Below are 139,356 nucleotides of genomic sequence, written 5' to 3'. Positions count from 1 at the left end.
TAGAATTATGTCATCTGCAAACAGGGATAGTTTGACTTCCTCTCTTCCTATTTGAATGCCCTTTGTTTCTTTCTCTTGCCTGATTGCTCTGTCTAGGACTTTCAATACTATGTTGAATAGGAGTGGTGAAAGTGGGCATCCTTGTTTCGTGCTTGTTTTCCAGGGGAATGCTTTCAGCATTTGCCCATTGACTATGATGTTGGCTGTGGGTTTTTCATGGATGGCTCTTATTGTTTTGAGGCATGTTCCTTTGATACCTAGTTTATGAAGAGTTTTTAACATGAAGCAGTGTTGAATTTTATCAAAAGCCTTTTCTGCATCTATTGAGATAATAATGTGGTTTTTGTCTTTAGTTATGTTTATTTGATGAATCACATTTATTAATTTATGTATGTATGTTGAATCAACCTTGCATTCCAGAGATGGTGCCTACTTCATCCTGGTGGATTAGCTGTTTGATGTGTTGCTGGATTGGGTTTGCAAGTATTTGTGGAGGATTTTTGCATTGATATTTATCAAAGATATTGGTCCTAAAGTTTTCTTTTTTGCTGTGTCTCTGCCAGATTTTGGTATGAGGATAATGATGGCCTCATAGAGTGAGTTGGGGAGGCCTCCCTCCTCAATTTTTTGGAATGGTTTTAGTAGGAATAGTACCAGCTCTCCTTTGTACATCTGGTAGAATTTGGCTGTGAATTCATCTGGTCCTGGGCTTTTTTTGGTTGGTAGGCTATTTATTACTGACTCAATTTTGGAGCTCATTATTGGTCTGTTCAGGGAATCCATTTATTCCTGGTTCTGTCTTGGGAGGGTGTATATGTCCAGGAACTGATCCTTCTTTTTTAGGTTTTCTAGTTGGTGTGCATAGAGGTATTCATAGTCATTTCTGATGTTTATTTTTATTTCTGTAGGGTCAGTGGTAACATCTCTTTCATTATTTCTAACGTATGTTTATTTGGATCTTCTCTCTTTTCTTCTTCATTAATCTAGCTAGTGACCTATCTATCATCAAATTTATTAACAAAGCAACTCCTAGATTTGTTGATCTTCTGAATGGTTTTTATGTCTTGATTTCCTTCAGTTCAGCTCTGATTTTGGTTATTTCTTGTCTTCGACTAGCTTTAGGGCTGATTTGTTCTTGCTCCTCTAATTCTTTCAGTTGTGATGTTAGGTTGTTAACTTGAGATCTAACTTTTTGATGTGGCCATTTAGTGCTGTGAATTTCCTTCTCAACACTGCCTTAACAGTAATGTCCCAGAGATTCTGGTAGGTTGCATCTTTGTTCTTATTAGCTTCAAAGAACTTCTTGATTTCTGCTTTAATTTCATGAGTCACCCAAAAGTCATTCAGTAGCATATAAGAAAAACCAAAGAAAGCACCTAAAATATATAAATACAGACATAAGCAAATAGAAACTTGCATCACATTTTAGGTAGAAAAAATATTATCAACATCAGTTGTGCTTAAGGTAACTTATTCATTTAATTTTGCTTCAATACAGATACAATTAGGTATTAGAGGTAGGCATGTTATTGGGGAAAAAAACTCTTATAGATACAAACACAAATAAGCCAAGAAATTTCTGAGAAAAAAAATAATATGGGCCATCCCTGTGAGACATCTTGATTGATGAAAACACTGATAGAACATTGGAGCTAAAAATTCAGACAGAGACCAACGTTAAATGACAGAAATTTATTGCTCACAGTTGTTGAGGCTGGAAAGTTCAAGATCAATGCATCAGCGAATTTGGTGTGTGACGACAGCCCTGTTTCTTATAGATGGTAGCTTCTAGATGTGTCCTCACATGGCAGAAGGGGCAAAGGCACTCCCTTCAACCTCCTTCACAAGGGCACTAATTCCATTCATGAAGATGGTGCCCTCCTGGCTTATTCTCTTCCCCAAAGAATATAGCCAAAAAAAAAAAAAAAAGTCAGTTTTGATAAGGTTAACACTAACGGGTTCTACCAGGAATTTTGAGGTTTCTGACAATAGGCAGGGCCCCAGAGTTCCCTCCTATGACATTTTTCCTGAAGTTTCTCACACTCTTTCTCAAACTGAAAGTGAATAAAAATATTTTGTTTTATTATTTAAGCAATTAAACATGAAGAAGGCCAGTTAGGCATGATCCTCAAACAATTATTCAGTCAGTAGCGCTCTGTTGAGGAAGGGCACAGACCCTCACACCCACAGACGCATGATGTTTTATGAGACAGGAGACGTCTCCCTGAGCCACAGCCCCACCTTTTATGGCTGACCAGAGGCTTTCACAAGCATGCACTGCTCTGCAGCCCTGCCACAGAGGCTTAACCCTGAGAATCTGACCTCAGAAGGTAACTGGTTACCACGTGCCACAACACTGTGCTCTACAGGAATGCTGCCCTCTCTTTATGTTTTTATTTTTAGTTTTTGTGGGTACACAGTAGGTGTATATATTTATGGGTTACATGAGAGATTTCAATGCATGCAGTGTGTAATAATCACATCAGGGTAAATGAGTTATCCATCTCCTCAAGCGTTTATCCTTCCTGTTACTAGCAATCCAAGTGTACTCTTTTAGTTGTTTTTAAATGTACAATTAAACCTCTTTTTACTAAAATCACCCTGTGGTGCTAGCAAATAAGACTAAGTCTTACTCATTCTATGTTTTGCAAACACATTTACTATCCCCACTTCCACCCCCATCCCTCCACTACTCTCCCCAGCTTCCGGTAACCATCATTCTACTCTCTGTCTCCATGAGTTCAATTGTTTTAATTTTTAGCTGCCACAAATAAGTGAGAAAATGTGGTTTGTCTTTCTGTGCCTGGCTTATTTCACTTAACATAATGACCTCCAGTTCCATCCATTTTGTTGCAAATGACAGGATCTCACATTTCATGGGTGAATAGTATTCCAATGTGTATATGTACCACATTTTCTTTATCCATTTATCTGTTGATGTTAGGTTGTTTCCAAATCTTGACTATTGTGAATAGTGTTGCAATAAACGTGGCAGTACAAATATCTCTTCAATATACTGATTTACTTTCTTTGGGGTATATTCCTAGGAGTAGGGTTGCTGGATCATAAAGTAGCTCGATTTTTAGTTTTTTCAGGGTCCTCCAAACTGTTCTCCATAGTGGCTATACTAATTTACATTTCCACCAACAGTATACAAGGATTCCCTTTTCTCCACATCCTCAACAGCATTTGGATTCTTTTTTTTTTTTTTTTCTGAGAGGCAGTCTTGCTCTGGAGTCACCCAGGCTGGAGTGCAGTGGCCGGATCTCAGCTCACTGCAAGCTCTGCCTCCCGGGTTTACGCCATTCTCCTGCCTCAGCCTCCCAAGTAGCTGGGACTACAGGCGCCCGGCTAGTTTTTTTTTTATATTTTTTAGTAGAGACGGGGTTTCACCGTGTTAGCCAGGGTGGTCTCGATCTCCTGACCTCGTGATCTACCCGTCTCGGCCTCCCAAAGTGCTGGGATTATAGGCTTGAGCCACCGCGCCCGGCCTTTTTTTTTTTTTTTAATGAGATGGAGTCTCGCTCTGTCGCCCAGGCTGGAGTGTAATGGCACAATCTCTCCTCACTGCAACTGCTGCCTCCTGAATTCAAGTGATTGTTTTCAGTTTGCAGCCCCAAAGATGATGTTCTCATTCAAATAGTCTATAGTTTTCAATATGGAAGACTAAACAGCTAGAAAGTAGTCAATGACACAAAACTCTTGAGTTCTGACCACTGAGTGGAGTGACCATTCCTGTTTCCGGTTTTGCATGGCTGGCACTGAGGTTAAACACCTACAGCAGCCCAATGGAACCATGAAGTGTCATTTTTTTCCCCACCCATTAGAAAACTAGGACTAGACATTTAGTAAATACTCAGTAAATTGTGTGTTGGGGAGGAGGGTCCCATAGAGCCAGCAACATTGCTTTGGAAAATGGAGTGGGGGCAAAAAATTCCCACCAAAGGTGAATCCTAATTTTTCCTTTAGAGCTGAGATATTTCTGCTCCAGTCCAATTTCCTTCTAGATTATATTATTTCTATTTACCAAGTGGCATTCTGAGATCATTTATAGAGTCCAAATTGACCCATCTCAAAATTGAAATATAAACCTATATTTCAGGAAATATAGTACCTTTCAGGAAAGGTCCCAGCCCTAAGTTTGGCAGGAGCCCCTGACTTTAAGCAAGCTCAAAGTTGACGTACAAACCAGTGTAACTAGTAGTGTTATGGTTGCTATGAGTTCAAAATCCCAAAGAATAAAAATAGAAAAATTAGTTGGACATGGTGGTGCGTGCCTGTAATCCCAACTACTCGGGAGGCTGAGACAGAAGAATCGCTTGAACCCAGGAGGCGGAGGTTGCAGTGAGCCAAGATCGCGCCATTGCACTCCAGCCTGGGTGACAGAGTGAGACTCTCTCTCACAAAAAAAAAGAAAAGAGCAGAAGAAGGGGAAGGGAGGGGAAGAAGGCAAGGGAAGGGAGGGGAAGGAGGGAGAGGAAGAAGGGAGGGGAAGGAGGGAGGGGAAGGAGGGAGGGGAAGGAGGGAGGGGAAGGGAGGGGAAGAAGGGCAGGGCGGGGAAGGGCGTGGCAGGGCAGGGAAAGGAAGGGAAGGAAAAGAAAAGAAAAGAAAAGAAAAACATCTCTGCCCAGGAAGGGAGGGGCAGCTCAGGCTCCTAACCCAAGCAAGAGGGTGCACCAAATGCCTGGAAGTATGCCTGGGCAAGGAGCAGAAACCAACACTGCAACAAGGCCTTTGCACAGGGAGAGGTGGCTCAGCCTCCTAATCTGGGAGTGTGAGTATGCTGAAAGCCAAGAGACGAATCCGTGTATGAGCAGAGAGTGCCACTGCACCATGTTCTCTGCATGGGAACAGACAGGCAGCCCGGAACTCACAATCCAGGTGAGAGGGTGCACCATATGCCTGCAGACATGCCTCGGCCAAGAGCAGAGAAGATGCCTCTGCCCCAAACTCTTGGCACAGGAAGGGAGTGGTGGCCCATGCTCCCGATCCAGGTGAGCAGGAGTGGGATCTGTCTCCCTCCCACTCCTCAGAACCAGGTGGGCTCACTCCCCTGACTGATCAAGCTAGCAGGCTAGGGCGCCCAGAAATACCATACATAGACTGGTCCCAGGTTGCAAAGCCACCTCTGGCCACAAATATCACCACCTGAGAGCAACTATGGCTTCCGCAAATCTCCTCCCATTCCAGTCCTGTAATGAAAGAAAGCCCGATTCCGGTGCCTATAGCGGAAGTAGACGCCACACTTGCTGCTCAATTCTGCTTATTCTGTCCAATCCAGGTCCTTCTCCTGCTCCAGAACAAGTGCTTTAATCTTTCTCACCAGAGACCTAAATACTTGTGGCAGCTGCTGCTGCCCAGCCACCAATGATTGCCTTGACACCAGCCAGAATTGAAAATGGCATCCTCCTCTTGGTCCTGTGGTCCTGGGTCTGGGAAAATGCCTGCAGCTTTTCCCAGTGCCTTTCCCTCTCAGAGTCTCCCAGCCTCTCCCCAAGTTTGCCCCAGGGCTTCGGAGAAACAAGATGCTCTTCCATGGCCTGAGTTCCACATATCCCTGGTGAAAACGTGAATTACTGAGAGAGACTCTCTGTCCCTTTCACATACTAGGGATTCACTCACTTTTCTCAGATGAATGCCACCACCCAAGCTGCTTGCCCACCTTCCCTTCCCCAGGATCTGAAGTTATCTATGCTTCTCTGGTGAACTCTCATGTTCCTGCTTGAATAAAAGCTCGGTGTTCATCTCTGTGGTCTATTTTGCTATTTCCGACATGGAAGACAAAAAAACAACCAGTGTTGCTAATAGCCCTATCATGACTACTACTCATGTGCATTTACAGTGGCATGATTAAATTCATTGCTTGATGTTCAGATGATGCCATTACTTTAGAGGGCAAAAACCTCAACCAACCTAGTAATTCTATCACCTACCTAATAAATGAACCACAATAACATACAGATAAGTTTCCAAATGTGGAATTCAAAATCTACAGACAAAAATAAGTTATACTACATGATTTCATATATATAAGCTACAAAACAGGTGAAAGTACAGATGAGCTATACTGTTAGGAGTCAGAGTCATGGTTACTCCCAGAGGTAGTGACTGGGAAGGGCACAAGGAGGTGGCTGGGGTCTGATAATGTTCTGTTTTGCAACCTAAGACATGCATAATAAATAAACGAAACATGGGTTCAGTTTGTTAAAATTTCATTTAGTTGTGCACTTATGGCCTGTAGAAGTATTACAACTTTTTTAAAAAAATACATATCAATTAAAACACAAAGAGAGAACATAAATGGATTAGTGAATTTTTTGTTGTTTTTTGAAACAGGGTTTCACTCTGTCATGTAGGCTGGAGTCAAGTGGTGTGACTTGACTCCAGCCTAGGCGACAGAGTGAAACACACAGAGTGAACACACAGCCTTGGCCTCCTGGGTTCAAGTGATCCTCCTACCTCAGCCTCCTGAGTAGCTGGGACTTCAGGCATGTGGCACCATGCCTGGCTAAGTTTTTAATTTGTTGTAGATACTAGGTCTCGCTGTGTTGCTCATACTGGTCTCAAACTCCCGAGCTCAAGCAATCCTCCTGCCTCAGCCTCCCAAAGTGCTGGGATTACAAGCGTGAGCCAGCTCACCTGGCTTGATTAGTAATTTAATGCCTTAATGTTGTCAAAGTGGAGGTTGAAAGTATTAAATAACTTTATACCATGATTAATATTTTAACGCCTGCTGTAACCTCTGTGTTAAAAACTAAGATATACTTGTATATAACTCCCAAATAACAGAGGTTAACTGTGAATTTTTAAAATCTATATATAAAGCATATAAGACGTTAAAATAGGAAGAATCAGAAAAGATGATGGGTATTCTGAGGAATACAGAAAGTTGATATATCCAATGTCAAATATACCCTTTATAATATTAAACATAAATAGCTAAATTATTCCTGCCAAAGTCAAATATTATTTGACTATATTCAATCAGATTTTCCTTCAAGAGATACAACTAAAACATAAACATAATCTTTATATATATTTATGTTTTAGTTATATCTCTTGAAGGAGTAGAAAAATTAGAAGATAAATTATATGTAATTTTAACCAATTAAAATTAAAGTGGAAAAAGTAAAGATACATTATATGTGATTTTAACCAATTAATCAGTGAAGATGGTGATAGATTAAAAAAGACAATACAGTTAAAATAGTTTAACATTGTTATAGTATTATTTTTACATATCTTAAAGTATAATTTTCCAGTATTATTGCTTGATGAATAACAAACATATTCTGATTATCCCCACATATGTTAGTGAGACATATGTAGGTGTTTTTCTGTATGTATCGCCAATCCCTTGTAATGTCATTTTCACAACTGTGCTTACAATTCTGTGGGGGATGAGTAAACAACTGGACATTGTGCAAAAATAGACAACAAACATATATAGGATAAAATAAGTAGATTTTATATTCTGTGTCAGGCAAAGCAGAGCCTGGAGACACCAGAGTCACAGCTGATGGAAACAAAAAGGCTGAGAGTTGGGGAACACACAGCACTCAGGGCAGAAATGTTCACCAGCCACTGCCCAAGAGGATTAAAAAGAGCCAAAAATTGACAAAAGGAAAAGAGGATGTAAAAGCATACATAGATGTGCCCCAGGGCCAGGATGGCTTAGGTGACTCTGGACTCAGGGGAGGACCTGGACAGCCACTGGGTCCCATGAATGTGTTGGACCTGCAGCTTGTGCCGGTGCGGGATGAAAACCATGGAGCCTCTGGCCCAAGCCGTGATTCCCAAATCCAAAACATCGGGGTATAAGAACAGCACAGCACACAGTGAGTGTGAGATTTTGACATGAATCACAGCATAACAGTATCCATTATCTATTTTCCTTGTGATGGCTGCATTGAGTTATAGCCAGACACATAAAGAGGAAAATTATTTACTAGTGTGTTTAGGATCCAGCACGAGAGAATCAAGTGTCCAGTGAACTTAGGAAATATTACTGTAAGCTCTGCCCTACTGGAGTCCCTGGGGGAACAGGGATGGCCTGGAAGACACTCAGAAGGCAAGTGCTGCCAGGAGGCACAGCCCTGCCCAGTCTCTGAAGGCAGAGTAGAAGTCCACATGAAAAGTCATTGAAGTTGTTCGAACCAAAGATGTCATTGTCTGCCAGATTTCTTTAGAGAGAATGACCGAGAAGTTGGCTATAATCAGATGCATGAGAATCAAATCTGTGCACCTTAACCTGCACCCAGTGAGGAAAAGGGAGGCATAATGATAAAGAAGAGAGTTTCCCAGAATTTACAGAGTCAAATGTGTCAGTCTGTCTTCTGCTAAACAATCCGTCATGGTTGAGTATCATTGATCAAAGTGATTCCTGCACCTGCAGACGATTCAGGTGATTATGACATGACTTCTTGGACAGGGCGTTCCAGAGAAACAAAACCAATTTAAATTGCTTAAATTTGAATAACTCAAATCATTGAATTAATAAATTATTTTAACTTAAATGCATACATGCAATTTATTTAAGTATAGATATTAATATTTAATAAATGTGTATTCATTTTAAGCAATTGGCTCGTGTCACTATGGAGGCTGAGAATTCCCATTGTCTGCTGCCTTCAAGTCAGAAATGTGGGACACCCAGCAGTGTCACTTGAAGGTTTGAGAACTAGGAGTGCTGAGGGCAACAGAAGATCCCTTCAGGAGTAGCCCCAGGTAAGGGACCCCAAAGAGTGACCTCACTTCCTTGACAATAGACCCCAACAGAACTTGCAACACTGGAAACCAGGCACCCACATTCTACAAACAGTCTCTCCCCAGCTCACTTGGCTGAAGACACTAAAGAGAATTAGATGTTATCCTGCTGATCCCAATTTCCTATAGTTCTGGCACCAGAAAACCCTGAATGATAGGTTTTTCTGAAGCTGCTGACGTTGGGTCAGTCCTCAACACCATCACCTCTGGCCATGTTCAGGAGGTACTCGAAGGTAACACTGGCAGCTGAGGGCAGGCCAATCAATGTCTGGCCACCACCCTAATCCCACCTGGATAGTCACACCCCACCTCCCTATGTGTGTTTGTGCAGTGGGGGTGATGTCATGTGGGTCTGGCCTGTCCTGAGCAGAACCAGGTGTTCGGTTGTCAGAAACCCAGTGACCCATCACGTTCACTCCTCAGATCATGGCTCAAAAGTCTGCAGAGCAGAGACAAGAGATTGGCAAAGAGGTGTTGATGAGGTAATGTGTTCCATTTCCCTAGGTGAAAGGCAGGCGCACCACACTGTGAACAAGGACCAGTGCTGGACTGGAGTGAGTGCAGGAGCAAAACGTTCTCTAAGCTGGGCACGGTGGCTCACACCTATAATCCCAGCACTTTGGGAGGTCAAGGCAGGCAGGTCACCTGAGGTCAGGAGTTTAAGATCAGCCTGGCTAATGTGGTGAAACCCCGTCTCTACTAAAAATACAAAAAAAGTTAGCCGGGCATAGTGGTGGGTGCCTGTAATCCCAGCTACTTGGGAGGCTGAAGCAGGAGAATTGCTTGAACCCGGGAGGCGGAAGTTGCAGTGAGCCAAGACCACGCCATTTCACTCCAGCCTGGGCAACAAGAAAGAAAATTCATCTCAAAAGAAAAAAAAAAAAAAAGAACAAGATTCTCTAATCCAGAGCCTGGAGGGGGCAGGGAAGGCCTTCTGCTGAGACACTACTGTAAATAGCTTTATTCAATAAACACACACACACACACACACATATGGGTGAAAAAATATGTAAACCTTGATATATAGATGTAGATATTCATTCTATTAGTTCTGTTTCTCTGTCTTCTTGAGTATGGCCATCCTAGTGGGTGTCAACTAACACTTCATTGCGGTTTTGATTTGAATTTCCCTAATGAATAAGAATTCTGAGTGTCTTTTCACGTGCTCATTGGTCATTTATGTTTTATTCCTATATCCTCATGTGTTGTTATCACCAATAATTAAAACATTCTCTGGTAAAATATTTTTCTAAGTTAATTTACTTATAAAATTACAAAGGCAAGAAGTGATTTACTCAGTGAATGCTGTTATCTCATTTAATTTTTCATCTCATATGATATAATATGAGCTGATTCTCTCATTGGCGTGTCCTGTATTTCTGAAATGAACCATTCTCAATCATTTTGTGTACCTGTATATTAATTATACATGCAAATTCATGACTTACGCTTGCTTAGTTTTAAGTTTTGACATAATGTATGTACTAATACATCTTATTTGATGTATTAGTATATCTTATTTGACAGAAATCACTTTTTCCTCTAAGTTTTCTAATTAGTGTAAAGTTGTTTGTCTTAGAATGTAGACTTTTTAAAAATCTCCATGAAGTTTTAAATACTGTTTATTTTTTAATATTAAGTGTATATTTTCACATTTTTAACACTGCAGTAAGCTCTATTTTATCATTAATTTTATTTGATTATATTCCATGTAATACTTATTCAAAATTTTTCACTTACATTATATTTTATAAAATAAAAATTTAGGCTAAGCTTCTTTTATCTTTTTGAGACAGTGTCTTGTTCTGTCAGCCAGGCTGGAGAGCAGTGGTACAATCTGCCATCAGCTTGGCATGCATGCCTTTGGACTCTACAGGGTTCTTTGGATTGTAGCTGAATTTTCAATGTTTAGTCAGTATGGATCTGATCTCCGCATGATCTTTTTTGTGAATGCTAACATGATTTTGTAATTTTTTTCCATTCTAAACATTTTTCTTTTCACTGCCAACCCTTTGCCTTATTATTTTATTGGAAATCAAGGACCTGCTTTTATTTGTTAATTTGCCATCATTTATGTATATATTGAAAGGTACAAGACCCACAAGCACAATGATCATTTTTATTTGTTTGAAACTTCAGAAGAATATATATCTTCATGCTTTATGAAGTTGCTTCAATAGGAGCCCATGGGATGCCAGAAATTAGCATTTCTTTGCTGCCACCGGCTGATGATACGGCTGCTATTAGAGAAAGTTTCGCTGTGGCACCAGGTCACATTTTCATAGAAAAAGATGACTTGTAGCTTATTTTAGAAGTAGGAACATTTGGTCTATTTGACTAGACTTGCAATTTAAAAAAAAAAAAAAAAAAAAAAAAAGCTTGCATTCATTAAAGAAACAATGAATTTAAGGTAAAATGACAAAACCTGGTCTTTAACATCCTGAAGGATCTGATACATTATTTTCCCTCCAACTCCATCCCAGGCCCGGTGGTAGAACGGCTGCTTTTCCTTCTTACCTTTTAGAAAAGTCTGCGTCTAGATTTTATTCAAAAATAGAAGAAACAACAGTAGAATGATATAAGTAGCAAAAATTTTAAACTCAAAATATTAGGTATAAATTACAAAAACATACAAACAACAGAATATGTGGGATAAATACCAAATTTTATACAATTACTCTGGATTAAAAGGCTGAACGTTCAGGTGAAGGAGCAGAGAATGCTCCTTCAAAACCAAAAGAGAGAAAATCTTCATAAAAATATAAGAAGCATGAACATAGGGTCTACACATCAGAAAAATTATAGGACAGAATTCTTTTTAAATAATCAAAAACTAGTCTCATTAAAATAAAGTATAATCATCAAGGACAAAAATAAAATTCTACAACTTGAAAATGGGAAAAAAATGAAGATTAATTCAAAACAGAAAAGGGTGTGAACTATGACTTTCTTCTCACTTTCTTCATTGATCATCACTTAAAGCTTTATTTCATTACTTTTCTTACACTGCTGTGCCCAGTTAATTTCATAACATGTTTTATTAATTGGTTTAAAGTTGCATTATTCCAAATTATTAGAGGCCCACATTTAATGAATAATTTGCCTCTAAACTTCTCCATTGCAACATTAACAAAATGAAAATTATGAAAGCACTTTGCAAAACATTTCATCTGTAACTATCGTTTATGATACATGAAAAATCCTTGAAGGGCAAAGACGGATTCTGAGTCTCACACACACTTTGCAATTGTCTGCCAATTGTGGTGCTTAACCTTCTGCAGGAAGAAATCAACAAATGGCCATTCATTGTATAGAAAGAAGACAATCCACATAAATCGAAGAACTATCTGACCAGCTTAGGAAACTGTGTATTCTCTCCACAGCAGGCAGAGCCCAGCCTGGGTATCCTGGGATGGCGGTTCATGAGCACAAACGGGCTGACCGTGGGAAAGCAGGCAGTCATCAGTGCAGAGGTGTTCACTGTTTGGGTGAGGGAGAAAGGACAAGATGGAGGAAGGTGAACAAGAAGGCACAATCCATGTTGCTTCCGGGTTCTTCCTCACCAACTTTCCGGCCGGGGAAAATGCAGCCCGGGCCTGGGAAGATGCAGATCAACGGGAGCATGCGCCAGGTGACGTCAATCCTAAGAGATTGAAACTTACCTGGCCATGCCTATGGAGACGCCCCTATCACGCCCTTATCCCACCCACTGCCCTCTCCCTTCCAGTACCAATGCATAAAAGTCCGCTGCCGAGCAGGAGCCCGCGTGACTTATTCGGCCTCTCCTGCTTGTGGACCGGAGAACCTCAGCGAAACCTGGGATGCAATCCAGGGGGATAGATGAGGAGTTGTCCTTCCGGTCTACTGTACATGTATGGCTGGGGAAGTACATGAACTAACACGCACAAGAGAGGTCCTGCTTCAGTCCCATCGATACAGTGAGTGAGACCGGAGGTGCGGGCTAACCAGGTATTGTTAGGTGCCTGGTAACAGACTGAAGTGCTTAAGGAAGTAAGCAGGGACTGATTACAAGTAACCCGAAATGGAGAAGCAGGAAAGTTATATCCGGTGCTAATTAGACAAGAAGCATTCCCAGACACGTCTCCTAGTGTGAGGGCACGGGGTCATGCACGACAAAATAGAGGGCCACTTCTAAGCATGGCTTCTACTCCTAATCCCACATAGTAAGGGGGTTTGGCTTTTAGACATAGCCAACAATCTTGAGCTAGTTTAGGCTGGGTGAGATTAATGAGGTGATGTAGCCCACCTAGTATGAACATCAGGCTGGGTTGGAGATGTTGTCATTGCAGTTGGGGTTTAGGAACTAGGAATGGCAGCGGAACAGTTAAATTGACCTTATCTGGGTGTTCTTGGAACATAGGGTCGCCTAGATCAGTTAAAGGCCCAATTGGCTTAGGAGGGCTCCATGAGACCAGGATTTTTTTCTGGATGGTGAACATAGTTCCAACATCAAATCCCAGGATATAAAGCCTTAATTCCCATGACATACTGTAGTACCATTGAGCTGAATTAGGGTTATGAACGGTTATAGTAAGAGGATTGCAATTTTTGTACTACACAGTCTAGGATGGGAAGCACGAGCAATGGAAAGAGTTGAAGATGGGGTTAATCCCCCAGAATAAGTGGCTAAAGTTACACATGTCCAGTCAAGGCAGAAAAACTGGTAAGTATCTCGACAACTAGAGTCAGGGTGATTTCCAGGACAGAGGTAAAAGTCAACATTTTGGAGTCCTTTTTCTGCACCTTTGGAGCTCCCACATCCAGTCTGGTTGACAGAGTATCTAAATCCTGCAGCAAGGTCAACGTTTCCTGCTCCTATGACTGGCAGCTTACGTTGTTCTTCGTGGGTATGGGCAGGTTCTGAGAACAAAGCACATAAATCGACTGCAAAAGAGACTTTCTTGGAGGTTCCTGTCTTCCAAGTAGTGTTTGCAAATACATGTCCTGTTGCGAAAGAAGTGAGGAGAAAGGAATAGGAAGGGGCGCGGAGGGCATATCAGGTGGAAACAGACAGGAGAGGTAAATAAAAGGAATTAATCTAATGGCATTACTTGACTTAAACCCAGTTTTAAGGGGCCTGGCCCAGGCTTGGGAACCCATGTTTCTTGCTGGGCTTTGTTTGTCTTTTTGATGCGGGAGTGATGAATCGAAGCAGGAATGCCATCCACCTTCAGAGCCGTCAGCGTGGTGAGGATGACAGTATGAGGTCCTTTCCAAGGAGGAGTGAGTCCTTCTTTCTGGAACTTTTTAACAAACACCAGGTCACCCGTCTGGAATGAGTGGCAAGGCCCCATCTGGTCAGGAACTGGATTGGGATGAGTTCGCCGGACGAGTGGCTGGATGATATCTCGCACCTGTTGGAGAGACTGTAGGTACTGTAATAAATTAGCTTGTGATATTTCTTCTAAATGAGTATTCCTTAGCTTAGGCAAGATAGGTGGTGCCCTCCCATACATGATTTCAAAAGGTGAAAAACCCTTCCGGTAAGGAGTGTATCTCACTCTAAGGAGGCTAAAGGAAAGAGTCTTACCCAATTCTCACCAGTTTCTAAGATTAATTTTGTAAGAGTACTTTTTAGGGTGTGGTTCATGCATTCTACCTGCCCAGAACTCTGGAGTCGATAAGCACAATGGAACTTCCATTGAATGTTTAATGCTTTACTGACCGACTGAGCTATGGTCGAGGTGAAGACTGGACCATTATCAGACCCTATGGCAGCAGGCAGCCCATGTCGAGGGATGATTTCATTGAGTAAAAACCTAACTACCATGGTGGCAGTCTTGTTTTTGGTTGCAAATGCCTCAGTCCATCCGGAGAAAGTGTCTACTAGTACCAGAAGGTATTTGTACCCAGCCCAGTGTGGTTTTATTTGTGTAAAGTCAATTTCCCACCTTTCTCCTGGTGAGTTTCCTCAGAGGCGGTGGCCTGAGCTGGGTTTAGGACGTTGCTTGGCGTTTACCTGAGTGCAAGCCGTACACCAGAGGGCTGCTTGATCGCTAAGTTCTGAAGGTGGGTGATCTTAAAACGGTTCCTGAGGAGCTGGGCCAGTTTTGCTCCTCCCAAATGGGTGGTAGAATGCAGTAGACTGATTAAAGTTTCCCCGAGAGCTTGAGTATGAAGATTCTGGAGTAAGGAAGAATCCACCAACCTTTTTGATTTTTATTGGCCTGAGATCTGAAGCCAGTTTCTCCTACTCTGCCGAGTATACGGGACGATTGAGTAAATCATGTTGTGGAAAGGAGACTGCTGGCAGTAAGTTTACAGGCAATGGCCATGTCTTCTCTTTGATGTCCTTTGCAGTGGATTACAGCCACCTGTTGAGGGAGCCAGGGCTAGAATTTCTTCTTTGTTTTTGATAGTCTTTCCTGCTGAGATGAGTAGCCCGCGTGCTTGATAGGTGGCTCCATGCATATACACAGTAGCAAATGCATATCTACTGTCAGTGTAAATGATTGTCTTTGTTTTTTGTTTGTTTGTTTGTTTGTTTGAGATGGAGTCTCGCTCTGTCGCCTAGGCTGGAGTGCAGTGATGCGATCTCAGCTCACTGCAAGCTCTGCCTCCCGGGTTCATGCCATTCTCCTGCCTCAGCCTCCTGAGTAGCTGGGCCTACAGGCACCTGCCACCAGGCCTGGCTAATTTTTTGTATTTTTAGTAGAGACGGGGTTTCACCGTGTCGGCCAGGATGGTCTCTGATCCGCCTGCCTCAGCCTCCTCAATTGCTGGGATTACAGGCATGAGCCACTGCGCCCAGCTGTCAGTGTAGATGTTAATACATTCATACTTACCCCATCAGAGAGCCTGTGTGAGGGCAACCAACTCAGCTCTCTGTGGTGAGGTGCCAGCTGGCAGAGCTTGGGCCTAAAGAATATCTGTCTCCATAGTAACGGCTGTACCAGCCTTTGGTACTCCCTGTTCGAGGAAGCTGCTACCATCTGTAAACACGGTGGCATCTGCCTTTTTAGGGGCACATCTTGGAGATCGGGTCAGCCAGTTTCCATAGTTTCTAACAATTCCTGGCAGTCATGGATGGGTGTAGGGAAGTCTGGATCAGGCAGTAAAGTAGCTGGATTTAAACACCTTGTGGGAGAGAAAGTCAAACGAGGCTAATCTAACAGTAAACTCTGATACTCTAGGATGTGAGCATTCAACATCCATTTGCCAGAAGCACTTCGTAGCAGAGTCTTTATGGCAAGAGGAGCCGTAGGGTTAAATTCTGGCCTAAGGTCAACTTATCAGCCTCCTGGACTAGGCTTGCTGTTGCTGCTACAGCTCACAGACAACTTGGCCATCCAGAGGCCACAGGGTCCAGTCTCTTAGACAAATAGGCTACTGGGCGTCCCCAGGGTCCTAAAGTCTGAGTGAGCACCCGTTAGCAACTCCCTGGCTTTCACGACAAAATGGTGAAATGGTTTTGAATATTAGGGAGGGCTAGAGTGGGGGCCTCGGTTAATGCCTTTTTCAGGTTTTGAAAAGCCTGTTCTTCTGTGTCAGTCTGAATTAGTGGGCCATTCCCTCCTGTAGCGGTGTCCAGGGGCTTGGCAATCTCCACGAACCGTGATGTCCATAGACAACAGTATCCCACAGGCCCCAGGAATTCACGTACCTGTCTCTTGGTGGTGGGAGTGGGGATTTGTAAGATGGCTTCTTTCCAGGCACTGGTGAGTGCCCTTTTTCTTTGGTTTATCTCATATTCCAGGTAGAACACTCTGGGAAGATAAAGCTGGGCCTTCTTGGCCGAGACTAGATACCTGAGCTGCTGAAGATGGTAAAGCAGGTCCCTAGTATGTTGCAGGCAGCTGTCAGTAGTTTCAGTAGCTAATAAAAGATCATCAACGTACTGAAGAAGAGGACAGTTAGGGTGACTGCCTCGGAATGGCACGAGATCCTGCTGGAGGGCTTCCCCAAAAAGAGTGGGGGAATTTTTAAAACCTTGAGGCAACTGAGTCCAGGTTAACTGGGTGGTGTCTCCTGAGCCAGGATCTGTCTATTTAAAAGCAAAGATTGGTTGGCTTTTCAGGATGAGAGGAATAGCAAAAAAGGCATCCTTTAGGTCAAGGACAGTGTATACTGTATGTTCTGGTGGGAGCAGGCTGAGTAGATAGAGTATAAGGATTAGGGACAGTCAGATGGAGGGTAACGGTCCATTTGTTAACTACCCTTAAGTCCTGTACCAGCGGGCAATCATTTGTTTTGGGTTTCTGTACCAGCAAAAATGGTGTATTCCAAGCAGACTGACATGGTGTGAGTATGCCAGCTTGTAACAGTCGCTGAATATGGGGATGGATCCCCCATCTAGCCCGCTGACTCATAGGATATTGCTTTATCTGGACTGGCAAGGTGGTGGCCAGGAGTTCTACAACCACTGGTGGATGGTGCTTAGCCAGTCCTGGGGGGTTTGACTAAGCCCAGACTCAGGGAAAGAGTGTCTATAAGTCCAATAGGAGAGGATTAGTGTTATTCCCCAGTGGTTGTGATGGTGAAACTAAAAGACATTCCTCTGACAGAGGGGTAGTTAGCAGGAGTTGGGCAGTGGGGGACGTGGTGTCTCCCAGTTTGAGGTGAGCCTGCTGGGCTGAGAAGGAAATAGAGGCCTGTAACTTATGGAGTAGGTCTCATCAGAGGAGGGGAAAAGGGCACTCTGGGACCACAAGAAATCAGTGAGTTACTCTTTTCTGTCCCAAACTCACTTCTCGTGAGTGTGTGACGGGATATTCTTGAATAGCTCCAGTAGCCCCTTGTACGGCCATTGTTTTATTAGAGATACTGCCCAAGGGTGTCTGCAGTATGGAGTGCTCTGCCCCCGTATCTATTAGGAAGTATACAGGCTGGCCCCCCACTGTAGCGGTCACCATGGGCTCCCGGGAGCCAAGAAAGAGGGAGCCCTGGTCCCGTCACTCATCTGACTCTTCCGTTGTGGGGAGGGTGAGGACTTTTTTCTTTTCTGGTTTTTCTTCTAGTAGTAATGGGCATTCTTTTTTCCAGTGTCCAGTCTGCTTACAATAAGCGCATTGGTTTTCTCCAGGGGAGCCCATTCACCTGTCTTGCCTTTCTGGCAGGGACCCGGGGTTCCCTGGCCATTTTTCTGTGATAGGGGCCTTCCCTTCTTGGCTTCCTGGATGACCGCCACCAAGATTTTTGCTTGTCTTTTGGGTGCTTTATCAGCGGCCTTTTTAGTTGCCTGAGCTGCCTGTTTTTGTTGTTCAAACTCTCGATTGTCAAAAACTTTTTGAGCTATCTCTAAAAGCTGACTGATATTCATCCCAGCAAATCTGTCCAGTTTTTGGAGCTTTCTTTTAATATCCGGGGCTGCCTGAACCACAAATGCCAAATTAAGAGCATGGCTATTTTCAGGAGCTGCCAGGTCAAAAGGGGTGTAAGTCCGATAGGTCTCCTGGAGGTGTTCTAAAAACACTCCCAGTGACTCATCAGGCCCCTGAACAACTTCAGTCATCTTAGACAAGTTTATGGGTTTCCAAGCGGCTCCCTTGATAACCGCCAGGAGATACCAGTGAAAATCGTCTAAAGCTCTCTTCCCACCTGAGGAGTTCAGGTCCCAGTTGGCTGGGTAGAGGGAAAGACCTCCTCAAGAAGGTCTCTAGCTTCTTCTTCCGGCCTATTGTCTGATGTGAGGAAATGCTGTCCGGCCTCTCTTTGGATATGTTCCCTCTCTTCAGAGGTGAAAAGGGTCAAAGGAAGCTGTTGACAGTCATCCCAGGTGGGCTGATGAGTCCAGAGCACAGACTGCACCAGTGAGGTCAACACCTGGGGCTTTTCAGAAAAGGGGGGATTATGAACTTTCCAGTTATACAGGTCAGAAGTAGAGAAATGGATGTAAACCAAGAATGGAGCTGAGCGCTCATCACCCAGAGGGACTTGTACCTCTCTCAGTGGCAGAAGAGGGGCTACCTTCTCCTGCCATGGCCACAATTGAGAGGCAATAGGTGGAGAGCCCACAGGGGACATAGTTGAGGAGATAAGGGAAGATTCTAAGGGAACAGGAGGGTTACAAGGCTGCAGCACTGGGTGAGGAAGACTCTCCTCTTCTTCACAAGGAGGCAATACAGGAGGAGCTGAGGGTCGAGGTGAAAGTGTGGTCTGGCTCGAAAGGACCTTGGAGGTTGAAATATGAATGGCGCATGAGTGGAGCCATGGAGGAGGGCTCCTGACCAAACTCAGCCACTTATCAATGTATGGAAACTGATCAGGGCGACCGGGAGTTCCAGGAATGACCCGCCACACAGCCTGAACAGTTGTGGGATTAAGTGACCCTTCTGGGGGCCATCCGTTTCCAAACTGTGGCCTTTCTACTTCACAGAGTGTCCAGAGTTTTCCTTTCTTAAGGCGGACTCCATAATCCTCTGAGAAGCCTAGAGAGAAATTCTGCAACATACATTGGAGAGGGTTCCAATCCCTACAGGGCCGGGAAGAGGAGTTTCCTATCTTGGAGGCAATTTAACCAGGTTTTGAGCAGATATTAAACCCAGCACAGACAGAGAAATTCACTACCCGGAGGGCTGCAGTATCGGAAGAACAGAAAGAACATAACCAGAAGGAGCAGGAAAACAACTATAGCCGGCACTTCCTGCCACATGTGGGTTGTTTTCTGTAGCTTTGAGGTTTAGGGAGGGGGACTAGGGGCTGGCCTGAGGGCTCCTTGGCCAGACGGACCTAGACGACCTCCCTCTTTCCCTTGACCTGTAGCCTAAATACTTTTGGTGTCTCCACGATGCAAAGGCAAAGAGTTCAAACTCAGCCTTTTCTTTTAAGGGTTTGAGGTGGGAGAGTAGAGCCAAGTCTTGGAGATGCTGGACTTGCCGTGACACAGTAAAACGAGATGTATGGGGTAAAGGGTGAGGATGAGGAGGAAAGGGGCCACTTGGATCTTCCTTAAGGGTAGGAGAGTAGCCACAGGGAAATACAGTAAGAGTCCAGATGGAGTAAAGCAGTTCAGGCATAGGCTTCTTTGCACAGTGCCCTATTTAAGGGCACGGGAAAAGTTACAGGATGACAGAAGAGATGAGCAAGGAGGTCAGCAGGATGGCTATTTTGAATCCACCACTGGTCTAATCTGGAGGTAGTGCAGTCACTCAGACGTGGGGTGTGACAATCTAAACTCCAGCAACCTTTATGGTACCAGAAATCCCAAATGGGCGAATGTTCCCCACACTCATTCCCGTAACAATACCTGATTTGTTTCTGATAGAAAAGGCAGGACTGGGATGGCCAAACGACTGATGAGAACTTTTACCTCTTGTGATAAAAAAAAAATCAGCATTAAGGACCCTGAAGAAGTCCTTGCCCAGAGGTCTTGGGCAGTATCGACAACCTGACATATGAAACTTTGACAAACACTAAACAGGACAATAGACACCAAACAGGACGATAAACATAAAACAAGCAATAGACAGAAATCAGGCAATGGACCCTAGGGTATATAAACAATTATGGCAGTTTTTATAGACAAGGGGAGGGGGTCCCGTGATGGGATCAGTCAGATGCCCGCCTGGCCACTCCCTCTGGGGGGACTTAGGCTCCTCTTAGCATAGGCAGGCCGGTATAAACCCTGGCTTGGATCGAGCTATGTCTGATGCTGCCTTTAAGCCTTATGAGGTCGTCAGGGAACCGCAGGTGAGGGCCCACTCAAACTCCGTAGCTTTCGCCATGGAGCTACAAAATGGAGATTCAAGGGCATGCCCTTGAATGCCTCATTCATATGCACTTTCACACAGAGTTTATCACAATTTTTTTATTCCCGTTCTGAACAGAAGTCTCTGGGGGACCTGAACAAGAGAAGCAGAGATAGAGAAAGGGGGAGGAGGGGAAAGAGAGAGAAAGAAAGAAAGAGAGGGAGGGAGTGAGAGACTAGTCTTAATGGAGAGGCTGGTCTGCCAGAAACCAAGCCTCTGTCCCCCAGCGTCCTGGCCTATGGACAGAGTCAGAGAGAGACGTCCTCATCAGGAACAGTTCCCTCTCACCAAACCAGAACCAAAGTCGCCTAACAGAAAACTAAGGCTCTGTCCTCCAGCGTCCTGGACTGCGGGCAGAGTCAAAGAAAGAGGCACCCTCATCAGGGCCGCTTCTCTCTCATCAAACCAAAGCCAGATCTGACTTACCTCCTCAGGGCCAGAAGCTGAGGACTCCAAGGTTGAATTTTGTGGGCACACACCAGTAGTCGATCCGCGCTCCTCCAGAAGACTGTCGCCTTTTGGGGACCTGGAACTTTTTCAGGTGTTGCCTCCCCTGTAAGCTGGCTGTCTATCCGGGGGAGCCCGGAGCAAGCCCGGCCCTCACCCAGTGGCAAGTTATCTCGCTGGGGCCTCCAAATGTTGTACCCAAGTGAGTTAGGGCAAAACGCCACACTTTAAGGCAAATTCAGGAGTCCTTCATTAGCCTGCGAGCGAGAGATGGCTAGCGCTCGAAGTTCTTTCGACCCCGAAGAAGGGGCTAGATTTTCTTTTATACTTTGGTTTAAAGTGGGGAGGGGGATTCTAGCTGCAGCAACTTTAAAGAAGAGAAACAGACAAATAAGAAAAAAAAAGTTAAAAAGACAAATGGTTACAGGAAAACAAACAGTTCCAGGTGCAGGGGCTTTAAATTCATCATAAGGTGATAGGTGAGGGGGCTCTGAGCATTATCTACCAGACAAATGCGGGGGCTTCATGGTACCATCTCTGAGTACATTGCTGGGAACTGTGGACACCAGTTTGCCTCAGCACCTTATCAGTTAATTGGACTCTTTGATAGGCTGAGACTCAGCTTACACAAGTTAGCTCCTTGAGGAAGGGGGTGGGTAAGGAGTCCTTGATGTCTTGCAAATGAAGGAGCCAAATGGAGTCCATCCATTTTTCTCATCTAGGGGAGAGTCTGTTCATATTAAAACAAGGTTAGGTAGCTAAGGGAGAGTCTATCCATGTTCAAACAAAGTTAGGTATTACAGTAGGTTAAAGCCCTCTGTTTAATACTTTTGAGAAGAATAAGATAATTTAGTCAGCTACATCTTATACATTATCACAGGCATGAAGGAACTGTAGAAATGCTTCCACTTATCCTGGAAATCTCTGACTCTTGTGGAAATGATAGAACAACTAGGAGATGAATTTCCAAATTATTCTAGTAAACTTTTAAAAAATGCATTATTCCCATTTAACAGGTAAGGAGATCTTAGACAAGAAAGATCAACATAAACAGATTTTTGGGGCCAGACACTGGCTCAGGCCTGTAATCCCAAACTTTGGGAGGCTGAGGCTGGTGGATCACCTGAGATCAGGACTTTGAGACAATCTTGGCCAACATGGCGAAACCCCATCTCTACTAAAAACAAAAAACAAAAAATTAGCCAGGCATGGTGGCGTGCACCTGTAATCCCAGCTATTCAGGAGGCTGAGGCAGAAGAATCGCTCGAACTCGGGAGGCAGAGGTTGCAGTAAGCTGAGATTGCCATTTGACTCCAGCCTGGGTAACAGTGCAAAACTCCATCTCAAACTAAAAAAGAAAAATAAAATGAAAAACATTTAAAAACAGATTTGCATCAAAAACCAACAATGACAAGCACGAGGATTTTGTTAAGTTAAATGAGCCGCACATGGTTGGGGACTGGCTCATGTTCTTAGAACTTTGCTCCCTCTTCACAATTTAGCTCATGACCCGGCAATTATTCCCTTCCCCACACGGCCTTGGCACTGGTCAGTTTCTGGCCCAGTGGAGTCCCCTTTCCACACTAGAGCATTTCCCCCACTTCCTGATACACTTCCTCCCCTGGCAGGCACTCTCTCATAGATCAACATGTAACACACCCACCAGGCGCCTCCCTGCTGCAGGGCTGTGGAACTCAGTGACTGTCAGGATGGCCAGTGAGGGTGTGGAGGGAGGCGGCCGGGTCAGAGATATGGTCTCGGGATCCTGTGACCTCACCTCCCCACAGAACTGCAATTGTACGTTACCTGTGGCAATAATGACAGTATACACTTGGGGAACTGAAAATATTTCTGAAAAACTTTGTCCCAGTTACAATTACCTGTTTTTGGTAATTGACAACTTCCCTGCAGCACCTCCAGAGAGATGACAGTGCCTGGAGAGGCTCTGCTTTTCCATGATCCTTTGAGGCAGACAGGGGCTGTCCTGGAGGGAGCAGAAAATGCGGAGTCTGAGACAGAAGGGGATGACAATGAAGCACGGTGGGTGCTGGATTCTGTGCCTCCTGGGATGTGTTTTTGCTGAAACTCTAATTTTCTGTTACTCCCCAAATTCTTTAAATGAGCAATCATTGAATTATAAACAGAGAAATGGGATCACACAAGTAACCTAAGAAGGATTTGTCAACAGATTACAGTGCCAGGAAGAATGTGAGGTTCAACATTGACAAAATAGAGACATCTGTGTAATTCAACACAAGTTGATACGCACATGTAGATTGCATATATACGTAAGTGTGTTTGTGTGTGTGTGTGTGTTTGGAATATATGTTTTATCAAAATGTAACTCAATAGAGATAGACTCTAAACTGAACAATATTCATAGAAGAAACAAATACATTCAATAAGGAATTTCCTCTCGCACAAGCACCAAGTTTATGTAGTTGAGAGGGAAATTCTACTGATAAAGTAATCAATAAACCAATGCTACTTAAACTACTTGAGAGTTATAGAGAGGGCAGTCTTTCCTGAAATCGTTTTTAGGAAGGGTATATAAAGGTGATACCAGAACCTTGCCTAGATTTAGCCATATAGAATACTATAGACAAGGCCCGGCGCGCAGTGGCTCACACTTGTAATCTCAGCACTTTAGGAGGCCGAGGCGGGCGGATCACGAGGTCAGGAAATAGAGACCATCCTGGCTAACACGGTGAAACCCCTTATCTACTAAAAATATAAAAAATTATCCAGTTGTGGTGGTTGGTGCCTGTAGTCCCAGCTATTCAGGAGGCTGAGGCAGGAGAATGGCTTGAACCCAGGAGGCAGAACTTGCAGTGAGCTGAGATTGCACCACTGCATGCCAGCCTGGGTGACAGAGTGAGACACCGTCTCAAAGAAAAAAAAAAAAGGAATACTCTAGACAAACAGAACATATACATTTAAGAGTAAAAATATTAAATATTAGAAACCATTGCATCAGTATATTAATGCATATTCAATCTCTGTTTATGTTTTAAAGGGAAGTATGACTCAATATTAAGAAATTCATTGATGAAATTAATTGCATTAATAGAATGAATGAGAATGTCATGTGACTATGTTCATCAATGCAAAAAAATTGGCAGAAAATTATGTTTAATAAATTTGTAAGAAATTGGTGTAAAATATTTCTGAAAAACATGAAAATAGATACATACAAATGAAAAATAATGACACCAAATGTTTGGGTAAGAAAATTCAATAACATTGAGAAGTCAATAATCTTTGAAAAAATGTGTATGTTGAGTTTGACCCAAATACAATACCATGGGCTTGTGTTCTGAAGATCTTAAAAATGTATTGCTATGAAAAATAAACAAAAAACTCCAGGGACAATTTGAAATTTAAAAAAAAAAAAAAAAAAAAAAAAAAAAAAAGGCCAGGCATGATGGCTCACGCCTGTAATCCCAACCCTTTGGGAGGCTGAGGTGGGCAGATCACCCGAGGTCAGGAGTTCAAGACCAGCCTGTCCAACATGGTGAAACCTCATCTCTACTAAAAATAAAAAATTAGCCAGGTATGGTGGCACATGCCTGTAGTCCCAGCTACTTGGGAGGCTGAGGCAGCAGAATCGCCTCAGCGATTCTGGAGGCGGAGGTTGCAGTGAGCCACGATCATACTACTGCACTCCAGCCTGGGCGACAGAGAGAAACTCTGTCTCAAAAAAAAGAAAAAAAGGAAAAAAAAGAGTGAATTCACTCTGTTATAAATTATTAAAATAGTGTACTGTCGATTCATGAATAGAAATAGAAGTGAGTGGAATAGAAAATTAAAGACAGAATGAAATATATGAAAATGTCACTGATAATAAGACAGCAGTGACAAAAGTAGAAATGTGGACTTGGGGCGTTTGAGCCTTTGTCTCCTCATGTGTTTTGTTGCACAAACAGAGATGGTGTTTCCACAAGTGGAGGGAGGATATTCAACCTTTGAATAGAGTAGCTTTGGCTATTGTCTGATGAATAACATTTTTACTGGCTCACTACACATTGTAACCTGTCCTAAGAGCCCACAGTATGTTTGCTGGTGAGCTGAGATGTGGCCGCCTTCAGTAACACTTTATCGCCTACATCTGACCCACTTTCTCTGGGTCCCTTAAAAACAGTCACATACTGTGTTAGTAATTCCTTCAGCTGGTGATGTGTATGGCCTGAGACTATCTGAGGACCCTTCCTATCCAGGCCCACAGGGGATAACAGTCTGTGAACAGTCCAGGGAAAGACCCAATGCTTGGAGATGCTGGAACAGGCTACCCCAACGTGTGTTACTCTTCACCTATACTCCAAATTGGCACAAGCAGAAGGTGCCACAGTCCATTAGAAGGGGGAAAAAAACAGATTTGGAAAGAATAAACATCCTTGGTTATGAGACACAAAGATCATCTTCAGAAAATATGCTAAAATGAAATGAATAGATGTTCTATGCCTTGAGTGAAACTTTATTTGTGAGAAATTTTCTCCAAATAATGAAGACATTTATGGTACACAGCAAAAGGCAGAACCAGAAGAAAGGCTGAGGATGATCAGAAGTACCAGCATCCTTGGAATGTGCTGCCAGTTGTCAGCTAGGTAGCTAATATATGTAATTAAAACTGCTAGATATAAGAAAAACAATTCTGTATATAGAGTGTGTAAAAAGCAATGTTTTGGGTGAATATAGTTGTAAAGGCATGAAATGTGTGTTTTTAGAGAAAAAGCAATTTTGTCTAGTTTAAATGTTACTTAAAGATTGTTTCAAATTGAAGAAATAAAAAAAGATAAAACAGTGAATATGAAAAGTTGTAAAGAAAAAGAGAATGCCTGGGCACGGTAGTTCATGCCTGTAATCCCAGCACTTTGGGAGGCCAAGGCGGGTGGATCACCTGAGGTCAAGAGTTGGAGACCAGCCTGACCAACATGGTGAAACCCCGTATCTACTAAAAATACAAAATTAGCCAGGGGTGGTGGTGCATGCCTGTAATCCCAGCTACTGGGGAGGCTGAGGCAGGACAATCGCTTGAACCCAGGAGGCAGAGCTTGCAGTGAGCCAAGATCTTGCCATTGCACTCCAGCCTGAGCGACAAGAGCAAAACTCCATCTCAAAAAAGGAAAAGAATAGAAAAATTGTGAGAGATTGTAAAAGGTTATGAAAAACTGTGGTCAAAAGCTGACTGAGATTGGATGGATTTGTTTATATGGCTTTATTAAAGTTAGCTTCGTATTGGTAATGCACTAATATAAAAGTAAAAGTTTTTTTCTTTTGAACAAGACTTTCAGGTAGCATTAGTAAGAGACAATAAACTGTTTTTGCATAGTCTTCTAATAATCTGCAAAAATAAAAAAAGGAAGAAAGAGGAGAGACAGATTCTGTCTCATGCTGTCTTGATTAGGTCTTTCCATTGTTCAGAAAACTGAGTCTCCTCTCTATTAAAAACAGGTTTCTGCTTTTTAAAACCTTTTAATTACCACTTTGTCTAAATGAATGACTATTATTTTACAGTGATCTGTGATTCTATTTTGATCTTGTGTTTTAAAACTTTAATATATGTCACATCCTTCCCAAAAATCACATTTTAAATTTAAAATTAAGTCTTTTGGACCCCAAATTAACTCTGGGATGTTACAGAAGTTCCTTGAAGCATCCTTGAAGGATCCAAAAGCATCCAGACTTATTTGCTATTTTAAATTATGTGGGGAGCATTATCTAATAAGATATAATGTTTAACCTTATTCTAGTTATATTTTATGGATATGTTATTAATATAGGTCCCAAATTTGCATGAGATTTCTAAAATTCTGATTCCTAACATATGTCTTGGTAGCTTATAAGTCATAATTGTGGTTACTATGTAAAATAATTGTAAGCCACAGAAATAATCAAATTTTCTTATCTATCGTGTCTTTATGACTATTTTAAGTCATCTCGACAGCTAATTGCTTAAGTCTTATGAACTTTCTGGAAAGTCTTCACAAGCCAGTAAAATCTTAGAACATTGTGTCTTCAAGGAGGTTCGTGGGAGGATAGAAGGGACCCTGATAAGCACTTATGAATACAAGTTTCTGATAATTTTAGAGTCATTTCATTTGGACCAGGTAAGAAGTCCCAGAACTCTAATGAAGAGATTTGACTATCTTATAAAACTGCTAACCCAAGCAGGACAAGAATAATTGAATATCAAGGGAATACTCTGCCAGATTTTCATACTAAATCAGCCAGTATTGAAATCATTTACATATGCAATTTGAATGAACTTCATGATCTAAGTCAAATGGCAACCCATTTAATAAACAATGCAACATACCTGATTTGAGGCAACAGAACTGGAATTTAAGAAAATATCAATTCAGTGTTAAGTGTGGACTCATGGAGAACGTGGACAGCTGCCTAGTCCTTCCTGAGTCCTTAAAGCTTCCCTTATTATAGCACTACACTCCAGGACTCCTCCTGGAAGAAATAAAATAATCCAAAACAAATATATATATGTTCAATGTTTGGTATGTTAAACCCATAATCCTGAGAAGACAATCAAAACTTTAGATACATTTCTTCCAACTTTTGGGCCATTTGAACATTTATAGAGGAATGTCATTCAATTGTCATTTTCAGTGCATGTTTTCTGGCTGTATAAAGGGTTTCCATGCAAGAAGGCTGATGCTACAACAGTAGCAAAAAGGTCCTTAGGAAACGTGTTTCCCTTGTGAGACATTTCTGGAGAAATCTCCAGTGATAGAAGTACTCGTTTCACTGGACAAGTTATAGAACAGATAAGCTATTACAGAGACAATAGCACTAGTCAGAGCTAACTAAATTAATTGGATTGCCTTGGTCAAAGGTATTGCAGATTAATGACAATCAGTTCCACTTCCAATGGAAAACATAAGTTGACCCCTTATGAAATAGTCACTGCAAGGCCTGTGCCCCTAATAATAGAACCTCATGTATCTTTCATTCCTAAACTCTCATATGACTAAATGCTGCAAAACTGTAATGTATTATGCCAGAGTGTTTTCACCAGGCAAAGGAAGCTTTCATGAGCCACCGACTGAGGACAATCAAGCCCTTCACAATCTAAAACCTAGACCTTGGGTCTTCTGAAAACAACATCAGAGAAAGGCTGTCTTTGCCACCACTCTGTAACAAAACTTGGGACCTTGAATCTTGGGTTCATAATCTCACAACTCAGGAGAACACTTCCAGACTCTTGGAACTGCACACCCAGTAGAGAACTAAGGTAAAGCTAACCAGGGAAGTTTCTCTCCAAAAGCAGATGATATTGTAGATGTGGACAGCTTTCTCAAGATCACAGATCAAGACTTCTCTGCTATCAGAAGACTCTTGCCTCTCTTAATTTTTTCCTTCCTTATGCTTCTCTGAACATTAGGACTGGAAAAGGGGCTTTGTGTAAACTCATATGGCATACTGTTATTTGTGGGATATTTTGTTTTTTGTTTTGCTTTCTCTCTTTTTTTTTTTTTTTAGATAGAGTCCCACTCTGTCGCCCAGGCTGGAGTACAGCGGCACGATCTCAGCTCACTGCAACCTCCACTTCCCAGTTTCAAGCGATTCTCCTGCCTCAGCCTTCCGAGTAGCTGGGATTAGAGGGGCACACCACCACACCCAGCTAATTTTTGTATTTTTGGTAGAGACGGGGTTTCACCATGTCGGTCAGGCTGGTCTCGAACTCCTGACCTTGTGATCCAACAGCCTGGGCCTCCCAAAGTGCTGGGATTACAGGTGTGAGCCACTGTGCCTGGCTTTGTTTTGTTTCTGAGACAGAGTCTCGCTCTGTCTCCCAGGCTGGAGTTGCAGTGGTGTGATCTCGGCTCACTGCAACCTCCGCCACCTGGGTTCAAGCAATTCTCCTGCCTCAACCTCCCAAGTACCTGGGATTACAGGCACCAGCCACCACACCCAGCTAATATTTTGTATTTTTAGTAGAAACAGAGTTTCACCATGTTGGCCAGGCTAGTCTCAAACTCCTGACCTCCGGTGATCCACCCGCCTCAGCCTCCCAAAGTGCTGGGATTACAGGCCTGAGCCACCGCACCCGGCCTACATGTGGGGTATTTTGAAGCCAGTCTTCTACACGGCCAACCTTATGCCTTAAGGGATAAAAGATGAAGGGCCAATGTGGATGAGGAATTTTAATGGTAGCTTTGTTGCTCTATAACAGTCAGAGACAGAACGTTGGTTCACTCCTGTTAACCTACAGCATAGGGTGAAGAAAATATTGCCAGGAGGCCTTCACCCTTGCAGATGAGCATCATTTCTTAGGTGTCTTTTTCTATTGTTTAGAGTAAATATAAATGAGGCAATGATTAGACATTTGTCCCTCGTAGTGGGCTTTATAGCAGCTTATACTGCAAAGGCTTTGGTTGTACAGCAGTCTTCAAGTTTCCTTGCTATAGTTGTGCTAGATAATAGAATAACTCTAGATGACCCAATGGCTGAACGAGGAAGAATCTGCACATGGTTGAATATATAGGTATTAGAGAGATTTAGTTGTAGGGAATTAACAAACAGCCTGCTGGGTTAAAACAAGTACTCTATCTAGCTCACTCCTTGATCTATTTGATTTTAGTTGGTTTGGTTTGGACCCTGGCTAAGGAGCATACTCCAAACTCTTGGTATTATCCTCCAGATATTCACAACAGTAGTCTCCCAAGTACGTTGTATTCTCTCAAAAGTATTAAATGTTTGTGTGCAGTCATCTATGAAATGGCAAATGATCTCTTTGACTGGAATGAAAAAAAAAACTCAAAGAAATGTTTGATCATTGTTTGAAATGCTTGTTCCCTGGTGCTGTAAAGAAATAGCACCTGAACATAAATTTAATTTACTCAGCAAGGCCATTTTTACTTCCTGCAGAAAGGGTACACTTGCCAGCAGTTTTGCCATGAGAGTACACCAAACAAAGAAGACAGTGTCATTTATAACCTGATGTGTCCACCCTACTGCTGTGTCCGGTTTCCATTGGCTGGAATGGGACCTCACATTCTGTATTTGTCCCGATTGGCTAGCAACTTAGAACTTTTTAAAAGAGGCAAAGGCAGAGGAGAACAAAGGAAGGAGGAAGTAACTTGTGGAATACTGAAAAAGGTAAAAACACCTTCAAATAAGGAAGAGGAACAGGCTATGACCCAATGCTTGCTTGAACCAGTATGAGCACGCCAGGGCAAAATTGTGGGAGTTAAGAACATAAAGTACATTGATTTCTTTATTATGGCTAGCAGATATTTAAGAATGTTAACACAGGTCTTTGAATCAATTTTGCTTCTAAGAGAAGTTACTATTTATTCCTAACTAAATGGGGAGGAAAGTCTTTGAAGAGGAACCTCTACTTTACTTTTTACAATCATGAAAGCACCACAGTCTATGAATTATTTGCTGAGACCAGAAGCCCAACATGATAGTGACTCAGAGTAGCACTAAAGCCCTACATTTTGGTCACACACAAAATTGAGAGGTTGACCAAAAGAGGAGATGGTTAAATTAAGTTTAGCCTAAAGCTGTCTTCTTACATATTTTAAGTTTGGCCTAAAAGGTTCTCTCTACCTAGTTAACTGTAACTTACCTGGACATATAGATAGACTATAGCCTGCTCTTGTACCAATCATTGAGCTTTGGCTGATCAAAGATGGCCAATTGTTCACATCATGTTCAAATAAGATAAATGCCAAGCTATACACAATGCAACTTTTTCTGCACCTCACTTCTGTACTTTTTTCTGTACCTCACTTCTGTACTTTTTTCTGTATGTTACTTTCTTGATTCTGTCCACAAATCCTCTCCAACCACACAGCAGCATGGAGTTTTTCTGAACCATTCTGGTTAAGGGAGCTGCCTGGTTTGCAAGTCATTCTTTGCTCAATTAAATCATGTTCAACTTAATTTGCCTAAAGGTTTTTTTAAAAACATGACCAAGATGAACAACAACTTGGAATACGTTACATGGGAGGAACATGGTAGGTGATGTTGGGAGGATGAGGTGAGGCCAGAATGGGGTTTGAGGGCGAGAGAGGGACCCGTCTGTGAGGCTGATGAGATTGCTATTAGTAACTATGCCTGTTATATGGAGACAGGGTTATTACCCCTGCCAAACATAAGAGAAGAGGAAAAGCAGGAGGTATTTCCCTCTCATTTTTTACATTTCTACAAGAGCCAAGTACATGGCTTCTATCCTTCATTCTCACAGTGTCCAGAATAATCAGCAATGTCCAGTGAAGAAGGGGCTCAAGTGCACACAGCAGTCTTCTAAATACTGACCAAAACAAATTCGGTTTAAAAATCATCTACATCTTTCTCCGTCACAAAATTTTTATCAAGTTAATTTTTAAATTGTTTGATTTTTTAAAAACTTTTTAAATATATAAACATTGCTTTCAAAATTCTGGTTGGTTAAATGCCAAGACCAGCTCGGTTGGGGAGACCCTAACCCAGCGGTGTTAGAAGAATTAAAGACACACACACAGAAATATAGCGTGTGGAGTGGGAAATCAGGGGACTCACAGCCTTCAGAGCTGAGAGCCCTGAACAGAGATTTACCCATATTGTCAACATTTGTCAATATTGTCAATATTTATTGACAGCAAGCTAGTGATAAACATTGTTTCTATAGATAATAGATTAACTAAAAGTATTCCATATGGGAAACAAAGGAATGGGCTGAAACAAAAGGATGGGCTCTGGGTAGTTATCTGCAGCAGGAACATGTCCTTAAGGCACAGATCGCTCATGCCATTGTTTGTGGTTTAAGAATGCCTTTAAGCGGTTTTCTGCCCTGGGTGGGCCAGGTGTTCCTTCTCCTCATTCCGGTGAACCCACAACCTTCAGCATGGGCATCATGGCCATCATGAACAAATCACAGTGCTGCAGATTTTGTTTATGGCCACTTTTGCAGCCAGTTTGGGGCCATTAAATGGCCAGATTTGGGGCCTATCACCAGCATGTCCCCCTTCTTGTTTTTGCAGGGCAATAAAAGCAAAGGTGGCTTTATCACGGTGAGCTACTTCTCACAGGAGTCAGGATCCGCATCTGCAGACTGCACAAAGACAAACAATACAGATTAAAAGCACAATTATCATTGAAATTACAGAGCCTCCAAGTGTCTTTATCTATTTTAATGGGTTAATAGCTGCTAATCCGTCTGCAGCTCCTTCAAGCACTCCAGTTCCTGGTATTAAGGTCAGGTGTTCCTGGGATGCTTTAAATATTTGTTCTTTTAATTTTGCAATATCCAAAGACAAGTTTGTAGAGTGTCCTTCTAGATGCTTTTTTATTTTTTCCCAAATTTTGTTCTTATTAAGAACCATTAATCGTTTCCACAAATCCTTATGTTTAACTCCTACAGCAGGCCATATCATTTGAGGTTGAAGTGCCACTATACTGCCATGTTTCCAGATAATAGGAACTCTTGCCATACTTGTTACCATTTCTACCATCTGACTGTTTTGTTTAGACCAGTTGAACATAGTGTGGCTGTGGCACACTATGCTTCAACACTGTGCTCCAATCCAGTGATCATAACATTGGAGTAATATTTCTAGAGTGGGGGCAACACAAAGTATATCATCCATATAATGAATAATGTAACACTGTGAAAACTTTTTACAAGTAAGTTCAATTGCTTGCCCTACATCAGTCTGGCAAATTGTTGGACTATTTAACATGCCTCGTGGCAACACTTTCCAATGAAAACGCTTAGCAGGCTGCAGGTTGTTTACTGCAGGAATTGTAAATGCAAACGGTTCACAGTCTTGCTCAGCTAAGGGAATAGTAAAGAAACAGCCTTTTAAATCTATGACTATTAAAGGTCAATTTATTGGAATCATAGCAGGAAAAGGCAATCCTGGCTGCAATGCTCCCATAGGTTGTGTAACTGAATTAATGGCTCTTAAGTCAGTTAACATTCTCCATTTACCTGATTTTTCCTTCATTACAAAAACTGGAGAATTCCAAGGGGAAAATGTTGGAGCTGTGTGTTCTTTTTCTAATTGTTCAGCAACTAAGTCCTCTAAAGCCTCCAGTTTCTCTTTACTTAGCGGCCATTGTTCTATCCAAATTGGCTTATCTGTTAACCATTTTAAAGGTATAGGCTCTGGAAGCTTAACAATGGCCACCATCAAAACTGATATCCTAAACCTTTGCGGGAACTTTGTCTTTCCACTTGAAGCGGTTCCTTCGAACCTTGCAAATTTTTTACTAGTCCTACACCAGGGACATACCCCATTTCATGCATCATATATTGACTTTGAGGGATGTATAATTGCTCTGGAATTAGAACTTGTGCTCCCAATCGTTGTAATAAATCTCTCCCTCATAAATTTATAGGATCAGAAGTTATAATTGGTTGAATAGTCCCAGGTTGTCCATCGGGCCCTTCACAATGCAAATATAACTACTTCGATATACTTCAGGGGCTTTACCAAATCCAACTATGTTAAATTTAGTGAGTTAAATTGGCCACACGGATGGCCAGTGCTGCAGAGAAATGATTGAAATGTCCGCTCCTGTATCTACCAAACCTTTACATTTCTTTCCCTGAATAGTTATTTCACAGGTAGGATGTTTATCAGTAATTTGATTCACCTAATAAGCTGCTTTGCCTTGTTTATTTGTGCTTCCAAATCCTCCTGTTCGTTTAATTTCACTTTTCCCCATTTCTACATATGACACAATCAGGGGCTGTGCTGTGAACTCTCCTGGTTCTGCTTTCCAGGGAACAGAAGTAGATGTAACAATTTGAATTTCCCCATTATAATCTGAATCAATGATTCCTATTTGTACTTGCACTCCTTTTAAATTTAAACTAGACCTGCCTAGAAGTAATCCAATTGTCCCTACTGGCAAGGGTCCACAGACCCCTGTTGCAACTTTTTGTGGGGGTTCCCCAGGCAGAAGGCTCACAGCTTTTGTGCAGCATAAATCTACTGCAGCACTCCCAGCTGTGGCAGGTGACAGACATTGTACAGGGGTTAGGGAATGGCCTGAGCCGGAAATGCCCCAGTTTGGAATGGGGCCCAGGACGGACCCCTCATGCCATTTCCCGAATTAAAAAGGAAAAGGCTCAAATGTGGCTATAATATTTCCCTGTTGATCTGGGGGGTGTATTCTAACGGGAAACTGCCAAGCCTCTATATCACCCTCTCATCTAGCTTGCTGAATTCCTGCCTGAATAGAACTGAGAGCAGCTGCTCAAGGTGCTGCTCTAACAGTCACTAGGGCAACTACTTTTCACCCAGTGTCCTCTGGAAAAGAAAGATCTGGAGGATCAGGCCACTCTTTTTCTTCAAAATAATGAGGGTATGTGGCCGGGCGCGGTGGCTCAAGCCTGTAATCCTAGCACTTTGGGAGGCCGAGGCGGGCGGATCACGAGGTCAGGAGATCGAGACCATCCTGGCTGACACGGTGAAACCCCGTCTCTACTAAAAAATACAAAAAACTAGCCGGGCGAGGTGGCGGGCGCCTGTAGTCCCAGCTACTGGGGAGGCTGAGGCAGGAGAATTACGTGAACCCGGGAGGCGGAGCCTGCAGTGAGCTGAGATCCGGCCACTGCACTCCAGCCTGGGCGGCAGAGCGAGACTCCGTCTCAAAAAAAAAAAAAAAATAATGAGGGTGTTCAGAAGGGTAGGGATGAACCTGTCCCTCCTTTGCTGCTTTAGCTTTAGCTGGCAAACAAACCTGCTCTGTCATCTCTTCTGTTAATTCGTTATACTTTCCTTCCTCCTCATCATGAGTGTGAAAAGGTTCCAAGGTGGAACAAACCGAGCCCACATTTGTTCCATTGTTACCCTGATGCTTCCAAGCTCCCCTTCTTACTCACCACGGGGATTGCTTAAGAGTACTCGGGTGTCCTACAGCTTAGTTCCATGTTCTCCAGCCCTTGCTCCGGTGACCATTCAACCTGGGTTCGAGCCCCCACATTGGGTGCTGCTTGCCAAGACCAGCTCGGTCAGGGAGACCCTAACCCAGCAGCGCTAGAGGAATTAAAGATACACACACAGAAATATAGCATGTGGAGTAGGAAATCAGGGGAGTCACAGCCTTCAGAGCTGACAGCCCTGAACAGAGATTTACTCACATATTTATTGACAGCAAGCCAGTGATAAATAGTGTTTCTATAGATGATAGATTAACTAAAAATATTCCTTATGGGAAACAAAGGGACGGGCTGAAACAAAGGGATGGGCTCTGGCTAGTTATCTGCAGCAGGAGCATGTCCTTAAGGCACAGATGGCTCATGCTATTGTTTGTGGTTTAAGAATGCCTTTAAGCGGTTTTCTGCCCTGGGTGGGCCAGGTGTTCCTTCTCCTCATTCTGGTAAACCCACAACTTTCAGCATGGGCGTCATGGCCATCACAAACATGTCACAGTGCTGCAGAGACTTTGTTTATGGTCAGTTTTGGGGCCAGTTTATGGACAGATTTGGGGGCCTATCCCCAGCAGTTAGGCAATTATGTGAAGTTCACAAAGTATAGGAGAAGTTCCAAGAAAATGTCAGAGCTGTAACTACTCCTAGAGTGTGCTTTGAGGCTGCTGTCTCGTTCTCAGGGTGTCCCCAAATCCTCCAGCCTGGACGCTGCCTCCAGGGTCCACCCTTGTGGGAGGTCCCACTGAGACTTCCTTCACCAGAGCCCAGAAAGAGCCAAGTCAAGCTCAGCCCACAGTGGCTGCTCACCCCAGGGTGATCTGTCTGCTCTGCCGTCAGTTACACCACTGCTGTCTACTCTCAACCAAGTCTACCCCACAAAGAGACGTGGGCGGCCATGCCCGATCATGCCTTTGGTAACAATCCCCCTGCATCTCACCTGTCTACTGCTCCTCACATTCCTTGAAGCTTGGTTTCCTTTATCAGGATTAGGGGTTTTCAGTGTGGCGGGGACTCTCGATAGTCGCAGAATGGCATCTATGAGGCCAAACCATGTCTGAATTGACACTCCATATACCTATGTACTGGCCATGTGGTTTGGCAACTTTGTGAGCCTCAGTTTCCAAGTAAGTAATATTCCTCTAATTAAAAGTTTTCACAACTTCAAGTTCTTGTTAATTGTCCATGTCAAGATTACAGGCTAAATTATGGTTCTATTCAGCTGACCATGAGATGAGGAGATCATCCTTGACTATCCTGGTAGGTGCAGCAAAATCACAAAGGTCCTTAGAAGTGAAAGGATGCAGGAGAGAGTTGGCCTGGTGTGATGTCAGAAAGACTGGACCTGGTGGTCACTGCTGGCTTTCAAGCTGGAAAGGGACCAGGAGTGAAAGAATGTGGGTTCTTCTATAGACTAGAAGAGGAAAGAAAAAGAACTCTTTTCCAGAGACTCCAAGGGGAACACAGCCTAGAGAACAACTTAATTTTAGCCTGCTGAGTCTCATTTCAGATTTCTGACTTCTAAGTCCATAAGATCATAAATCTGTTTATTTATTTATTTTGAGACAAGATCTTGCTCTGTAGCCCAGGCTGGAGTGCACTGGTGTGATCTCGGCTAACTGCAACCTCCGCCTCCCAAGTTCAAGCAACTTTCCCACCTCAGCCTCCTGAGTAGCTGGGACTACAGGCACACACCACCACACCTAGCTAATTTTTGTATTTTTAGTAGAGATAGGGTTTCACCATGTTAGCCAGGCTGGTCTTGAACTCCCGGCTTCAGGTGATCTGCCTGCTGCGGCCTCCCAAAGTGCTGGGATTACAGGTGTGAGCCATCTGCCCAGACAGTAAGATAATAAATTGATGATGTTTTGAGCCACCAAGTTTGTGATCATTTGTAATGACAGTCATGTGAAACCACACCACAGATATGGAAAGAAGTTCACCTTCACTTACCATGAAAGTCATGGAAAAAAAATAAATCATCTTTTTTTTTTTCTTTTTTGCCTACTAGGTTAGCATTAATTAAAGAATTTTTTAAACTAATAAAAAAAAAGAAAGAAAGAAAAACCTTAATATCCTTGAGCCAGTCAGTAGAAAAAATGATACCATGGTTCCTTACTGGAGAAAGAAAAAAAAAATTAGCTCAAACACTTAAGGTGGTAATTTGGAAATATACATAGCTATTTTACATGGACTTGTCCTCTGACCCAACATACTAATGGCTAGAAATGTACAGTCCTCTATTTCCCAAAGCCTGCTAAACAACATGTACAGAATTTTTTTAAAGCAGCTTTATTGAGGTAAAATGGAATATCAATAACCGCCTATATTCAACGTGCAAAATGTGTGAAGTTGAATACCTGTTGAAGCCATCACCACAATCCACAGCGTGACCTTCCCATGACCCCGAGGTGTGCTCAGGCTCCGGAATCGGAATCTCTTTCTCAGTTTGCATCGGTGTGCGGCCCTCCCGGGAAGCGCAGCCCCGGGCACCAGGACGGCGCGCCGGGGTCCCTGCGGGGCGGCGGTGGAGGAGCGGGGTCTGGTCGGGTCCGAGCCAGCGCGAACCCTGGGCGCGTCACGGTCTGCGCGGCGCCTGTGCGCCCGGCGGCTGCGGTCGGGAAGTGTCTGTAGCCAGTTCCTCCTGCGGGAACTTGGGGGCGGCTCGGGGAGGCGTGGCTCCGCGGGCGGCTGGTCCCAGCTGAGCTGCGGCCGGAGCTCTTGGGGCACCCGGGGCTGTCCGGTGACCTGGCCCGGGCCGTGGGGACCTCATGACCTCCGCGGGGACGCGCCGGGGACGCGGCCTGGGCCCGGCTGCTCCTGGGCTCCGGCCAGGGAGTCGCAGAGTGGAAACTCCCCAGAGGCGCAGGGCCTGGTGACAGCGTCCTGGATGCAGGACTTTGGCGCGATGGGCTCTGGGGGCGCCCTGGGGCGTGGCCCGGGACATGGTGGAGTTCCCACAGGTCAGTTAAAGGGCGGCCGGGAGGCATCGAGGTCGGTGAATTGTACAGACCATCCTAAATTATCACATAACGTCACGGCTTCGCTCCTTTGCTCTCAAAGGGATACCCCGCTCCCGCCACCCGCGCCGCTGCCCATACCCTTGTTTTCCTTATTCAGGGGTGTGCTCCTGTCAGGGGTGTGCTCCTGAGGTGGATGAGTTTGCATCTTTGCTTTGGCAAACCTTTTGAACCCGACCTTCCTGGGGGGGGTTGGACTCACATCTAGGAACAGAAAAGGGAGCCTAGGGAAGTCGCGCTTCGGTCCAGAAGCGACCCCCCAGCCCCCACCTTGCCTTGGGACAGCAGCCTTTGCGCAGCCTTAGGAGCCCGGAAAGGCCACAGCCCGAGGACAGGACCACAGCCCGGGAATGCGCTTGTCCTGCTCTCAAATCCTGCGACTTCGCCCACCCGTTGCAATCTTGACCTCTTTGTATTTTACCAACTAGATTTTTGAAACTCTTGTTTTTGGACTTCAAAGGGGTTTTTTTTTTTTTTTTTTTTTTTTTTTTTTTTTTTTTTTTTTGAAAAATCAAACCAACAATTTTTAAATAGATTTGATAAAAATCTTGCGATGGAAAATGACGTGATAATTCTCAACTCTAATGGACTTTCTGGCCGTGTTTAGAAGAGGATGTGGGCACCTGAGTCCCTCCCGGCCAGGCTCACTAACTGCTCAGGACCGCGGGCGACAAGGGAAGGAAGCCATACACTTGACTCCCGGCTCCCTTTAGAAAAATGACACTGAGAAGCAAAGTCCTCCTCCTAGTAGACTTTGAGGCTCAGATACTATTACTATTATTATTGAGATGGAGCCTCGCTCTGGGCTCACTGCAACCTCTGCCTCCCGTGCTCAAGCGATATTTTTGCCTCAGCCTCCTGAGTAACTGGGATTATAGGCACGAGCCACCATACCCAACTAATTTTTGTATTCTTAGTAGAGACAGGGTTTCACCATGTTGATCAGGCTGGTCTCAAACTCCTGACCTCAAATGATCCACATGCCTCCGCTTCCCAAAGTGCTGGGATTACAGGTGTGAGCTACCACGCCCGGCAAGGCTCAGATTTTAATAACAGAATTTCCATGGCTGACTGATGTCACACAGGACTTACTTTTAAACTTTGTTGGGAAAAAAATTAATATGAGTCCTATAAGTAAAACAGAGCCCTAGAGAAGCAGGTCCACACTCTCAGTGTTTTGGCTCTGGAGTATGACAGTTCCAACTTCCCAAAGCTGCCCCCAGTACGCAGGCCGGCTGGAGTTTTCCCGGGCGCCCGCTGAATCAAAGTCCTGGCTTCCTCCTCAAGGAGCATCTCCTAGCAAAAGCATCCAGAGTTCGGGCTTCTTTGGAGGAGCTTCACAGGGCGTTTAACAGAATGCTGGATGGAATGAGGTGAGGAAAGCAGAGCAGCTTGGGAAGGCAAATATTTTCAGCTGAGAGATCGAATAGAGAACTTTCACTCTTAGAAGACTCATTAGGAGTTTGCTAAAGGCAGGGGAACAGCCGAAACCTCTGCAGACGCAAACGACTCTGTCTGACAGCTTTGAAGAGAGCAGTGGATCTCCCAACACGGAGGTTGAGATCTGAGAAGGGACAGACTCCCTGCTCAACTGGGTCCCTGACCCCTGAGTAGCCTAACTGGGAGACATCCCCCACTAGGGGCAGTCTGACACCCCACACCTCACAGGGTGGAGTATACCCCTGAGAGGAAGCTTCCAAAGCAAGAATCAGATAGGTACACTCGCTGTTCAGAAATATTCTATCTTCTGCAGCCTCTGCTGCTGATACCCAGGCAAACAGGGTCTGGAGTGGACCTCAAGCAATCTCCAACAGACCTACAGCTGAGGGTCCTGACTGTTAGAAGGAAAACTATCAAACAGGAAGGACACCTACACCAAAACCCCATCAGTACATCACCATCATCAAAGACCAGAGGCAGATAAAACCACAAAGATGGGGAAAAAGCAGGGCAGAAAAGCTGGAAATTCAAAAAATAAGAGCGCATCTCCCCCGGCAAAGGAGCGCAGCTCATCGCCAGCAACGGATCAAAGCTGGACGGAGAATGACTTTGACGAGATGAGAGAAGAAGGCTTCAGTCCATCAAATTTCTCAGAGCTAAAGGAGGAATTACGTACCCAGCGCAAAGAAACTAAAAATCTTGAAAAAAAAGTGGAAGAATTGATGGCTAGAGTAATTAATGCAGAGAAGGTCATAAACGAAATGAAAGAGATGAAAACCATGACACGAGAAATACGTGACAAATGCACAAGCTTCAGTAACCGACTCGATCAACTGGAAGAAAGAGTATCTGCGATTGAGGATCACATGAATGAAATGAAGCGAGAAGAGAAACCAAAAGAAAAAAGAACAAAAAGAAATGAACAAAGCCTGCAAGAAGTATGGGATTATGTAAAAAGACCAAATCTACGTCTGATTGGGGTACCTGAAAGTGAGGGGGAAAATGGAACCAAGTTGGAAAACACTCTACAGGATATCATCCAGGAGAACTTCCCCAACCTAGTAGGGCAGGCCAACATTCAAATCCAGGAAATACAGAGAACGCCACAAAGATACTCCTCGAGAAGAGCAACTCCAAGACACATAATTGCCAGATTCACCAAAGTTGAAATGAAGGAAAAAATCTTAAGGGCAGCCAGAGAGAAAGGTCGGGTTACCCACAAAGGGAAGCCCATCAGACTAACAGCAGATCTCTCGGCAGAAACTCTCCAAGCCAGAAGAGAGTGGGGGCCAATATTCAACATTCTTGGAGTATGACAGTTCCTACCAATGACAGCTACACAGACATTTGAACAGTTCCTACCAATGATAGCTACACAGACATTTGAACGGTTCCTACCAACGATAGCTACACAGACATTTGGAGGTTTTGCCTTCTTTTAGGTAAATTCAAGGAAGATGATCTGTAAACGATCAGTGTCACATTTCTACTTCTTTGGTGGAACTTAGGCAGATAGCAGTGGGAGCTCCAGGAGAGAATTTCACATGATTATTTATACTCCTCTTGTCTAAATCACCCCACTACCTTCTGGAGGTACCACAGCAGCCTCTCTACTGGTTCCCTGATGCTATCTTCATCTACAGTCTGTTTCCTTACTGCAGCCAAAGCGTGTTTTTTTTTTTTTAAACATGATATTTCCTTGTTTAGAACTGTTCAGCAGTTTTTGTTGATGAATAAATTCCAACATACCCTGGCATTAGAATAGCTTAACAGGAGTGGGGAGTGGAGGGCTCAGAAATCAGAGCATCTGAGCAGATCCCATGTTCACTGAGCTGTGTGAGAAGACACATTACTTCTCAGTGTTTGCCTCTTCAGTTTGTCTTAAAAAAAAAAAGAAAAGAAAAAGAAAAAAGACCTAGGAAAATCACAAATTTCCCATGCTGGAGTGCAGTGGTGCAATCTCAGCTCACTTCTCCAACCTCCACCTCAGGGGTTCCAGCGATTCTCCCGCCTCGGTCTCCTGAGTAGCTGGGATTAAAAACGCCCACCAATACACCCAGCTAATTTTTGTATTTTTAGTAGAGATGGAGTTTCACCATGTTCGCCAGACTGGTCTTGAACTCCTGACCTCAGGTGATCTGCCCGTCTCATTCTCTCAAAGTGCTCGGATAACAGGCAGAGCAACCACACCCGGCTATTGATACATTTCTTAATACAAGCTCCTTGTTCTGCTATTTTGATATATTAAATATCCAGCAATAAATTTCTAAGTTCACAAATCTGCAGAAATAAAATTAAACCTATTGCTGAAGACAAATTTTGTATGGCAGTTTTATGAGCTTTCATTCCTTCTCCACTTGCAGGTAAATGCTATTTAGCAGCATGAAGACATTTCACTTCTGTAGAAGGTGTTAGAAACAATATAGCAGTAATAGAATTTATAACTACAAAACTGTGCACCCTTAAGATTGAAAATTCAAGCACATCTCTCCCAAAACATTTGTGATGAATAATGTGTCAACAAAAAATATACAGTCATTATAGTCAACTCAATTTATACACTAAAGTCTCTTTTGTTTGTTTTGGGGGGTTTTTCTGAGATGGAGTTTCACTCTTGTTGCCCAGCCTGGAGTGCAATGACACAATCTCAGCTCACTGCAACCTCCACCTCCTAGGTTCAAGCGATTATCCTGCCTCAGCCTCCCAAGTAGCTGGGATTACAGGCACCTGCCACCATGCCCAGCTAATTTTTTGTATTTTTTTTTTTTTTAATAGAGACAGGGTTTCACCATGTTAGCCAGGCTGGTCTTGAACTCCTGACCTCAGATGATCCACCTGCCTCGGCCTCCCAAAGTGCTGGGATTAAGGCGTGAGCCACTGCGCCCAGTCTAATTTATACACTAAAGTCTTTTATATTTTAATTTGGGGCACTAACTCCATTATGTGACACTCCTTCTGTTTGATTTGTTTTGTTTATGGTATCAGCAAAAACTCTTAAGTTGTAAGAAGGAAGAAAGTGTAAAAAAACAAACTATTCATGAAAAATGTAATTAATTATCATGAGTACACAAACTCTAGAGGTTACAATAGAAGTTTTATATGGAAAATCCAATCAATACAGTAATTTGCAAGGTTGGGAGAGGGGATGCTCATGGACAAATGGGCCTCTGACATCTGTAGAATCTTTAATTTGGTTCACCTACCTTCAGAAAACCTTTCACAAAAACATGACATTTGCTATAGAAAGATCAAGTAGTTTATTCCCTCACACATACAAAAATAGGAAACTGAGGCTTACAGAAGCTAGATTACCTACCTTGAGATATCTATATATCTATATCTATCTCTATATATCTATGTATCTATATATCTATGTATCATCTATATATCTATATATCATCTATATATCTATATATCTATGTCTCTATATATCTCTATATATCTATATATCTCTATATATCTACATATCTACATTTATCTATCTATATCTATATATATCTATAGATATATAGAGATATATATATCTATATATATCTATAGATATATATAGATATATATATAGATATAGATAGATAGATAGATAGATAGATAGATAGATAGATAGATATAGATAGATAAGATTTTTTTTTTTTTGAGCCAGAGTCTCGCTCTGTTTCCCAGGCTGGAGTGCAGTGGTGGGATCACTGCTCACCACAACCTCCACCTCCCAGGTTCAAGCAATTCTCCTGCCTCAGCCTCCAGAGTAGCTGGGACTACAGGTGCACGCCACCACACCCAGCTAATTTTTTTTCATATATATTTTTAACTAGAGACGAGGTTTCACTAAGTTGACCAGGATGGTCTCGATCTCCTGAACTTATGATCCGCCTGCCTAGGCCTCTCAAAGTGCTGGGATTACAGGTGTGAGCCACTGCACCCAGCCAATTTTTGTATTTTTTGTAGAGACAGGGTTTCCCTGTGTTGCCTAGGCTGGTCTCTTAGAACTCCTGGACTAGTTAGCCCAGCATGGTGGTACACACCTGCAGTCCCAGCTACTTGGGAGGCTGAGGCAGGAGAATCACTTGAGCCTGGGAGGCACAGGCTGCAGTAAACTGAGATTGCACCACTGCACTGCAGCCTGGGCAACAGAGCAAGATTCCATCAAAAAAAAAAAAAAATACTCCTGGGTTCAAGTGATCCTCCCACCTCAGCCTCCCACGTTGCTGGGACCACAGGCACACACCACCACACCTGGCTAATTTTTGTATTTTTTGTAGAGACAGGGTTTCCCTGTGTTGCCCAGGCTGGTCTTTTAGGACTTTTGGACTCAAGTGATCCTCCCGCCTTGGCCTCCCAGTGTACTGGAATTACAGGCATGAGCTGCTGCATCATTAATATATAAATGCATCAAATGTATCAGGGATTCCAGTGCATTCTAAGAGGACCTGGACATGTTGGGATGTGCCCAGAACACTACTGGGCATGGGCCACCCATCTGCATTTGCAGGAGGACTGAAAAATATCCAGAGGGCAAAACCCTTTAGGAGCAGCCAGAAGCAGGCCCTAGAGGCAAGTAGGGCATCCAGGGTACAACATTTAAGGAGGCCCCACTCTCAGGAGCTGACCCTGCACTTTCACGAGCCTGAGAGAGAGGGCTTCCTTAAATTTCCCACTAACTCCTCCTTTGTCTCACCAAATCGCAGCCCTGGTAAGAAGCCAGAAGTGGCTGGGCTTGGTGGCTCATGCCTGTAATCCCAACACTTTGGGAGGCTGAGGCAGGCAGATCACCTAAGGTCAAGAGTTTGAGACCAGCCTGGCCAACATTGTGAAACTCTTTCTCTACTAAAAATACAAAAATTAGCCGGGTGTGGTGGCGGGTGCCTGTTAATCCCAGCTACTTGGGATGCTGAGGCAGGAGAATCGCTTGAACCTGGGAGGCAGAGGCTGCAGTGAGCCGAGATCGCGCCACTGCACTCCAGCCTAGATGACAGAGCAAGACTATGTCTCAAAAACAAAACAAAACAAAACAAAAACAAAAAAGAAGCCAGATGTGTCCAGCTTGTTCCAGTGGTCAGAACTGGGGCACAGAGTTTTATCATAAGACCACATTGCAGCTACTAACTGGAGTAAAAAGAAAGAATTTACTACAGTGATGTAGCAGATATTTGTAATGCAATGTGAGTATTTTGTTGTACAGATGGGGGTGGGGTGTCTTGTTCTGTTGCCCAGGCTGGTCTTGAACGCCTGGCCTCAAGTGATCCTCTCAACTCAGCCTTCCAAAGTGCTGGGACTACAGGTGTGAGCAAATTGCTGGGTCTTGATGAGGGTAAGGGTCATGTTCCAGGGTCAAAGTCCAGCTGAGAGTCATCATGAGGATCAGAGTGGGGGTCAGTGTCAGAGTGAGGATGAGGAGTGTGAGGCAAACATTCAAAGCCAGGGTCAGGGCGAGGGTCAGAGTCAGTTTCAGGGTCAAAGTTTATCACAGAGTGAGAAAGACTTAGTGCCCGGGTCAGGCTGAGTGTGTAGGTCAGGTTCAGCATAAGTTTCAGATTCACAGTAGGTTCAAGGACATGGTGAAGGTATGGATAAGGGTTCTTGTAGAGTCAGGGGGAGGTCAGGATCAGGGAGACCATAAGGGTCAAGTTAGGGTCAGTGGAAAGTAAGCAGCAGAGTCAGGGTCAGGCAAGGGTCAGATTTATGGTCATGATGAGGGTCATGGTGACATTAAGATTCCAGGCCAGGGGAGGGTCAAGTTGAGTGCCACTGTAGGGTTAGCTTCAATGTTCGGGTCGGGATTAAGGGTGAGGCTAAAATTGAAGGCAAAAGTGAGGGTCAGGGTCAAGTACAGAATCAGGGTCAGGGTGAGAACGAGATAGAATGTGTAAGGGACAGTAGGATCAGGGTCTGGTGAGTGTCATAGTCAGGTGCAAGGTGAGAGTGAGCACCAGGGTAAGGCTCAGGTGTGGAGGAAGGGGTGGTGTCAGAACGAGAGCAAGGTCAGAGTCAAGGTGAGAGTATATGCTTCAGGGTCAAGAGTCATGGTTAAAGGCCAGGTGCAGTGCCTCACATCTGTATTCCCAGTGCTTTGGGAGGCTAAGGTGGGACTCTTGCTTGAGGCCAGGGGTTCAAGACCAGCCTGGACAACATAGTGAGACCCCCATCTCTACAAAAAATACAAAAAAAGAAAATAGCCAGGCATGATGGCATGCACCTGTGGTCCCAGCTACTCGGGAAGCTGAGGTGGGAGGATCACTTGAGCTCTGGAGGTCAAAGCTGCTGTGAGCCATGCTGGCACCACCGCACTACAGCCTGGGTGACAGAGCAAGACCCTGCGTCTTTAAAAAAAAAAAAAAAAAAAAAAAAAGAGTCATAATTATTATCACTGTCTAGGTCAAGTTGAGGATCAAGGGTCAGGGTCATAGTGAGGGTCAGAGTCAACATCATGCTTAGGGAATTGTCAGTGAAGGTCAAGTTCAGGGTAAGGGTCACGGTAGGATTCAGGTTGAGGGTCAGAGACAGGGTGAAAGTTAGGATCAGGTAAAGTTTAGGGTCCAATTCAGCATCAGGATCAATATGAATGAGAATGAGAGGCAATGTCAGTGTCAGAGTCAGGGTCATTGTGAAGGCAAGGTGTCCATTATGATCAGGAGCAAGGTGAGGCTACAGGTGAGGCCCAAGTTCAGGGTCAGCTCTAGGTCAGGTTCAATATCAGTGTCAGGATAAGGGCAGGGTTATGGCTATAATGTTTTACCATTTATTTACAATATTATTTCTAGTATTAATTCAGATACTGCTATCACAGCAAAGGAAGGTTATTCTTGCTAATTCTAATTTATTTTCCTTCAGGAACAGTAATGGATTTGGGGCACTCACTGCCTTAGTAATTTTATTATTATTATTATGAACCATCAGGTTCAGATCACCATCTCTGAAAAATCAAAATATTCTCAATTTTACTTCTTGTAGATTTACAACCAGTCACTTCGTTGATAGTAATGTGAGAGCAGAAAGTGCAGGTAACAGATTTTTCTGTCTTAAAAATATTTTTTGCAGCTTCTCAATTGCACAAGCTTATGGAATGGTCGGAATGGAGTTTCAATGTTGGAACTTCCCAGTGATAATCTTTTCTACCTTATACCTGTAATTGGTCATTTTCCTTTGAGCACCTGAGAAGTGGTTAGCTCAGCAGCTCCCATAGCTGAATAGTTATAAAGGTATGGAAAGTTCCTCTTCATGAATTGAGCCAAAGTGGCTTCTGACATTCTTTACAGCTAAGCTGAAAGACAAATACAGTGGTCGCTCCGTATCTGTGAGTTCCGCATCTGTGGATCCAACCAACCAAGGATGGTAAATATTTGGGGGGAAAAATGGATGGTTGCCTCTGTACCGAACAGGCTTTTTTTAATTGTCCTTACTCCCTAAATAATACAGTGTAACAACTATTTACATAGCATTGACGTTGTAGTCGGTATTATAAGTAATTCAGCCATGATGTGAAGTACACGAGAGGATGTGCATGGGTTACATGCAAACACTTCGCCATTCTGCATAAGGCACCGGAGCGTTGTGTTGTGTGCTCTTCTAGCGTCCCCCAGTCACCGTCTTCCACCCACGCACACCAGGCCAGGTTTCTCTTGCAAAGGTGAGGCGCCGACTACTGCCGCCTGAGCGGGCCCGGGTCCCCATTCACGGACTGAGATTTCCTGAGGGGTGCCGTGGAGAAGGCCCCAGCCTCTGCCTGGACCACCGACCCCACCCCAAAGGTGCTCGCCGCCTGCTTCCCTGGGAGGCGCCACTCCCCCGAGCTGGGTCTAGGGCCGACCACAACCTAGAGTTGGAAGCACCGCTGGGGACACTGAGCTGGTTCCCTTTCCACCCTGATCCAGGCTGCAGAGACCCAAAAAACAGCAGTCGGTTCACAAGTCCCAGAGGAAAACTTGCTGGAGGTTGACACTAGGAGCAATCCCTCTGGGCCCCAAACTTTTCCCGTGTTAGAGAGAACACGGAAAAGGTCCAGGGCGGCACCTTCCAGCTCCCCGCGCGCACCCTGAGCCGCCTCTGATTGGTGTGCGGCGCCTCCTAGCCGCGCCCCCGCTCCGCGCGCCCCCGCTCCCCCCGCCGGGTACCCCCCAACCCCCGCCCAGCCCCGCCCCGCCCCGCCGCACTTCGGCACCCCTCCGCTCACCCCCGGCCCGGCTCCGCACCCCGGGAACCCCCTCCCCCCGCGCGCCCCCGCACCGCGCACCCTTCCCGAGCGCCCTCCCCTCTGCGCCTGGAGGCTTTTCCTGGAGACTGCGACGCGGGTCTAACAGCTTCATTTCGTTTTTAAAACGGTCTTGAGTCTGGCCGGGCCCTGGTTCCGCCCAGAGCCCTAAAATAGAGGCTTCGAGTCTGGAGGTCTGGGAGAAAGGGAGCCTAGACCGGGAATTGACCCGAGAAGCTTGGGGCGGGGGAAAGGCGGGCTCCTCTGCTTCCCAATCCTGGCATCTGCGCCCAGGGATGTTGGAGCCAAAGGGAAGGGGCTCCCTGGCTTGAAACCTAAGTGGCGCGCTGAAGGGTTCTCAAGATCCCTTACAACTCTAAATTCCTAAGATGCTCAGGCCTCCGGGGAGGTATTCTGCGGTAGTCAGAGTCCGAAGATCCTAGAATGTTGTTTGAGCTGGAGCTAAGGACAGGGGATTGAAAAGTCGAGGCGGTGGACCTGGCGCAGGATGAACGAGACTGGGAGACTTCCAGCAGTTTCCTCCTCGACAAGCAGGTCACAGGACAACGTCTGGAGGGCTTCTATCCCCCTTTCTTGTTTCTGCCACCCCCTCCTCCGCGCCTCCGCACTCTCTCTAGTCCCGCCTTCCTGGCCCTCATTCAGCCTGTTTTAGTTTAGAATCGCTGCCCAGTGTTCACTTAAGGCTGCTAACCTCTGCTCTAAGGAATTAAGCTTCCAAGAGCATATCTAAGAAGGAGGGCGGAAGGAAAGGGACCGACTGCCTCCACATGTCAGGTCAGACCATGAAAGAGAAGCCAGGAAGTCCAACAAAACCAGCACTGGTCTTTATTGAGGTGTCAGTGTAGAGTGGCGGGAGCACAGCCTAAGGACATGAAGGTCAGAGTTTCTCAGAGAGGAGGGGCTGGGTCCCTGGGCTAGGAGGAGAGCGGTGGGTGACTCCGGAGCTCATGAGACTTCAGGAAGTCCCTGTACTTGGCCAGGAAAGGGTTGGCCAGAGTGTTCAGCTCTTGCCGAAGCTCCTGCAGAGCCCTGTCTCGTTCTTGGGGCTCCCCTGTCACCTGCTGCCTGTAATAGTTGATGTAGAAGTTCATCCAGTCCTCCACCACAGTCACCATGTCTTCTTCAGAGATGAGAGGATCATTGAAGACCTGGGGGGTTGCGGAGAGGCAGTTGGCAAGGGAGAATGTGGTCAGCAGTGGGATTCAGGAATACCCAGAATAGTGCCACGGCACCAGCTCTCACATCCTCCTTCCTCTGCATTGTATCCCGTGTCTCTCATTGTTTCCAGCAATTCCACCATTACTTCATCAGCTCCAGTTATCCTCTGTTTTCTGCCCTCATCCTCCACTTCCCCAGCACCCCCCAGTCTCCAGGCCAGTCCTTTGAAACGAAAGCCTGAACTCACCTGCTGATTCAGCAGAACGCCGAACTCCTGCCGTCCTGCAGAAATGAGATCCTTATTGGCCTTAAGAAGAGCCATCTGCCTGGGTAGAGAAAAGGGTAGAATTGACATATCCGTTTCCCTCCTCACTGGGTATTTCCCCCAGTCTGCTCCCGCCCCTTAAAAATTCCTCCTGCCCTGCAGGGCCACCTCCTTTCCAAAACCTTTCACATCCTGTTCTGCTCTGAGGTCACGATTTTCCCAGGTTGGGCTCACCTTCAGGTCTAACAGGGTGTATATGTCTCACCCACACTCTTGAGGGTGCGTGAATCGCTCTGTGCCAAGCTATAGATGTAGGCAATGAGTCAAATGTCAGCCTAAGATAGAAACGCCCTGCATCTAGGTCCTGAAAGAGGGTGATAGGTCATTCTGGGGAGGAGAAGAAGGGAGAGGCTTCCCTGAAGGTAGAAAGATAACAAGGCCAAAAAAAAAAAAAAAAAGATAAATGAGGAAACCCAGGAAACCAAGAATGCAAGAGTCAAACCAGGGACATGTCGTTGCCCTTGGCCCCATATTTAGTATCCAGGCTTGAAATTCTATGGAAATTGACATTTACTGAGCCTTATTACATGACGGAGGCTTTTGTGTAATCACAACGATGTGATGGCAATTATTCTCTCAATTCAGAGATGATGTATTAATAGCAGCTTGCATTACATCTATTCATTTGCGCCAAGCACTGTTTCCAACGTATAAAATATTTATCCTATAAAATTTCTTTTTAGACACATGTTGCAGATAAGCCATCTGTAAGCATGTAGACCGAACTCCACCATGCTGCACTCCACAAGAATGGAGATGAATAGCCGGGCGTGGTGGTGGGTGCCTGTAGTTTCAGCTGCTTGGGAATCTGAGGCACGAGAATCACTTGAACCCAGGAGGCAAAGGTTGCAGTGGGCCAAGATCACGCCACAGCACTCCAACAAGACGAAGGAGATGCATTTGTCTTCTTCACTACCCCGTCAACAGGTATCCAATAAAGCAGAAATACTCTTTTTCTTCTTTTTAAATATTTTTCCTGGTATTTTCCATTTTCAATAGATGTTTCTCAAATTTCAAAATCACTATATACTAATTTAAATAATTAAAACAATACAAAAACATACACTGAAAAACAATCATTTTTGCCCCCTCCAAAGTAACCAGCATTAAACATGGTATATTTCCTGTCACTTTTTTTTTCCATTCAAAACCCAACATTCATAGGTACCTATACACTCATAAAGTTTTGTTGATTTGCCTTTTTGGTTGTAGCATTTTAAAATCAATATACAGCAAAACTGACTTCCTTTTGGTGTACAATTTATTAATTTTTTTTTTTTTTTTTTTTTTTTTTTTTTTTTTTTTGAGAGGGAGTCTCCCTCTGTGGCCCAGGCTGGAGTGCAGTAACGCGATCTCGGCTCACTGCAAACTTTACCTCCCAGGTTCAGGCGATTCTCCTGCCTCAGCCTCCCAAGTAGCTGGGATTACAGGCGTGCACTACCACGCCTAGCTAATTTTTGTATTTTAGTAGAGATGGGGTTTCATCATGTTGGCCAGGCTAGTCTCGAACTCCTGACCTCAAGTGATCCACCCACTTCCCAACGTGCTGGGATTACAGGTGTGAGCCACTGCATCCGGCCTACAACCGCGGTTAAGATACAGAATGTTTCCATAACCCAAAAACCACTCCTTCATGTTACCCTTTTGTAGCCACCCCTCCCGTCACCCATAACTTCTGGCAACCACTTATCTGTTCATCACTACAGTTAAGTCTTTTTCAGGATGTCATATAAATGGAATCATACAGTCTGTAACCTTTGAGGCTGGCGTTTTTTGGTCAGCATGATGTTCTTGAACTCCATCCAAGTTATTGCAAGTGTCAGTGCACACAGTGCATTGTATGGACGCACTGTAGTTTGTTCATTCAGCCACGGAAGGACATCTAGATTGTTTGCACTTTGGGGCAAGTGTGAATAGAGTTGCTATAAACGTTTGTGTACAGGTTTCCATGTGAACATGTTTTCATTTATATAGGGTGGAAAGTATGTGTTACCAGCCAGACACGGTGGCTCACATCTGTGATCCCAGCACTTTGGGAGGTCAAGGCAGGCGGATCACTTGAGGTCAGGAGTTCGAGACCATCCTAGCCAACATGGCGAAACCCCATCTCTACTAAAAATACAAAAATTAGCCAGACATGGTGGCATGCACCTGTAATCCCAGCTACTAGGGAGGCTGAGGCAGGAGAATCGCTTGAACCCAGGAGGCAGAGGCTTCAGTGAGCCAAGATCATGCCACTGAGCTCCAGCCCGGGTGACAGAGTGAGACCTTGTCTCTAAATAAATAAATAAATAAATAAATTTATTATCTTACAGACTTAGAAGTCAGAAATCTAAAATGAGACTCACTAGGCTAAAATTAAGTTGTCCTCTAGGCTGTGTTCCCCTTGGAGTCTCTGAAAAAGAGTTCTTTTTCTTTCCTCTTCTAGTCTATAGAAGAACCCACGTTCTTTCACTCCTGGTCCCTTTCCAGCTTGAAAGTCAGCAGTGACCACTAGGTTCAGTCTTTCTCACATCACACCAGGCCGACTCTCTCCTGCATCCTTTCACTTCTAAATAACGTTTCTTAAATATTTCTTTAAAAAGAATTCGTTACCAGGTGGGAAAGATCAAGATTCCAATGCCCTTTCAAAGCTCATTAAGGCAAAGTTTCATGAAGGCCTCTGGTACCTGCCAGGAAACTCACAGGAGATGGTGCTGCCTCAGATGTCTTAGAAGGCCGTGCTGCCATGAGCACATCTAGCATTGAAGCCACGCACAGTAGCTCATGCCTGTAAGAGGCAGAGACGGGAGGATCGTTTGAGCCTGGGGGTTCAAGACCAGCCTGGACAACATAGTGAGACTCCATCTCTTAAAAAAAAGAAAAGAAAAAACTTCTAATTTTGTTCATTCCTCAAAATTTCCTGGCACAGTTGGAACTAATCCAACTCGCTGGACTATAATGAATTTCAGGGTAACACTAGTGAGATATGAAGAATTGAAGTCTCTTCCCTCAACCCAGTATCTTGAGAATAGCAGGGGAAACTGATTCCCTCCGAGCATGCTAGATGAGTCAATGAAGGAAGGGTTGAATGTGAGGTTACAAAAACACATTTGCTAAAGAATTGTAGAAAACCAGGATCACAAACTCCTTCTGCGACAGAAAAATAAAGCACTGCTGATTTACAGAGGAATTCACAACTGGTGAGGTCTCTTAAATTAAGAAACCTAATAGGAACTCCCTCATCGAGGCAGGCTCTGCTTCAGCTGAACAAGAAATTAGCCCAGGGAGGAAAAGGGAACTGTTTGGACTTCCAGGAAGGCCTCTCCTTCCACTGAGAGGACTGCAATGAAGACTTCAACCATCAGGGAAAGAAGAGCCTCCTCCAGAAATCTGATTGGAATTGATGACACAAATTCCACTCTCAGTCAACACAAAACCCTCACTTGCTCATGGCGGTACCAGGTTAGAGTCAGGGCAAAAAGGTTGTAGATTTCGTGTTACGTGGTTTCCCCTGTGAACGTTTTGGGAGGGAGGTGAGAGCTGAACTGGTTAGGTGGAACCTTCGTCTTATTTCCTGGAGATGTGACGTTTTGGGGACCTGTTCCTGCTGTGACTGGCACAGCAATCAGGACCTGCAGCCACCAGAGTGTCCCAGGGCTGGGGAGGAGACAGGGGCCTTGCACATCTGAAGGTCAGCATCTGGGCAGTGTGGCTACTAGCAAGAGGGAGGAGCTTGCTCTGGATCCATTTGGGAGAGACTTGTCCCTTTCTCCTCTTTTGCCCCACCCCCGGGACGCTTTCCTGTCCCTGACTCCCACTTGACTTTGTTTTCACTGATTGGAACTTAGCTCAGAAAATGGAGGGGGCTGAAGGTATGAGTTATGGGCAGGGGAATTTAAGTTTGGGAATTTAAGTTTGAGGCTCCCTTGATATTGGCACTACCAGCCACACCTGCAGCCACATGAGGGTCCCAGTGCTGGGGCAGGGGGCAGTGAGATTGGCCAGGAACCAGAGTCTCCTGGGGACTCGAAGATACCTGCCCCACACATCCTGAGGGTGCTGAGGGAGACCCAGCCGAGATCAGCTGTACTCCTGGGTAGGCGAGATCAGGCCCTGGGGGAACCCAGCCCACCCAGGAAGGATGCCCAGAGTGGCTTAGTGTGCACCTCCCACTTCTGCCTCTCCTTTGTCACTGTAAGCAAGACTGGGGGTCAGGAGTTACAGCTGCCAGAGTCCAGAACGGGCCCCTCCTCCCCAGCAATGTGGGTGGGGTCAGGGACCTCAGGTCAAATTCAAGGAAAATCTTCAAGCCACGTGGTGTAGAGCCAAAGCTAAAGAGGCCACCCTAATAATAGACAGCGGCAGCCCCTTACAAACATGCTCAGACTCATAGGATCTCAAAATGCAATTCTCCACAGTAGAAAGGACATCTACCCTAACAGAAGACTGCACTCCTAGAAAAACTGGGGTCATCTGGCCCATTATTTGAAGGTAGACCTGTATGTTCAAATTATGTTCATAGAATAAAATTCATGACATGAACATTTTCTTTGGAAAGAAACATCCCGGAAATGGCTCCTGGAGCCTAAAACATCCTGTGGCACTTCCTTGAGGGCATGTACGTCATGACTGCTAAAATTATGAGGAGAACCGAGTCTTATTTCTCTACTGGTAAATAGAACAAATGGAGACAAGGCCTGGGCAGCCCCACTGTATGTTTCAGGAGGAAAAGTAATGTCAGCTAGGGATTAGACTTTCAGATAATCTTTCCTTTAATGGTCTTCAAATTCTTTCATCCCATCCCTCTAAAGAATCTTTGTGTTCACTCCCACACAAGTTTTGTAGACATTTATTTTTGCCTCATACATTTAAATCATAGCAAAGGCTTTTAACTGTGACAGGATCCAAACACATTTAAACAAACCGCGCATCAGTCTTGTGAATGTGTCCAACACAATGTTAACGGAGTGGTGATTTGGCCCTGACCACTATATATTTTTTTAAAAACCAAACAAGTTCTTCCTTAGCAGCTGGGAGTTTCACAACACTCCTTTTACTTCTCGAACTTGTATTTCTCTTCCACTACCCCCACTTAAGTTGATCCTAAGATAACTCACATGCTTTCATGCTTGTGAGTATTTTGTTCAGTCTCATTCTACTTACTTGCAACTTCCCTCATTCGTTGTGTCTTTCTGTTGGTCTCTCTGTCTCACTCTCTCTCTGTATAGATACATGGATGGATAGCTCTGACACACATATTCAAGAGGAAATTTATATATCTATATATCTATATATATATAAACATATATAGACACATATTTAGTAAAATGCAGTTTGCCAAAGTGAATGTTTCAAATTTTAATAAATAGTTATGAAACAGAAATTCCAATTGTATTGGAAATAAATCCTCTGATCAGCTGGAGGCATAGAATTGAGGGAATTGTTGAAGGGTCCCCATTCTGGTGGTCTGGGACGATGCCCCTTGTAAGTCAGGCAGGTGAGGTTGGCAAGCAGGAGAAGGAAGGAAGCGTGAGAAGGGATTGGGAGCAGGGATTCCCCTGGACACAGTTTCTGGGTCTAGTTGATTTTGAGAATGAGTGAGTATGGACTTCAAAGATCTGGAATTTGATTCTCTAAAACTTCCCAGGACAGCACACCCACTGGAAGGGTTCTTCCTGCTCATCTCAGGACCATGGTGCTCTGACTGCAGGGGTCTCTGAAATACCTGGATTACTAGGAGACAGCGGAATTCTCACTACTGCTTCTGCTTTGGGGAACTCCACCCCACACTGCAGAGCAGAGGAGAGTGAAAAGGTTAGATAACATGGAGTGTCAATTCAGACGTGGTTTGGCCTCATAGATGCCATTCTGCGGCTATCAGGAGCCCCCGCCACACTGAAAACCCTAATCCGAATCAAGGAAACCAAGCTTCAATGGATGTGGGGAGCTGGAGACAGGTGAGATGCAGGGGGATTGTTACCAAAGGCATGATCGGGCATGTGCCACCAACGTCTCTTGTTGTGGACTTGGTTGAGAGTAGACAGCAGTGGTGTAACTGACGGCAGAGCAGACAGATCATCCGGGGTGAGCAGCCACTGTGGACTGAGCTTGACTTGGCTCTTTCTGGGCTCTGGTGAGGGGGATCTCAGTAGGAAACCCCACAAGGGTGGATCCTGGAGACAGCATCCAGGCTGGAGTATTTGGGGGTATGGGGGGCAAACTAAGCTGGGGTTCCCACAGGAGCCAGTTAAGGTGTAGGCTGGGCTGGCAGCTGGATCTGTGAATTGTACAAGGGACCCTGTTTGGTCACTGAAAAGAAAGGCCTCACCCGCTTTGATTTCAAAGTGATTCCCCACCCCTCTTATTTGTAGTATTCAGGGGCATGCTCATGAGGTTGAAGAGTTTGTAAATGTGCTTTGCAAATCATTTGAAACTGACCTTCTTATAGCAACTGTATTTAACATCTAGTATGGAAAATAGGACCTATGAGACACCTTCTTTCCAACCAGAGAAGCGGAGTTGAAGATCCCCTATTTCGCTTACAAAGTGACAACTGCATGTTTGGAAGGTCAGCCCCATGTGTGACCTATGTAGCTTAGAAAGACTGTAGCATCCTGAGGACAGGACAGCCGTCCCGAAGCTCGCTCTGGGAGTAACTCTGGCTCTGACACTTCATTAGAACTTCCCCTATACTTTGTGAACTTAACATAGTTGTTTTGCCAACCGGAATTTTGAAACTGATGTTTATATACTTAAAAGGTTTTTGCTTGTTTGTTTTGAGACATAGTCTCGCTCTGTCACTCAGGCTGGAGCTCACTGACGCAATCTCAGCTCATGGCAACCTCCACCTCCCAGGTTCAAGCAATTCTCCTGCCTCAGCCTTCTAAGTATCTGGGATTACAGGCACCTGCCACCACGCCCAGCTAATTTTAGTATTTTTAGTAGAGATGGGGTTTCACCATGTTGGCCAGGCTGGTCTCCAGCTCCTGACCTCAAGAGATTCACCCACCTTGGCCTCCCAAAGTGCTGGGATTACAGGCATGAGCCACTGCACCAGGCCTTAAAAAGGTTTCTTTAATCAACCAAAACTTTTAAAATTGACTTGATAAAAATTTTGTGGTGGAAAAAGATGTAGATTAGTATTTAGAAGACCGTTCTGTGCACCTAAACCCTCCTCACTGGACATGGCTGGTTACTATGAACACTGTGAGAATGAAGGACACTATCTCTGTGGCAACAAAACACGTGAGGAGACAAAGGCTCAGCTACATATTTATGGGCTGTGGTCTCCAATGAGACACCCCAAATCGACATTTCTACTTTTGTCACTGCTGTCTTATTGTAATTAAAATTGTAAAATAGTTTCACACATTTTATTCTATTTTAAAATGTGTATTCCACTCATTTCTATTTCTATACATGAATCAACAGTACACTGTTTTAATTCCCATGTTTTCTTTATTTTGTTTTATTTATAAATATTTATAAAATGTTTATAAAAATAATTTTTTTTTTCCTATGGAGTCTTGCTTTGTCACCCAGGCTGGATTGCAGTGGCGTGATCTCAGCTCTCTGCCTCCCGGGTGCAAGCGATTCTCCTGCCTCAACCTCCTGAGTAGCTGGGATTACAGGTGCCCGCCAAGACCCGGCTAGTTTTTGTATTTTTGGTAGAGACAGGGTTTCACCATGTTGGCCAGGGTGGTCTCAAACTCTTGACCTCAGGTGATCTACTTGCTTTAGCCTCCCAAAGTGCTGGAATTACAGGCGTGAGCCACCGTGCTGGGTCCCCATGTTTTAATAATATATGACAGGGGAAGTCACTCTTTTTTTTTTTTTCATTTCAAATTGTTCATGGATTTTTTTGTTTACTTTTCATAGCAATGTATTTTTTAAATCTTCAGAACTCAAGTACATGATATTATATTTGGGTCAAACTCAAGATAAAAATTTATTCATAGATTATTGACTTCTCAATATTGTTGAACTTTCCTACCCAAACATTTGGTGTCATTATTTTTCATCTGTATAAGTCTATTTTCATGTTTTTCAGAAATCTTTTATACCAATTTCTTACTAAATTTATTAAACATAATTTTCTGTAGAATTCTGCCAATCTTTTTGCATTGATGACCATAGTCACATGACATTCTCATTCATTCTATTAATGTGATTAATTTCATTAATGAATTTCTTAATATTGAATCATACTTCCTTTTATAACATAAAAGACGATTGATTATGCATTAATATACTGATGCAATAGTTTCTAATACTTAATATTTTACTCTTAAATGTATATGTCACCAGGCACAGTGGTTCATGCCTGTAATCCCAGCACTTTGGGAGGCTGAGGGGGGCAGATCACCTGAGGTCGAGAGTTCAAGACCAACCTGACCAACATGGAGAAACCCCATCTCTAATAAAAATATAAAATTAGCTGGGCGTGGTGGCACATGCCTGTAATCCCAGCTACTCGGGAGGCTGAGGCAGGAGAATCACTTGAACCCAGGAGGCAGAGGTTGCAGTGAGCTGAGATCGTGCCATTGTACTCCAGCCTGGGCAACAAGAGCAAAACTCCGCCTCAAAAAAAAGAAAAAGTATATGTCCTATTTGTCTATAGTATTCTATATGGCTAAATCTAGGCAAGGTTCTGGTATCACCTTTACATACCCTTCCTAAAAACTATTTTAGGAAATATTTATCTCTCTATAACTCTTGAGTAGTTTAACTAGCATTAATTTATTGATTACTTTATCGGTAGAATTTCCCTCTCAACTACATAAACTTGGTGCTTGTGTGTGGGGGGAAATTCCTTATTAAATACCTTTGTTTGTTCTATCAATATTGTTCAGTTTAGAGTCTATCTCTATTGAGTTAGATTTTGATAAAACGTATATTCCAAACACACACACACACAAACACACTTACGTATATATGCAATCTACATGTACGTATCAACTTGTGTTGAATTACACAGATGTCTCTATTTTGTCAATGTTGAACCTCACATTCTTCCTGGCACTGTAATCTGTTGACAAATCCTTCTCAGGTTACTTGGGTGACCCCATTTGTCTATTTATAATTCAATGATTGCTCATTTAAAGAATTTGGGGAGTAACAGAAAATTAGAGTTTCAGCAAAAACACATCCCAAGAGGCACAGAATCCAGCACCCACCATGCTTCATTGTCATCCCCTTCTGTCTCAGACTCCGCATTTTCTGCTCACTCCAGGACAGCCCCTGTCTGCCTCAAAGGATCATGGAAAAGTAGAGCCTCTCCAGGCACTGTCATCTCTCTGGAGTGCTGCAAGGAAGTTGCCATTGTTTTTGGTCATTGTAACTGGGACAAAGTTTTTCAAAAATATTTTCAATTCCTCAAGTGTGTACTGTCATTGCTGCCCCAGGTGAAAGTATAATTACAGTTCTGTGGGGAGGTGAGGTCACAGGATCCCGAGACCATATCTCTGACCTGGCCGCCTCCCTCCACACCCTCACTGGCCTTCCTGACAGTCACTGAGTTCCACAGCCCCGCAGCAGGGAGGCACCTGGTGGGTGTGTTACATTTTGATCTATGAGAGAGCGCCTGCAAGGGGAGGAAGTGTATCAGGAGGTGGGGGAAATGCTCTAGTGTGGAAAGGGGACTTCACTGGGCCAGAAACTGACCAGTGCCAAGGCCGTGTGGGGAAAAGAAATAATTGCTGGGTCATGGGCTAAATTGTGGAGAGGGAGCAAAGTTCTAAGAACATGAGCCAGTCCCCAACTGTGGCTCATTTGTGTCATTGTTGGTTTTTGAGGCAACAGGCCAAAAATCTGTTGTTTCTTTTTGCTTTGTTTTGTTTTATTTGAGACAGGGTGTGGCCTTGTCACCCAGGGTGCAGAGGGACCATCTCAGCTTACTGCAACCTCCACCTACCAGGTTCAAGGGGTTCTTGTGCCTAACCCGCCTGAGTAGCTGGGATTACAGGCATGCACCAACATGCCTAGCTAATTTTTTTTTGTATTTTTCATAGGTTGGTCTCGAACTCCTGACCACCTGCCTCGGCCTCCCAAAGTGCACCATGCCTGGCCCCCAAAATCTGTTTTTGTTTATCTTTCTTGTCTAAGATCTCCTTACCCGTAAATTGGGAATAATGGGTTTTTTAAAAAGTTTTGTAGTTTAAGTTGGAAATTAATCCACTAGTTGTTCTATCAATTCCACAAGAGTCAGAAACATTTCTAGGATAAGTGGAAGCATTTCTACCATTCCTTCATGCCTGTGATAATGTATAAGATGTAGCTGATTAAATTATCTTACTCTTTTTCAAAAGTATTAAATATAGGGCTTTAACCTACTCTGGACATACGAAGTACCTAATGCAGACTGTGATGGGTGGTGACAGGAAACATCTGGTCCCTGAGAATGATGAAAAGACCATATTCTTTCATGAAGCCAGGGGAGGAGCGGTCAAGGAAATGTATCTTGGTGACCTTAGGTTTTCATATGAGAACAAAACTCATGGACTTCAGTAATTTTCATAAGTAAGTTATTTGGTAATATTTACTCTGTCTTTAGAAATGTTCTAAAGCCATTCTTTGGCTCAATACTCAGTAACACTTAATTCAGTGAATAATTTTCCCTACCTCGAGTTTTCCTTTTACATAATATACTTATGTTTTAATATATATAACAATTCTGACATTGAAATACTCTTTTTTTTTTTTTTTTTTTTGAGATGGAGTCTTGCTCTGTCACCCAGGCTGGAGTGCAGTGGCATGATCTCGGCTCACTGCAGCCTCTGCCTCCCGGGTCAAGTGATTCTCCTGCCTCAGCCTTCCAAGTAGCTGGGACCACAGGCGTGCGCACCACCACGCCTAGCTAATTTTTTCATTTTTAGTAGAGACGGAGTTTCACCATGTTGGGCAGGCTGGTCTCGAACTCCTAACCTCAGGGGATCCACCTGCCTCGACCACCCAGAGTGCTGGGATTACAGACATGAGCCACCGTACCCAGCCTGCCCATCTCTATTTTTTAAAAAATAAAAATTTATTCTTTCCACAAATAGGTATTTGGACCCTACTTCGTGCTAGGCACTGATACAAAGCCCTGGAAATAGATTAGTGCTCCTGGATCTTATGATCATTAGGGGAAGCGACAAGATGAGTGGCAGGGGTGAGGTTCGAGAGATGGGGCAGGGACAGATCTGCAGAGCTTTGTTTGCTCTGACAAAAAGTTCGGGTTTTATTTTCAAGTATGAAGAAAAGCCATTGAAGGGTTTGGAGGAGAATGTTGCAATCTCCTTCCATAAAAGTAATGAGAAGCCACTGTGAGGTGTTTTTGTTGTTGTTTTTGAGACAGAGTCAAGTTCTGTCACCCAGGCTAGAGTGCAGTGGGACAATTTGGCTCACAGCAACCTCTGCCCCCCAGGTTCAAGCGATTCTCCTGCCTCAGCCTCCCAAGTAGCTGGGATGACAGGCTAGTGCCACCACGCCCGGCTAATTTTTCTATGTTCAGTAGAGATGGGGTTTCACCATGTTGGCCAGGCTGGACTCAAACTCCTGACCTCAAGTGATCCACTCACCTCGGCCTCTCAAAGTGTGGGGATTACAGGCGTGAGCCACTGTGCCCAGCCCACTGAGAGGTTGTAAACCAGGAAGTTGGAAGCTGTGTGGAGAGGGACTGCAGGAGGCAGGAATGGAAGAGGGGAAATCAACTAGGGGAAAGTCAAGGGGCTGAGAGCTTGGAGTATTCTGCCCCGTGCTTGATATACCGGTGATCTTTGAAAACACGGGTTTGAACTGGGCAGGTCCACTTATAATGTGGATTTCTTTCAACCAAATACAGATCAAAAATACAATAATGGCTGGAAGTGGTAGCATGCACCTGTAATTCCAGCTACTCAGGAGGTGAGATGGTAGGATCACTTGAGCCCAGGAGGTCAAGGCTGCAGTGAGCCATGATCACACCCCTGCACCCAGCCTGGGTGACAGAGTGAAACTCTATCTCCAGAAAGAAGAAAGGAAGAAGGGAGGAAGGGAGGAAGGGAGGGAAGGAGGAAGGAAAGGAAGAAGGAAGGGAAGGGGGAAAGGAAGGGAGGGAGGGAGGAAAGGAAAAGAAGGGAGGGAGGGAGGGGAGAACAGAGCAAGAAGAAAAGAAAGGATACCAACATTTTTACTTATTCAGTTAAATAACAAAAGGAAAAGGAAAGAAAGAAAATACAGCAGGCCAGATGCAGTGGCTCACACCTATAATCTCAGGACTTTGGGAGGCCAAGGCAAGTGGATCATGTGAGGTCAGGAGTTTGAGACCAGCCTAACCAACATGGTGAAACTCGGTCTGTACTAAAAATACAAAAATTAGCCAGGCATGGTGGTACATGCCCGTAATCCCAGCTACTTGGGAGGCTGAGGTAGGAGAATCACTTGAACTCAGGAGGCGGAGGTTGCAGTGAGCCGAGATTTTGCCACTGCTCACCAGCCTGGGCAACAAGAGCGAAACTCTGTCTTAAAAATTAAAAAAAGCAAATACAGTAACGGAGGGATGCAAAAGCCACATATATGCAGAGCCAACTGCAAGATGAGTGTGTGCAGGTTTTGGTATACTCCAGGGTCCGGGAACCAATTCCCCAACTATAACAAGAGACAACTCCACTGTCAAATGATAGGATTTAGGTGCAGGCCCTCGAGAGACCTCATGAGGTAGAGAAATGTTACAGGCCGAAAGAATGAGGGTCATGATCAACTCAGTATACCACTGGAGGCTATATGAGTAAACAACAAACGGTTTCTTATAAATGCAGAATGTTGGCAAACTGACAAACTGCATCTGCCACCCAGAAGGAACGCTGAGGGCAGTCATGCCCCAAGCACAGTGTTTCTTGCAAATTAGGTACATCTGAAGCCTGTTAATAATAATATGAACCTGTTATCAGTTAAGCAGCCAACTGATCATTACCTCCTCCTCCCTGCTCTTGCTACCCAATAAATACGAAGGGCTGTGGAAGCTCAAGGGCTGCTCACTAGAAGCAGGGAGCTCTCTTCTTCTTCCCCTGGACCCTTCCTTTAAAACAGTTTCTTTTTCTTTAAGTTTTCATTTTCTACCTTCATCCCTTCATTCAGTCTTATAATGAGGGTCTCAAGGAGTAGTGGCAGTAACTGCTGTAATGACGGTCTCAAATAGTAACAATAGTAACTGTCATAGTGATGTTCTCAAGTAGTAACAGTAGTAATATCGTAGTGAAGGTCTCAAGTAGTAACAGTACTAACTGTTGTAATGATGGTCTCAAGTAGTGACGGTGGCTTTCAGCCCCTGAGAAAGGGGAACTATCACTCATCTCTTTGTCAAGCCACCTATCTGCACACTCGGGTCACAGGGAAGTGTATGATGGGGTCCTTGCCCTCAGGCACTTACAGTCCACTTGGGAAGACAGGACATCGATACCTAACAAAAGCAAATGCAAACTGGCTCCAGACAGCATAGGCTAAGGGCTAAGTAAATGCTACAACAAACAGGGCTGTCATGGTCTCTGAGTAGGGAGAGGTCAAGGTGGACAACGGTGATCAGTAGAGCTGCGGTGGGTTCATAATTAATGTGACCGTATATTCCCGTTTGCCCGAAACAGCTCCACTGCAGACCTGTTTTCCCAACACAATTATTACCAGTGCTTCCTTTAATGACCCTCTCAAAAGTCCTGGTTTGCACAATAAATTATATAGTGACACTAGTCATGAAGGCCACCTGCCTCACATGGAGCCAAACGCCTCACATTTGAACACTTGATATTATCTGCAAATAAGAACCAACACTTAAACAGTATGTACTATGTGCTAAATACTTTAAGAGTTTTGCACATACGATATGACTTTTTTTTTTTTTTTTTTGGCGACAGAGTCTTGTTCTGTCGCCCAGGCTGCAGTGCAGTGGTGCAATCTTGGCTCACTGCAACCTCCGCCTCCCAGGTTCAAGCAATTCTCCTGCCTCAGCCTCCCGAGTAGCTGGAACTACAGGCGCCCACCACCACACCTGGCTAATTTTTGTACTTTTAGTAGAGATGGGGTTTCACCATGTTGGCCAAGATGGTCTTGATCTCTTGACCTCGTGATCTGCCCACCTCGGCCTCCCAAGGTGCTGGGATTACAGGTATGAGCCACTGCACCCAGCCATGACATGACTCTTAATTCTCGTTCTAACTTTGTGTGGTAGGTACTAGTATTATTTCCATTTTACCATTTCCATTTCGTCTTTCAGAAGAAGAAACTGAAAGACAGAGAGATATGTAACTTGCCCAAGATCTCACAGCTACAATCCTGGACAGAACCTACATTCACAGCAAGGCCCTCTGATGGAATTCATTCAAAGATGTTTGCCCCAGAGTCCTATCCACTCACAGAAGCTAACCTTTCAAATATAACACAATGCTTGTAGCCCTTCTATCTTTCACTGTACCAGGAAATTCAAAATTATTTTGAAAAGATAATTTATTGACAGTGTTATAAGCTAAATGGAAAATAAGAATTAAACATTAAATTTCTGCCAAGCACGGTGGCTCATGCCTATAAGCCCAGCACTTTGGGAAGCTGAGGTGGGCGGATCACTTGAGCCCAGGAGTCTGAGACCAGCCTAGGCAGCATAGAAAAACACTGCCTCTACAAAAATAAAATACAAAAATTAGCTAGCCATGGTGGCACATGCTTGTGGTGCCAGCTACTCTGGAGGCTAAGGCGGATCGCTTGAACCCTGGAAGTTGAGGCTGTAGTGAGACTGTAGTGTGATCGCACCACTGCACTCTCTGGGTGACAGAGAACCTGTCTTTTAAAAAAAATAAATAAATTTATTCAACTACCTCTCTACAATGCCCTCCAATATATACCAGTATATTCTTTAATCTCAAGAGCCTTGGGAGGCCAAGGTAGGAGGATCGCTTGAGGCCAGGAGTTCGAGACCAGCTTGGGTAACACAGTGAGATCCCATCTCTACAGAAAATTTTAAAAGTTAGCCAGGCATGGTGGTGCATGCCTGTAGTCCCAGCTACTTGGGAGGCTGAGGCAAGAGGATCACTTGAGCCCAGGAGTTTGAGGCTGCGGTGGAGCTATTATTGTACCACTGCACTCCAGCCTGGGTGACAGAGGAAGACCCTGTCTCATTCATTCATTCATTCATTCATTCATTCATAGATAGATAGATAGATGGAATAAAAAATAAATCTTAACCCTAAGGATGAAGAAGAGCTTGGCCTACAATGTCCTGTAGTTTGGCCCCTAACTCCCTAGCAGCCCTTTCCCCACGCCCCTTGTGCTCTAGACTTCTGCCGCACTGGCCTTTGTTGGATGTTAGGTACCATGCTCCCTCCCCACTCAGGATGGGCTGCTCCTTCTTTCCAGAAAATTATTTTCCCATCATAATCAAGTTAACTCTTACTCTAGATCTCAGCTAAATACACGCTTCCTCAAAAAAAAAGTTTCCCAACTGGCCTCAGTGGCTTATGCCTATAATCCTAGCATTTTGGGAAACCGAGACGGGAGGCCTGGGCAACACAGAGAGACCCCATCTTAAATTTTTCTTAAAAAGTTTCCCTTGGCCGGGCATAGTGGCTCATGCCTGTAATCCCAGCACTTTGGGAGGCGAGGTGGGCAGATGAGTTGAGGCTGGGAGTTCAAGACCAGCCTGGCCAACATGGCAAAACCCCGTCTCTACTAAAAATACAAAAATTAGCTGGGTGTGGTGGTGCAGCCTTGTAATCCCAGCTACTCGGGAGGGTGAGGCAGGTGAATCAGTTGAACCCAGGAGGCGGAGGTTGTAGTGAGCCAAGACTGCGCCACAGCACTCCAGCCTGGGTGACAGAGGGAGACTCTGTCAAAAAAAAAAAAAAAAAGTTTCCCTTGATTCCATTGATTAGTTCAATTCTCCTGCTAAAAGCCCTCATATTAAATAGCATGTACCCCCTACAGCAATTGAAATAGTGCCAACTTTGCATTTATTTGTATGATTTGATCAATATCCTTCCCTAATATAAGTTCCAGAAGACCAAGACCCATGTTTGTTTTTGCTCACTATCCCAATGAGCACATAATAGGTAGCAACAGATATTTGTAGAAGAAACTGGCAAACCATTGGTAAAAAAAGATAACAAACACAGAGTCAATGACAAAATCAAGCGATTTTCTTGCCTCGGCCTCCTAGGTAGCTGGGATTATGGGCACACCAGCCCCACGCCCAGCTAATTTTTGTATTTATTTTTAGTAGAGATGGGGTTTCACCATGTTGGCCAGGCTGGTCTTGAACTCCTGACCTCAAGTGATCCACCTGCCTCGGCCTCCCAAAGTGCTGGAATTACAGGTGTGAGCCACCACGCCCAGCCCGAGGATCACTTTTGAGGCCAGGAGTTTGACAGCAGCCTGGGGAAAATAGGGAGGCCCTATCTCTATTTAAATAAATATGTTTTTAAAGAGTACTTAGTCTTCAAACCTTGTTTTATTTTTGTCCGCTATTCAAACCAGTACCTGAATTTAGACGTTACAGAAATGTTGTGACTAGGCCATTTGCATTTTGAAACCCGAAATTTAAAAAAAAGAAAAGAAGTGTTCATCTCAGTCTGAGAGAGACTGTGTTAGTGTGAGACAATGCGAAGTGGGGTAGAAGGGCCCTCCAGGGTTAAGTCCACGAGGAATGTGACAGTTTGGGAGAATCTGAAGTTTCAAGTAAGGAGTTGTCGTTGGGATCAAACTGTGCAGGTCCAAGAATGCCAGGCTAAGAAACCAGGATTTTTTATTTTCTGATAAAAAGAGGATGCTTTGTTGGCAAATTTATGCTTTGAAATGAATATGCTGCGCTAGATGGGAAGGAGAAGAAGAGAAATGCAAAGACGAAAAGGTGAATTCAAGGACAGAAACACTCCCTCTTTGGACTCCCCCCAATTTCATGGACTCTCCCTCCCCAAAAATACACAGGAACTTCCCGCCTTGTTTCCGTGTTTTGTGACATCATTGCAATCCCTTGATTTTTTTCATCCCTCGAATTCCTTAGCATCCTTCAAAAGTAATGTTCCTGCAGTCTCGCAGAAGGCCGAAGGATGGATAATTTCTAGTTCAGGCCAGGGACACTCAGAAGAGAGAGAGAAAAAAAAAAGAGAACAACAACAACAACAACAAAAAAAAAACCCAAGCAGCTTCACAGGGCCTGATCTGGTCCAATTTCTTCTCATGATGCATTCATTCACTTATAAATATCTTTTGAGAACCTACTATGTGTTGGGTAGATCTAGGGATAAAATCAGGGTTAAAAATACAGTCGCCGGCCTCACAGCAAAAAAGGCACCTAAGGCCCAGAGAGGGCCACTGACTTGCCCAAAGTCAAACAGCTAAAACTTCTGTGGACGAACCGCGTCTCCAACACAGCTAGCGGAGGCCCACGTCGCCTGCGGCCCAGCTGCAGAATGCTACAAAGCAACAGGGCCGGGCCGGTGCCTGGGCGTCGGAAGCGGCGCGTAGGCCAGTAAGAGCAACCGTCAGTTTCCTAACTAAGCTGGGGACTCGCGCGCGGCGCCTGTTCGTGAATGATGTCCCTCCGCAGCCGCCGTAGCCCAGCCGGAAGTGCCACCTGCCACGTCCACCGTGCGGCAGGGGAGGGACTGGGAGCCAGAAGCTCGGCATGGCTGACGACGTGGGCCTAGAGACCCAACTGTGTTCCGAGCAGTTCGGGTCCGGGGAGGCACGGGGCTGCCGCGCCGCCGCGGACGGGAGCCTGCAGTGGGAGGTCGGGGGCTGGCGCTGGTGGGGGCTCTCCAGGGCCTTCACGGTCAAACCCGAAGGACGAGATGCGGGCGAAGTGGGGGCTCCCAGGGCCGCCTCACCACCCCTCTCCGGACTCCAGGCCGTGTTCCTGCCGCAGGGCTTCCCTGATAGCGTCAGCCCGGACTATTTGCCCTACCAACTGTGGGATTCTGTGCAGGTCAGCTCGGTCGTCTGGGGCAGGGGACAGTGCAGGCCACCCCTCCCTCCCCAGTTATGGACGGGTGACTGAGGCCCGGAGCCGAGCGGGCGGCATCCGACATGCCCTGTACAACAAGAACAAGAACAGATGACGGCACTTAGACCGCCACGCTCCTGCGCCCGCTTCTCACCCTACTTGTTTTCTTCTCTAGGCCTTTGCTTCCAGCCTCTCCGGCTCCCTGGCCACCCAGGCAGTCTTGCTGGGCATAGGGGTGGGGAACGCAAAAGCCACTGTTTCAGCTGCCACGGCCACCTGGCTTGTGAAAGGTGAGCTGCACCCCCGGAGCCTCACGTATTGCTGCTCTCAGCCCTGCCTTCGCTGGGCTCTTATGTGTATATATGTATGGACTCGTGCCCCATTAGGTAGAATTCAGGCGGGTCTCCCCATTGATTAGAGCGGTGCTTTGTAACCGAGTCTTACTGCTGACATCTGGAAGACCCTCATCCCACTCACCAGCTTGGCAGCCGCACTCCATTCCCCACACAGACTTCTGAGTCTAAATCATCTGGATCCCAAATCCCGTCCCCTCGCCTTTATCCCTATTCTGTTTGTGGAAGATTGCATGAGAATGCGATTGATTGAATAAAACTGCTCGCTGCCCAGGATAGGGGAAATTGGTGAGCTCCAAAAAAAAAATATTTGATTGGTCCTGAGTAGAAGTGAGGAGAGCCTGGAAAGAATGGAAGGTATTGTGTATGCTCTGGGATACCAGATGATGCTGTAAATAATAGAGTGACTATCTGCTGAGTGTGTACAGCTTTTAAAAAATTGTTTAAGGAAAGAAAAAAAAAGATACAGTTTGGTACCATGCCACCCAGAGAGGGAAATAGAACAGAAAAGGGAAATTGTTACATGTTCTACAGGGGGAGGCCCCATGGCTTTTGCCACTGTCCTTTGTCTTTCACTGCTGCTCCCAGGGTGCAAAAGTAATTGTGGGATTTCTTTGTTGTCGTTGCCATTAAAGGTAATGGGAAACCCGCAATTACGTTTGCACCAACCTGATACATCAGCTCTAAGGGAAAGCTCATTCCGTTAGTAGAATCAGTCTGGCCACATCCCTTGTGAGCCTCTCTGGATTTTTTTTGAGAAACAGGTGCCTCTTGTTTACACCTTTACCATTAAGACTGAGAAAACTGGGCCGGGTGCGGTGGCTCACAGCGCTTTTAATCCTGGCGCTTTGGGAGGCCGAGGAAGCAGGGCCAACACAGGGAGACCCCCATCTCTATTTTTTTTTTTTTTTTAGACTCGTAGTCTCACTGTCTGGAATGCAGAAGTACAGTGGCACAATCTCAGCTCACTGCAGCCTCTGCCTCCCAGGTTCAAGCGATTCTGCCTCAGCCTGGCAAGTAGCTGGGATTACAGGCATGTGCCACCCTGCCCCGCTAATTTTTTGTATTTTTAGTACAGAGTTTCACCACGTTGGCCAGGCTGGTCTCGAACTCCTGACCTTGGGTGATCCATTCACCTCAACTTCCCAAAGTGCTGGGATTATAGGCGTGAGCCACTGCACCCGGCTTATTGGCGGTATTTGTGGAATGCATTTGGAGCTTGGGTCAGTAGTTGCTGTTTTCATGTGATATTACCAACGTGTTGCCTGTACAGACTGAATATCCCTTATCCAAAATGCTTGCAACCAGAAGTGTTTTGGATTTCAGGATTTTTTTTTGGATTTTGGAATATTTTCATGTACATAATGAGATTTGTTGGGGATGAGACTCAAGTCTAAACATGAAATTCGTTTATGTTTCATATATACTTTATACACATACCTTAAAGGCAGTTTTATACAATATTTTCAATAGTGTGATTGAAACAAAGTTTGTGTTCATTGATCCATCAGAAAGCAAAGATGTCACTGTCTCAGGCACACATGTGGACAATCTGGTTGGTTGACGTCCCCATCATTCCTGACTCTGAATGTATATGCTATCAAGAAGCAGTCATTTTCTTATACCTATTCACACATAAGTACTTAACAGTATAAAACGTGATACACCACTAATACAGTGAGAAATTGTGTGGTCAGGGTAACTAAGCAGCACAGCAGGTCACCAGAACACCTGTACCAGCTTCTGAACCACAGCAGCAGCAACAAAAACGGCAGGCTGTCAGTCTTCAGCTGTTTTGATGAAAAGGTTACTGGACACCATATTTTATTTTTTTAAGGTGAGAAGAAACAGAAGCGGTTGAAGGACAGGAAGCAGGTCTTCTAGGGATGAGGAAGTGTTCTGCTGGGTGGCTTTTTAAAATGTTTCCTCCAGAGTCATTTGCCTAATTAACTGTGGTTTCTATCTTAGAAGTCTCTCTTGGATTCTATTATGAATGTATGCTGCTCTAGTGCCTCAGTAATCCCCTCCCACATCCTCACCATACTGTCTATAGGCACTTTTTCTGCAGTGTTAACAACGTCCTCTTCATTGTCACTGTTACCACGATTGCCTTGATTCAGAACTGAAGGGGGCCAGCCCCTCCACACCTGTGGGTATTTCTTGTCAGGACGAGAGACTGAGAAATAAGACTCAGAGACAAAGTATAGAGAAAGAACAGTGGGCCCAGGGGACCGGCGCTTAGCATGTAGAGGACCGGCACTGGCACTGGTCTCTGAGTTCCCTCAGTATTTATTGATTACTATTTTCAGTATCTCAGCAAGGGGAATGCGGCAGGAGAACAGGCTGATAGTGGGGACAAGGTCAGCAGGAAAACATGTGAGCAAAGGGATCTGTCACAAATAAGTTCAAGGGAAGGTACTGTGCCCAGATGTGCACGTAGGCCAGATTTATGCTTGTCTCCACCCAAACATCTCAGTGTAACAAAGAGTAGCAGAGCAGCATTGCCGCCAGCATATCTTGCCTCCAGCCACAGGGCAGTTTTCTCCTATCTCAGAATAGAACGAATGTACAATTGGGTTTTACACCGAGACATTCTGTCCCCAGGGACATGCAGGAGACGGAGGCCTTCCTCTTACCTCAGCAGCAAGAGGCCTTCCTCTTTTACTAATCCTCCTCAGCACAGACCCTTTACAGGGTGTTGGGCTGGGGGACAGTCAGGTCTTTCCCTTCCTACGAGGCCACATCTCAGACTGTCTCAGTAGGGGAAACCTTGGACAATATCCAGGCTTTCTTGGGCAGAGGTCCCTGCAGCTTTCCACAGTACATTGTGCCCCTGGTTAATCGAGAATGGAGAATGGTGATGACTTTTACCAAGCATACTGCCTGTAAACATATTGTTAACAAGGCACATCCTGCACAGCCCTAGATCCCTTAAACCTTGATTGCATACAGCACATTTCTGTGAGCACAGGATTGGGGCTAAAGTTACAGATTAACAGCATCTCAAGGCAAAACAATTTTTTTAGTACAGATCAAAATGAAGTTTCTTATGTCTTCCTTTTCTACACAGACACGGTAACAGTCTGATCTCTCTTTTCCCTACAAGAACAGTTTGTGCTGTTTCACCATTGGCTGTTTCTACTGTCGGCATCGTGTCTGCACTCCCAAAAGCTGTGGATTTTGGAGCATTTCCGATTTTAGGTTTTTTTGATTAGGAATGCTTAACCTTGGCCAGGCATGGTGGCTCATCCCTGTAATCCCAGCACTTTGGGATTGGGGGGCCAAGGTGGGCAGATCAGTTGAGGTCAGGAGCTCAAGACCAACCTAACCAATATGGTAAAACCCCATCTGTACTAAAAATACAAAGATTAGCCAGGCATGGTGGCACATGCCTGTAGTTCCAGCTACTCGGGAAGCAGAGGCAGGAAAATCACTTGAACCCAGGAGGTGGAGGTTGCACTGAACCGAGATAGTGCCACTGCACTCTAGCCTGAGCAACAGAGCAGTATCCTGTCTGAAACAAAAAAGGAACGCTCAACCTTTAACTCAGACAAGTTATTAATAAAAATTAAAATCATTTTAAGATACGAAAAAAAAAGGGGGGCCAGGTGTGGTGGCTCACGCCTATAATCCCAGTACTTTAGGAGGCCAAGGCAGGTGGATCGCTTGAGGTCAGGAGTTGGACACCACCCCGGCCCACATGGTTTAACCCCATCTCTAACAAAAAACACAACAATTGGCCTGGCATGGTGGTAGGCACCTGTAGTCCAGCCTGGACGACAGGCTGAGACTCTGTCTCAAAGAAAAAGGATGAAAAATCTACTTTAAAGGCTTCTTGTTATTGGCTGGGTGCGGTAGCTCATGCCTATGATCCCAGCACTTTGGGAGGCCGAGGCAGGCGGATCACCTGAGGTCGGGAGTTCGAGACCAGCCTGACCAACATGGAGAAACCCCGTCTCTACTAAAAATACAAAATTAGCTGGGCGTAGTGGTGCACGCCTGTAATCTCAGCTGCTCAGGAGGCTGAGGTGGGAGAATCGCTTGAACCTGGGAGGAGGAGGTTGTGGTGAGCCGAGATCGTGTCATTGCACTCCAGCCTGGGCAACAAGAGTGAAACTCCATCTAAAAAATAAATAAATAAACAAGGCTTGTTATCAATAGTAAAAGAAGTTCTCAGGATTTTACAAGCTCATTTTCATCAGACATGGGAAATTTCTGTGCAGAGCTTCATATGAGAAAATTACTTGGAATTTTTTGATGTGATCATTTTCAATTACATGTCTCTCAGTGGAACATGATGCTAAATTGTCTTGAGTAGCAGTAGTAATAAAACTTGTTGCTAATATTTTGGCAACCTACCTTAAGCCACACATTTTGTACCATTATATGTATCTCTGCAGCAGCCATATTAGTTAGCTACCATTATTCATTTTTTAGATGGAAAAACAGACAAATTTTTTTGTGTGGTTATGTAACTTATCCAGGGTCACTCAGGGCCATGATTTTGACCCAGGCAGACTTATTCCTGTGTTCCACTCTTAACTACCACACTCTTTTGCCAGCTAAGATTTTCAAGTGGAGCGAAGTACAATTGTGGTCATTCCTTACTAGGACTCAGATGTTTCTAGATCTTACAACTTGGCTAATTGTAAATGAGGAGGGAAAAAAAGCAAATGGGAGTTAAGTTTTCTATTCTAGTGGACAGTATTGACCAGATGATAGGGAGTATATATATCATTTGTCCTGTAAATGCCTCTGATGATCTATGGAAAGGTAGCATAGGCTCCCTTTCTGTCAGGTGACCCAAGGAGGACATACACCTGAGTGGATACACGTGTGTAGCCAAAGGGAAGAAAAATAGAGTCTGGGTTGGGCATAGTGGTTCATGCCTATAATCCAAACACTTTGGGAGGCCGAGGCAGGCAGATCACCTGAGGTCAGGAGTTTGAGACTGGCCTGGCCAACATGGTAAAACCTCGTCTCTACTAAAAATACAAAAATTAGCCAGGTGTGGTAGCGCATGCCTGTAATCCCAGCTACACAGGAGGCAGAGGGAGGAGAAGATCTTGAACCCAGGAGATGGAGGTTGCAGTGAGCCAAGATCACACTACTGCACTCCAGCCTGGGCGACAGAGCGAGACTCCATCTCAAAGAAAAATAGAGTCTGCCCCACTGGACTCCTTCTCAACAGGTAAAAGTAATCCTGCCATGTTCACAGTCACTAAGTTGATCCAGCACCAGAATCTTGAATGGCACAATGATGACTTTGCCAAGAATATAATGTACTTGAAGGGAAGAGGTTAAAGTGAGTGATGGGAGGCCTATAAAACCACCTTGTTGCATATTACTTCCAGGGTCAGACAGGACAGAAATGGAGAAACAAAGCAGACCAGATGGCAGTAGCTTGGACCCATGCTCTCGTTCAGTGAGGTAGCCCCAGCTGATGGTGGCCGTGAGAGAGGGCAGCCCCAGTGTGGCCATGTCTTCAGGTTCTTCCAGAGAAGCTGGAAATCCATATTTTCTTGTAAAGTGCCCCAATTTTATTCATCAATCTAATGGGAGTCTCAGTGAAAGGGAAGGATCCCTCCCAAGGTCTCAGGATCATTGTGAAGATGAAAAGGCACAGGTATTTCAGGTGTGCACCGGAGTGCTTACTGATTTCCCTCAAGTCCAGGGTGGGCAAGCGTGACTCAGTGCCCAAGAAGGCTCTGGAAAGGGGAGAATGCATCTGCTCTCAGTGGAGAATGGGAGGGCTGGCCCAGGTCATCGCATTTATGTTTTGTGGAAGCTCCCAGCCCTCGTTCCCATAACGTAGTGTCCTTTCTCCTACATCCCCACCTCAGGGTCAGTGCCCTCAAGCTCAGACAAGTCCAAATCCTCTCCCCATGGTATCTGTCCTCTCCCATGTCCACTGTATGAGTCTCTCCCAGGTGTCTCATTCTAAAATATTCCTGCCAGGCTTAATGGGTGCTACTCTCTGTATAATGGATGGTCCAAATTGACAAATTTTTTCTGTAAAGGGCCAGATCTTAAGGCTTTGCAGACTTTATAATCTTAGTTGCAGTAACTCAGTTCTGCCATTGTCTTGCAAAACCGGCCATAGACAATCTGTAAACAAATGGGCATGGCTGCATTCCAGTAATACTTTATTTCCAAAACCAGGGAGTAGTAACAGTTTACTGATCCCTGGTCTAAATCAGTGTTTTCTATACTGATTGCTGTCTGCTCTTTGGCTGGATTTTGATCGTGGAATCATCTCGGTCACTGTGGTCATGAAGTACTTGGCAGAGAGAGTTAGGTAGCCAGAAAGCATTGGTTGTGCAAACGAAGGTCCCACTGATTCCAGAGACTTCTCTTACTCTGCCCAGCCTAAGGAGGCCTGTTCCTCTGCCGTGCAACCCCAGCTGCAGTTCAAATCTTTTTTTTTTTTTTTTCCTGAGACTGGGTCTTGCTCTGTCACCCAGGCTGGAGTGCAGTGACGTGATCATAGCTCACTGCAGCATTGATATCCTGAGTTCAAGCCATCCTTCCACCTCGGCCTCCCAAGTAGCTGGGTCTACAGGCATGCCACCATGCCTGGCTAATTTCTTTCCCACTTTTTGTAGAGATGGGGTCTTGCTGTGTTGCCCAGGCTGGTCTTGAACTCCTGGCCTCAAGCGATCCCTGGGCCCAAACCCCCTGTAATCCCAAAGTGCTGGGATTGTAGGCCTGAGCCACCATACCCGGCCCAAATCCTTTTATTTATTTATCCCATAATAACCATCTTTGAGCCACCTGCCCAGCCTAACAGCTAGAATAGGTTAGCAATAACCTTTGAATTTCCACTTAAGATTTCCTGCTTTTTTGAATAGTTTTACCAAATAGGTAAATATTCCTAAGTGCTGTGTTGTTTAGTTTAAATTTAGAGCTTTACGAACTGTGCTGTATGTGGTCTTCATGAGTTATTTTCATGCAAGAGTTTAATAGTAGTGTTCATCTATGAATGAATGCCTCTGGGTGAATATACTAGAATGTATGTATTCTGTCAGTCAACATTTGCATTATTCCCAGGTTTTTTGCTGTTGTGAACAATTCTGCAAAGAACGTTTCTTGTCCGTGTCTCCTAGGGGACATATTGAGGAACTGCTATGTGTAGGCACTTCTGACCCCGTCATGCAGCTATGACTGTCCGCAACTTCTAGTACCAGATTGAGTTCCCAAGGGCAGTGACTCAGGGTGAACTGGCCAATTCAGTGCCAGGGTCTGCCAGGCCCCACAGCTCCCACACCTCTTCCTTGCTCCTTACCCGTGCCTTCTCTCCCCAGATTCAACCGGCATGCTGGGCCGCATCGTCTTTGCCTGGTGGAAAGGGTGAGTTTGTCTTCCCGGCCAGCAACTCTGGCAACTCTTCCTAGTGGGGGTAGTAATGATAGTAGTAGTATTGCCATAAATTTTGATTGTAAGGGTTCCATGAGATGGTCTATGCAAAGTGCTTAATGCCCGTGGCATCGTACATAATAGGGCTCAGTAAACACTAGCCACCATTAACAGCTGTAACGGTGCCCCCCGAGCCTCTGTATGTTGTCTCTAATCCTTACAGCAACTCTGTAGGATGGGGTTGGATATGTACATTTCATAAATGTGGATGAGGGAAGTTACTTGCCCAGACCATACAGCTTATAACTAGCGAGATGGGATTTGAACCTGAAGCCTGTGCTTTCCATGGTATTGGGCAGTTCACTGGGCAGAACCCTCAACCAGGCCGTGTATTCAGGATCTCCTTATGTGTGTCTGATACCCCTCCCAAGAATGTTCCCATTCCCTCCAGGAGATCTCACACTGAGACTTGGGCCTAATGCTGCAAATCCTGAGCTGAGCTGGGGCTACAGTATCCTCCTGACCCTAGAGAAATTGTTTCCAAGTGTTTGTGCACAGGGCAGGGAGTCACTGTCTGACGAAAAGGGCAGGTGAGGTAGTCATCCACGGTGTTATGTAACAGAAGTACCCTAGGCCTGGATGTCGGAGCCCGGCTCTCTTAGCCTTTTCCCCCACTGTTCATGTGATCCAGGGAAATCATATCCCCTATCAGGGCTAGCTGTCTGTAACATGCAGGGTTACACACTCAATGTGATGTTTACTAGTCCAAAATACACTCGCTGGCTACCCTCACTCTAAAGCAAGAAGAACGGGGAGAGGCAGAGGAACCCAGGAAGAGCCTCCCTCTAAGGACGGACAGAGGTTGGGGAGCAGCCACAAGACAATCAGGGTTTTCCTTGGTAAATCATGAGTTCATAAGCGGGAGACACTGGGCAATCAGTCAGTCACTAAAGATCCTCCCAGCTAATGGTGGCATTTTAGGTAGCAGTGACCGAGTGTGGGGACAGATGTCTGGGGGTGTGGATTTTCCTGAGCTCTTCAGACTTTACTGTGGTCCAGGACTCCCCACACTGCCCATAGGATGTTTCTCCTTAAATCCACATTACAACAACCTGTCCTCCCCAACAGGAGCAAACTGGACTGCAACGCCAAGCAGTGGAGGTGAGGAGGAGCGGGGATAAGGGAGGAGAGTCTTCCATTATGAAAGTCTCCTGCCTCTGACCTGTAACCTCTGATCCCTCCCCAGGCTTTTTGCGGACATCCTCAATGATGTAGCCATGTTCCTTGAGATTATGGCTCCCGTATACCCAATCTGTTTCACTATGACCGTCTCCACCAGCAACCTGGCCAAGGTAGCCACCTGTGGGGCACCCATCTGCCCAAGACACCTGCCTTGGTAGTGTGTGAGTTTACCTGGGCTCTGTGTTCAAGCCACTTCGAGAAGAGTAAGAAAGTTCAGGTGTTTCTACTCAAACCCAACCATCCTTTCTGACCCTCCTCCAGCCAGACAGCGTCTAGTGCCCCAGAAAGTGTAAGGCAATGTCTAGAGCCACAGGACTGGGGAGGGAGCTCCGAGCTGAGAAGTGGAAGGGGGTTGTCCAACGTCAACATTTGGGACCAGCTTCCTTGACTTCCATTTGGTTCTTTCAGTACAGTATTTATGGAGTGCCTGCTGTATGTTTGGCACAGAATGTGGCCCCCTGGCTTTGGAAAGAAACCACACATAATTGCTTCAGTGTTTGTGGAATTATAGGTACAGGTATTCCAAATGAGAAATGCAGGGGCCTGCAAGAGAGTGAGGCGGGGATTCCAGCCTGGTCAGGGAGTGTAGGAAGAGCTCCCCCGAGCCTGGGTCCTGAAGATGGAGTTTAAGGTGCAGGGCGGGTGTTCTGGGCAAAAGAAACAGCACAGCTTAAGGTCCAGAGGCAAGATGGAGATGGAGCACAGACCACACCGTGAGCTGGGAGACATGTGGGGTGCAGGTACACTCTTCCTCCACGCCAGGCTGTTGCCCGCATAACCTTTACAGGTTGGTCTCATCCAAATGAGGACACTGAGGCCTGGCGTGGTTCAGCAAAGAGCATATCTTGTCAGAGTTAAGTACCTGGCCCAGAGGAGAAACTCAAAAAAATGGAAGACCCATTCCAAGGCCCGTCTGTCAACTTAAAATCACATTAGGGCCATGTTTCTCCATAAGCACTGGCATTTGGGTTACAACGGTTCCTTATGGTAGAGGACATTTAGCTTCCCTGGTGCAGGCCTAAATGCTATGAGCACCCCTAAACAGGGTAGGAAAACCCAGAGAAAAGCATGGCTATAGCTGTGGACCGAGGGTTGTGCCCTCTGGCTTTTGCTTCAAACTCTGCCTTTGGGGCCTCAGTCTCTTCATCTGTCCAACAAGGGAATGGAACAGGGCCATGAGCTTCCCTCTGAAGACCCCTCCCTAGAGTTCCCCTCTCCACAACCTCCATGTCCAGCTGCACCAAGAGAAGCCAGTTTGGCTGTCATCCATGCTACCGCCACCACCACTGCCACCACCTCCTCCTCTTCCCCCTTCCCCTTACCTGTCACCTTCAGCTGAACCTTCAGTTCTATTATTTTTCCCTCCTCAAAATCTCCAATCCATTCTCTCCTCTGTCTCCCTGTCACCACCTCTCACTGCTGAGAGAGCACTGTTGCTTCCCGGGTAGACTCCCTGCCGCTCCCCTCTCAGAGCAGCCTAGTGATCCTTTCAAAGAGGAGAGTGATCAAGTCACTCTGCTGCCCCATTGCTCTTAGAGAAAGACCTTCACCAGGCTTGCCAGGCTCTGCGTGGTCAGGTCCCTGTCAGCCACTCTGACCTCACTTTGTCCCTCGTTCCTCTGGCCTTGGAACAGACTCTTTCCTCTGTCTGCATATTAACTTGTTTATTTATTATCTGTTGATCTATACGCTCCATGAGGGCAGGGCCTGGGTCTGACTTGTATCACAGCACCTAAGTCTATGTCTGGCCTCTAAAAGAGCCCTCAGCCAGGGGTGGTGACTCACGCCTGTAATCCCAGCACTTTGGGAGGCTGGCAGGAAGATCTCTTGAGCCCAGGAGTTCCAGGCCCACCTGGGCAACCCAGGGAGACTCTGTATTCAAAAACTAAGGATAAATTAAAATAGTAATAAAAGAGCTTTGATGAACTCAGGATGATTGTGGGTGACTAGTGACCCTCCTTGATGAGCTTTATCCTGCAATCTCAGAGGGAGAGATCTGGGCGCCCTGGGAGGTCAGGGCCATCAGTGTAGGTTTCGACAGCTTTCACTGGGGCAGGAGGAGAGTAGAGGAGTTACAGGAGGCAGATGTAAGCATGAAGCTGGAAACCAACCTGAGCCTCCTGCCAGCAATGGGGAGGGTGTGGCCAAAGCAGGAGCTGGAGGGCTGGGAGTTCTGGGATGAGAATGGTCTTTGGGCCTCCACCTTGGAGAAGGAAATTAAGTTTCTGTGAGGCCAGTCCCCAAGGTGGTAGTGGCAGGTGGGACTCCAGTTTCCTAGAACAGGACAGGGAAGTTGAGCCTAGGGGTCATGAAGGTGAGAAGTAGATACCAAGGACAGCATTCAGAGTTTGGTCAGGGCCAGGTTTTCTCCAGCTGGTCTGAGTGCCTGTGTTACCAGGACACGTGTCTCCACCAACCTTCTCTCTTCCCCTCCCCACCCAGTGTATCGTGAGTGTTGCTGGTGGGGCCACTCGGGCTGCCCTGACGGTGCACCAGGCTCGGAGGAACAACATGGCTGACGTGTCAGCCAAGGACAGCAGCCAGGTGAGCGCCAGAGCTGGAGGGAGGGCGTGGGGTGGGGAGGGGACGTGGGGAGAAGCCCCTGAGTGCCCTGGAGGGCCCAGGAATACACAGGAAGAAGTGTGGGTGCTCCCTGCTGACTCAAGATACCCAAGCAGGAGTAGGGTTTGGGCTCTGGTGGCAGCAAGTCTGAGCTGATCTTAGGCCCTGCCCACCACCTGGGTGGCTGAGAGCAAGCCCTCAGCCTTGCCCTCTCCAGACCCCACCTTGCAAGCTGGATGTTCTGATCACATGAGGCCCCACATGTCAAGGCAGTTGGCAAGTCAGAGGCACCCAGCACGTGGGTTTGCTGGGTCACTGGCTAGGGCCTCCACTCAGCAGTTTAGCAGGCCTGCTGGCCCAGCCCCGCTACCCGTCCCAGGGAGCCTAGAGTTGGAGTAGGGACACCCCTAAGGCTGAACTCTGCATGGATTAGACCTCCACAAACCCCGTGCTGAGGGCTTAACTCTCTCGCCTGTCATCCTAGCACTTTGGGAGGCCGAGGTGGGAGGATCACTTGAGGCCAGGAGTTTGAAACCAGCCTGGGCAACCCAGCGAGACCCCATCTCTACAAAATATATAAAAGAAACACTAACCAGGTGTGGTGGTGCACACCTGTAGTCCCAGCCTCGAGCCCAGGAGGTGGAGGCTGCAGTGAGCTATGATCACCCCAGTGTACTCCAGCCCGGGTGACAGAGCAAGACCCTGTCTCAAAAACAAACTCTCACACCAACCTTGCGAGGTAGGTACTACTTAGCCCTGGTTTACAGACGAGGAAATTAAGGCCCAGGGAAGTCCCAGAAGTGTGAGATGGTTTTCTTTGACACTGAAGCAATTTAGAAACTGCTGTTCGATGCATTCCTACTTTCTGGCCTTCTCTTCCATTGTTTGGCTCAATAATCTTAACCCAAGCTAATATTTATTAAGCACTAACCATGTGCCAAGTATTTCATTTCTGGGAACTCTTTAAATTCTCACAGTGGGCATGTGCAGCAAATGCTCATGGTTGCCTTAGTAGAGATGAGGAAATAAAGCATGAAGAGGTCCCATCTCCCTGGGGACCCCTGGGGAAGTCCTTCTCTCAGGATGCTCAGGCTCATTCCACCCATTGGCTGTTCCGAACCTAAGTCCACAGGCTGTTAAGGAGCAAGAAGGAAGCACAGCACAGGCCCCTCACCGCACGACTCCCGGCTCCATGCCTGCTGTCCCTCGCCTGTTCTCTCGCTGGCCCTCAGCCCTCACCCTAAGCCCAAGCCATTTTTCCCAAGGCCCCAGGGCTTCCTCGGTCCACAGAGTCGGGAACGTATCCAGGACCAACCTGGGAATGTGTCAGTCCCGCAGCAGACCCCAGCTTTCTGCCGATGCAGCTTTGCTGTCACTGGATGTGGCCACTGGAAATGACTCTTCCCACCTGGGAGAGAGGAGGTCCCTCTGCTCCTTAGCTTCCAAGGTTCCTGATCCCCAGTTTCCTGCCACACCCACAGCCTTTATTCCCACAGCATACGCCTTTCCCGGGGAGGGGGCTGGGTGAGAAGAGCTCTCCAGTCTCAGGTCCTCTCTATGCCAGGACCAGCTCTACCTGGGAGCCCAGTTGTCAGGGGCACTAATCCAGACTCCACTCTCATGATGAGTTGGGGGCAGGTAGCCTGGTGTCCCCTAGGGTGATCTCAATCCAGCCATCAGAGTGTTCTTATAACATTGATACACAAGGGAAGAGGTGTGGGTCTTGTTCCTTTTCTTCCAGGGTGGTTCCTTGACCCCTTTGCAAATTTATCTGCCAGTTACTGCATACCAAAGGAGCTTGGCGGGAGGGGAGCAGTCAACTTAAAATCAGTAAATAAAAGTTATTCCAGCTCATGCCTGTTACCCCAGCACTTTGGGAAGCTGAGGTGGGGATCGCTTGAGCCCAGGAGTTCGAGATCAGCCTGGGCAATATAGCAAGACTCATCTTTACCAAAAAATGCAGTAATAATCAGTGGAGGCGTGGTGGTAGGATCACTTGAGCTCAGGAGTTTGAGGTGGCCATGAGTTATGATTGTACCACTGCACTCCAGCCTGGGTGACAGAGCGAGACCCTATTTCTTTAAAAAAAAAAAAAAAAAAAAAAACACACATTAGTAAGTGCCTGAGTGTGGGTCTATTCTGGTGACTTGGAAGACAAAGACGACATGTTCATGGGTATTCCAAGGGCACCTACCTGGCAAAGAAGCAACTGATACACATATATGTATTTAGACAGGGTATCACTGTGTCTCCCAGGCTGGAGTACAGTGTTGTAATCATGGCTTAATTTTTTTTTCTTTTTTGGAGATAGAGTCTTTCTCTGTTGCCCAGGCTGGAGTGAAGTGGCGTGATCTCAGCTCACTGCAACCTCCACCTGCCAGGCTCAAACAGTTCAACCTCCTGAGTAGCTGGGACTACAGGCACACACCCCCATACCCGGATAATTTTTTGTATTTTTAGTAGAGACATGGTCTCACCATTTTGCCCAGGCCGGTCTTGAACTCCTGAGCTCAGGGAATCTGCCCACCTCGGCCTCCCAAATTGCTTGGATTACAGGCATAAGCCACTATGCCCCACCAAATTTTTAATTTTTTTGTAGAGATAGGGTCCCACTATGTTCCCCAGGCTGGTCTCAAGCTCCTGGACTCAAGTGATCTGCCCACCTCAACCTCCCAAAGTGCTGGTACTACAGGTGTGAGCCACCTCGAGCTGGCATCTTTTAAATGATAGTTTACCCACCAAAAACTAAAAATTTACTCCCATTGCAGTAGGGAGCCCTGGGAGGTTGTGGAGCAGGGAGGATGGGGAAAGGCACTCAAGGGTACTCAGTGGCCTGGAGGGGCACCCTCCAACTCCTACTCCCTCTGCCGTTTTCCAGGAGACACTGGTGAACCTGGCAGGGCTCTTGGTCAGCCTCCTGATGCTCCCTCTGGTGTCAGGTTGCCCTGGGTAAGCGGCCAGCAGGGTGGGCAGGAGAGCCCCAGCTGGGCCTCTGCCCGTCTCGGCTACCTCACTCTCTCATCCCAGCTTCAGCCTTGGATGTTTCTTCTTCCTCACTGCCCTCCACATCTATGCCAACTACCGTGCGGTCCGATCCCTGGTCATGGAGACCTTGAACGAAGGCCGGCTCCGGCTGGTCCTGAAGCACTACCTTCAGAGGGGAGAGGTACTCGACCCCACTGCAGCCAATCGCATGGAGCCGCTGTGGACAGGTGACTCTGCCCCTTGTCTCGGGTCCTGTGTCTCAGCCTCTCCCACTGCCTAGGCGTCCTGACCCCAGCTTCCCACAGGTTTCTGGCCAGCTCCGTCTCTATCCCTGGGAGTCCCCCTACACCGCTTGGTCTCCAGGTGAGTGGCCTGGCGTCTCCCACTCATCACCGCTGCCACCCACACTCCCCGCACACACCCCTCACTCCAGTTACACACTGGCCTCCCTGGCAAGGCCCCACCTCTCTGTCCTGGGTTCTTCATTGCTGCTGAACAGACATGGGGGCAGTGTGGGTGTGTGAGGGAGGAAAGGGTGTATAACATGAAGTAGATGGAAGGGATGTGTTTGATGGGTGAAGAAAGAATGGGCAGATGGGGAGTTTGGATGACTGGATATAGGAAGAAAGGATAGATTTGGGTGTGTGGGTAATGGCTGAAGGAGAGAGGAAGCGAGGGGCCCTGAGTGAAGCCTGGATCATTTCGGTTCACCGTGGGTGGCTGTTCAGTGGCTGGTTGGGCATGCCTGCCTTTGCTGTCCTCCACCCCCACTGCACTCTCCTCTCCCCCACAGTGTCTTTGAGCTGCAACAGCTAGTTGAGGGGCACCAAGAACCCTACCTCCTCTGCTGGGACCAGTCACGAAGTGAGTGTGCCTAGTTCTCCCAGCCTACGATGCACCCTCCCGGGTCAGCCTCTCATTCCTCCAATCCAGGGCCCCCAGCTCTGGGCAGTTTGGAGGCTGCATGTTCTGGGGGTTGCTCTAGACCATTCAAATTACAGCTGCAATGCCCCAGTGAAGTTCACTTCACCCCTGTGTAAAACGGAGCTAACGGTACCGCCTTACTCCCTGCGGTGTTTTTATGAGGATCAGATAATGTGACTGCAAAGCATCTTATATATTGCAGCACTCTTAGTAAGGCTGTGACCTTTGCTGTCGCTGGGAAAACCACCCTTCTCTCCCGTCCTGGGTTGCCTCTTGGGTAAACAAGTCCTTGAGTGTGCTGGTCTGCTGGTGAGTGTGAAAAGGTGCTTATTCTCACCAGCCATTAAAGAAATGCAAAATAGACCCAGCCCAGTGAGCTGCTATGAAGTTGTATTTGGAAACTGGTCAGTTTGGCCCAAACATTGGGGAGCAACAGATGAATTGGAAAGGAAAGGGTGAGGTGCTGGCCTTCCATGCCAGGCCAGTAGGTCTCGGGGCAGACAGGGGAAGCAGGGTGATGGGATCGAGGGGGTTTGGGAGGTTTCCATTCCCTAATACCAGTCTGTCTGTTGGTCCCTCCAGACCAGGTACAGGTAGTTCTGAACCAGAAGGCAGGCCCCAAGACCGTCCTAAGGGCCGCCACACATGGGCTGATGCTTGGGGCCCTGCAGGGAGACGGACCCCTTCCAGCAGAGCTGGAGGAGCTGAGGAACCAGGTGCGGGCAGGTAAGTGCCTCACAATCTAGACTGCTGATGCCTCAGGGCGGGGAGGAGAGGGGACAGACTCTGTCCTGCTGGAGGATACAGAGCTTCTGGTTCTGCACCCCCGCACCCAGGTCCTAAAAAAGAGAGCTGGGTCATCGTCAAGGAGACACACCAAGTGTTGGACATGCTGTTCCCAAAGTTCTTGAAAGGTAACATACCTCAGCTCATGGCTGCTTGGTCCCTGAAGCCTTGTCCCTGGGGGCCCCACCTTCCCCCACTCCCACCCTTCCATCTGAAAGGTGAAAGACTTGGGTTCTTGGTCCTGATGCAGAGTCTCACACCTATAATTCTAGCGCCGCAGGAGGCCTAGGTGGGCAGATTGCTTGACACCCTGCCTGGGCAACATGGTGAAAACTTGTCTCCACAAAAAAATACAAAAATTAGGTGTGATTCTGCACTTGTGGTTGCAGCTACTCAGGAGGCTGAGGTGGGAGGATCACCTGACCTGGGAGAGGTCGAGGCTACAGTGAGCCATGATTGTACCAGCCTGGGTGACAGAGCAAGACCCTCTCTCTCTCAAAAAAAAAAAAAAAAAGACTGCTGGGCACAGTGGCTCACACCTGTAATTCCAGCACTTTGGGAGGCCAAAGCAAGCAGATACTTGAGCTCAGGAGTTCAAGGCCAGCCTGGGCAACATGGTGAAACCCTGTCTCTACCAAAAATATTTAAAAAATTAGCTGCGCGTGGTGATGCACGCCTGTGGGACTGTCAGGAGGCTAAAATGGGAGGATCACTTGAGCCTAGGAGGCAGAGGTTGCAGTGAGCCCAGATTGTGCCACTGTACTCCAGCCTGGGTGACAGAGACCCCCATCTCAAAAAAAAAAGATGGGTTCTCCCTGCAATCCTAAGTTTAGCACTCAGTTTCCCTGTCTATAGGATGGAGAGCTTAGAATGGTCTCTGAGGTGGTATCAGCGTGGACAGTCTGTGTAATCCCCGTTGGCATGTAGGAAATGGGAGGATGGAGTGGGGAGGCCCTCACATTGACTGATGAGGACGTTTTGTCTGGTGCCTGTTCCATCCCAGTGCTCTTCTGCGTGCCATTTCAATGAATTCTTCCTGCAGCCAGGTGTGGTTTCAGCCTCATTTTATGCCAGACTCACCCAGCAGAGGCAGTGGGAGCCCCAGTAGTGCACAAAGCCTGCACCCAGCCTGTGCCTCTCCTTACCCTTGTCCCCAGCATTCCCGGCAGCACCCATGATCTCTCCCCAGGACTGCAGGATGCTGGCTGGAAGACCGAGAAGCACCAGCTAGAGGTGGATGAGTGGAGGGCTACATGGCTTCTGTCTCCCGAAAAGAAGGTCTTGTGAGCGGCCCAGACAGAGGCCCAAGCCCAGGACAGGAACCTGGAGCAAGGACACTTTGGCCACAGCAGGACAGGGGAAAGGCGGCTTTATTTCTCCTTAGGGCAACTGCAGCGGGTGGGCCAGGCCCTCATGGGAAGTGACTGCCAATCAGATGCAGTGGGCCCCAGGCAGAGGAAGGCTGGGAGAAGGAGAGCCAGGACCTTCTCACCCCACTGCCCCTTCCCCTTTCCTGGGGAGCACCGCAGGCTCCTCCCCACCACTTCCTGTGAGGCTGTGGCTTATGGTATCCAACACAGTTGGTCTTAGGCATAGAAGCCCCAGAGGAACACAGCCACCGCCATCATGAGCAGGGCATTGAGGTTGACCACACGGGCCCAGCTCGGGTCCTCACTGATGTCCTCCAGCCGCCTGGTTGCTGCCACTGCCTCCTCCTGGGTAAGGGGCGGAGGACTGCCCACCCCACCCCTGCTCATTCCACAAAACCAGAGCAGGCACTGGCGGAAGAAGCTTGGTGCCGGGGCTTGGGGCTCTGGGGGAAATTGAGGCCCTGCAGTTAGTTTGCGGGAACTCAGCTCCCCCAGCCCCACCTGCCGGCATGGTGCCCTACCATCCATCTCCATGGCACGCTCTGGGCACCCATTCTGTACAGGGAGTGAGGAGCCTTCCTGCTCATCAGCATCCAGGTCCTCCCGTTCTTCCTTGCTGTGCCGGAGACTGAAGACCAGGCGGTGGAGCTGGGGAGGGTGGGAGCACGGACTAGGTGGGAGTTCTGTCCCCCCATGCCTGACCCTGAAGTCTCTTGCACACCAGCTCGTCACTGCCTGCCCTACCCACCTCTGTTGAGACCACACAGCCAGCCCAGGCTCAACTCATGCCAGCTCCATCCTACATGGCTGCCCTGTGCTCTCGGGGTAAACCCCGAGCCCCTGAGCTTGTGTTGACAGCCGTTGGCCCTGCTCCCCCAGCTTCATCAGCTCAGGTCCCCTGTCTACACCCAGATGGTAGCGCTTGCGACCCTGGCCTGGCAGTCCTGCTCACAGTGTTCTGTGCCTGTGTGCTCCCACCCTTCCCCCCTGCTGCTGCGGAATCCCTGTCATCCTTCCACACTCCCTGTCATCCTTCCACACCCGGATCTCTTGTCCTGTCCTCACCCCACCCTGCCACCATCAGCCCTGCCTGGAGCCACCTGCCCTTCAGCAACAAAACCAAACCTTTTTGTGGGCGTTCAAGATGGTATTGTGCCCCACCAGTCAGATCCTGTGTTTTGAGTCCCAAAGGCCATGCCAAGGATTGGCTCTGGGAGGCTTTAATCACCAACCCATCAACATCAAGCCTCCCCCAGGCCGGTTCAAATAAATGTATTTAAATAAAAATGCTTGCTCTGCGATTGCAACTGCGGCTGGACCCCCAGCCCGCTCCCAACCCTCAGTCTAGAAATTCGGGTCCTCCCCACTGTGCACTCCAGGAAGCAGAGGGCAGCTGTAAGTGGTTGCTGTGTCGCACAGTGCTTGTTTGAGGCACCCGGCCACTCACGTGCTTGCGGGGGATGGGCGCGGTGCACAGCGAGACCAGGAGGGTGAGGAGGCCGGAGCAGAGGAACAGCACGATGGCGAAGTAAAGGTAGTGCACGCCGCAGAGGAAAGCTGGGCACGCTGAGGGCTGCACACAGCTGCCCGAGCCGAAGGAGAACTCGGGAATCAGGCGTGCCAGGCCCATCAGGAGGCCCCCGATGAGTCCCCAGAAGGCGCCCTGCGAAGGAAACAGGTCAGCCTGCTCAGGATGTGCAAACCCAGTCCGCCGTCGCCATGCGCGCATGCCGCTCACCTGCTCATTAACGCGCGGCACGAAGAGGGCCAGCACGAAGACGGCGGACACAGGCGGTGCCAGGTAGCTGGAGACGGCCTGGATGTAATCGAAGAGCTGCCCGCCCTGCGCCGCCTGCACCACGGGAAGCCAGGCCACCGACACTACCACGATGAACACCACCCAGAGCCTGCGGCGGAGGCCGTCGGATCGAACCCCGGACCCTGGACTCCCCTGCGCGTGCGCAAGCCCCCGCCCCGGGCTGATCCGTTAGGGAGGAGGGGAGCCCAGGCCGCACCGTCCCACCAGCAGCAGCTCGCGGTCGCCGGCGCTGGGCCGCAGGCGCGTGTAGATGTCCATGGTGAAGAGTGTGCTGCTGCTGTTGAAGATGGAGGCCAGCGAGGACATGAGCGCGGCCAGCATGACCGCCAGCATGAGTCCGCGCAGACCTGCGGGCCGAGGGCAGCCGTGAGGCTGGGGCCACTGGGGGTCCAGGGCGGCTGCAGCTGCGCGAAGGACGACCCCTCCCAGCAGCGGGCTCCGCAGCGAGCTTGCGCCTGTGGCCCGGGACCGCCCTCACCGTTGGGCATGAGCTTCACGACGAGCCGCGGGTAGGCAATGTTGGAGCAGCCCACCTCCGTGCCGCACACGCGCCTGCACACCTCAGGCACCACGCACGCCACTTCGTCTGCCAGAGAAAGGCCACCGCGCGGCTAGGACGGGGCCTGGTCTGGGAATCCCAGGAGGTGGGGACTGGGAATCCTAGCAGAGGAGGCGTGCGATCCCCGGAGGGAGGCGGGACTCCGCGCCCAAACTCCCGAGTCTTAGGAGGGTGGCTAAACTGGGAGACGGGTGCCCGGTCGCTGGCACAGGAAAGGGGCGGGGCGGGGACGCGGACGTTACCCGGGTACAGAATGCGGCTGATCATTCCTGGCATGACCATGAGGAACATGGGCGTCAGCTTCAGGTACCCGCACAGGATGCAGCCCGCCTTGATGTGGGTCAGGCTCTTCCCGGCCAGGCAGCGCTGCACAATGACCTACGGGAGGGGCGTTCAGCTGCCCACGTGCGGGCCTCTCCTTGGCCCCGCCCCGCGCCCCGGCTCTAATATGTGCCCCGCCTCTGGCTGGTGAGTGCCCCAAGTTCAGCTGCACGCTCGGAGCAGATGGAGCCTTCTGTCTGGCTTAGCACCACCCTGGAGGGGTTCCCGCCTCTCAGACTGCGCCTTAGACAGTTGTGGGAAAGGCGGGGAGGGACTCAGGCTCCACCCGTCTCGGCTCCGCCCCGGCCTCACTGCAGGCGCAGCCCTGTCTCCGCACCTGGTCGCTGCACCAGTACCATCCCGAGACGATCGTGAGTCCCAGGACCAGCGCGGGCCACGGCAGATCCCCGGTCACGGGGTGCCGGAGCAGGTGGTAGGAGTCGGGCCGGGGTCGATAGCAGGAGCTGGAGATGTTTCCCACGGCTGGATCCTCGGACACCGTCAGCGAAGTTGCTGCTCTCAGGTATTTGTCGAAGAGACCCGAATACCCGCCCACCTCGTGGAAGGCTGCCGGGTAAGGCCGTCAGAGGACCCTTCTTAGGATCCTCAGACCGGAGAGGCGCGACGGCCCCGCGCGCAGGCCGAGCGCTCCGCGACCACGCCCTTCGCGCCCCTCCCTGGTAGGCGAGCTCCTACCGTAACCCATGAGGATGCAGGAGCCCCCCAGGATGACGAAGGTCTGTACCGTGTCCGTGTACATCAGCGCGGCCAGCCCTCCTGCAACAGGCCGGGGTCAGGGGACAGCCCAGCTGTTTATGTCACAGACAGGCTGGTCTTATCAATAAGGCGTCTTTGCGGGAATTTAAGAGAGTTCCCCTTCCTGGAGAATAAATTTCAAAACGATGGCCCATTCTCGGGGCTCATGCACGCAGGCACCAACAAGCAGGGCTTGGCGGGCAGAGTGTGGCTGAGTTTTAGGGCCAGGCCACACTTGCAGGACCCCCACTAGCAACGCCCTCTAGGCCCCAGTTTTGTTTGTTTTTGTTTTTGAGATGGAGTCTTGCCCTGTCGCCCAGGCTGGAGAGCAATGGTGAATTTCAGCTCACTGCAACCTCCACCTCCCCAGCTCAAGCAATTCTCCTGCCTCAGCCTCCGGAGTAGCTGGGATTACAGGCGCGTGCCACCACCTCCAGCTAATTTTTTGTATCTTTAGTAGAGATGGGGTTTCACCATGTTGACCAGGCTGGTCTCGAACTCTTGACCTCGTGATCTGCCCGCCTCGGCTTCCCAAAGTGTTGGGATTACAGGCGTGAGCCACTGCTCCCAGCCACCCCCAGTTTTTTCTGTCATCATAGGAGAGGGTGATTCTCTAAGATCCAATACTCAGTTCTGTTCCTTCTCAAGGTGGGGCCCCTCAAGTGGGCCTTGGCACCAAGCCCTGCCTACTCTGGTCCACATCTGACCTCAGACCCCACCCCAGGTCCCTCTGAACCATACTGGGTTTGTCTAGAGGTCTTGGAGACTCGTCAGATGCACTCTCCCAGGTGTTCAAGGCAGGCAAGAGCTGCTAAATCTTCCTTTTCTCGCAGTCCTCACTCAAGCCCAGCATGGTTTTCTCTCTCTGAACTTCCGGTCAAAATCCAAGAGACAGTGGAAAGAGAGGAAGCCTTTGCTCTCCAAATATTTAGTCCCTTCTCCTGCTTGGACCACACCACACTTCCAAACCTCTCCAGCTTGCTTTCCTCTGGCAACTCCCTAAACCCTGGCCACAGCTGGCAGCAGTGTCCCAGGCCCACTCTTTTTCCTAAGCCCCTGCTGGCACCTGTCACCGTGTAAATCATGGTGATGCCCAGAAGTGCGATGACGGAGGCATAGATGTTCCAGCCCAGAGCCTGCTGGATGAATACAGCTCCGGAGAACATGTCCACCTTTGGGGAGGAGCAAGTGCCAGGTCAGGACCCAGGGCAGTGTCCCTGGCCCACCTCCTGCCCAGACCATGCCCTACTAGCTTCAAAGCTTCCCTCCATTTTTCCAGGTCCCAGCACTGTGGCTAGTGCCCTGGAGACACTCCTTGCAGGTTCTGCCTCCATCATCATAACCCTCACAGTGGTTTCTCCTAGGTCCCATGCCCTCCAGAGTTCTCTAGAGACCCCACTCATGACTCCGCCCTTCTAGGGCCCCATCCCATCCGCCACACCCGCTCACCGAGATCTTGGTGAAGATATACAGGAAAAGGGAGAGCACAGACAGGTAGAGGCGGATGCGGCGGCCGCCGAAGCGCTTGCGCAGGTACTGTGGCATCGTGATGACCCCTGCCGTCAGGTACACGGGTGCAAAGAGCCAGCCCAGTAGCAGCACCACGAAGAGCGCCTGCCGGGGGCAGTACTGCTGCTGAGGGTGGCTTTGCCCTCATCCCTGAGGATCTGACCTCTTTGTGAAGGTGCTACTCCAAGCAAGTGACCCTGGAAAGGGCCACATCTGGGGCCCAGAGGACAACTGCAGGCGATGGCCCCGAGGCCCCGGGCACCAAGGAACAGAGCTGACACCCTCCTGGGTTCTTAACTGGAGCCCTCCTTGTCTACCCAGGTTATCACTCCTGGCCCGTTTCTCCCAATGTTGTCCCTATGTTCATCTAGATATGAACCCCATAATAGACCCTTCAGACTGACCCGAGCCAAAGCCACCCAAACCTTGTGTCCCTCAAGGCTCAGCTCAGTGGCCTCTTCCTCCAGGAAGCCATGAGCTCAAAGCCTGATCTCCCCTCCAACAGGAGCCTCAGTCCCAGAGCTTTGTATCTGCTCCTCACTTCTACAAAAGGCTTTAACTTGGCCCCAAGTTCCTCACAGACCACAGCTTCAGAGCACATCTGAGCAGGTGCTTCCCTGGCTTTGAGGCTGCTCACCCTACTCAGAGAGGAATAAATGGAAGCTCCTAGAGGCAGTGGCTGGTGCAGGCTGGCTCACATGGCAAGTCAAGAGCAGGACCGACAGTGGTCACCCCTGCACCCCTCTGCTTCCTGGCTGGATGTGTGACCTCCACTCCCAGCCCAACCTCACCCCGCAGTTGGAAAGTCCCACTGCCAGTCTCATTCCCCCTTTCCCAGAGTTTGCCCAAGGTGTGACCCTTCCAGATGTTCTCAGTGGGGGTGGGGTTATTGGAAAAAAAGGGCCTCACATTCCATTCGAATCCAGCCACAGCCAAGCCACTTGCAGCGCCAGTCCCTGCCAGGCCCACAAAGTGGCCGCTGCCGATGTTGCTGGCGAACAGAGAGGCCCCAACCTGGGTGGCCAGAGGAGGGAGTGAGCAGGGCTGCTTCTCCAGGCCCCCTCCCGTTCCCAGTCCAGCCCGTCTCACCGGCCACCACATCATGCTGCGTCCTGCCAGGAAGTAGCCGCCCACAGTGCCTCTGTTGGTTCTGCACAGGGACTGGGAGACAGAGGCGGGGGAGACCTGGGTTTGGGGCACAGCCTTGGACTTCATTAGCGTCCTCAACACATTCCTCAGCCTTGTTTCTGGCTGAAGATTAACGACGCTAGTTTCCCCGATCATTTGCACTGCCACCCCCCAACTCCTCCCACTCAGGGCAACCCAGGCTCTAATCCCAGTGTCCAATTCCCCAAGTCTTTTCACACATTTTTTCTTTTTCTTCCTTTTCTTTTCCTTCATTTTTTGAGACAGAATCTTGCTCTTGTTGCCCAGGCTGGAGTGCAGGGGCATGATTTCAGCTCACTGCAATCTCTACCTCCCAAGTTCAAGCAATTCTCATGCCTCAGCCTCCGAAGTAGCTGGGATTATAGACATGTGCCACTACACCCAGCTATTTGCATTTATTTATTTATTTATTTTTATATATTTTAGTGGAGACAGGGTTTCACCAAGTTGGCCAGGCTGGTCTTGAACTCCTGGCTTCAAGCAATTCACCTGCCTTGGCCTCCCAAAGTACTGAGATTACAGGCATGAACCATCGTGCCCAGCCCCACATCTGTTTTTAGAGATAAGGTCTTGCTCTGTCTCCTAGGCTGGAGTGCAGTGACATGATCATAGCTCACTGCAGCCTTGAGCTCGTGGGCTCAAGCAATCTTCCCACCTTGGCCTCCGAGTAGTTGTGACTACAGGCACACACACCAGCATGCCTGGCTAATTTTCCCTTTCTTTTTTTTTTTTTTTTTCCTTTTTTTTTTAAGAAACAAGGTTTCATCCAGGCACAGTGGCTCACACCTGTAATCTCAGCACTTTGGGAGGCAGAGGCAGGAGGATTGCTTGAGCCTAAGAGTTCGAGACCAGCCTGGGCAACAGAGTGAGACCCCTCTCTATTTAAAAATCAATAATTTTTAAATAAATTTTTTGGCCGGGCGCGGTGGCTCAAGCCTGTAATCCCAGCACTTTGGGAGGCCGAGACGGGCGGATCACGAGGTCAGGAGATCGAGACCATCCTGGCTAACACAGTGAAACCCCGTCTCTACTAAAAAATAAAAAAATTTTAAAAAAACCAACCGGGTGAGGTGGCGGGCGCCTGTAGTCCCAGCTACTCGGGAGGCTGAGGCAGGAGAATGGCCTGAACCCGGGAGGCAGAGCTTGCAGTGAGCTGAGATCCGGCCACTGCACTCCAGCCTGGGCGACAGAGGGAGACTCTGTCTCAAAAAAAAAAAAAAATAAATAAATAAATAAATAAATAAATAAATAAATAATAAATAAATAAATTTTTAAAATAAAACAGAGATGTGGTTTCACCACGTTGGCCAGTGTGGTCTCAAACTCCTGGCCTCAGTGATCCCCCTGCCTTGGCCTCCCAAAGTGCTGGGATTACAGGTGTGAGCCGCTAGTCCCGTCCCAGCTCCCCAGGATTTATCGTGCATAGATTTGGCTTGACCTTCCTGGGGGCCTTGGATATTTTCTGCTGGTCAGCCATAATGTGGCCAGGAGAATGATACCCCATTTAGAATGTCGACCCTGATGAAAATCCATGGACCCCTTCAGCTAGCACACTCCCAAGGTGGGAAGACAAGGAAGGAATGTTGGCTGGGCCTTCCTGAGGCCCTCCAAAGACCTGTTTGCCCCCAGGCCTAGGTTTCTCCTTCAAAGATCCAAGCATCATTCTCCCACCCTTGGCCCCCTGAGACTTTTCTCCCAGGCCCCGAAGCCAGCAGCCCCCAGCAGCACCCCACCCCCAACTTCTTACCCACAAGCCAACACCAATGACCAGCAGGAAATATGCAGCAATGACTAGAATGTCAGCAGGATTGTCGATCAGGGCCCTCTGGGCCCCCAGCTCTGGTGCCGAGCCTGCCTCTGTGTGCTCCTCCATTCTCCCCAGGATCTGTCCCATCCAGGGACCAGCCCCTGGATTCCCCCAGGGAAGGATTAATGGTTACCTCAGGGGCACTGAGCCGACAAGTCCCCCAGGTCTTGTTCCCGCTCCCCAGCTTTGTTTAGCTGAATCAGGTCATATCAAGGCTGAAGGCTGGTCCTGGGGAGCTGGGCCCTTCCAAGTTCAAGAGCACTCCTTCCTGGGCCTTAGCCTCCGCCCTCTCCCCTGTGCCCCAGGCTCAAAATCACCTCTTTTACTCCCTAAAAATGCATTTCTTCCTTCTTAGCTAAGCGAGCACCCCTGGATTTAACTAATCCAGAGAAATCATTTTCAAACCCAAGTCTGACAGGGCCACTCACCCTCCTCAGGAACCCTCCATAGCTCTTAGTACCAGCTCTTCATCCTGATTTCCAACCCCAGCCGTGCCCCAATTCCCGCTCATCCTTCCCCCTGCTTCTCCAAACCAAATCTAGAGGAAATCAGAAATCCTTTCCCACTCCCTTAACCTACCCAGCCCAGATTTTTGCTTTTTGCTTTTTTTGCCCAGATATTTTTATCCCCACCAAATCCTTGCACAAACTGTGTCTTCTGTTTAGAGCGGTTCCCTGTCTCCCAAATGGCCAACTCCTATTCAGCTTTCAGTACCCAGCCTATGTCGCCTCTTGAAGAAAGACTTCTCTGACATTTCTGATGCAGTTCTGAGCACACTGTGTGGCCCTTGCCTGGGTCCAGGTCTGTCTTCCCAACAAACTAGAGCCTCCTCAAGAGCAGGATTGGTTGGGTGTGGGGACTCATGCCTGTAATGCTAGCATTTTGGGAGGCTGCAGCGGGAGGATCACTTGAGCTCAGGAGTTTGAAACCAGCCTGGGCAGCAGAGTGAGACCTCATCCCTTAAAAAATAAATAAATAGGCCGGGCGTGGTGGCTCACGCCTGTAATCCCAGCACTTTGGGAGGCCGAGGCAGGTGGATCACAAGGTCAGGCAATTGAGACCATCCTGGCTAACAGGGTGAAACCCTGTCTCTACTAAAAATACAAAAAAAAAATTAGCCTGATGTGGTGGTGGGCGCCTGCAGTCCCAGCTACTCGGGAGGCTGAGACAGGAGAATGGTGTGAACCTGGGAGGCGGGGTTCACAGTGAGCCGAGATCGTACCACTGCACTCCAGCCTGGTCGACTGAGCAAGACTCGGTCTCAGAAAATAAATAAATAAATAAATAAATAAATAAATAAATAAATAAATAAATATAAAAATTTAAAAGAGCAGGACTGATCTGATTTATCCCTGGAGTCTCATTGCTCAGCACAGGACTGGATTCAAGAAGGGCTAGGCTGGTTAATATCTGTATGTCTACCTTTCTAGAAGAATGGTCCAGTCTTGAATGTTAGGAGACAGTTGAAGGGAAGTCCTGCCTGATTATGGCAGTGATGGTTATCCCAGAGATGGGGAACAGAGAAAAATGCTTTCGGTGTAATATGACAGAGTTTGGATGAAGGAGTACCTTAGTTTGGGTTCCTCCAAAAGGAGACCCTGAGATGAGAATTTGTGTGCAACGACTTTCCTGAGGAGGTGGTTCCAGTATGGACTGTGAAGGAGTAGGGAAGAGACATGAAACAAGGAGAAAAGCCAATAAAGCATGTGGTTCTTTGTTTTGAGACAGGGTCTCGCTCTGTCACCAAGGCTGGAGTACAGTGGTGTGATCACAGCTCACTGCAGCCTCGACCTCCTGGGCTCAAGGGATCCTCCCACCTGTTTCCCGAATAGCTGGAACTACAGGCACGCCACAACACTCGGCTAATTTTTGTATTTTTTTATACAGATGGGGTTTTACTGTGTTGCCCAGGCTGGTCTCGAAATCCTGAGCCAAACTGCCTCAGCCTCCCAAAGTGCTGGGATGACAGACAGGTGTGAGCCACCGCATCTGGCGCAAGGCTGTGTCATTTATCAGGTTACCACCAAGAGCAGTTGGAGCCTGATCCCAAAAAGGACACTCTGAGACACTGTGAAGAACGCACCATAGCAATGATCCTTGAGGGTCAGCTGCTTGGGGTATTTATTTCCTGATTTGTGTCTGTCACTGGCTAAAAGCTGCAGAAATGCCCACACACGCTTCAGACCTGCTGAGAACACGGAACACACTCCCTCCTCCCAAGAGCAGCCTCAGACGAGAAACTCCGGGAGGAGCTGCAAGTCAGGGTGTCTGGAAACTGTCTGTATGTGACTTCCAAGGTGGGCCATGCAGGTAAATGGGTGGGGCACCCACAGTGTCTGCTTCAGGGGTTGATGAGTTTAAAGTGTCTGAGAGAAATCCAGTGCCAAGTGTCAGAGGACACGTGTGTGTGACAGACACTTCAGATAAGGTCCCTTCACCACGGCCGTCAAAGGCCTTCATGATGTGACATCTCCTTCCTCTTTAGCCTCGCCCCCTCTTGCTTTCCCCATTGCTGGCTCCAATTCAGCCACAGTGGCCTTCTTTTCTTTCTTCCAAGGCGTCAGACTCTCTCCTCCTCCCTGGCCTTTGCACCTGCTTCCTGTCTGCTGGGAATTCTCTCCTTGGCGCCTTGCACGGCTGGCTCCTTCATGTTCAGCTCTCAGCTGAGACCTTACATTTTACTACCTGGTGAAAGTAATCTCTTCCCCACCTCCCCTAACTTAGTTCTCTATTTTGTCCTTTGTACTCTCTCTCTCCTTCCTTCCTGGCTCCTTCCTTCATTAACAAACACATATGGAGACTGGCTGCATACTGGACCTGTTGTAGACACCAGGGAGAAAATGGTCAGCAAAACAAATGCACTGCCTGTTCTCTGGAGATTCTGTTCCGGTTGCAGAATCAGATAGAAGCCAAAAAAAATAAGGGCCAGGCACGGTGGCTCATGCCTGTAATCCCAGCAATTTGGGAGGCTGAGGTAGGGGAACCACCTGAGGTCAGGAGTTCGAGACCAGCCTGGCCAACATGGTGAAACCCCGTCTCTACTAAAAATACAAAATTAGCTGGGTGTAGTGGTGCATGCCTGTAATCCCAGTGGAGGCTGAAGCAGGAGAATCACTTGAATCCGGGAGGCGGAGGTTGCAGTGAGCTGAGATCATGCCGTTGCACTCCAGCCTGGGCAACAAGAGTGAAACTCTGTCTCAAAAAAAAAAAAGCCAGGCGTGGTGGCACATGCCTGTAATCCCAGCTACTCAGGAGGCTGAGGCAAGAGAATCACTTGAACCCGGAGGTTCAACCTCAGGAGGCAGAAGTTGCAGTGAGCCCAGATGGCACCACTGCACCCCAGTCTGGGTGACAGAGCGAGACTCTGTCTCAAAAAAACAAAAACAAAAACTCCTACTTGCAAGAGCACTGCATGCTCGGAAGGAACTAGGGAGGGGCTGTGGCATGGACACCAGGGAAGCACTGGCTTTAGCTAGGCGATCGGGAAGGTACCGCTCCTTCATTACTCATGTCACCTTTGTACTTGGCTGTCATCTGTCTCCCCTACTAGACTTCGGCTCCCTGAAAGCAAGAGTCATAGCTGCTTGGTTCCCCATTGTCTCCCCAGAGCCTGGCACAGGAGTGCTCAATAAATATTTGGTGAATGAATGAATGCCAATTTGGGCATCCTCAAGATAGGAAGGTGGTTACAGGCTGGGGTGGGGGGGGACATTCTTCGGGGAGAATATATGGAAGGGAAAGAGCAGGAGACCTGGGAAGACCGTGGGAGAGGAGCCTTAGAAAGGAAGAGATCTGGGGACCTGGGAGAGGCTGGGGCCAAGGACGCCTCACCTTTTCCTCGTGCCCATACATGCTCCCTGCAGCTTCTAGCTCTTCCTGATGAGCTGGAAAGGACTCTGAGGACCTATCGCTTCCAACACCAGAGGTCCCTAGAGTCTGGACCCAGGGGGCCACCCTGGGACATAGGGACTCAGATGGAACCTGAACTTCTTCACACCTGAAACCCGTGACCCCATCCTCCATACCTGAAAACCCCTGGCCCCATCCTTCTCTGCTGGGACTTGGCTCAGGTCCTGGGTGTCAGTCACTGCAGGAAGCATACCTTGACTCCCAGTCTGGGTTAAGAAGCCACCTTCTGGCTTCTATAGCCCCCAGTGCTTCCTTCAGTCACACCCTGGCCACACCAAGTGTCATCCTCTGTCCAAGTATCTGCCTCCTCAGCCTGGGGCTCTCCAGGACAGTAAGCCTGACTCATCTCTAGACCCAGCACCACCCAGCACAGGGCTAGGCTGGGAGAAGCCTCAGGTGGTGGCAGATGGGCCAGCAGGGACAGTAAGTAATGGCTCTGAATGTGCCGATTGTTCTGCCTTGACTGGGACACCTGGGGGTGGGAGGGAGAAAGGGTTAAGCTGAGGCTTAACCCTTTCTACATGAAGCATTCAGGTGATCCGAGATGTTGTGGGTCAATAGTAAGACAGAAGCTGTACCTTAGTGCCCAGAACCAAAAGGTGAGCACAGCTGGCACTCTGGGTAGAGCTCCATCCCTCAAGGCCCTTTAATAGGGGAAAAAATCTAGGAACCAAAGGCAGTGCAGGAGGGGAGCAGATTAAGCTTGTTCCTTTCTTTCCTTCCTTCCTTTCCTTCCCTCCCTCCCTCCCTCCTTCCTTTCTTTTCTCTTTCTTTCTCTTTCTTTCTTTTCTCTTTTCTTTCCCCTTCCTTCCTTTCTTCCTTCTCTTTCTTCCTTTCTTTTCTTTCTTTCTTTTTTTTGAGATGGAGTCTCTTTTGTTGCCCAGGCTGGAGTGCAGTGGCGCCATCTCTGCTCACTGCAACCTCTGCCTTCCGAGTTCAATCGATTCTCCTGCCTCAGCCTCCCCAGAAGCTGGGATTACAGGCGTGTGCCATGCCCAGCTAATTTTTGTATTTTTAGTAGAGACGGGGTTTCACCATGTTGGCCAGGCTGGTCTCGAACTCCTGGCCTCAAGTGATTCACCCGTCTTGGCCTCCCAAAGTGACATGAACCACCGTTAAGAGCTTATTTCAAGAATAAAGGGAAGGGTGGGCACAGTGGCTCACACCTTTGGGAGGCCAAGGCGGGAGGATCCCTCGATCCCAGGAGTTCGAGGTTGCGGTGAGCTATGGCACCACTGTACTCCAACCTGGGCGACAAAGTGTGACCTCATCTCTTAGGACAAAAGAAAACAAAGCAAAATATAGAACTGAAGAAAGAGTAATGAGGGCGGGAAGATTCGGTGGGGCCTCAGTTGGAGCTCTTGTCCTGGCTCTGCCACTATCTGTACAGGCCTGCGCGGGTCGCCACCCTTTCCAGCCTCAGGCTCATCTGATACTTGAAGCAGGAAGTGCAGGAGTGGCTATCTGCAAGGGCTGAGGCTGCAGGTCCCGCTGCGGCCACAGGGCAGTGGCCTAGAGACGGCCGGGGACAGAGCCAATGCGGGGGCGGGGCGTTAGGGCCAGGCTCCCGCGCGCATTCAGAGACAGCACGAGGGAGACGTGGAATGCGTGTGTTTATGTAGGTAGAAAAAGTGCACAGAACAGTGAGGGTGCAGGGAGCAAGGACGTCCTGGCCTGGCCTCCGATTCGCTGGAATTGCAAGGACCCTCCCCCAGTCAGGGGGCTCCCTCAAGGGTGGGAATAGAGAGTGGAGGCTCGCACGGGAGCTCTCGTCTGTGTGCGATTCACTTTGTGGGCGTGTGGGTTTAGGTCTGGCTGGGCCTTTTCTGAACTTGACCCCTGAGGACTCAGAGTACCTTAGGGGCGGGGCTCTCCAGTGGGTGGGGCCTCACACTCTGAAAGCCAGGCCTCTGGGTCTGCAGGACCCGCTTTACCGGGAGGGCGCGGCCTCCGGGGGAGAGGGCGAGCCGAGCGGGCTGTCAGCCGAAGAGCTTCAGGAAGCAGGGCTGGCAGTAGGGCTTGCCGGCGCGCTCCTGGAAGGAGCCCTTGGTGAGCGGGCGCAGGCAGAAGGTGCATGTGAAGTGATCCGGGTGGAAGCGGCGGCCCAGGGCCGACACGCAGCGGCCGGTAACGGGGAGGCCACACGTGGCGCACAGCGAGCCGCGCCGTGCGTGGAAGTGGTTCTCGCACAACGGGCGGCCCTCGTGCTCGAAAAAGCTGCCTCCCGAGAAGGGCGCGAAGCATTCCTGGGGAAGGGAGGCCGCGAAAGAGGATAGAAAGGTCAGCGGCCCCCGCCAGACAACGCGCGTTACTAGCGGATAACGCCATGGGACCTCGCCGCCCTTCCTAGACGCGAAGCCTCCCGTCCAGTGGGACCCTGCCGGAAAACTCGCCCAACCCGAGGCTCCTAGCAGCACCTCCAGTGACCCGCCCCTCCAAGGCCCCGCCCCACAGCCCTGCACCCTTGACCCGCCCCTCCAACGCCCCGCCCCGCAGCGCGCACCCTGCAGACGAAACAGTCCGGGTGCCAGAGCGCGCTAAGCGCCGAGATGTAGTTATCCAGGATGGGACCCTGGCAGCCCTGGCAGCGCGGGGCGAACAGCTGCAGGAAGTCCCGGCGGCAGTAGGGGCGGCCCTCGCGCTCATGAAAACCTAGGAGAGGGAACCGAGTGGGCTGAAGGCAAAGGGTGCGGGCGGGACCGGGGGACCCACAAGATCTGAGATCTGGGGCGGGAGGAGGGGCAGTCCGAAGGAGGCTTGGGGAAGGAGGAGCTGGGTCTGGGGCGGGACGGAGCGGGAGGGCTTGGGTCCGGAGTCTGTGTGGGAGAGGGCAGGGCTAGAAGAGAGCAGAAGGAAAACCATGGCCCTGAGGACTCCGGAGATCGGAGGGGCTGGGGCGAGACGTCGAGGGGACCCGCAGCTTTTAAGGTGGGAGTCAAGTTCACTCTCACCCTCATCTCCGAAGGGCTCCCCGCAACTGACGCAGCAGAAATGCTCTGGGTGCCAGTGAGTGCCCAAGGCGGTCACCATTTTCTGCAGGGAGGGAGAGGACACTCAGCGCGGCCTCCGTGCCTTCGCGCCTTCCTCTCCCGCGCGGAACTCGGGTGACTGGGCTAAGGCATGCGTGGGGGGAGAGGGAGAAGATCTAACTAGGAACGTGGGAGTCAGAAAGGAAGAGTGGAGTCCAAGGGGCCGTGGACATTGCCAAGGGGTAGGGGTAGGGTAGCGCGGGTGGGGCGGGACCCATGCTGTGGAGGCCCGTCCCACAGCTCTCCGGGTGAGACAGGGCGGGCTCAGTGCGGCCGGGCAGAGCTCACGTGTCGGATGGGCTGGTTGCAGAAGCCACATCTTGGCGAGAAGCGCTCAAAGTAGCACTCGGGGCAGAAGGGGGCTCCATCCTTCTCGAAGAAGCTGCTGCCTCCCAGGGCGGTGGAACAGCCTCCGCAAACGAAGTGCTCGGGGTGCCAGGCGCGGCCCAGAGCCGTCACCACCTGCGAGTGGGAGGTGAGGCGTGGTCAGAGCGGCTCTGACGGCCACATGCCCAGCGAGGCAAGGTTTACGCGGCGTTTTTCGAGTCCTCTCTGAGCGATCAGAATAAAGAATCCAGTGTTCCAGATCACGCAGCCTGTAAGCGATGGAGATCCAGCTCCCATCTTCCACCTGCGCTCCAGGATTGACCTATGCATGAGGCACAGCAGGCACAGAGCCTGGAGCCCACAATACATTTAGGGGCCCATAAAAACGTTTTACTTATTTTTAAATCAGAGTTAAGACCAGGCTGGGTGGCTCGTGCCTCTAATCCTAGCATTTGGGAGGCTGAGGTGGGAGGATTACTTGAGCCCAAGAGTTTGAGACCAACCTGTGCATCATGGCGAAACCCCATCTCTACAATAAATAAATAAAATTAGCCGGGCGTGGTGGCGGGCGCCTATAGTCCCAGCTACTCGGGAGGCTGAGGTGGGAGGATTGCTTGAGCCCAGGAGGTCGAGGCTGCAGTAAGCCACGATGGCACCACTGCACTCCAGCCTGGGTCGCGGAGTGAGACTTCGTCTCAAAATAAATAAGAGGGAGGAAGTGAAAAATCAGTTTTTAAAAATTCAGAATAAAAAAATGAACTAGAAGAAAATGCTTTAATATATAATAATAACATACCCATCTTTATACCAACACAGGCATAAAAAACTATGTATTTTAATGGACAAAGGGATTCATGAAGATGAAAGTGCCTATGATTTACAAAAGTCACAATGCCACCCTCCTTTGCTGAGATGGGCAATTCTGGGCTAGGAGTCAGGTACTTGATCTAGCAGGGGGCACTAGGTTAAACCCTAGGCACAGCTGTTGTCAATCACATCTGCTCAGTCAATAAGCCAAGGACCAGTGAACCCAGTCCAGACTCTGATGGAGGAAGAGAGAGCCTTTGTAGATGCATAAGAGATGGTGAGTGGAGTCACTGAGTGTTTTGTGAAGATTGGATGAGATGAGGGTTTGTAAAGGAGCTGGCACAGTGCCTGGCACACAGTAGGACCATAATAAATGGTAACATGGTTGGAATTTTCACCCTACCACTAATCTGCTGTGTGGTTCAGAGCTTCAGTTTCCTCATCCATAAAATATAAGTAACAATGATACCCACTTCCCAGATTAACTTATTAAAAGGCAACAGCATAAAGCCCAGCTCCCACTAAAGATGGGTCTGTGATAGGTCGCTGCCTCCCTTCTCACAAGGCTCCACTTACTTGCCCAGCAATAGGTTTATTGCAGGAGCCACAGAGGCCCTTGGCCTGAGTGGGTACACCCCGGCGACTGAGGTCAGACTGCAGCAGCCCCAGCATGGTGTCTAGGCTGCCCTTGCCAGTTGGCTCCGGTGGGGACGGGGAGCCCTCGTTTGTGGAGCTTGCCACTGGTGGCTGGGTTGGCCCAGAGGCTGGAAGCTGCAGCGGGGAGGACATGAGAATTGAGTCAGCAAGGCAGCAGATGTGGAATTGTCTAGAAGGGGTTGGGGAGCCACAAATGGACACTGGCCCACTGCCCAACTCACATGGTTTTGAACACGGAAGTCAGAGAGTGAGGCCATCAGTCTATCCAGCTCCAGAGTGGCCGAGGTGGCAGAAGGCTTTGGGAGGCCAGGAGATGGGCTGGAAGGGCTGTGAAGAACATGCTTGTGTCATCTCAGAGCCTCCCAGAGCAATGCTCCCTCTAGTGACTCAGACATCCAGGACTAATCTCCTCTCAGCCCTGACAACAATGCCAAACTCACAGGCTGGGTCTTTTCTTGTCTTCAGACTGGTCCTCCTTCTGCTCTCCTGAAGCCATCTTGCTAGATGGGAACTGAGACATGATTTCATCTGGAGAGAGGGGAGGAGGAAGCTGCATATAGGGCTGTGCTCAACGCACCCTCCCACTTGAGGCTTTAGGTCCCTTTAACTGCTACTCTGGGAAGTGTATTCTTTTTAGTCTCTGCCCTGCCCTTCCCTCCCCTGCCCCCATCCCATCAAGGTCTCTCTCAGTCACCCTGGTACCTGTGATGTTGAACTGGGTGGCATTAAGTTCCTGAAGCAACCGATCTAGCTCACAGAGCCCAGTACCCAAGACACCGCTGGAAGAGGAGAATGGAGGGGCCGCCGGGGCTGCAGGCTTTGGGGACCGAGGCTTGCATACCGTGCTGGGAAGCAGAGTGGGAGCCTGGGTTCAGGGGTGGGGAATCCAAGCCTCCTCACCTGTACGGATGAGCCTCAGTTGGCCCCCTATGCCCTGGTTGCCAGACCCCTCACCTGTACAGATGGTCCTTGTCCCCCGAGGCTCCTGAAGACTCCCCAGACCCTGTCTACAGAGCGGAGACGCACAGGTGGGATGACAGGCCTGCACTCTGCCCCACTCAGGCTGAGATCCCCATACACTAGGCCGAGTCTGGCCCTAGTGGCTGCCCCAGGCCCCAACATCCGATCTCACCTGTGGCTGGTGGCCATAGGATGGGGGAGGGGTGAGAGGCTCTGCAGGGCGCTCTTTGGGAGCCCCTGACCTTGGCATGTGCGAGGTGGTAGTCTCCAGGTCAGAGAGCAGGGCGTCTGCAGGAAGAGGACATCAGGGAGAGAGACAGGGGTCACGGTTAGATCGGAAGATAAGGTTCCCAGTGGGTAGTACTGGAGAAGGACAGAAGCCATTATTAAGAGCAGAGGTCAAAGGGCCAGAGCCAGGCAGAGCACTGCTCAAAGGGTAGCAAGGAATATTTATGACCAGAATATCCCAGTTGCTCACGCTGGGAGCCAAGCACAGACCCAGCCTCCTGATTATTTTATTCTCCCCATCTTCTCTGATGCAGTCAAAATGGGCTCTTCAACCAAGCCATATTTGGCTCCCCTCCAAACTGCTCCATTGGCCCAGTGCCTGGCCCCCAGCTTTCTCATTGGACGCTCTCTCTTCCGTGCTCCTTAACTCCTCCCCCTACCTACACAGGCCCCGCCCAGCCTAGCCACTACCAGGCCCCTGAGTCCCGCCCTGCGCTCCTCACTGGCGCTTCGCTGGGACCTGTCTTCTGATTGGCTGCTTCTCTGCGGTACCGCAGTTACCCCTACCGAGCAGCGCCCTCTACCGCCGGGGGCCGGAATCCCCTCTCTCCGGTGGAGCGCGCAGCCTTCCAGCCCCAGGGTCCGCAGGGAGGACGAGATACCTGGGTCCTCCTTTCCGGACAAGACACCACTCTCCATCCCTGCATACCGAGATCCGGGTCCTTTGAGCCCCTTCACTTCCAGAACCCAGAAGTCCTGCCCTCAGTCTTCGTCTCTGAGCACCCGCGTGAAACCCTGAAGCCTTCGCGGGCGCCTAGGCACTCCTGAGCTACTATTCTCTTCCTTCCTCCAAGGACCCGACCCTCACCGTGCTCAGGAGCCCTTAACTCCTCCTCTCCCAAAACCCTGGCGCAGGCAGGCCCTCTTTTTTTCTCCAAAACTTGGTGCCAGACTTTCCCGTGCCCTCTACTTTCCCGGTCCCCGGGCCGAGGCCCCTTTAACCCCTCCCTCCCCAGAGCCCCGCGCCCGGGCGCCCGCGGGCGCCGCACCTCCCGTTCCACCCGCCGCAGCCTGGGATGGAGGAGCGGAGCGAGGGAAGAAGGGAGGGAGCGGCCGGCCCGGGAAAGGCAGGAAGGGAGAGGCAGGAAGGGGGACGTGGAGTTGGAAAGGAGGCGCGGGCAGAGGCGAAAAGCAGAAGCAAGAAGACAGGGATGGGGAGATGCGGGAGAGCGACGGCGGGGAGGCAGATCTGGGCAGCGGTGAGGGGCCACGGACCCGGGGATCCGGCCCCACTCACCCAGGTCCTCCATGGCGGGGCGCGGGCGGGTGGCGCGGGGCGAACAGGGCGGGGGCCGTGTCCGGTGGGGGCGGGGGGCGGGGGACGTCCGGGAGCTGGAAGCCCGGCCGTGACCATGTAAGGAAGCCGGGACCCGCTGGGATGGGGATGGGGGGGTGATGAACGGGGGAACCCGAGGTAGGGGCGTGGAAAGGAGGGAGCGCCCCGGCCCACCCGAGCCCAGCCCGCCGGCCTGCCGGGGAGGCGGCCACACCCCAGCCTTGGCCTCAGCTGCAGGGAGCCCCAGGAGGCCAGTGCCAGAAAGAAGTGGCTTCTCCAGACCAAGCCCCGTAGCCGCTCCCTAGGGAGACTTACAGACATGGACTGCGGCCCCCAAGCAGACACCCCGCACAGCCAGAGCCTGAGTCCTAGACAAGAGCCTCCCTGCCACCCATGCCATTCCTGGGAGACTTGTCCCAGACGGAATTTTTGAATTGGTAGCAGGAGAGATGTTCTAAGGCTCAGACCTCAGGTTCAGAGACCTTCCCATCGGAGACCCTGACAGATTAAATAGAGGCCCCAAGAGGCATACATACTAGACACAAAGAAATCTCAAGGACAGGGACAGACACAGTGAACCCACCCACAGACTCTACACTGGGACCTTCCCTCCAAGACTTGGTCATAGACACAGGTAAACTCGAACCCGGGCGCAAGCCCTTTGCAAATTCAGGGAAAACACTCGCAGGCAACCAACCCCCAGCCAGCCTGCAAGACAAAGCCCTTCCTCAACACTGAGGTGGCCCAGGCCTGCTCCCAAACAGCCCTTTCCCAAGTTACTGATGAACTCAGAGCAGAAAGCAAGACAAAGTCTCCAGCCACAAAGTAGCAAGGCTTCCCTGGACTGAGACCCTGAGAAACGAGGTGGAAACAAGAGGCCCTAGAGGTAGCTGTGGACAGACAACTGTGCGGCAGCCACTCTCTTGGACAGATCTGGGCACTGGACTGTGGGTCTCAACCCAGGAGCAAATCAGAACAACCTGGGGAGCTTTTTAAAATGCCAGACGGGAATAGTGGCTCACACCTAGAATCCCAGCACTTTGGGAGGCCAAGGCGAGCAGGTCACTTGAGGTCAGAAGTTCGAGACCAGCCTGGCCAACGTGATGAAACCTCGACTCTACTAAAAATACAAAATTAGCCATGCGTGGTGGCAGGCGCCTATAATCCCAGCTACTTGGGAGGCTGAGACACGAGAGAATTGCTTGAAGCCTGGAGGCGGAGGCTGCAATGAGCTGAGACTGTGCCACTGAACTCCTAGGCGACAGAGGAGACCCTGTCTCAAGAATAAAAAAGAAAAAGAAAAAAAAATGGGCAAATGACCTGAATAGACAGTTCAATACGTTATATAAATAGCCAATAATTACATGAAAATATCCTCAACATCATTAGTCCCCAGAGTAATGCAAATCAAAACTACAATGAGACGCCACATCATACCTATTAGGATGGCAATAATAAAAAAGACAGGTAATTAGGCCAGGAGTGGTGGCTCATGCCTGTAATCCCAACACTTTGGAAGGCTGAGGTGGGTGGATCACCTGAGGTCAGGAGTTCAAGACCAGCCTGGCTAACATGGTGCAAACAGTCTCTACTAAAAACACACAAAAACTTAGCTGGGCATGGCGGCAGGCGCCTGTAGTCCCAGCTACTTGGGAGGCTGAGGCAGGAGAATCCCTTGAACCTGGCAGGTGAAGGCTGCAGTGACCTGAGATTGCACCACTGCACTCCAGCCTGGGCAACAGAGCGAGACTCCATCTCAAATAATAATAATAATATTTTAAAGGCCAGGCTTGGTGGTTCATGCCTGTAATCCCAGCACTTTGGGAGGCCGAGGCAGGCGGATCACCTGAGGTCGGGAGTTTGAGACCAGCATGGTTAACCTGGTGAAACCCCGTCCTACTAAAAATACAAAAATTAGCTGGATATGGTGGCAGGCACCTATAATCCCAGCTACTCAGGAGGCTGAGACAGGAGAATCACTTGAACTCGGGAGGCAGAGGTTGCAGTGAGCAGAGATCGTGTTAGCCTGGCTAACATGGTGAAACCCAGTCTCTACTAAAAACACACAAAAAAAATTAGACGGGCAAGGTGGTGGGCGCCTGTATTTCCAGCTACTTGGGAGGCTGAGGCAGAAGAATACTTTGAATCTGGCAGGCAGAGGCTGCAGTGAGCTGAGATCGTGCCCTGGCACTCCAGCCTGGGCAACATAGCGAGACTCCATCTCAAATAGTAATAATAATAATATTTTAAAGACCAGTCTCGGTGGTTCACGCCTGCAGGCCGAGGCAGGCGGATCATCTGAGGTCGGGAGTTTGAGACCAGCCTGGTTAACTTGGCAAAACCCTGTCTCTACTAAAAATACACAAATTAGCTGGGCGTGGTGGCAGGCAGCTGTAATCCCAGCTACTCGGAAGGCTGAGGCAGGAGAATCACGTGAATTAGGGAGGCAGAGGTTGCAGTGAGCAGAGATCGTGCCACTGGACTCCAGCCTGGGTGACAGAGTGAGACTCCGACTCAAAAAAAAAAAAAAAAAAAAACCTGAAAAAAAGAGGCATTTAACAAGTTTTTGTGAGGATGTGAAGACATTGGAACCCTCACACATAGCTGGTTGGAATGTAAAATCATTCACTAACTTTGGAAAATAGTCTGGCAGTTCCTCAGATGTTTAAACATAGAGTTATATGATCCAGCAATTTCCCTTCTAGATATGTAACCAAGAGAAATAAAAGCATATTCCACAAAAAAAAACTTGTACGAGTATTCATAGCAGCATTATTCATAGTAGCCCCAGAGTGGAAACAACCCAAATGTCCGTCAACTGATGATTGAAGAAACAAAAGTGGCATATCCGTGTCTTAGTCTGTTTTGTGCTGCATCATGGAATACCTAAGGCTGGATAATTTATAAAGAACAGAGATTTCTTTCTTTGTGTTCTAGAGGCTGGGAAGTCCAAGGTCAAGGGCCCTGCATCTGGTGAGGGCCTTCTTTCTGCCTCATTCCACAGCAAAAAGTGGAAGGGTAAGACAGTGCCAGAGAGGGGGTGGGGTGGGGGCAGAACCCATCCATTTATCAACTGTCCACTCCCTTGATAACAAACCTACTCATGCAATAATGCCATTAATCCATTCATGAGGGAAGAGCCCACATAACCTAATCACTTCTTGAAGTTCCCACCTCTCAACAGTTGCATTGGGGGTTAAGTTTCCAACACATGAACTCTGGGGGGACATGTTCAAACCACAGCAGTGCATAAAGTGAAACTGTATTATTCCTAATAAGAAGAAATGAGATGATACGGTGTAGATGAACCTTGAAAACATTATGCTATGTGAAAGAAGCCAGACACGAAAAATCACGCACTCTATGATTCCATTTATATGACATGTCCAGAATAGGTCATCTGTAGAGGCAAGATGTAGATTAGTGGTTGCCTAGGATTGGGGGAAAGGGAGTGTTATGGACTGAATGTTTGTGCCTCTCCCACTTTTATACATCAAAGTTTAACTCCCAGTATGACTATATTTGAAGATAGGGCCTGGCTGGGCGTGGTGGCTCACGCCTGTAATCCCAGCACTTTGGGAGGTCAAGGCAGGCAGATCGCCTGAGATCAGGAGTTCGAGACCAGCCTGGCCAACATGGTGAAACCCTGTATCTACTAAAAATACAAAGTTAGCCGGGCATAGTGGCACCTGTAATCCCAGCTACTTGGGAGGCTGAGGCACGAGAATTGCTTGAACCAGAAAGGCGGAGGCTGCAATGAGCCGAGATTGCACCACCGCACTCCAGCCTGGGTGACAGAGCAAGATTCCAAAAATAAAAATAAATTAAAATACTGATGCCCAGTCCAATGTGAGTAAAAAGGTCCCAGGCATCGATAGTTTTTCAAAGCTCTCTGCTTGGTTCTAATGCATAGCCTGAAAACCAGAGACCTGGACCAACACTCACAGAGGCTCAGAGACAGCAAGTGTCAACCTCAGCTGCCCAGAAGCAGACCTTGGCAGGCCCAGTGCAGCTCTCCCCAAAATCAGCCTGCCACTGAGGAGTCAAAAATCTGCAAGCCAATTATTAAAAAGTAAAAAAGCAACAGATGTTGGCATGAATGTGGAGAAAGGGGAATACTTATACACTGTTGGTGGGAATGTAAATTAGCTCGATCTCTATGGAAAACAGTATGGAGATTTCTCAAAGACCTACAACTCTATCATTTGACCCAGAAATCCCACTACTGAGTACCTACCCACAGGAAAAGAAATCATGTAAAAGACAGCTGAACTCATGTTCATTGCAGCACTATTCACAATAGCAAAGTCATGGACCCAACCAAAGTGTCCATCAATAGTTGACTGAATAAAGAAAATGTTGGCTGGCACAGTGGCTCGTGCCTGTAAATCCCAGCACTTTGGGAGGCTGAGGCAGGAGGACTGCTTGAACCTAGGATTTTGAGACCAACTGGGCAACATAGCAAGACCCTGTCTCTTTTAAAAAAATGAAAATGTGATACATATACACCATGGAATAGTACACAGCCTTAAAAAAAGAAATAACGTCCTTTGCAGCAAAATGGACGGAGCTGGAGGCCATTATCCTAAGTAAACTAACCCAGGCGCAGAAAACCAAATACTGCATGTTCTCCGTTGTAAGTGGGAGCTAAGCAATGGGTACACAGGGGCATGAAGATGGAAATAGACACTGGAGACTCCAAAAAGGGGGCGGGTGGGTGTGGGGCAAGGGCTGGAAAATTACCTATTAGGTATAGTGTTCACTCTTAGGGTAATGGGTTCACTAGAAACCCAATCCCCCCAGTACACAATACACCCGTGTAACAAACATGCACATGTCCCTGAATCTAAAGCAAAATAATAGTTTAAAAAAAAAAAAGATCTGGAAGCCAGGTGATGGAGACCCTGCCTTGGAGACCAAAGCAATGTGAGCCCTTCCCTCTCCTCAATGCCAGCACAGGTCTTTGTCTGTCTCTGGGCATGAGATTCCCTCCACAGCAGGTCTTCCCTCAGACAGACAGCAGTAGGGCACATGGCCCAGGAGATGAAAAGGGAGCCAGAGAATGGGGACCCAAGATGGGCAACAGTCAGTAATGCAAAGGCCTTCAACACATCATCAGACTAACAGCATTCCCTCAGCACAACCCTTTCAGCCCCGAGCAAGGTCTGCGTGTCCAGTTGGGTTGCTGTGTCAGAGCAGTGAGGCCCTGACAGCAGGAAGCAGGCTTCCCCTGGGGCCCAAAACCACATCCTAAGCAGCAGCCTGGGAACTCAACCCTGTCCCAATACTTATTATAACTGTCACATGCAAGGGTGGTCTGTATCCAGACACAAAGACCTGAACAAGCCCCTGCTTGGTGGGCGAAGAAACAGAAGCAGACACACCACACAACACGGGTATCCAACTCCAAAGTGTTTAATCTCAACTCCAGAGGTCTGGGCCAGGCCAGGCACCTGGGGCCCTAGGCTGTTCTGCTTCTCTGCACCCCACACCCAGACCCTGGCCTTGGCTTCTCACTCCCGGGTCTTCAGATCGTCGTCATCCTGGGGTCCGGCTCCATGTTCTCACCGCTCCTCTATGACGACTCCTTCTGCTCAGCCTCCTCCCTTGCCAGTCTCAGGGAGGCTCCTTCACAGCCAATTCATCCTTGGGTCCCCTTCCCAGGGGACTTCAACAGTCTAGGCAGGGACCCTTGCCCCCAACTCGATCCCCATCACCACGGCCAGTAAAGCCTCTGTCAGGGGCCCTGCCTCTTCACCTGCTGCCTCCACAAGCCCCACCAGGGCCAGACCCCGCTTCCTCGGGCACTGCTCTGGCCCCAGTGTCCAGCGGGCACAGTGGGCAGCCAGCCGGGGCCGGCCCAGGCGAAACACCTCACCCACTGACTCTGGGCCACCCTGGGGTCCTAGGTGGATGCGGCCCACGGCTTCTTCCAGCTCCTCCTCCAGCCCAGGCAGTAGGAAACGGCCAGCAGCCTCCAGTGCCTCCTCGGCCTCTGAGCCCAGCAGGGGCTGGCCTGGAGGGGGCACGGGCCCCAGGGCAGCCCCACAGCCCCGACAACCATGCAAATGATGCAGGATAGGCCAGGCTGCACCAGGTGACAGGCCTCGCAGGGGCACCAGGTCCATCTGGGCTTCTGCAAAGCTGCCTGACAGCAGGGCCCGGAAGAAAGGGGAGGCGGTGGCTGAGGCTGCTCGCTGGGCAGGGAGCTGGAGGCCTGAGTCCAGCAGGAAGTGCAGGTCGGGAGCTGGGACAGGGGCTGGGCCCAGCAGAGGTTCATAGAGGCAAGGGGACGGTGAGTCTAGGTCCATGGGGACTGCCCGTGGGACGGCTGGGCTCATGGTGGGAGACACCAGGTCTTGGAGGCAGGAAAGGGAGTCCGCGGCAAAGAAGAGGAAGAGCGGGTGTGGGGCCGGCCGGGTCAGCGCCGCAAGGAGGAGCCGGAGGCCACCCTGCTCCAGGAGCAGCCGGCGCCACACAGAGGGCTTCCTACAGGGAAGAGAGGGCCTTTCAGAAGGTGAGAAACGGGCCTGGGAAACACAGCACTCCTCCCCAGCCCCGCAAGGCACCCACTTCCCACTCACCGGCAGATGAAGGGCAGGGTCAGCGCGCAGGCCACGCGGTCCTCAGGGCTCCCGGAGAGTAAGAGGTGCGTGAGGGCGCCGACCCCAAAGGGCGACTCAGCCTGAACCGTCAGGTTCTGCAGTAGCCTCTCCCCTGCAAGTGGAAAGCTTGTCAGGCTGGGAGCTGGGGTCTGAGACAGGACTCTGGGCCCATGAGATGAAGGAGGGTAAAACCTCTGGGTGAGAAATCAGGGCACTGAAGAGGCAGTGCTGGGCTTGGGACACTGGGAACCTGAGGTCCAGGACAAGGACAGAAGGTGGGACGGTCAGGGTGTAAGTCTGGGCCCCTGAAGCAGCCTGTGGTCAGGGCACAGCAGACAGGGCAGTTCCTGGCAGTGCTGGGGGTGGTGGTGAGGGCGGGGTTCACACCGGTGGGGTTCACAGGTCAGGGTGCCGGTGGGGAGCAGTCAGGACAGCGCTGAACCAATGGCAGAGCCAAGAAAGAACCACAGACCGGCCTGGATCCTGGGCGTGGGGCTGCGTCTGGAGTTAGGGTATCTAGGCCCCAGGGCTTTGGCAGAGGACACAGCAGAATTCTGCCTGTGGGCCCATGGAGGGACCAGAACGTCCTGCTCCCCACCCCACTCTGGTGACAGGTTGTCTGGAGGACGGGCTGGGGAGGACGGGTGAGTGGAAAGGTGAGGTTCTGAGCCCCTGGAAGCCATGGGGGAGGACGAGGACTCGCACGGGGGCAAGGAGACGGGTGGGTGTGGGAACTTACCCAGCTCTCGGTGGCGGCTGTGGAGAGTGGGCCGGGCACGTGGTGCCGGCCAATCGTCGGGCGCCACCCCCAGCACCAGCCAGGCCCGCAGCAGCGCTGCGCCATAGCTGCGCACAAAGGCCTCCAGGCAGGCAGGGTTGCAGGTGAGGCGTGACAGGATGCGCAGTGCACGTGGGCTGGGCGGGCCCGGTGCGCCGGTCACATAGGTCAGCAGGCCGTACAGGGCCGGGCCGGTCACAAGTGCCCCGCTTGGGTCAGGGGCCTGGGAAAAGCGTGAAAGCAGCAGCAGGGCTGGCCCTTCGCGTCCCCAAGGCTCCTCGATGGCGGCGGCGGGGCTGTGGCTTGGAGTGCGCTGGGTGCGCGGTGCCCGCAGCGAGGTCGGGGTCAGGACCGGGCTGGCCGGCTCCACAGGCTCCGGTGGAGGACACTGCTCAGGAGACCAGTCGGGGGAGATGTCATCAGGGCCCGCGGCATAGCCCTCGGAGATCAGCCACGACCTGTGGAGGGAAGAAAGGAAGGAGACTGAACCCAGTGCCAAGGTGAAGGGGCAGAGTCCAAGAGGCCTAAGCGGTCTTTTTTTTTTTTTTTTTTTTAAAGAAACGTGGTCTCCCTCTGTAGCCCAGGCTGGAATGAAGTTGTGGGATCCTGGCTCACTGCAGCCTTGAACTCTTGAGCTCAAGCGATCCTCCCACCTCAGCCTCCCAAGTAGCTGGCACTACAGGTGTGTGCCCCCACGCTCAGCTAATTTTTTAAATGTTTTGTAGAGATGGGTCTTGCTATATTGCCCAGGCTGGTCTCAAACTCCTGTGCTCAAGCGATCCTCCTGCCTTGGCCTCCCAAGGCGCTGGGATCACAGGTGTGAGCCACTGCATGAGCTAAAAGCTGTCTTGGAGGGAGGAAAAGCCAGGGGAGAGGAGGGTGGAGAAAGGGGATAAATGGAAGTGAGAGGGGATAGGACTAAAACCTCATTCAGCAATTACTGATGCCTGTCATGTGCCAAGCTGTTCTTTAGATGCTGGGTAGAAGCACTGAACAAAGTGCCTGTCCTCCTGGAGTTTATGTTCCAGTGAGAAGAAGCAGACAAGAAGTGAGAGTACCGTAAGTTTTGTTAGTGTGGGACCAGTGTAGAGTACAGGGGTCATGGAGAAAATAAAAAGGAAATAGGAAGCGCTGGGGGCCGGGCATGGTGACTCACACCTGTAATCCCTACACTTTGGGAGGTTGAGCTGGGAGGATCACTGTAAGCCAAGAGTTCAAGACCAGCCTGGGCAACAAAGCGAGATCCCCAACTCTAATGTTTCAAAAAAATAAAAAGAGTTCCTCAGCTTTCTTGTGATGCTTCAGCTCATGAGTGACAGTAAGAGAGTAAGAACTTGGACTCCAGAGTCCATCATCTTAATCTACGTATATCCCACCTCCCAGTGAACCTGTCTGGGGCCCAAAGTTCAAAGGTGCTGGGGTGGAACCAAGGTTAAAAGGTAGATCCAGCCAGTGCAAAGGATCACACCCGTAATCCCAGCACTGTGGGAGGCCGAGGCGGGGGGATCACCTGAGGTCAGGAGTTCGAGACCAGCCTGACCAACACGGTGAAACCCTGTCTCTATTAAAAATACAAAAATTAGCTGGGCATAGTGGCCAGCACCTGTAATCCCACTATTCGTGAGGCTGAAGCAGGAGAACTGCTTGAACCCAGGAGGCGGAAGTTGCAGTGAGTGGAGATGGCACCACTGCCTTCCAGCCTGGATGACAGTGAGACCCTGTCTCAAAAAAAAAAAAAGGTAGACCCAGGGGAGTAGAGTGTGTTAGACAGGAACTGGCAGGTGGCTGTGTGGGAATCAGGAGTCTGGGTAATAAAAGTCTTATTCAGACAGAATGGGGGTGGAGGTAGTGAAGAGGACCAAGACAGACACAAACCCCACGCCACCACACTGCTCACCCTCCCAAGCCCTGAGGCAGGGACTCACCTGAGGCTCCGGAAGCTTCCACCCTGTGCCCGCTCAGGGGTCCTCTCCTCAGGGAAGTCCCAGGAAGCAGCTTCTCTTCCCTCTTCTTCCTCCTCACCAGCCTCACCACACAGCTGCCCAGCCAGGAGAGGCACAAGTCCCAGAGCTTGGAGCCGGCCCAGGGCCCCAGTGTCATACAGAAAGCCCACAAGGGCAGCCACAATACGAGGGTGCCATGCGCTGGCACGAGGGTCCCGCAGCAGGCCTATCAGTAGATCCAAGCCACCAGCATCCCGCAGCCGGGCCCGGTTGATGGCCTCACGACACAGGAGGCACACAGCCCGCACCAGAGGCTGCTGGGAGGCTGGACTAGCTCCATTAGGACCCCGGCGCTGCCGAAGCTCATCTACCAGCACCTCCACCCCACCAGCATTGCCCAGTGCAGGCCGAATCAGGCCCTGGGCACACAGGTTGGCGAGGATCAGAATGGTTCCCTCGCGTACTACCCGCTTGGGGTGGGATGCCAGGCTGACGAGTGGGCCCAGTCCCCCACCCAGACTTAGCTGCTCAGCACAGGCCCGGGAGCAGCCTCGGCTGAGTTCCAGGAGGGCACGGACGAGGGCTGAGGTCAGTGCAGCATCTGGGGCAGTGGCTAGGAGCTCAGCCAGAGGGCGCACTGCTCCCTGCTGTGCCAGAGCCAGGCGGTGCTGGGGTGAGTCTGCCAGGTTGCGGAGGGCACGCACCACGCTCTGCAGGCACTGTGAGTCCTGGCAGGCTGTCAGGCTCTCCACAAGCAGGGGAACAGCACCTGAGGGCAGGAAAGAGGAGCACAGAGGGTGAACAAGGACAGACACTCAAGCCTTTCTTCCACTCCGAGCCCTAGCAGATCCCACCCTCACAGCCTCTCACCAGCACAGTGGATGTCCCCACAGCTCTCAGGTTCCATGGCTAAGTTCCCCAGGGCACGGGCCGTTCGGTTCTGGATGCTGTCTGTCTTCATGCACTGAAGAATGGTCACTGCAAGGAGAGTTTGGGCTTGTGAGGGTTCTACCCCTTACTGTCTCTCTCATCAGTCACCTCGAGAATGTGGCCTGAGAGGGCTGGGAAGGCTTTCAAAAGAGGCTAATGCTCGGCAGGGCACGGTGGCTCAAGCTTATAATCCTAGCACTTTGGGGGACCAAGGTGGGTGGGTCACTTGAGGTCAGGAGTTCGAGAACAGCCTGGCCAACGGGGCCAAATCCCATCTCTACTAAAAATACAAAAACTATCTAGGTGTGGTGGTGCGCGCCTGTAATCCCAGCTACCTGGGAGGCTGTAGCAAGAGAATTGCTTGAACCCAGGAGGCAGAGGTTGCAGTAAGCTGAGATCGTGTCACTGCACTCCAGCCCAGACGACAGAGCAAGACTCCATCTCAAAAAAAATTACTAAATAAAAGGAAGAGGCTAACACTCGAGCTGGGTCTGGAGGGGTACACAGGAAGGTATTTGCCAGAAGCACAGTCGATGGGGGAGTGAGAAGGCATTTCGGGTTTGGAAGTAGCCTTTCCAAAGGCCCAGAGGTAAGATGCAGTGTCTGTGAAAGGCTTCAAATGTCAGGCCAAGGGATCAGGACTTGAATGTGAAGGCACTGGGCGCCACACAAGGGTTTTATGAAGGGGAGTGACATGATACAATCTGGCATCCATAGGGAGAATGCATTATGGGGGAAAGAATAGGAAGGGAGGAGTCAAAAGGCTATCATAATAGCCCAAGCATGAAAAGACAATAGCTTGAACCAACCCAGCTACCAGCATCACACAGCACAGAGGTACCAGTCTCTGGGCACACAACGGAAGTAGGGAGAGAGAGAAGCAGATAGATTCAGAAGACATTTAAAATGAAAAATAGTAGCTGAGTGATGGGGGTTATTTAATAACCAAGGCTCTTATCAAACATAGATGGTCCAGATGCATTTTATGTAAATTTTAAATACATTAATGCTTCCCTTTATCCAAAAAGTTAAGATGTCATCAAAACTAGCTTAATTTTGTGGAAGGCAGGTAGTGACATGTAAACTGCTTTCACACACTGCCACTAGGAGGCACCAATTTAGCTGGTAAACAGAAAAGCTTATGTTTTGCTAGGATTTGTTCTTACTGTGCTGGTTTTAATTATTTTTATTTATTTTTTCCTGCTTCCTAAGTGACTACTGGTTTGTTTAGTTTTCTAAAATATGAGGTCTTGTTATGTTGCCCAGGCTGGAATGCAGTGGCTATTCACAGGCACAGTCATTGTTCGCTGCAGCCTCTACTTACCAGGCTCAAGGGATCCTTCCGCCTCAGCCTCTCAAGTAGCTGGAACTACAGGCGTGTACCACTGCACCCAGCTTATGCTAGTTTTTAATAACCTGAAGTCCCCATGCTTAGAGTATTTGTATATTCGTACTATATTTGTACTTCGTTTTCTCCCCACTTTGATTTTCTGAGGTAGCTATCACTGTCCCATTTTACAAGGAATCCTGGCCTCAGAGGGGTTAGGTGACTTTTGCAGAACTCCCTTTCTGAACCACTACACCTTCCAGCTCAACAGTGGGACTTCAGAACCTTGCACAGGGCCGGACACATAGTGGGCACTGAATATCTGCTATGAACATCATAACTGGAGAATAAGAATCATCTGGAAAAGTCACCAAATAACCCTTTGGCCTCCGCTAGTCTAGCTTCGAAAGAAGTCCTCAAGAACCAATTCCTAGATAATGGCTGTAATTATCTGGTGTGGGAGGGCTCTCTCTCATCTAAAAAGACAGCAGTGACGTCACGGGGCACAACAGCTTGAGAAACAGGAGCGGTGCGCCATCACAAAGCACGTTATTCCAGGATATGACACAAAGAACTCCAAACTCCCGGCCCAGACAGCGAGCGAATTGCAAACCCAATCTTTCTAGGAAACGGAGGCGGAGCACTTACCCAAAGGGAGTATGCCTCCGAGTCTGCGCACTTCGGCCCGGCACGCCCCTTCCGTACAGCAATCGGCTAGGATGCTAAGCGCCAAGTCCAGCGTCTTGCGCAGGCGCACTGGCGGTGAAGGCGTAGACGACGGCACAGAGGGGGCGGGGCCCGATGCGGGGGCGGGGCTAGAAGCTGCTGACGCGGCCGAGGGGGCGGAGCCGGGGCCTGCCTGGGACGGGGCGGAACCCGCTGTAGCCGCTCGCCGTAGCAGCGCGAGTAGGGGGCGGAGCCCGCCGCGTGCCCGGAAGCGCTCGATTCCCCCCGCTGCCTTGATGTGGCGCGTGCGGAGGGCTAGGAGCGCGCGGCCCAGGGGTGTCTCGTTGGCAGCTGGGTCCTTTTCCCCACCCAGACCCTCCCCGGCCGCCGCCGCGAGCTGCGCGAGGCAAAACGAGAGCGAGTCCGTGAGGGTTGGCTTCGCAGCCGCCATCTTGGCTCGGGCCTCAGACTCCGCCCCGCTTCTCGCCGCTGATCCCAGGGAGCGGAACTGGAAGACAGAGGAGTCGCCGGGCACCGCCTCGCTGACGCTGTTTAAATAGCGCCGTCGCAGCGATGCAAGTCGGAAGTTGTAGTTCTCGACCCCGGAAGTCTGTCCTTGCAAGAAGGTGCGGCGGTACCCTTATCGCTGCGCAACCTGGGACGCGCCGGTAGTGCATGCGGGAGGTGTGGTCCGCGCCGAGCTTCGCACGCCTACCTCGGGACGCGCGGGAAACTCTTCCAAGGCCCTCCAGGTGGGCCGGAGCCTCCGGACAGCCCAGACGTCCGACCACGGAGCCTTCGTGCCGTGCTCCGCCCCCGGCGTGCACTCGGCGGGGACCGCCTTTCCTCCTCTAGGCTCGCTTCGCTGCCCCCCAGCGGTGGTGCGGCCCGGCCCCGGGACCGACTCCGAGAACCCCAAGCCGGGCCGAAAGTGCGAGGTCCTGACCGCGCCGCAGACGCGGGTTAAAGAAGAGGGTTAAACCTACCGAGAACGTTCGCTGCCTCTTCCTAGGGTGACGGGCTTGTGGAATTTTCCGTTTCCGGAGCTGGACCCCGGTATCCCGAGTGTCCTCCGCTCTGGACGTGGTCGTGAGCTCAGGAGCTGGCGTCTAGGAAACAGGGAGTTCTTCACCCGTAGTGCAGTCGGCTATGCCAGAAGAGACAAGGGAGAATCCGGACGGGGCGGGGCGGCGGGGGAGCGGGACGTTAGCATCGCGGGGAGCCCCCAGGTCACCCCTGGATTGCGAGGTGGCTCCGCCTGAGCAGCCCTTCCTGGTGTGGCAGGGGCAGCTGCCCGCCTGGAAAATGGTCAGGCTCTGGCCCTGGGGAGGAAGAAGCCTTTGCCAAGAGCAACCGTCTACAAGCCCCAAAACCTGCGAGTGCCGGAAGTGTGGGCTGACCACAGCCTACCTCCCCGGCTTCATTCACCGCCAAGGCAGCCACGCTGGTGACAAGCCTTACCGTTGTCCGGGGTATAGCAGAAGCTTCCGATGTGGCTCTGATCTGGTTAAGCACCACTGGGTACACACAGGTCAAAAGCCATACTCCTGCCCTGAGTGTGACCATCGCTTCAGCCCTACACCTGTGCCTTGTGTGGTAAGACTTTCAGCGTCACCTCAAACCTGATCCAGCACCAGCGCTTACACACCGCTAAAAGCCTTACCGCTGAAGGGACTGCGGAAAGAGCCTCAGGCTTAACTCCAACCTGTTGCAGCACCTGTGGTCCGCATGGGTGAGAAGGCCTCTAAATGCCTTGTTTGTAGTAAGAGTTCTGTGCACAGTTGGAATCTGCTGCGGCACCAGCACAGTCACAAAGTCCGGAAACCTGATGCTTGGTGATGAGTGTGGCCAGAGCTTCCGCCAGAGCTCCCACCTGCCTCGTCCACTACGCAGCCCACAGCGGCCAGAAGCCCTGCATCTGCCTGCAGTGTGGCAAGGCCTTAGCCGGAAGCTCCAACCTGGGCCAGCACCGGCGGACGCACCAGGGCGGCAGCCTCTGCCAGTAGCCCTGGCTTCAGTTTTAGCTGAAACTTCAGCTCTGACTCTGGTTCGGACCTCAAGGAAATGGAAGGAACCAGGTCTCTAAGCAGACCCCCTTCTGCTCCCCTAGGGCTGTTGATTTTAGAGCTAATGATGGGATTTGGTTGGGGCGGAGTGGGGGGTCTCCACATCTTTTTGCCCAACCCTTTGCCGAGTCAAGGAACCCCAGTCTGGGCTGGGCGTGGTGGCTCATGCCTATAATCCCAGCACTTTGGGAGGCCAAGGCTGGCGGATCACTGGAGGCCAGGGGTTCGAGACTAGCCTGGCCAACATATTGAAACCCTGTCTCTACTAAATAAAAAAAGCAGGCGTGTTGGCTCTCACCTGTAATCCCAGCTACTCGGGAGGGTGAGGCAGGAGACTCACTTGAACCCTGGGAAGTGGAGGCTGCAGTGAGCGAAGATCGTGCCACTGCACTCCAGCCTGGGCAACAGAGACTGTCTCAAAAAAATAATAAATTTTTTTTTAAAGAAAGGAGCCCCAGTCTGGAAGAATCTGAACACTAGAGCTGTCTGTGATCACTGCCTTCAAAGAGCCCACCCAGCTAAGAAGGCTTAGGTTTGTTCTTTGAAGTTACAAAGGCAAAACGTCGACCAGCTGAAGGGAGACTTTTGGGATGGCAGGAGAGAGTTTTGGACCCAGCGTGGGTCCATCATGGACCCAGCTGCCTGCAGATCTGGCAGTAGCTGATGCAGTCGCTTCACAGCCTAGGGAGTGATGGGGTTAATCACACCTAGAACAACAGGTACCTCTTCCCAGAGGAGTGGGACCAGAAATCAGGCAAGCCCCGTGAGGAGTGCCAGGGCAGGGCATTCCTAACCTCCAGAGGGAACCATGAGGGAGCTTGTGTTCTGGCAGACGGGCCAGAGAATTTGAACTTGGGACCATTGTGTGAGCCCTGGGTGTGTGAGCCCTTCAAAAGTCCTCTCAGCACGTGACAACTATCGTTATGGGTGATACTATGGTGGTGGGACCCCCAGAACAGACCTGTATGTTGAGTTCAGGAGATGCTTTGTTGCATTTCTGGGCAGGAGCAAGAGGCCCCTTCCCCTTCCTTATCCCCTTCCCTTCCAAGTTCCCCAGGCTCCTTTCCTGCCACTCTGTCAAGAGAGGGAAGAGTGGTGAAGAGTCACTTGTGCTTGGACACTGGGGACTGAATGTGGCCCTTTTGCCTGGGCATTGCCGAAACATACATTTCTACTGGTAAAACGTTGTGTATGTGTGGGCGGCAAGCCACCCAGGTGCCAAGGCAAGAGACCGAGGGCACAAGCTGTTCAGTATAATAAAGAAAATATATAAAACAGGAATAGTTATATTAGATATAAATCATAGATGTGATTATATGTGAATATCAATCATTAGTTGTAGCAATTACTCTTTATTCCAATATTATAATAATGCTTGCTCTACAATCATAACCTAGGGAAGTCCAGGCATACAGAGCTAGGAGCTGAAGGGACATGATGAGAAGTGACCAGAAGACAGGAGTGCGAGCCCTCTGTCATGCCCGGACAGGGCCACTAGAGGGCTCCTTGGTCTAGCGGTAACGCCAGCGTCTGGGAGGACGCCCGTTGTCAAGCAGACCGTGGTCTAGCCCTAGCGTCAGTGTCAAGGAAAAGCACCTGCTACCTAGCAGACCGGGAAAGGGAGTCTCCCTTTCCCTGGGGAGTTTAGAAAAGACTCGACTCCACCACCTCTTGTGGAGGGCCTGACATTAGGCCCACCTGCAGTTACCTGGAGGCGTAACCATCTCCCTGTGATGCTTTGCTTCAATGGTCATGCTCCTGGTCCACTTTCATGTTCCAGCCTGTACAGCTGGCTCTGCCCTCTAGATAGCAGTAGCAAAATTAGTGAAAGTACTAAAATTCTCTGATACGCAGAAATAATGGCGTAAGCTGTCTTTCTCTCTCTCTCTCTCTCTCTCTCTCCCCCCCACCCTCTCTCCCCGCCTTGGCTGCTGAACAGGGAAAGGCCCCCTGTCCAGTGGGCATGTGACCCACATGACCTTACATATCATTGGAGATGGCTCACACTCCTTACCCTGCCACCTTGTCTTGTATCCAGTAACAGTGCAGCCTGGCATTCGGGACCACTACTGGTCTCCGCGTCTTGGTGGTAGTGGTTCCCTGGGCCCACCTGTCTTGTCTTTTATCTCTTTGTCTTGTGTCTTTATTTCTATGATCTCTTGTTCTCCGCACACGGAGAGAAAAACCCACCAACCCTGTGGGGCTGGTCCTTACTGTATGTGGGAGCCGGGGGGAGGCTTCCCAAGCACCTACCTGTGCTCAGAGCAGAGACCAAGCTGTAAGGCCCTTCCCTTCCCTTCTAGGGGAGGGAGTTGTCTGTTTCAAGGACCTAATGCCCACCCCTGTGGGACAGTCCTACCATCAATCCAGGCATCTGGTCTGCTGCCCCCAAATTTTACCACCTTTTTTTTTTTTTTGAGACAGAGTCTCACTCTGTTGCCCAGGCTGGAATGGCACAATCTCAGCTCACTGCAACCTCCGCCTCCTGGGTTAAAGCTATTCTCCTGCCTCAGCCTCTCGAGTAGCTGGGACTACAGGCATGCACCACAACGACAGCCAGTGTTTGTATTTTTAGTAGAGAGTTTCACTGTGTTGGCCAGGCTGGTCTCAAACTCCTGACCTCAAGTGATCCACCCACCTCAGCCCCCCAAAAATGCTAGGATAACAGGCATCAGCCACCACGCCTGGCAATTTTGCCATCTTTTATCAGGCCTTCTGTGTCTAGGATGCTACCCACATAGAGTAGAAGCTAAAGGGAAGGGATGTGAAGTGACCTCACCCTCAGCTTCTAGCTCATGGTGTCAAGGCTTGTGTGACCTTAGACACGTCTTCCTCTTCTGAGCCTGTTTCTTCATCTGTAAAACAGGGATGGAGGTTGTGGTAAAGATGCCATGGGAACACCGCACATGCACGAAGCAGTTGGGCCAGGGATGACTCAGCAGACCTCAGTTTCCCTCTCCCTCCTGCCTAGAGCTCTGTTAGCAAGCATCATGCAGCTCACATGAGAGCTCCCCACTGAGGTTACAGAAATGAAGGTAGCAGCCTCAGTCCTTGGGTAGCTTGTTGCCCCTTGAAGGAAACATACTCAGGATCAGCAACAGCACAGAGTGAATGACGCCGGGGTGGCGAAGGGGCCTTTCCTGGGGCAAATGCGGGAGGCTTCGTGGAGATGACATGTAATGAACAGCACTCATCTCAGGCTGGGAGCAGCACATGCCCCTGGCAGAGGGTCAGTGATGAGATACAGGGTTCTTGACATCTTCCTCACCCAGGGCCCTTCAGGGAGTACAAGCCAGGGTTTGAGTGAAGGACCTGAGCCCAGCACACGCATAGTAGGCACTCAATGAATAATTGTCATGATCAGGTCCTTTTTACACTGCTTACTAGTGGCCTTTAAGCCTCAGTTTCCTCAGAGTCGCCTTGAGTAAGTGTCAAGTGTTGTAGACCTCTGCAAAATTCGTAACTGCTTAGGTATGGGTAGAGTAGCGATGGAAGGAGGATTCAGAGACCTGTAAGCTAATTTCTCACATTAGGGCAGGTATTCCTGGAACTCCTCTCCTCTCCAATTGCATACAACAGGTTCTGACCAGAACAGGGAGGCAGGCCAGACTTCAGAAGCAGAGGGACGGGCTTAATCTAACAGGAGTATATCCCATATCCTGCATGCACTGTACCCTGTGCTGGGTTTAGAAGCAGCTTCACTGTCCAAGCTTGTGACCCAGTGTCCAAACCCGAGGTGCGAAACACATTAGTTTTGGCTGTGTGTGTGTGTGTGTGTGTGTGTGTGTGTGTTTTCAAACAAGCCAAGATTTTTACTTTTTGAGGTTCCATTGTGTTGCCCAAGCTGGTCTGAAACTTCTAGGCTCAAGTGATCCCCCTGCCTCAGCCTCCCAAAGTGCTGGAATTACAGGTGTGAGCTACCACGCCCATTTATTTATTTATTTTTATTTTTGAGACAGAATCTCACTCTGTTATCCAGGCTGGAGTGCAGTGGTGCAATCGTGGCTCACTGTAGCCTCAATCTCCTGGGCTCAAGTGATCCTCCCACCTTAACCTCCTGAGGAGCTGGGACTACAGGCATACACCACCACACCTGGCTAATTTTTTTGATTCTTAAAAAATGTTTTGTAGAGACGGGGTCTCACAAGATTGCCCAGGCTGATCTTGAACTCCTGAGTTCAAGTGTTCCTCTAGTCTTAGCCTCCCAAAATGCTGGGATTACAGGTATGAGTCACCTAACCTGGTCTTTTTATTTTTTTAAAGAGCCAATGTTTAAATAAGGAGATTTCACATCACAGTCGATTTCTGGGGTTTGGTTTGTTGTTTACTCTCATTTTTTTTTATTTGAGACAGGATCTCGCCAGGTTGCTGGCTGGTCTTGAACTCCTGGGCTCAAATGATCCCCTGCCGGCCAGGCGCGGTGGCTCACGCCTGTAATCCCAGCACTTTGGGAGGCCAAGGTGGGCAGATCACAAGGTCAGGAGATCAAGAGCATCCTGGCTAACACGGTGAAATCCTGTCTCTACTAAAAATAGAAAAAATCAGCTGGGCGTGGTGGCGGGTGCCTGTAGTCCCAGCTACTCAGGAGGCTGAGGCAGGAGAATGGTGTGAACCCAGGAGGCAGAGCTTGCAGTGAGCGGAGATCCTGCCACTGCACTCCAGCCTGGGTGACAGAGCAGGACTTCATCTCAGGAAAAAAAAAAAAAAAAAAAAAAAAGATCCCCTGCCCTGGCCCTTCCCTCCCCAACCCGCCTCAGCTTCCCAAAGTGGTAGTATTACAAGCGTCAGTCACCACGCCCGGCCTGCTTTATTATTTGTATCAAAAGATGCTGGAACATTGGATCTTTATGGGAGCAATTTGTCGAGTAGTGGCTGTCCTGGACATGGGGACAGGGACACTCCCTCTTGCATCCCTGACTCAGTGCATTTCATATGTGTTACTTGCCTGTCCCCTGCAGAAAAGCACTTGAGGTTACGGTCTCCATCCCACCCCACTGTGGGTGAGAAGGACTTTTCCATGCAGTGAAGCCGCTTTTCCCCTTTCCTTCACCTCTCCCTGTTCCCTACTCTGCCATTTTCCTTCTTCTCCCCCAGAATTCCTCTATGAAATACCTGACCTCCTTCCCTGAGCCCCTGCCACCCCACCTCCACTCCCTTCTATGACATCACCCCCTCATTTGAAGCTCCTTTCCCTATCTGAAGGGAGGCAGAGACAGAGTGCACAGGCTCAGCTAGGCAAGGCAGACCCTTGCATACATGGGTCAGAGGTCAGGGTCCCTGGCAGACATTCCTCCCAGAGCGACTGTAGGAAGCAAGCCAGTATAGAGGTACTCTAAACGCTAGACAGGAGGGGGCAGCGTCGTCTCCTCTGGCCCTGCTCCTGCTTAGCTCTGGGCATAAGACTGACTCCAGTACAGTCACAGTTACGTCTCTGAGCTCACCCAGTCCCAGGTCCCAGGTTCCTGGCTCTGAGCCTGGTGAGACACACAGAGGCTGGTGCTGTGGGGTGGACATGGTCACTGGAGCCCACCCACCCGGAAGCTCAGCTGTGGTGAGGCAGGCAGTTTTGGAGGGGTACTTGGGATGCTGGAGGAGTGTCCCCCGTCCTAGGCCAGATTCCCTCCCTCCGTCCCTTCCCTGGACATCCCCATAGGCATTCTCCAGGAGGACAGAGACTGTTGTCTGCACTGTCCCTCCTAAGTCCCCCACATCCCACAAGGGGCAAGCATAGAGAGCCACGAGAAAGGGCCCCGCACTGCCGAGGTGATTGGCAGCTTCTCTTTCCTGGGATCTGGGTCCCTTTCCCAAAGGAGTGGAGGAAGAGGGGGAAGCTGTCCCAGGAAGGGCTGAGGAGGGGAGGCTGGCTCAGGGCAGCCCTGCCTACCTTCTACCCCAGCGCAGCTGCAGGGCTGAAGGCCCCAGGGCTATTCAGCCATGGGCGCAGGTGAATCCCTAGCCAGGGACAGAGACCAGGGTCCATTTCGGAAGGGGATGGCTGGCAGATCCAAGACCTGCAAAAAGGAGGTCAAGGATTCAGTTCTGAGAAAGAGTCATGTAAAGTGACTCCAAATGCTGATGGAGTCAAGAAACCAAAGAAGGAGGCAGACAATCCAGTTTGCCGGTATTGGGTGATTTATTAGGGAAACTTACAGGCAGAAGCGTGGTCTACCTGCGAAATGGAGGTCTCTGCACTGCAAGGCCCCAGACCCAGGACTTATATCGTGGGGAAAAAATATGCATGCCCTGGAAGGAATGTCTAGGTGGTTGTGAGTGTCACAGCGTCTGATTTCTGGAATAGCACAAGGGTTGTTTTGGAGGAAACTTACAGTGAAGAGGTCTTTCTACATAAAGAGTAACCCATGAGGGCCGGGCGCGGTGGCTCACGCCTGGAATCCTAGCACTTTGGGAGGCGGAGGTGGGCAGATCACCTGACGTCAGGAGTTCGAGACCAGCCTGCCCAACGTGGAGAAACCCTGTCTCTACCAAAAATATAAAAATTAGCCAGGTATGGTGGCACGTGCCTGTAATCCCAGCTACTTGGGAGGTTGAGGCAGGAGAATTGCTTGAATCCAGGAGGCGGAGGTTTCAGTGAGCCAAGATCGTGCCACTGCAGGCAGTGCCAAAGAGGCATCTGCTGGATGTGGGGAGTGAGACGCAGGAGGCCAGAGCACGCATCAGAGCTCCAGCAGGCGGGGGGAGGGTGTCCACATGAGAGGGTGGCCTGGCTCCCCGTGGCAGAACCTGATAGGATTAGGAGGGCATCAGCCACGGGAAGGAGATGGCAAGAGAGATAAGAAACTGCTTCCACCAGCTATTGGTCAAATAAGTACACATATGAAAGATAACGACAGGCTTCTCAGTGTCAAAGAAAACCAAGACACAGATCAGGAAAGGGAGAGAATGTGGGTGGCGCTTGTGTGTCGAATTGGAACTGGAGGTATAGGAGTAGACTCAGGATTTTCAGAAAGTGTTTAGATAGACATAGAAATTAGTATGGGTGTGTATATGTGTATGTGCACGCAGATGTGTGTAAATGTCCATATGTTCCCTAGCTCTGGAAGGCCTTGGAGCAGTGCCATCTCAATAACAAAAAGGTTTTTATGGTTTTTTGAGATAGGGTCTCACTCTCTCACCCAGACTAGGGTGCAGTGGTGTGACCACAGCCCACTGCAGCCTCGACCTCCTGGGCTCAGGTGATCCTCCTGTGTCAGCCTCCCAAGTAGCTGGGACTACAGGCACATGCCACCACACCAGCTAATTTTTAAATTTTTTTGTTGAGACAGGGGTTTTGCTACGTTGTCCAGGATCGCCCCGAACTCCTGGGCTCAAGCAGTCCTCCCACTTCAGTTTCCCAAAGTGCTGGTACTACAGGTGTGTAACAAACAGTTTTAAGGTAATCAGAATCAAGAAATGGTTGAGGTGATGCTCTGGAATAATGGAGACTAGAGAGTTGTGACAACTAAATGCAATGTGTGGTGTGGCAGCATTTTTCTGGGCTGTAGTCCCTAGATGGGTAGAAAGGAAAGCCCCGGGGATGCTGAAGAGGTGGGGGTGTGGAAGACATCAGAGAGAGCACAGGGCAGAGCGCAGAGAACTGCGTCCATCACAGGCTTCGCCGCACCCTCGGCATGGCTGCTCCACACCAGCAGATGCCCTCGCTTCCCAGCAGTGGACACACGTCACTGGATCCTCACAAATGAGCAGCTGGGAGAATGTTTGCAGCCTGGAGATTCGGGGCTTTGTCAGCACCCTGGGAAGGTTTTGTTCTTGGGTTTCGGGTTTTTGGTTTTTAGATTTTTTTTTTAGTAACAATATAGCTGTATTTATTCTCTACGGTACACTTTTAAGTTGCTTCAACATTTTCCCCTCAAAATAAAAAAGAACAACAAAAAAGAAATTCCAAAGCTTAGAACTGAATTATTTGGCCCTTTTTTTCTCTCTCTCTTTATTTTTTTGAGATGGAGTCTCCCTCTGTTGCCTAGGCTGGAGAGCAGTGGCACGATCTCGGCTCACTGCAACTTCCACCTCCCAGGTTCAAGTGATTCTCCTGCCTTAGTCTCCTGAGTAGCTGGGACCACAGGCACATGCCACCACACCCAACTAGTTTTTTGTTTGTTTGTATTTTTAGTAGAGACAGAGTTTCACCGTGTTAGCCAGGATGGTCTCGATCTCCTGACCTTGTGATCCGTCCCCATTGGCCTCCCAAAGTGCTGGGATTACAGGTGTGAGCCACCGCACCCAGCCTTGGCCCTTTCTTTTTTTTTTTTTTTTTTTTTTTATCTCCTTGCAGTTCTCTCCCTTTTTTTTTTTTTAATTGAATTTACAAATAGAGGCGAGGTCTTGTTATGTTGCCCAGGCTGGTCTCGAACTCCTAGGCTCAAGGGATCCTCCCACTTTGGCCTCTCAAAGTGTTGGATTACAGGTGTAAGCCACCGCACCTGGTCCCAGCTCTCTTAATCGCCAGCACTCCTCTTGGAAGTCCCTCGTCTTGATGACCTTATTTAAGGTCACCTTCTCACAGGCCCTATCTTTTTTGTTTTTTTGTTTTTTTTTTTGAGAGGCAGTTTCATTCCTTTTGCCCAGGCTGCAGTGCAATGGCGCGGTCTCGGCTCAGTGCAACCTCCGTCTCCTGGGTTCAAGCCATTCTCCTGCTTCAGCCTCCCAAGTAGCTGGGATTACAGACGTCTGCCACCACACTCGGCTAATTTTTTGGAATTTTTAGTAGAGACGGTATTTCACCATGTTGCCCAGGCTGGTCTTGAACTCCTGACTTCAGGTGATCTGCTTGCCTTGGCCTCCCAAAGTGCGGGGATTACAGGCGTGAGGCACCATGCCCAGCCAGGCCCTGTCTTCAAATACAGTCACACTGGAGGTTAAACTTCAATGTATAAATTTGGGAGCGATACAAACATTCAGTCCATAACACCCCCTATCCCCCAACCCTAGGCAACCACTACTCTACATCTTATCTTTACAGATGACCTATTCTGGACAAGTCATATAAATGGAATCATACAGTGCATGATCTTTTGTGTCTGGCTGCTTTCACATAGCATAACGTTATCAAGGTTCATCCACAGCGTAGCATCTCATTTCTTTTTATTAGGAATAATACGGTTTCACTTTATGAATTACTGTGGTTTGAACATGTCCCCCCAGAGTTCATGTGTTGAAAACTTAACCCTCAATGCAACTGTTGAGAGGTGGGAACTTTAAGAAGTGATTAGGTTATGTGGGCTCTTCCCTCATGAATGGATTAATGGCATTATTGCATGAGTAGGTTAGTTATCAAGGATAGGTTTTGCCCCCACCCCATCCCCTCTCTTGCACTGTCTTACCCTTCTACTTTCTGCTGTGGGATGAGGCAGAAAGAAGGCCCTCACCAGATGCAGGGCCCTTGACCTTGGACTTCCCAACCTCTAGAACGGAAAGAAAGATATTTCTATTCTTTATAATTTATCCAGCCTTAGGTATTCCATGATGCAGCACAAAACAGACTAAGACATGGATATGCCACTTTTGTTTCTTCAATCATCAGACAGACATTTGGGTTGTTTCCACTCTGGGGCTACTATGAATAATGCTGCTATGAATATTCATGTACAAGTATTTTGTGGAATATGCTTTTATTTCTCTTGGTTATATATCTAGAAGGGAAATTGCTGGATCATATAACTCTATGTTTAAACATCTGAGGAACTGCCAGACTATTTTCCAAAGTTAGTGTACGATTTTACATTCCAACCAGCCATGTGTGAGGGTTCCAATCTCTCCACATTCTCATAAAAACTTGTTAATTACCTGTCTTTTGTGCTTTTTGTTTTTTTTTTTTTTTTTGAGTCAGAGTCTCACTCTGTCACCCAGGCTGGAGTGCAGTGGCGTGATCTCAGCTCACTGCAACCTATGCCTCCCAGGTTCAAGTGATTCTCCTGCCTCAGCCTCCCAAGTAACTGGGATTGTAGGCACCTGTCACCACACCCAGCAAATGTTTATATTTTTAGTAGAGATAGAGTTTCACCAAGTTGACCAGGCTGGTCTCAAACTCCTGACCTCAGGTGATCCACCCGCCTCGGCCTCCCAAAGTGCTGGGATTACAGGCGTGAGCCACCACCTGTAAATATTATCATTTTTAAAATATTATTTTTTTAATTATTTTTTATTATTATACTTTAAGTTCTAGGGTACATGTGCATAACGTGCAGGTTTGTTACATATGTATACTTGTGCCATGTTGCTGTGCTGCACCCATCAACTCGTCAGCACTCATCAACTCGTCATTTACATAAGGTATAACTCCCATTGCAATCCCTCCCCCCTCCCCCCTCCCCATGATAGGCCCCGGTGTGTGATGTTCCCCTTCCCAAGTCCAAGTGATCTCATTGTTCAGTTCCCACCTATGAGTGAGAACATGCGGTGTTTGGTTTTCTGTTCTTGTGATAGTTTGCTAAGAATGATGGTTTCCAGCTGCATCCATGTCCCTACAAAGGACACAAACTCATCCTTTTTTATGGCTGCATAGTATTCCATGGTGTATATGTGCCACATTTTCTTAATCCAGTCTGTCACTGATGGACATTTGGGTTGATTCCAAGTCTTTGCTATTGTGAATAGTGCCGCAATAAACATACGTGTGCATGTGTCTTTATAGCAGCATGATTTATAATCCTTTGGGTATATACCCAGTAATGGGATGGCTGGGTCATATGGTACATCTAGTTCTAGATCCTTGAGGAATCGCCATACTGTTTTCCATAATGGTTGAACTAGTTTACAATCCCACCAACAGTGTAAAAGTGTTCCTATTTCTCCACATCCTCTCTAGCACCTGTTGTTTCCTGACTTTTTAATGATTGCCATTCTAACTGGTGTGAGATGGTATCTCATTGTGGTTTTGATTTGCATTTCTCTGATGGCCAGTGATGATGAGCATTTTTTCATGTGTCTGTTGGCTGTATGAATGTCTTCTTTTGAGAAATGTCTGTTCAAATCACAAGCATTCTTATACACCAGTAACAGACAAACAGAGAGCCAAATCATGAATGAACTTCCATTCACAATTGCTTCAAAGAGAATAAAATACCTAGGAATCCAACTTACAAGGGATGTAAAGGACCTCTTCAAGGAGAACTACAAACCACTGCTCGGTGAAATAAAAGAGGACACAAACAAATGGAAGAACATACCATGCTCATGGATAGGAAGAATCAATATCGTGAAAATGGCCATACTGCCCAAGGTTATTTATAGATTCAATGCCATCCCCATCAAGCTACCAACGAGTTTCTTCACAGAATTGGAAAAAACTGCTTTAAAGTTCATATGGAACCAAAAAAGAGCCCGCATCTCCAAGACAATCCTAAGTCAAAAGAACAAAGCTGGAGGCATCACGCTACCTGAATTCAAACTATACTACAAGGCTACAGTAACCAAAACAGCATGGTACTGGTACCAAAACAGAGATATAGACCAATGAAACAGAACAGAGTCCTCAGAAATAATACCACACATCTACAGCCATCTGATCTTTGACAAACCTGACAAAAACAAGAAATGGGGAAAGGATTCCCTATTTAATAAATGGTGCTGGGAAAATTGGCTAGCCATAAGTAGAAAGCTGAAACTGGATCCTTTCCTTACTCCTTATACGAAAATTAATTCAAGATGGATTAGAGACTTAAATGTTAGACCTAATACCATAAAAACCCTAGAGGAAAACCTAGGTAGTACCATTCAGGACATAGGCATGGGCAAAGACTTCATGTCTAAAACACCAAAAGCAATGGCAGCAAAAGCCAAAATTGACAAATGGGATCTCATTAAACTAAAGAGCTTCTGCACTGCAAAAGAAACTACCATCAGAGTGAACAGGCAACCTACAGAATGGGAAAAAATTTTTGCAATCTACTCATCTGACAAAGGGCTAATATCCAGAACCTACAAAGAACTCAAACAAATTTACAAGAAAAAAACAACCCCATCAAAAAGTGGGTAAAAATATTATTTTTAAATATTATTATTATTATTATTTGAGATGGAGTCTCCATCTGTTGCCCAGGCTGGAGTGCAGTGGTGTGATCTCAGCTCACTTCAGCCTTCACCTGCCAGGTCCAAGCGATTCTCCTGCCTCAGCCTCCTGAGTAGCTGGGACTACAGGCACCCACCACCATGCACGGCTAATTTTTTGTGGTTTTAGTAAAGACTAGGTTTCACCATGTTGTCCAGGCTGGTCTCAAACTCCTGAGCTTAGGTGATTTGCCCACCTCGGTCTCTCAAAGTGATGGGATTACAGGCATGAGCCACCGCTACTGGCCTGATTACCTGTCTTTTTTATTATCACCATCCTAATATGTATGATGTGGCACCTCACTGTAGTTTTGATTTGCATTTATCTGGGGACTAATGATGTTGAGGGTCTTTTCATGTAATTATTGGCCATTTATATAACTTCTTTGAACTATCTATTCAAGTCGTTTGCCCATTTAATTTTTTTTCTTTTTCTTTCTTTTTCTTGAGACAGGGACTCCTCTGTTGCCCAGGAGTGCAGTGGCACAATTTCGGCTCACTGCAGCCTCCACCTCCACGGTTCAAGTGATTCTCAGCCTTCTGAGTAGCTGGGACTAGAGGCCAGGTCACCATACCGGACTAATTAATTTTTTCTCTTTCTTTTCTTTTTTTTTTTTTTTTCTGAGACTGAGTCTTGCTCTCTCGCCTAGGCTGGAGTGCAGCGGCGAGATCTTGGCTCACTGCAACCTCTGCCTCCCGGGTTCAAGTGATTCTCCTGTCTCAGCCTCCTGAGTAGCTGGGATTACAGGCACATGCCACCATGCCCAGCCAATTTTTGTATTTTTAGTAGAGACGGGGTTTCACCATGTTGTCCAGGCTGGTCTAAAACTCCTGACCTCAGGTGATCTGCCCACCTCAGCCTCCCAAAGTGCTGGGATTACAGGGTTGAGCCACCACGCCCAGCCGAATTCCATTTTTAAATTGGATTATTTGTCTTTTTTGTCATTGAGTTGCAATAGCTCTTTATATAGTCTAGGTACAAATCCCTTACCAGATATATGATTAGTAAAGATTTTCAGCTGCTCCATGGGTTATCTTCTCCTTTTCTTTTCTATTTTTTTAATCCTCTCCTTTTCTTAATAATGTCCTGTAAATCTCCTTGAAGTCTGGGTATTTGGAAAGAAAAAGAAAAAAAATTAAAGAATGTCATATGAAGCACAAGAGGTTTTAATTTTGATGGTGTTCAGTTTCTGTATTTTTTTCTTTTGTTGCTTGTGCTTTTGGTGTCATGTCTAAGAAAGCATTGCTTAATTCAAAGTTATAAAGATTCTAAGAGTTCTAACATTTAGGTCTATGATCCAATTTGTGTTAGCTTTTATATATGTTATGATACAGGGATCGTCTGTTGCTGAGGCTGGAGTGCAGAGGCACGATTGCAGCTCACTGCAACCTCTGCCTCCTGGGTTCAAGGGATTCTCGTGCCTCAGCCTCTCGAGTAGCTGGGATTAGAGGTGTGTGCCACCATGCCCAGCTAATTTTTGTATTTTTAGTAGAGACAGTGTTCTGCCATGTTGGCCGGGCTGGTCTCGAACTCCTTGCCTCAGGTGATCTGCCTACCTGGGCTTCCCAAAGTGCTGGGATTATAGGAGTGAGCTACCTCTCCCTGCCTATTGTATAATTTTTATTGAGAGTGCTATGGTTTGAACGTCACCTCCAACTCATGTTGAAATTTAATTGCCATTGTAACAATATTAAGAGATGGGGACTTTATGAGGTGATTAGGTCATGAAAGGTCTGTCCTCATAAGTGGATTAATGCCATTATCATGGGAATGAGTTAGTTATCACAGGGGTGGGCTCCTGATACAAGGATAAATTCAGCGCCATTTCTCTCTCTGTCTCACATCTCACATGATTGCATGCCTGATGTGATTTGGTTGTGTGTCCCCACCCAAATCTTGCCTCTAATTGTAATCCCCACATGTTGGGGGAATGGCCTGGTGGGAGGTGACTGAATCATGGGAATGGACTTCCCCCTTGCTATTCTCGTGATCGAATTCTCAGGAGATCTGGTGTGGCTCTTCCTCTTTGCTCTCTCTCTTCTGCTGCCATGTAAGACGTGCCTTGCTTCCCTTTTGCCTTCTGCCATGATTGTAAGTTTCCTGAGGCCTCCCCAGTCATGTGAGTCAATTAAACCTCTTTTTTTTTTCTTTTTTTTGAAACCGAGTTTCAATCTGTCACCCAGGCTGGAGTGCAGTGGCACTGTCTCAGCTCACTGCAACCTCTGCCTCCCAGGTTCAAACTATCATCCTGCCTCAGCCTCCTGAGTAGCTGGGATTACAGGTGCCTGCCACCACGGTCAGCTAAATTTTTTGTATTTCTAGTAAAGACAGGGTTTTACCATGTTGGTGAGCCTGGTCTCGAACTCTGTACCTCAAGTGATCTGCCCACCTTGGCTCCAAAAGTGCTGTGACTACAGGCGTGAGCCACTGCACTACTACTACTTCTTCTTCTTCTTCTTCTTTCTTCTTCTTCTTCTTCTTCTTCTTCTTCTTCTTCTTCTTCTTCTTCTTCTTCTTCTTCTTCTTCTTCTTCTTCTTCTTCTTCCTCTTCTTCCTTCTTTTTCTTCTTCTTCTTTCTTCTTCTTCTTCTTCCTCTTCCTCTTCTTCTTTCTTCTTCTTCTTCTTCCTCCTCCTCCTCCTCCTCCTTCTTCTTCTTCTTCTTCTCTTCTTCTTCTTCTTCTTCTTCTTCTTCTTCTTCTTCTTCTTCTTCTTCTTCTTCTTCTTTTCTCCTTCTTCTTCTTTTCTCCTTCTCCTCCTTCTTCTCCTCCTTCTTCTCCTCCTCCTTCTTCTCCTCCTTCTTCCTCCTTCTTTTCTTCCTCCTCTTCTTCCTCCTCTTCTTCTTCTTTCTTCTTCTTCTTTTCTTTTTTTAATAAATTACCCGGTCTCAGGTAGTTTCTTACAGCAGTGTGAAAACAGACTAATACAATGCCCTTCCACCTTCTGCCATAGATAACCCTTGATGCTGGTGCCATGCTGTCGGACCTCTAAGCCTGCAGAACTGTGAGTCAAATAAATCTCCTTTCTTTATAAATTACCAAATCTGTGGCGTGGTTATAGCAGCAGAAAATAGACTACACCAGAATATAGAATATATCAAGAATGTAGAAACACAACTGACTTCGGTGTATTGATTTTGTTGCTACAACTTTGCAGAATTTGTTTATTAGCTCTACCAAGATTTTTTTTTCATGGATTCTTCAGGATTTTCTATAAAATTACCTCATCTGTAAATGGAGATAGTTTTACTTCTTCTTTTCTGATTTGCTTGCTTTTTATTTTTCCTTGCCTGATGGCAAGAGCTTCAAGGCAAGAACTGGTGAGAGCTTCCAGTACAAGGCTGAATAGATGTGGCAAAAGTGGGCATCTCTTTCTTGTTCCTGATCTTAGAGGAAAAGCTTTTATTCTCTCACCGTTAGTATGATGTTGGCAGTGGGATTTTTCATACATGACCTTTATCACGTTAATTGAGTTTCCTTCTATTCCTAGTTTTCTATTTTTATGATGAAGGGTGCTGAATTTTGTCAAATGATTTTTACACCTATTGAAATAATAATGTTTTCCCTTTATTATATTGATGTAGTGTATTAATTCATTTTCATAGGTTAAGCTAATTGTGCATTCCTGGGATAAATCCCACCTGGTTATCTTTTTATATATTTCTGAATTTTATTTTCTGGTATTTTGTTGAAGACTTTTATGTCTATATTCATAAGAGATATTAGTCTCTAGTTTTCTTGTGATGTCTTTGTCTGATTTTGACAGTATAGTAATACTGAACTCAGAATAAGTTGGGAAGTTTTCACTGTCATGACTTTTATAACCTAATTATAAGTAATTCTGGTCAGGTACCGTGGCTCATGCCCACAATCCCAGCACTTTGGGAGGCTGAGGTGGGTGGATCACCTAAGGTCAGGAGTTCGAGACCAGCCTGGCCAACATAGCAAAACCCCATCTCTACTAAAATTACAAAAATTAGCCAGGTGTGGTGGCTGTGTGTGTAATCCCAACTACTTGGGAGGCTGAGGCACAAGAATCGCTTGAACCCAGGAGATGGAGGTTGCAGTGAGCTGAGATCACACCACTGTACTAGAGCCTGTGTGATAGAGCTCTGTCAAAAACAAAAACCAAAAAAAACAAAAACAAAAACAAAAAACAAAAAAAGAAAAAGAGAGAGAAAAAAAAAAGAAAGAGAAGAGAAAGAAAGAAACTCCTTCTGTAGTATTCCACAGGTCACAAAGACCAACCCTGGTGCACTGTGGGAAGGTACTAACAAGGGTGTGAACACCAGGAGTAGGATCACTGGGAACTATCTCAGCAGATGGCTGCCATAGCTACCAACTGACTAACATTCACTGAACACTTACCATGAACCAGACATTGTGCTAAGCTCTTCACGTGGCTTATCTCCTTGAATCTTCCCAGCAACCTTATGAGGTAGGTAGGTGCTGTTATTATTGCCATGTTACAGATGAAGAAATTGAGATACAGAGATTAGACTTACCAAACTGCCCAAACTCCCACAGCTATTAACTGGTGGAACAGGAATCAAACTCAGTAGGGTGTGTGTATAATATACTTTGGGGTTGTTTTGTTTTGTTTTATTGTTGTTGTTGTTGTTTGAGACAGGGTTTCACTCTTTCACCCAGGCTGGAGTGCAGTGGCATGATCTTGGCTCAATGCAACCTTCACCTCCTGGGTTCAAGCGATTCTCCTGCCTCAATCTCCTAAGTAACTGGGATTACAGGTGTGCGCCACTACACCCGGCGAACTTTTGTATTTTTAGTAGAGTAATTTTTGTTTTTTTAGTTTCACCATGTTGGCCAGGCTGGTCTCGAATTCTTGACCTCAAGTGATCCACTACCCTTGCCCTCCCAAAATGCTGGGATTACAGGCGTGAATCACCGCGTCTGGCGTTTTTGTTGTTGTTGTTTTTGGTTTTTTTTGTTGTTGTTGTTTTTTTTTAAGAGACTTGGTCTTGCTCTGTTGCCCAGGCTGGAGTGCAGAGGTGCCATCATAGCTCACTGTAGCTTCAACCTCCTGGGCTCAAGTGATCCTCCAACTTAAGCATCCTGAGTAGCTGGGACCACAGGCGCCCACCACCAACCCCGGCTAAATTTTAAATTTGTTTGTAGAGATGGGAGTCTCGCTTTGTTTCCCAGGCTGATCTCTAACTCCTGGCCTCAAGCAATCCTCCCGCCTTGGCTTCCCAAAGTGTTGAGATTACAGGCGTGAGCCACCGCGCCCAGTCTGTTTATCTTGATTACTAAATTTTGGGGTGCCTCCTTAAATTCTGTGCCAGAGGCCAGTGCCTCACTCGCCCTACCCTAATCCCAGCCCAGTGACCCAATGTCCCCCTTCAACCTGCACCATGGAGCTCCCCAGCCCGGCTCCTCGAGCCTCCTCCCGCCCCTAGGGGTCGCCGTCGCGCCGTCATTCGCTTCCCTGCGTTCCCCGGCAAGACGCGCGTCGAGGCGCGGAAGGTGGGAGGCGGTGAGGCCGGGACGTGCGCATGCGCGTGGCGCCGACTCCCTTGGCCTGGTCAGGGAGTGGAGAGGTTGGGTCTCAGGTGGCTGTTTGCGGCGTCCTCACTTCCTGGGTCGTTTCTCCCTGTCTTGGTGGGGACCAGGGGACAGGTCGGGGCAGTATTTGGGGGAAGCGAGAGGCAAGCAGGGCGGGCTGGATACGGAGCGCCCTACGGCTTGAAGCTAGGGAGGACGCCCGAGACCCCCGGCATCCTGGTCCTGGGGCGTGGGCCCCGGACGCCCGGCCTGGACGCCTCCAGCTCCCAGGGTCCCTTGCGGGGACCACGTTTCCCCGCAGGCCCCGCGGCGGCCGGGTCCTCGCCGCGTCCCCTTCCCGGAGCTACGTGCCTGGCTGCGTTCCAATACGCCATGTCCCTCGGGGGCGGCTCGCGGGGCAGGGGTACTCCCGGCTCGGCCGCACGCCCAAGTGCCATGCGGGAGGTACGCGGGCACGGTACCTCACTGGGTAAGAGCGAGCTAAGGGACCGGGCGCGGTGGCTCACGCCCGTAATCCCAACACTTTGGGAGGCCGACGCGGGCGGATCACGAAGTCGGGAGTTCGAGACCAGCCTGGCCAATATGATGAAACCCCCGTCTCTACTAAAAATACAAAAATTAGCTGGGCGCGGTGGCGTACGCCTGTGGTCCAAGCTACTCGGGAGGCTGAGGCAGAAGAATCGCTTGAACCCGGGAGGCAGGGGTTGCAGTGAGCCGAGATCTCACCGCTGCACCCCAGCCTGGGGAACAGAGCGAGACTCCGCCTCAAAAAAAAAAAAAAAAGAAAAAAAGCGAAGGGCCGCAGCCCGGGCCCACTGCCTCCGCCTCTGGACACGCGCCACCGCCGAGCCCCCGACCCCGCGCCAGGCGAGGCTTGGTGGGGGCGTTCCGTGGACTCCACACGCTCGTCGGTCTTATCAGGGAAGGGGCGGCCAGCACCTCCGCCGCCTTTGCGGCCGTCCACCCTCCATTCTCCTGCTGGAGCCGTTTCCCAGAGATTCTCCGGCAGTGCTGTCTGTAGCACACCTGCCCGCCTTAAAATCCCGGCCTCCTTCCCCGAGTTCTGCCCTTAACCGCATCACCGCCCCCCCCCCCCACACACACACACATAGGCATGAACACCCATCTTTTCACACGCCCCGTTTTCTTTCTCAGAACTTAGCAAATAACTCTTAAGCTGAGAGGGTTTGGTGAGGTTAAAATTTACCTTGTGACATTGAGTCCAGCAGTTCAGAGCCTTGAACACCTCAGTTCATGGCCTTGACCACCTCAGTACATGGCCTTGACCTTAGTTTTTTACTTCTGTATTCTGCTGGGCGTTGTGGCTCACCTCTGTAATCCCAGCACTTTGGGAAGCCAAGGCAGGAGGATCGATTGAGCCCAAGAGTTTGAGAGTAGCGTAGGCAACATAACGAGATCCTGTCTCCACTAATTATTAAAAAAAAAAAAAAAAAAAAAAAAAAAAAAAAATTAGCCAGGTGTGGTGGTGCACACCTGTGATCCCAGCTACTCAGGAGATTGACAGAGGATCGCTTGAGCCCAGGAGGTCGAGGCTGCAGTGAGCCATGATGGTGCCACTGCACTCCAGCCTGGGTAACAGAGGGAGAGTCTGTCTCTAATAATAATAATAATAATAATAATACTGTACGGTGTGCCCATTCCTCAGGAGGCACTGTAGTAGAAGGATAAGCTGTGGAGGTAACTGAGGATAAACAGATAACCATTTAGCTAAAAAGGTTCTTAACCTTTGCTGTATGTTGTTATTCCTGGGTACAGCACAGGCAAAATAATTTTGAAAGCTCCCAGGTAATCCTAATGCGCAGCTAGTGCTGAGAACCACTGCTTTAACCCCTGAGCCGGATAGGTAGGGCCTAGGGTGGCCCGAAGCGCTAGGCCGGGCACCACCAGTAGGGAGCAGTCTCAACCCTTTATCCCTATGAGTTGCTCAAATTGTAACATTTTCTGTGGGTTCCATGCTGTGAAAACAGGAAGCACTGCCCTACAGTAACAAACATGCTGGACAGCCCTTGTGTCAGATCATTCATTGGAAGAGAGGGGAATCAAATCACAAAAGGCCAACTGGAAAACACACTCATCTAGGGATGAGATCAGGAAAGCCTGGGCAAGGCTGGTGACAGGGAATGTAGGAGAGGAGTTAGAGTCACAGGAAGAATGTTGGGTGCTAGTGGATAACTAGATGGAAATTTCTGGCAGCCTGTGGTACTTTCAATTGGCACAAGGACTGATTTCGGTAATATGTCCCCGTTGACTCCCAGAGGAGAGTTGCGGGAATTGCTTTGGTCTTCCTAGGGCCCTCAAGACCATGAATGGCTGGAGTCTGGACCAGTCTTAGGCACTAACAAATTGAACAGTAGCTCATTCATAGTAGTATAAAAGCTGCTGCTTTATTGAGGCCAGAGGCCCTTTCTTATACGGGGCAGCAGCTGCGCTCCTGGGAATGATTCCTACATAAAAGATTCCACAGGAAGGCCGGGCGCGGTGGCTCACGCCTGTAATCCCACCACTTTGGGAGGCCAAGGCGGGCGGATCAAGAGGTCAGGAGATCGAGACCATCCTGGCTAACATGGTGAAACCCCGTCTCTACTAAAAATACAAAAAAATTAGGCGGGTGTGGTGGCAGGCGCCTGTAGTCCCAGCTACTCGGGAGGCTGAGGCAGGAGAATGGCTGGAACCGGGGAGGCAGAGCTTGCAGTGAGCCGAGATTGCGCCACTGCACTGCAGCCTGGGCGACAGACTGAGACTCTGTCTCAAAAAAAAAAGATTCCACAGGGGAAAAAACTAAGCTCTGTGCATTCCATGAAGATGCTCATTACAGCATTATCTCTACTAATAATCTATTCCAATAATAAAGGAAATTAATACAATATAACATGGTATTTCAAACAAAAAAGCCATTAAAATAGATCATTATGAAATAATATGAATGAATGAGAAATGTTCATAAGTTAAAAAATGTATATCTTTCAGAGAGCAAAATTAGACTCGTCTGTTGCTTGGAATGGCTTCCTCTTGCTCTGTGTCTAAACTATGATTATGGAGTAGTTAAAATGAGTATGCATGTTGGCAAAGCCTGAATAAAATATGCAAATGTGAAAATATTTTTTGTAGAGATGAAATTATGGAGGAAGGGGTGTGTCTATTTCAAAATTGTCCTAATGAGAAGTATTGTGGCGTAGTAGTAAAGAGGAAGCTCCCTGGAGCCAAAAATGTTTTTACCATATGTATGGCTTTTTAAAATTATTTAACCTTTCTATGCCTCAGTTTCTTCATCTGTAAAATGGGGTAATCGTTAGTGTCCTGGAGAGTTGTAGTGAGGTCTAACCAATATGTGGAAACTCTTAGAATGGCACCTGTCACATAGTAAGTACACGGTAAATCCTGGCTATTTCAATTCCATTTTATTTATAGCTTAATAAAATCTTGTAAAGATAGTTGGCCAATCAGCACTGATACTCCTGTCTACCTGTGTTACATCTCTGAAAAAGCTTAGCCTATCTGTGTCGACACCTTACTGAAGTATAAGTTATATATAAAACACACCCATTTTAAGTGTACAGGTTGCTGGGTTTTGGTGAATGTATACACGGGCATAACCATCACCACATTCAGGATGTGAATGAACTTTGCCATCACCCTCTCATGCTCTGTGCAGTCAGCTGCTCTCTCCCTGACCCAGCCACAGAGAACCACTGGTCTACTTTCTGCCCCTATTAATAAGTTTCGCTTTTTGTAGAAATAGAATTTCACAGAAATTGAATCATATATTATGCATTCTCTTGTGTCTGGCTTCTCTGGT

General features: G+C 48.4%; 7 protein-coding genes across 20 annotated transcripts in view; 1 reads left to right on the top strand and 6 right to left on the bottom strand.

Annotated features, from left to right (window-relative positions):
• Window positions 1-21,711: 21,711 nt before the first annotated feature.
• Window positions 21,712-45,860, bottom strand: LOC139359755 (uncharacterized). The gene is made up of 5 exons (XM_071083691.1): window positions 45,626-45,860; window positions 37,905-38,027; window positions 37,164-37,571; window positions 22,802-22,905; window positions 21,712-22,269 (listed from the first exon to the last, which is right to left on the bottom strand). Exons 1-5 carry the CDS (start codon window positions 45,858-45,860, stop codon window positions 22,156-22,158), a joined length of 984 nt encoding a protein of 327 aa, XP_070939792.1. The 3' UTR covers window positions 21,712-22,155.
• Window positions 45,861-48,268: 2,408 nt separating this feature from the next.
• On the bottom strand, window positions 48,269-66,271 carry AHS (alpha hemoglobin stabilizing protein). Of its 8 annotated transcripts, XM_071084456.1 has the most exons (6): window positions 66,149-66,258; window positions 58,108-58,235; window positions 54,095-54,151; window positions 51,635-51,796; window positions 48,872-48,950; window positions 48,269-48,614 (listed from the first exon to the last, which is right to left on the bottom strand). In XM_071084456.1, exons 4-6 carry the CDS (start codon window positions 51,685-51,687, stop codon window positions 48,381-48,383), a joined length of 366 nt encoding a protein of 121 aa, XP_070940557.1. In that variant the 5' UTR covers window positions 51,688-51,796; window positions 54,095-54,151; window positions 58,108-58,235; window positions 66,149-66,258; the 3' UTR covers window positions 48,269-48,380. The 8 variants fall into 8 exon arrangements, with proteins under 8 accessions (XP_070940557.1, XP_070940558.1, XP_011741815.2 ...); XM_071084457.1 differs by lacking the exon at window positions 54,095-54,151; XM_011743513.3 differs by lacking the exons at window positions 51,635-51,796; window positions 54,095-54,151.
• A 249-nt stretch (window positions 66,272-66,520) lies between these two features.
• Window positions 66,521-84,406, top strand: RUSF1 (RUS family member 1). 2 transcript variants are annotated; one of them, XM_071084455.1, is made up of 13 exons: window positions 66,521-66,854; window positions 67,048-67,162; window positions 74,530-74,575; window positions 75,710-75,742; window positions 75,828-75,933; window positions 78,266-78,367; window positions 81,264-81,334; window positions 81,419-81,597; window positions 81,676-81,733; window positions 82,164-82,234; window positions 82,877-83,020; window positions 83,131-83,208; window positions 84,270-84,406. In XM_071084455.1, exons 1-13 carry the CDS (start codon window positions 66,555-66,557, stop codon window positions 84,365-84,367), a joined length of 1,401 nt encoding a protein of 466 aa, XP_070940556.1. In that variant the 5' UTR covers window positions 66,521-66,554; the 3' UTR covers window positions 84,368-84,406. The 2 variants fall into 2 exon arrangements, with proteins under 2 accessions (XP_070940556.1, XP_011741805.1); XM_011743503.2 differs by having other exon boundaries at window positions 66,522-66,854; window positions 81,413-81,597.
• A 27-nt stretch (window positions 84,407-84,433) lies between these two features.
• Window positions 84,434-92,854, bottom strand: LOC105482972 (solute carrier family 5 member 2). 3 transcript variants are annotated; one of them, XM_011743506.3, is made up of 14 exons: window positions 92,329-92,854; window positions 90,504-90,575; window positions 90,324-90,428; window positions 89,355-89,519; window positions 88,972-89,077; window positions 87,846-87,926; window positions 87,487-87,716; window positions 87,071-87,206; window positions 86,748-86,855; window positions 86,466-86,616; window positions 86,189-86,357; window positions 85,898-86,113; window positions 84,972-85,098; window positions 84,434-84,893 (listed from the first exon to the last, which is right to left on the bottom strand). In XM_011743506.3, the coding sequence occupies exons 1-14, from the start codon at window positions 92,473-92,475 to the stop codon at window positions 84,667-84,669; spliced, it is 2,040 nt and encodes a 679-aa protein (XP_011741808.2). In that variant the 5' UTR covers window positions 92,476-92,854; the 3' UTR covers window positions 84,434-84,666. The 3 variants fall into 3 exon arrangements, with proteins under 3 accessions (XP_011741808.2, XP_011741807.2, XP_070940554.1); XM_011743505.3 differs by having other exon boundaries at window positions 84,434-85,098; window positions 92,329-92,851; XM_071084453.1 differs by lacking the exon at window positions 86,748-86,855 and having other exon boundaries at window positions 84,434-85,098; window positions 92,329-92,851.
• A 5,039-nt stretch (window positions 92,855-97,893) lies between these two features.
• On the bottom strand, window positions 97,894-103,658 carry LOC105482969 (transforming growth factor beta 1 induced transcript 1). 4 transcript variants are annotated; one of them, XM_011743501.2, is made up of 11 exons: window positions 103,603-103,658; window positions 102,250-102,365; window positions 102,072-102,124; window positions 101,820-101,962; window positions 101,558-101,645; window positions 101,339-101,444; window positions 101,037-101,231; window positions 99,615-99,788; window positions 99,249-99,330; window positions 98,801-98,949; window positions 97,894-98,543 (listed from the first exon to the last, which is right to left on the bottom strand). In XM_011743501.2, exons 1-11 carry the CDS (start codon window positions 103,613-103,615, stop codon window positions 98,277-98,279), a joined length of 1,386 nt encoding a protein of 461 aa, XP_011741803.2. In that variant the 5' UTR covers window positions 103,616-103,658; the 3' UTR covers window positions 97,894-98,276. The 4 variants fall into 4 exon arrangements, with proteins under 4 accessions (XP_011741803.2, XP_011741804.2, XP_070940553.1 ...); XM_011743502.3 differs by having other exon boundaries at window positions 103,581-103,628; XM_071084452.1 differs by lacking the exon at window positions 103,603-103,658 and adding an exon at window positions 103,174-103,302.
• Window positions 103,659-109,038: 5,380 nt separating this feature from the next.
• Window positions 109,039-117,832, bottom strand: LOC105482968 (armadillo repeat containing 5). Its single transcript, XM_024793182.2, has 8 exons — window positions 117,352-117,832; window positions 116,877-116,999; window positions 115,873-116,398; window positions 113,838-113,945; window positions 112,950-113,736; window positions 110,986-111,482; window positions 110,226-110,358; window positions 109,039-110,130 (listed from the first exon to the last, which is right to left on the bottom strand). Exons 1-8 carry the CDS (start codon window positions 117,454-117,456, stop codon window positions 109,320-109,322), a joined length of 3,090 nt encoding a protein of 1,029 aa, XP_024648950.2. The 5' UTR covers window positions 117,457-117,832; the 3' UTR covers window positions 109,039-109,319.
• Window positions 117,833-138,941: 21,109 nt separating this feature from the next.
• LOC139359754 (uncharacterized) overlaps window positions 138,942-139,356 on the bottom strand; it is a 7,062-nt gene continuing 6,647 nt past the window's right edge. The window contains exon 3 of the mRNA XM_071083689.1: window positions 138,942-139,356. This exon is cut by the window's right edge and continues 2,789 nt beyond it. The gene's annotated coding sequence lies outside the window, so the exon portion shown is untranslated.

The sequence above is a fragment of the Macaca nemestrina genome, chromosome 18 (genome assembly GCF_043159975.1).
Source record: "Macaca nemestrina isolate mMacNem1 chromosome 18, mMacNem.hap1, whole genome shotgun sequence".
Classification (NCBI taxonomy): Eukaryota; Metazoa; Chordata; class Mammalia; order Primates; family Cercopithecidae; genus Macaca; species Macaca nemestrina.
Note: the sequence above shows the minus strand (reverse complement) of the source record. Positions and strands in the feature narration are given on the sequence as shown.

Coding starts and splice junctions, on each gene's coding strand:
- LOC105482968 (XM_024793182.2), bottom strand. CDS start 117,456: ATGGTCACACTCAGGGCAGGAGTATGGCTTTTGACCTGTGTGTACCCA. Junction 113,946..115,872: donor CGGAGGCATACTCCCTTTGG/GTAAGTGCTCCG, acceptor CTCTCCTTGCAG/TGACCATTCTTCAGTGCATG. Junction 110,131..110,225: donor ACCCTGCCCTTCATCTGCCG/GTGAGTGGGAAG, acceptor TCTTCCCTGTAG/GAAGCCCTCTGTGTGGCGCC.
- RUSF1 (XM_011743503.2), top strand. CDS start 66,555: ATGGCTGACGACGTGGGCCTAGAGACCCAACTGTGTTCCGAGCAGTTC. Junction 66,855..67,047: donor AACTGTGGGATTCTGTGCAG/GTCAGCTCGGTC, acceptor TTTCTTCTCTAG/GCCTTTGCTTCCAGCCTCTC. Junction 81,734..82,163: donor CTACACCGCTTGGTCTCCAG/GTGAGTGGCCTG, acceptor TCTCCCCCACAG/TGTCTTTGAGCTGCAACAGC.
- AHS (XM_071084456.1), bottom strand. CDS start 51,687: ATGTGCTCATGGCAGCACGGCCTTCTAAGACATCTGAGGCAGCACCAT. Junction 48,951..51,634: donor CTGAGGCAGCACCATCTCCT/GTGAGTTTCCTG, acceptor TTCTCTACCCAG/GCAGATGGCTCTTCTTAAGG. Junction 48,615..48,871: donor GCGTTCTGCTGAATCAGCAG/GTGAGTTCAGGC, acceptor GCAACCCCCCAG/GTCTTCAATGATCCTCTCAT.
- LOC105482969 (XM_011743499.3), bottom strand. CDS start 103,004: ATGGAGAGTGGTGTCTTGTCCGGAAAGGAGGACCCAG. Junction 101,232..101,338: donor ACTTCCGTGTTCAAAACCAT/GTGAGTTGGGCA, acceptor TCCCCGCTGCAG/CTTCCAGCCTCTGGGCCAAC. Junction 98,544..98,800: donor CGGACTGTTTCGTCTGCAGG/GTGCGCGCTGCG, acceptor TCCCTTCCCCAG/GAATGCTTCGCGCCCTTCTC.
- LOC105482972 (XM_011743505.3), bottom strand. CDS start 92,475: ATGGGACAGATCCTGGGGAGAATGGAGGAGCACACAGAGGCAGGCTCG. Junction 86,617..86,747: donor CGTGAAGCTCATGCCCAACG/GTGAGGGCGGTC, acceptor CTCGGCCCGCAG/GTCTGCGCGGACTCATGCTG. Junction 85,099..85,897: donor CGCCCATCCCCCGCAAGCAC/GTGAGTGGCCGG, acceptor CACCCTCCCCAG/CTCCACCGCCTGGTCTTCAG.
- LOC139359755 (XM_071083691.1), bottom strand. CDS start 45,860: ATGACCCTGACTCTGACACTGACATTGCCTCTCATTCTCATTCATATT. Junction 22,906..37,163: donor TGTGGTGATGGCTTCAACAG/GTATTCAACTTC, acceptor TGCTCCCTCCAG/GACAGCCCCTGTCTGCCTCA. Junction 22,270..22,801: donor TTGTCAATTACCAAAAACAG/GTAATTGTAACT, acceptor TTTCTTTTTTAG/TTTGAGATGGAGTTTTGCAC.